The sequence below is a fragment of the Ochlerotatus camptorhynchus genome, unplaced genomic scaffold, assembly GCF_037179485.1.
Source record: "Ochlerotatus camptorhynchus isolate MF236.1 unplaced genomic scaffold, CSIRO-AGI_Acam_v1.1 ptg000433l, whole genome shotgun sequence".
Taxonomy (NCBI): domain Eukaryota; kingdom Metazoa; phylum Arthropoda; class Insecta; order Diptera; family Culicidae; genus Ochlerotatus; species Ochlerotatus camptorhynchus.
Genome location: NW_027040919.1, coordinates 509,206 through 618,923, shown reverse-complemented (window position 1 = coordinate 618,923; position 109,718 = coordinate 509,206). Strand labels below are relative to the sequence as shown.

General features: G+C 39.9%; 2 protein-coding genes across 3 annotated transcripts; both read left to right on the top strand.

Moving 5' to 3' along the window:
* Positions 1-33,122: 33,122 nt before the first annotated feature.
* Positions 33,123-92,027, top strand: tan (C45 family peptidase tan). Of its 2 annotated transcripts, none has more exons than XM_065234384.1 (8): positions 33,123-33,142; positions 45,455-45,557; positions 76,823-76,916; positions 89,318-89,421; positions 90,724-90,831; positions 90,906-91,140; positions 91,200-91,320; positions 91,397-92,027. In XM_065234384.1, exons 1-8 carry the CDS (start codon positions 33,138-33,140, stop codon positions 91,803-91,805), a joined length of 1,179 nt encoding a protein of 392 aa, XP_065090456.1. In that variant the 5' UTR covers positions 33,123-33,137; the 3' UTR covers positions 91,806-92,027. The 2 variants fall into 2 exon arrangements, with proteins under 2 accessions (XP_065090456.1, XP_065090455.1); XM_065234383.1 differs by lacking the exon at positions 33,123-33,142 and adding an exon at positions 34,161-34,257.
* Positions 92,028-104,395: 12,368 nt separating this feature from the next.
* Positions 104,396-105,517, top strand: Prosalpha4 (proteasome alpha4 subunit). The gene is made up of 2 exons (XM_065234316.1): positions 104,396-104,632; positions 104,754-105,517. The coding sequence occupies exons 1-2, from the start codon at positions 104,531-104,533 to the stop codon at positions 105,399-105,401; spliced, it is 750 nt and encodes a 249-aa protein (XP_065090388.1). The 5' UTR covers positions 104,396-104,530; the 3' UTR covers positions 105,402-105,517.
* Positions 105,518-109,718: the final 4,201 nt, after the last annotated feature.

The following is a 109,718-nucleotide window of genomic DNA, read 5'->3' as shown; positions in this document are numbered from 1 at the left end:
GGAGACGAAACGGACAGAAAGTGTTGAATGAATGAACCGGAGAAGATGTATACATTAAGATAAACTGCGACATTTTCGCATTAAAAATTTGCCACGTAATAATACCATGTTAGTAGCATATTATATATTATTTTTTTCGTTTTGCCCACTTGTTTGTATTGATTCGAAAACGGAAGACGAAAGTCGAATAAAATTGCAGTTTATTTCAGTTTGTTAATTTTCCTCTACCTATGAAAAATGGTTGATGCAAAATGTGGGACGAGAACTGAAGGATTTTGAATCCTTGTAAAACCGATGAAGACACTCATACATATACATACACGCATACACATACACACAGACGTACATACTTACGAGAAGAGAACGTTTATTTTGTTCTGTTAAGATCAGTGGTGGCACGAGTCCTGGAGTTTAACATTTTTTCCTTAACATTTCATACTTTTTGCGATAACCATTGTGACGACACACAAAAACAAACTGGCAAGCGGCAAAAATGTCATGACATTTCTAAACTGTTTTCTGCCAGCGACAGAACATTTTCGTACAAAGAAGCAGACAAGACCGGCGGCACGTGCGACATAAATTTATGTCGTGTAGAATTTTGCTGATTTCTGGCTAATTACTGCATGTATTTGATGTTTATTGCATGGAATTAAAAGATAAGAATGAAGACTGACCACTCATAAGCATTGATGTTAAAATTATGCGTAAATAAGGGAGTTGGTAATTTACTGTCACACGCAAGCCTGCAGCTAAAATTTCATTACAATAAACTGTTTGGAAAAATCAGGCTGCGAGATTTTATTTATTCTCTATCTCCGCTGTTCGCTTGGAATGTAGTTATAAACGGCCGCCCGTGTGCTGGCTGTTTTGTTTCGCTCTGGACGATGGTTTTTCAAAAAATGTACTGTTGCCACCTCTGGTTAAGATACTAACATACCTGTACTTGAGACGCGAGAACGATGGAAAAGAAAACCAAGTTGTTATACCTATCAGAAATGAGATATTGTTCAGGCATCCTTCAATGTATAGACTTTATCAAGAGATCTGCGTCATTTCGTGGACTGAGGGATCGAAGAGGCAGAAGACGGGGCTCGAGAACACTAGGTACGTACATATTTATTGATTTTCAAAAAACAAATGTGATCAATTTGCGGGCAAGCATAACGGCTATGATAAACGACAAAGTGCTCAAAGATCAAATTTATTTTTGAGGTTTGAGGTTACATGGCACACACATGTCTATGCAGATACCTACTTCAGAAAACATCAACCGCTCTGCTGCCCAGCAAATGAAAAAAAAAAACCCTCTGTATTCTGTCTCAAGTGCCCCTTCCCAATGGCGCGTTCTTTTTAGGGAAGTTAACTATTAAGATAAGCTAAAGTACTCTTTATAGTAAAAAAAAAAGAAAGCAGAATATGTGCTATACGCTCACCCTGTCACTATATAAAAAAAGGAGAATTGACAAGGAAAATTCTTCCCTATCGAGAGAGGCACATCGGAGCCAGGAAGCTGGATGTTGTCGCTCCTTTCGCGCGGGACATCGCATTCCCCCTGGTCGTCAGTCCACTGTATCTCAAATTCGAATTGTTGATTTGTTCGCACTGCAATTTATTATAAACACTCACACATTCACACCTCCCTCCTCAATTGTGTATTCACTAAATGGTATCAGAGATGCATTATCTTCTCACTCTCACTCGCGCTCGTCTTGTTTCCAAAGACCAATGTTATCAAACGTTTTGCGCGAAACTCAAATAAACCAGGAATCCCAGATCAGAGGGAAGCTCGATAGTCCCGCCGTAGACATACGCGTTATGTAAAAAGTACTATTAGTAGCTTATTTTAGGATAACTTAAAACAGAAGCAAATCCAATCGAATGGAACCTGTCAAGTCAATTCTCCTTTTTTTCCTCCCTTACACAGCGGCTGGCTCGAACAGTACCACATTTAACAACATCATCAACAATAGAAGTCTGAAAACCTAGTACACCCGAAAGACATACCCTCAGAAAAATCTTTCTATCTCTCTACCGTAGAATAAACTTGACGCATAACAGTAGCAACCTATCTACTAGAATTACAAGTTCAGCAAAGTAGCAAATTTCGTTGCTTATTTGCTTGAAAACAACTGCTAAAGTGGAGTAATTGCATACAATACGATGAATTCAATACTCTCCCTATTAGCACTGCTGACGTTCGGATCAAATTTTTGAGAGTTCTGCCTCCCGTTGGTGTCCCTTAAAGTTAAATGTGTTTTTAACATGTTTTGAATATTTTCAAAGATTTTCCGAGTTTTTTTTTTGTTGGTTTACTGAACTGTTGTGCATTTCATTTTTACTTGTAAACTTGTGGAAATCAGCAGGAGGCATGCTCGACGAATCTGAAGTATGAAAACAATACAGAAAACCTTTAAAAGAGATGGAAAGAGGAAACACTGAGCGAGCCGAGAGCAAACAGAAATAAAAGATACACACACCCAGATGTTTATTGTTATTTTAATGACTTATGATAAATTAAGCAAAACAAAACAAAAGAACAGACACGCAAAAACACAACAGACAGAAATAGTACTGAGGATGTGAATGAAAATAATGAATAAAAAAGAAAATTGAAGAAAAAAAAACAGGAAAAGATTTTGTTTAGTAAAAATTAAATAATTAACAAAAAAAAAAGAATAATAAAAATTATTAAAAAGTAAGTGTGGGTAGGTGGCGTATCATCACGTGTGCTGATATCACATGACCTTTTCAAGTAACTATCCTCAGTTTTGGCTATGTGGCGGGGATCACATATTGCAGGCCCGATTTAGCATGAGCAAGATCCAGCGAAATTCCGCTCAGTAAGCAAAAACGATCGCCACTAGGCCTCCAAGCCCATCCTTACTAACATTTTGATCGTATACTGGTATCGTCGTTCAAATCTGGTGACAACGACGACTGTCTTGCGATTAGCTACACGCGTCTCATTGTTTTAACCGGTCCAGATTATTTTTCGGAACAGTTAATATTTTTTTTAATTTCTTGGTTTATGGCGAGGAGGACGACTCTGTCTACGCTGCAGGAAAGATTGTGTTGTGCTGTGGCTAGCTGCTCGCACGCTGAGCAGATAGAAAGAAGATTGATGACGATTCTGAAGATTTTCTGCAAAAAGATGATGCGAAGATTTTTTTTTTCGAAGATTGATTCGCTAGTGTGAGATTTTTTGAGCATTTCAAATTGAGATTTAGATGTGTCACCCCCCTCGGTTTATGGTGAACTTAGAAACTTTCTATGGGTACCAAATTTATATTTGAGTGGTTTCTAATCTTTTGAAACCAGTTGCATTCAATTTTGGTGTCATCTGAAGATAGTAGGAGAAAACCGCGCAGGGTGTGCCTTTTAAAGTCTGGTCCACTTAGAATCCGGACACATAAAACCAGGTGTTTCTCGGAATTGATTTGACGTAAAAAAATCTAATTTAGGTATTTTATTGTACTTTCATAAAAAAAAATAGCAAAATTACTCCGACGGCGTTCGAATGAACTCGCGAATTTTCTCTGGAATTCCCGCCATCATCTGCCGCATACTGGACTGGTCAATCCAACCCCCTGCAATGCGATCCAGTTCTTGAAACTACTGAAAACATCAGCAGCGCTGGTGATCTAACATATTTAAGCTCCAACCATGTAACAGTAAATGCGGCAAGGTGGCAACAAATGTAATGGCCCTTATTACCGTTGCCACTTCACGGTGAAGTGACAACTTATCACTCACGGTGAAGTGATTCCTATTTGATTTACACGGCAACCACTTCACCGTGAGTGACAACTGGTCACTTCACTTCGTTTTCACCGTGAAGTGACACCCGTAATAAGGGCCAATGCCTTCAAATCCATTCTTACTTTCCCGCAATGGACAATAAAAAATGATTCAGTTGTTTTTGAATTAATCATTTTGTCAAGCTTCTGCATTCATGTTCCATCAGGTGTCACTGCTGTTGTTTGCGGTGACATCTATCGGAAACTACACACAATCTGTTTTCCTATAATTGTTCACAGAGGACACTGTAGTGCAAAACATGTCTGGTACCTCTATATTTGCATTTAGATTATTATTCGAAGTCCCTCCTTTTTTACACATTCTGCACACAAAACAGCTCACCCCTCACAGAATTTCCCGCCGAATATTATGTATGGGGCGGGGCATAAAGTCCCCCCTATTCTGCGAGTCACGTGACTCTCTCTCACCGGTGAGGTGACAATAGTCACCTCGTGTGAGGTGACTCTCCATTTAATTTGCATGGAGAGTCACCTCACACGAGGTGACAATTGTCACCTCACCGGTGAGAGAGAGTCACGTGACTCGCAGAATAAGGGGGAGTGTCTTTTGCGCAAATATGTAAAAAAGGAGGGACTTCAAATGTTAAAGCAAATGCATATATAGAGGTACCAGACATGTTTTGTAGTGTCAGGTACTCTATTTTGTAAGTTGTGAAAGGGAAATCACGAATCGAGTGTCAACAAAATACATGGCATGTTGAGAGATTGAGCTCGTGAGAGAGAATTTCTCTCTCAAATTTGAATTTTTTTGGCTCTCTGGAGACTGGTAGTAAACCAGGTAAAATTGTATGGGGAAAATCATTTTTATTTAATTATAGCTTGTTTAGCATAAATTTCCGGGAAAAAACTGAACGACAAAGTCCCTGATTAATTTCTTTAGGTTGTCGTTCACTTTTTTTCACCTGAATATGCACCGAAAGCGAATTATCCCCACTTCTCTCAATTTCTATATGAGGATTTTATCACTTCCTACCAGCGGAACAGCGCCATCTCTGTGGAAAATGGTCGAACAAAATGATTAATTGACGAGCACAATTTGCGTGAATCATGCTTTCCTATAACGTTATCTAGAAAACTCTATTTATTTTCCGCAACGCGGCGCGACATGTACCAAGCTCTTAATCATAGAGGAACAGGAGGAGCTGTCAAATTAGCACCAGAGAAATTTGACTTCACTCGAGTTGTTCGCAGATGACAGGCGTTGCAGTCCTGTGGGTCAATCTCAGCGGTCATTTTTTCCCCGAGGAATTGCGTATTGGGCGCAATCATGGATGGATTGATATCCTTGTCAATGAAATCCACCTTATTGTCGCGGTACCACTGTAGCACCTCCCGGCTGTAGTGGCCAGAACTTCACTGGACCTTAGTGAGCCTTAATGAAAGGTACATACCTTTCTCCAGGCACTCTTATACAACTTCGAATCCATCGTTTTGTTGGTGATGAAAAGCTTGGTTTCGAGTCCGCAGCTGCCTGTCCTTGCCAGATCATCAGTTTCCGGGTGAATTTATCGGCGAAAACAAACTTGAATTTGCTGGTGACATCACCTGTGCTATGGCCAGATCAAACTTTTGCCCTGGAACCTGCCTGAAATCCATCTTGACACAGGTTTCGTCTTCCATGAGAAGGCATCTGTACTTCGTCAGAACCCGGTCGTACAACCCCGGGCGCGTGTTCTGGCCACTAGATTCTGCTTCATCGTCCTGTTCGGCTGCTTGGAATGAATGGTAACCTGCTCGCAGACGGATCCTCCGAACGGTACTACGGCTGGCACCGTATTTTTTGGTGACATCCCGATCCGAGAGTCCTGGGTTTTTCCTGATCGACCTCAACACCTTTTAGTTCAGCAGCCGATCCAAAGTTCCAGCATGACGTTTGCTTTTAACCTTCCGGGCCAAAAAACCCGGAAGCTATTTAACCGGGCAAAAATAACAAGACAATGGGATCAATACAGGGAAGCCCTCACATGTTATAATAAGGAAATCCGAAGATCTAAAAGGAACGACTGGAGGCATATGTACATGTGAAAACATTGAAAATACTTCAGTTGCTGCCAGATTGCAAAAAGTCCTTTCAAAATATCATTGAAATGGCTTAGAAACTTTTAAAAAGGAAGGCGGCACTTTTACCACCGACGAACCGACGTGACAGCTCATACAAGTAACATTCAAATTCTTGCCCAAGACGCCATATTTAAAATACGTTAAACACTACCGCCATCTACTTATCCGATCGCGTCATATCATGAGCAAGGACACGAACCCACATAGAATTTATATTGCCATGGTTTGCGTCTCACCTCGTTTGACAGATCTGATCGCCCGAAATGCTCCTGTGGCATGTCGGTTCGTCGGTGCTTTTACTATGTCTGTGGAAGAAACATTAGAAACAATGATGAAAACACACTTTCCATGTTCAATTACCAACATAAATGTAGACCAAAATACACGTGCAGCGCAAACTGGCTCTGAAAAAATCAGGTCGGAAGTTCAGACAGGGTTAGAGATTGCCAGGAAATACGTTCGTAATCTGGCCAATAGATTTTTTACAGAAAAACGAGTCGAATGGGCGATTGATTCTTTTGCACCTTTCAAATCACCAGGTATGGACGGAATTTTTCCAGTACTACTTCACAAAGGAAAATGAATTTTGACACCCATTCTAACAACAGGCTTGTTTAGAGCAAGCTTAATACCCTGGACAGACTATGGCTTATATCATGTAATATAGGCTGTCTTGCAATGAGCACTCATACATAGGATTTCCAGTGAAAACTAGATGTATGAGTGCTCATTGCAAGACAGCTTATATTACATGATATAAGCCATAGTCTGTCCAGGGTATAAGATTAAGTTATATTCCGATAACTTGACGTCAAGTAAAGGTTATATTTATTCCGAAGGCTAATAAAAAGGATAAAACTTCTTGTAAATCCTTCAGGCCGATCAGTTTATCATCCATTATGCTAATAATAATGGAGAAAATAATAGATCAGCATATAAAATCAACGTACTTGATTACAATTCCTTTGAGTAAATATCAGTTTGCATATCAAGCTGGTAAGTCACGCTTGTTACAAAACTTGAAAAATCTTTCGAATCAAAAGAAATGTCACTAGCAGCGTTCATTGATATTGAAGGAGCATTTGATAATGCATCTTATAACTCCATGAAAAACAATATGTTGAAGCGTGGATTCGACAACAGCATCGTTAGGTGGATTAATGAGATGCTTTCTAAAAGAGAAATCTCAGCAAATCTAGGAAGCTGATCCATAACAGTTAGAGCTGTAAAAGGGTGTCCTCAAGGAGGTGTTCTTTCACCTCTTTTATGGTCTTTAATAGTTGACGATCTTCTCAAAAACTTAGAAGCAAAGGGCTTTGAGATAATTGGCTTATGACATAGTCATAATAGTACGAGGAAATTTTGATAATGTAATTTCAAATAGAATGCAAACTGCTTTAAACTATGTTTCGTCGTGGTGCATTAAAGAAGGGTTGAATATAAACCCTTCTAAGACCAATATTGTACCGTTCACACGGAAAAGCAAATTTGCTATAAATAACTTAAAATTGAAAGAAGCTGCTTTAGAACTTTCACGAACAGTCAAGTATCTGAGAATCAATCTTAACAGTAAACTTAACTAGAATTCACATATAGAGCAGGTTGTTAATAAGGCAATAAATGCTGTTTGGATAAGTAAGAAAACTTTTGGTAGGAAATGGGGCCTAAAACCAAAAATGATCCACTGGATTCATTTGACGATTGTAACACCCAGAATATCCTATGCATCATTTGGTGCTACCGGCATTTAGTGTCTAGTATAAGTTGTGCAACGCCAGTGCCATCATGTTGTCAAAGAGGGTTTTAAGTGGGGAAGTTGGCGTTGGTGGCGATTAAGTCGAATAGGAATCTTTACACAAGTTTTTACAGAAATTTAGTTCGAGCCTCAACGTCTGTTCTCTGTGATAGCACGCCACACCAAATACAGTGTGACCACAGTAGCCAAGGAAGCAGGTATAATCACTGGGATCAATAACCGTGGCGTTATGATACATGCGAAGCATGTCCTGTACGTTCCGGCTCTCAGAGACAATCTTATGTCGGTAAAGAAGCTGACGTACGCTGGCATAGAAGTTCAGTTCAACGACAAGATTGCTATGGAGGATGCTGATCTATCATATCAGTGAAGGCAGCATGGCCACCCTGGTATGTGAGAATCTGGACGTCGGTGTGCATTAGACTGATGCAAAATTTGAAATTTCCGCTCCACAGTGCTCAAACGGTTTCAAATTGGGCCCTGATTAGCCTCCCAAAATTTGAACTCATTTATTGAGAAACACAACACAAACCATTTGAAATTTATATGGGAGTTACTATGGAGAAACCATAATTTCAATTCCTATCTATCTTAAAATTCACCAGTTCACCCTACTTTAGAAAATAGTCGCTTAGCTTGTTGAAAATTTTCTCAGCTACAACTTCGTTCAAGACCAGTTTTCGATCAAATGTAAGGAACAGTTATTAATGATTCAAGTCACTGATGTCTTATGATTATGTTCAATCAACTGATCAGCAGGCAACATTGGTGTTTATGACACGTAGAATAGCGGACAGAAATCATGGCTACTATGTCACACTGCAGAATACAGTGTTGCCCACAATACAGTTGCTTAATCTTGCCATAATATTGTCAATCTCTTAAACAATTAATAACTATTTAATTTGACGTTTGGCTGAAAAACGATTTTCTGCAAAGTTGTAGCTGATGAAAATTCCTATAAAAATAGCAAAAGAATTTGTTAACAGTACAATATTTAAAAAGGCTAAAAGACAATGAACAAAAACTTTTATTTTCCCATAGTAAATTCCATATAAACTTCAATTGATTTGTGCCAAGTCAGTTTCTTATCAAATGAGTTTAAACTTTCGGAGGCTAATCAGGACCCGATTTGAAACCGTTTGAACACTGTGGAGCGAAAATTTTAAATTTTTCATCAGCCTAGTGTGCATTTTAAGCTGGAGAAGCTGAAGTTCTGACACGTGTGTGTAGAGGGAAAACACAGCCTCGATGGAGCAAGATACCAGGCAACTCGATTGTTGGAGCGTATACACTTCGATGTATGTGGACCGATTGAACCATTGATTGACGATTATTCCCATTTTGCTGGGGTGTACCGGTTAAAGAATAAATCGGAGGTGTTTGAATTTTTTTAAATAATTTGATGCAATGTCTACAGCGTCCTGTCGAACGAAGCTTCCGAAGTTCACAGTAGATCAAGGGCGTTAATGTTGCTCGGGCAATCAGAAGAAGCACTACAAGACCAAGGGGATCCAGATCGAACCAACAGTAGCTTACTCGTCGCAGCAAAACGGGTTGCAGAGAGACTTAACAGAATTCTGATAAAAAAGATACGTACAATGTTGATAAGATCCAAAGCGCCAAAGTCGTTGTGGTGTGAAGCCGTGTTGACGGCTGTTTTCTTCGTGAACAGGAGCCCAACTTCTGCGTTATCAAATAGTCACACGCCAGCTGAATTGTGGTACAGGAAGACACTTACACACTTAGAAATACATAATTTTACACGTGACGAAACCCATCTTTGACATAAAGGATGAGACGTAAACCGAGGGGCGATCAGCTTCATAATTAAGCTGAATTGCTAAATTAAGCACACTTCGGAAAATATAAAAAAAAAACGTAAATCTGTACAAGTTGAAACTAAAATACTCTTATAAAAATACTCACAAATACCTCGAAAATACTTTGTTCACGAAAACTACATTTCATTGCGAATTGAATACACTTTAATACAAAAATAAACAAAACTTAAAAATACATATATACTGAAAAAATACAAAATACACACTTTCAAGTCGGGTAGGTGAATCGAAAATACTCAAGTTTGTAGTAAATAGAGTTAGTGTGGAATAGAAATGAGTAGAATCTAGTGAGCGTGAAGCGTGATAGACCGTACACGGCAATTGAGAACGACTCAAATTTGAGTTTAGTTCACTCATAATCGCCAAAAGTGCAGGAACTCAGCGATGAGTTAATTTGCCTCATGTTTTCCGAGGATTTTCCAGGGAAAAATTCGCGAATTTGAGAAAAGTAAAGATTGGATTCACTCAGTCTATTGGTACTACTCCGAGACTGAATAAAATTTTCGTCAATTTCCTCATTTTCCGACAGATTTTTTAGGTTTTCCACAGGAAACCATGGGACAAATTTTACTCATCGCTGAGTTCCTGCACTTTTGGCGATTATGAGTGAACTAAACTCAAATTTGGGTTGTTCTCATTCGCCGTGTATGTAAACGGGATCTCATTGGTTCGGAAATTTTGATACAGCTAGAGGTATACATATGAGGTACCCAAGCTCGTTGATGGTATTCTTATTCGGAGAGAGTGGAGGACCGGCAAAGGACACCAGCAGAAGGAATAGCAGTAGTAGCGGACCAACAGAGGGAGCAGCAGATTCATGGAACCGTTACTGAGGCTGGAAATCTCGCACCGTATGGAAGCTAAAATCATGGAGAAAGTAATGGTGTATGGTTCGTTACAATGTTTTCTACGAACATCGATTGATTTCGAAATACAAAACGATGATTTTTCATGATTTTCAAGGTGTGTTTTTCTTTCTTTTTTTTTATTATAGTTACTTTAAGAGGCAACTAACCATCACTCGATTTTCTTTTGCTTCTTCTTCTTGTAATCCTAAATCATCACTTTCTAAAAGTATTGGTAAAATTCGTTGGTAGCGTGCGTCGCCGTGCCAAAACAGTCAATGAATCGTATATATCAACTGGTATGGTGAGCAAAATCTGCCGTCTCTTTTATTCTTTTACTTATCAATACAACAGCAAATGTGACGTCACGCATGCACGTGTATAAGAATGTCGTAGACAAAACATTCACACTGCCAGACTACGGTGTATGACATTTCATTTACACCCCTGAGCGGGAAAGCAAATAACATGCTACATGCAATGCTGCCATCTCCCCTGTGTGTGTTTAATTCAATCTTTGTTTACCTTTGTAATTGGAACGTTTAAGTTCCAAAAAAGGACCTTTTATTTTTATTCATTCAGTTTTTGATATTTATTCGCCATTAAAAACATCCACTCATCTAAGTTATTGGGTTGAACTTCGTATAAAAAATGGGTTTAAAAAAAATTATATTCAATGCTAGAGGTAATACATCTGGCAACGCTTGATTCAATGATTCTTCTACGTTCGCTAGCAAAGAAGTGGAAACGAAGTGATTTTCTTGGTGTTTTATTTTGTTCATCAAGAGATTTGACTTCCAGTTTTAATAAATTTAGTGTATACGATTACGTGAAATTGTGGAACGCTATGAAGAACACAAGTAAGTAAATGCAGTGATAGTGTTTTACCCAGAAAATATACGTTGTAAAATCATGAAATACTTGCTTTAAATTTTCGGAAGGCTTGTGTGTGTGTATGTGTATATTAATGATGATGATTGAAGAAGATTTCAAAAACAAGAAGAATCCCAATTGATTGACTGTGTCTTGAACCTTAACACTCTTGGGTCATTCATGACTTGTCCGGGGGTGAGATTTGAACTCGTGACTTTGGCGTGAGAGGTATGGATGTTAACCACTACGCCGGGGTCGCCCCCAGGTGTTTTATAATTCGGTTTCAAAATGATAGCGAGGCAAAAGGCGTGATTCATGGTGCAATACGCACCACAACTGTGGGGCAAGACGCACGACAACAATGGTGAAAACGCACCAAAATATTGAGGTAAAATGCACCGCACGATGAAACAAACCATGACCCCTGCAAGCCCCTCGACGTAAACAAACATGTCATGTAAAATTAAGTTCATTCGAGACTGAAAAGTTCGTTACTCGACTAATACCCCGTTCACATTACAGCCTATATCACGTAATATAGGCTGTCTTGCAATGAGCACTCATACATAGGATTTCCAGTGAAAACTAGATGTATGAGTGCTCATTGCAAGACAGCGTATATCACGTGATATACGCTGTAATGTGAACGGGGTATAAAAGTACGTGAGTTGAATTTCGCGTCTATTATGACTCCATTTTATGTCGAAATTGACGCTCGTATATGTCAGTCTCAGAGCACCTAAATTTACATGAATTTTTCCAATACCCCGTTCGCATTACAGCGTATATCACGTAATATACGCTGTCTTGCAATGAGCACTCATACATCTAGTTTTCACTGGAAATTCTATGTATAAGTGCTCATTGCAAGACAGCCTATATTACGTGATATACACCCATATTCTTGTTTTCGTTCGAACCGTATTTTCCATGCAAAAAAAAGTTTTTTTGTATGGAAAATACGGTTCGAACGAAAACAAGAATATGGGTGTATCACCCATATTCTTGTTTTCGTTCGAACCGTATTTTCCATACAAAAAAACTTTTTTTTGCATGGAAAATACGGTTCGAACGAAAACAAGAATATGGGTGTATATCACGTACGGTGCTGTAATGTGAACGCGGTATAAGTGTGTAGCCTTGAGAAATTATGTATTTTCGGATGGCAACCCTATGCGTGGGTGTCGAACCAACATCTGAAGAAGTTGGACGCAAAGATCTATGAGCTGCTGATGGTCGGATACGCACTTAATGGTTACCAATTATGGGACAAGAACAACAGGCGAATCGTGATTGTTTGTGACGTCAAGTTTAACAAAGAATGCTTTCCTTTCTGACGAGCGTTTGGAGGTTCCTCTACACTACGAGCAAGAAGGGGAAGATAATAAGCTATCCGAGCAGATTATCGACGATAACGTTCCGGACGATCTTTTAGACGATGATGATCAAGTCCTGACCGATGATGAGATTGAAGATGAAGATCCAGCGGAACCATACAACTCCGCGCTCTCTTCGCATTCAGATCTGCTCGGAAAAAATCCGTTCTCATATTCGTGAATGGCCTCGGGCAAACACGAACTTGAATCTTCCCGGCATATCCCCACGTCCACAGGGTGTCGACTACCTGGAAAAACCTGGAGAGTCAGGGAATATCAGGGAATTCCTTTTTGGACCTGGAAAATCAGGGATTGTCAGGGAATTTCATTCAAAGTCAGGGAAGTATTTCTTTATAACAGAAACATATAAATAAGGCTGACTACGCTAATTTCAAACAACTTAATTACTCGTTGTAGTTTGAGGTTGGTTTTAAATTTCAAATTTTAAATAGAGTTGCGAAGTTGTGGTTGTTTAATGCTTGCTGTTGCATTTTTGCAAGTGGAGCAAAAGTAACGCAAATAAGAGGGTATTCCGATGATTTTGAGCCTATTATAAATTCAGCTCCCACTGGGTGTTGCCACATTACTGAGTTGAATCGAGATAAAAATTCAGTTCCGTAGAGAAGCTAGACGTTGTTAGATGTTGCAAAATTAAGCTGCTTATGGAAATGTGCGTTCCTTAATAGATGTTATACCCAATTTCGTCTGACAAAATTTAACTTTCAAGTAGATTCTGCGTCTGCTCTATCCAGCTGTGTCCAACAAAAATCAATCCCTTGAGTGCATTGGAGCACTTTTGAGTAAATGCAAGAATGATTAAGAGTTAAGCTGGGCTTAGACAAGGCAAGTCATTGATTAACTCAGTTGAATTCAATTGGCTTGAAAAGTTGAGCCTGGTTCAACTTTTTTTCAATTCAAGTCAGTTAAATGGCATAGTTTACACGTTCAAGTCAGTTGAATTCAACTGAGTTGATCAATTGACTTGCCTTGTTGAAACCCAGTTTTAAGAGAAGATAATGATTTTTTTCTAAATACTTCTAGTTCTTGTTCCTTATTGTGTTCCTAACAGCTTGATTAGCTCAGAGAAATAAATAAATGAGAATTTAGGATAATGGTCTTGCTTGGGAGGTTTTTTTTTATTGCTTGGAGTAGCACTTTTATGATTGAATAATGATTCAAAGCTACGTAGACAAGAATTGCTTTGACAGCATAGAGTGGCTGTGTTAAGTACACTGAAGTCTTTTTTACACGTTTTTTTTACGCGGTTTTTTTTTACACGGTTATTTTTACACGGTTTTCCACGATTTACACGGTACGTTTTTAACGATTTCTCGACAACGATACAACCTATCGACTTGATTCCAATCACATTATCCGTTTCAAGTTATAGGTAATCGAATGGCATACTTAGAAAAAAAAATCACAATTTTTGGTGTAAATACAGAAGTTTTTAAAATATGTCTGTATGGACCATATCATGCTTATATTACAATGGCATCAAAATCCGATTTTTTAAAAACATTTAAGCATGCGAAAAATCAAAATCTCGTAGGTTTTTTTTTACACGGTTTTTTTTTACACGGTACGTATCCCCCGTGTAAAAAAAGACCTGAGTGTATTCTAGGTCTTCATTGAAAACCTGGTTAGCTCGTAAAATTAGCTTCACAGTAAAGTTTTAGTATGGTAATGTTGCTGCTATTGCAATTTAGATGGAATTAACTCAAAGAATTTTGGAGATGAAAGCGTCATTTTTACTTTTTCCCACCGGAGGAGACCGCCCGTACACTAGCTTTTGGTTAAACATATTATCCGGTATAATTTTCTTATAAAGCTGAGTCTCAAAATGTGCTCAAGGCAAAACAAATATAATGGGATTAAAAACAAGTGTTTCAGATGTGAAATGCAGAAATGCAAATCTGGAAAAATATACCTCGTTCTTTCTTCGAAAACAATGAGATTTAAAGACCCTTGGACTGGTCTAGATTTTCAGGATAGCTACAGTCACTTTAAGGAGATAACACCAAGATATTTCTGAGAATATTTTTTAGGGAGCTTTAGGAAAACCTCTACCAGGGTTTTTACTAGATCTCCCAAGAGTAAAGAGTATTCCAGGATTCTTGAAAAATACCAAGGAACGCGAATTTCGATGGTACAATTCCAAGATAATTATGCGAAGATCTATAAGGATAGTACAAGTATAATTCCAAGCACATTTCGAAAGGAATTTCTAGAGAATGTTAATGAGAATTCCATGCAATTTTCAGAATAATGTAGAGGAGAACTCCAAGATAATTCTGAGCAAAATTTGGAGACAACTCTCGGCGTGAGAATTTCGCCTGCCAGATGGTGTTGGTGGGGAAGGGGGATTACAAGTTTTGCTCATAAACGCTAATAGGCTCTTTTGAATTGATGGTCTGAGGTGAATTCTACGGAGAATTTCATTCAAATATAACAAAATTTAAGCTTCAGCAAATTCTTAGAAAGAGTCTAAAGGGTGTCCACGATGAAATTGCCACACACAAAATTGATTCGCAAAATTCGAGTTTTCATCCGATTGCCATCAAATATTCAGGGATTGAGAAATAACTATTAAACTTCATTTTACCATTTTACTCGTATTTTATTTACAGTCCATACGCAAATGCCCGCACCTTGGCCTTAACCCCGGCCATAAGATTCTGCACAACCTGTGAATCAACCGTTTTTTGCATGTAAACCCATACTTTCTTCAGTTCCTCGACTGTCTTCACTACCTTAGGTCGTTTAAGAAGGTGTTGCTTCATAATCGCCCAGTACTTCTCGATGGGGCGGAGCTCCGGAGTGTTGGGAGTGTTGAACATTGTCGGCACGAAATTGACCTTATTGTCCGCATACCACTTCAGCACGTCCTTGGAGTAGTGGCATGAGGCCAAATCCGGCCAGAAGATTGTTGGGACGTTGTGGGCCTTCAGGAGAGGAAGCAGTCGCTTCTGGAGGCACTCTTTTATGTACACCTGTCCGTTCATCGTGTCCTGGGTCACGAAAGGTGCACTCCGCTTCCCGCACGTGCAGATGGCTTGCCAAACCAGGAATTTCTTCGCAAATTTGGACATCTTCTGAGTGCGGACATGCTCCGGAACGCTGAACTTATCCTTGGCCGTGAAAAACAGGTTGCCGGGGATCTGTTTGAAGTCGGCCTTCACATATGTTTCGTCGTCCATGATGCAGCATTCAACTTTCGTCAGCATGTTGAGGTACAACTTCCTGGCACGGGTTTTGGCGGACTTGTTCTGCTTCTCGTCGCGATTAGGGGCCTTTTGTACCTTGAACGTTCGAAGCCCAGCCTTAGTTTTGACCTTCTGGACAAAACTTCGGCTTAGGTGCAGCTTCTTAGCCACATCCCTAACGGAGGCGTTCGGATTTCGGTTGAAGGCCCCAACTACGCGGTTGTGATTTTTGGTGTTGTACGGAATACTTTTTCCTTCACTTCTGGGCTTCCGATCGGTGGTCAACCGTTCCTCGAACCGCTTAATCACTCACGACACCGTGGAATTCGCGATTCCCAACGTTTTAGCGATGGAACGATGCGAGAGATCCTTGTTCTCGTGATGAATGCGCAAGATTTTATCACGCACGAGCTGTTCTTTCGACTCCATTTCCGCGAGTTTTGATCACAGGACTTTAAAACTTGCAGGATGTAAATAATGCACTATGAACTAAATCCACCCAAATTTTCATTAAATTCTACACAACGGCTAAAAAGTTAGAGCAATTTCATAGTGTGGCAATTTCATCGTGGACACCCTTTAAAATTCGTAGAAAGGATGAAATTTAATTTTTCCTATTATAAAAAAAAATCAAGGACTTTCCAGAGAGAATTTCAAATTTATTTTAGAAGAATTCTGGAATGATCTATGTGAAAGGAAATTAATCTAAAGGAAAGGCTTGAGAACAATGAAATAAAAGCCTGTCAAGTTTTGAGCGAAATTTTCATACACAAATTGTGAAGATTTCAAACCTGTCGCAGATCCAAATTCAAGATCCAACAAAGGTGTTGCTGTCTTAGAAATTACCCATTTAACCTTAGGTTCAATCGCATTCAGATTTGTGCTTAATTAAAATACCTAAACCGCGATAATTTCCAAAATTCCGGGAGAAAAACGGGAAAATTGCTAATCGAGATTTGCTGGTCACCATGAAGATGAAGGAGATTTGGATGAATGTATGTCTCTAGGGTAGAATGCGGATCCTTTCCGTTCTTAGTAACACGAGATTTCTGCCTTGATTTGATGATTTTGCATTCTATAAAATGTATGGAACGCTTTATTTAATTTGAAATTGTGCTGGACCACTCTTCATGGGTTAGAGGTCCTTGTGGTATTTCATGAAAAAAATGGCCATAAAGCACTAATATATTGTGAGGAAAGTTATAGCTGGAGCGTTTTGTTGCCAAAACCGGGTAGGTACTGTACCTTGTTTTTTTTTTGAAAATTACTGGAAAATCAGGGAATATCAGGGAATTTTGTTTTCTTAGTTGCGTCGACACCCTGGTCCAGTCCGAGGTCCAGTCGCGATGTAAAACTTTTGACCGGGAAGCTGGTTAAAATCGAGTTTGTCGTATGTTTCTTCATCGATCAAAGTGCAGCCCTTGTGTTTCGCCAAAACACGATCGTACAAGAGCTTTGCACGCTTTTTGGCCACGGAATTCTGCTTCATGTGCCGGTTCGGATGTTTTCTGGCTTTGTACTACTTGTACCCTTCCCCGGCAAGGATGTTCCGCACCGTTTGAAAGTTGGCGTTGTACTTTCTGGTCACATCTCGGATCGAAAGACCGGGGTTGGCTTTAACGCACCTCAACACCTGTGTTGGCGATCAAGTCATCGGTGTTCAACAAGGACCGTTCATCACAGCAACTCTCGTTTTTCTGATGTACTGGAGATATTCTTTTTTTGTATCATTCCTAATTCAACATCCATCATTATCAGACTTTCAATAAACTAGTTATAAAATAAACCTGATCCTTTCCTGGTTATCGAGAAATAAGGACCTCAATAGGAACTTTTTCGGTTCTGCGGTGAAAAAGTAAGTACTTTAAATTTTCGCTTCAATCCGTTCGATCTACGACGAACGGATAATTCGTTTAATTGAATTTTACTCTTTTCCAATTGCTTTCAGCCAACCGTAGACGTTATGCCGCCTAATGTTCTCATCAATTTAAAAAATATCGAATTTTTCCGTGATTTGCCACGGAGTCGCTATCCTCGTCCGGGTTCTACTAAATTATTTAATTGTTTTCATGACTTAACGATGGAAATTTAGACAAATATACATTTTTTACGCATGTCAAAGCAGTTGTAATCATTAAGTTTAAAGAACACAAACAGAAAAACTGAAAAAAAGAATCATATTTTTTATGATTTAATTAGAAGAATAATTTGCAGATATTTCGGTAAAAGCGCTAATCAACACTATTGTAAAGGTTACACATCGTTCAGTAAATTTACAGTTTAGATCAGTAAATTTTGACAGCTCAAAAGCTGAATAAAATTTAATGAACGAATTGTAAATTTAAAATAAATTACCGAATCGATTACCGAACGTTCAGCTGTTCCATATTCGGTAAAACATTGGGGCTTATTACGGATGTCTCTTCACGGTGAAAACTTGTCACTTGTCGTCACGGTGAAGTGATTCCCATTTGATTTGTACGGCAATCACGGCTCTTATTCCGAGTATCACTTCCTTATCACCGTGTAGTGACACCCGTAATAAGGCCCATTACAGTATACTGTAAAAAAATCTTGATGTGCATGACTAATCCTAATCCCAAGCGGTTTTGTACACACTTAGATTTTTTTGCCGAAATTAGCACCACCGAACAGCTCGGCATTTATTTTTACTAAGATCTCAGCAAACTTTCCCCTTCCCGATGATCTTGTTGGTTTGCGTGGGCGACCCTCGGTTGGCGAGAAAAGAGCCTACAAAGGTTTGTTTACAAAATGCTTGTATACCATTTTCACATGTGGCTCTGGAATTATAAAGTGTCCGAAATATGAATCAGACCGGTACATGCTTTGATATGCTTTGAAAATTTGGATTTCTGAACCAACGCTGCGTGTTATTCATCTTGGTGAACTCGTGAATAATCCTTAATTGGGGTCAATATTCATCGTTCATCTAATCCGGAAGAAGTGCCGGGAAACCGGAGCGTTTTCAAGGTCCCCATAATAATGTTAATGTACTGTCGACAGATTTCGCACCCGGCGAAATACACCTGTCAGCGCAACAGTGTGGTTAATTAGACTATATAGGGTAAATGGATGTAATGTCGGCCTAAAGGCCTCTAATTTGGGCGCATACATAAATTCATCAATGAAGTAAATTTTCAATACCCACCAAAAATATTCATTAGTACCGTACCAATGACGCGTTCATCTAGATAACATTGATAAATAGCAGATTTCTAGCGATGGGTCCAATCTTAAATCCATAGGCCAACATTAGAGCCATTTCCCCTATGTCGCACTTTTAATGGTTCGATCACGTTCGAATCGTCCAAACGCTCAAAGCCATGTGCGTCATCTTTGCCGCGCTCTGATGGAGCTTCAAGCCCAATGAACCTTTCAATCATAAATCACCCGCACCCCTAGAAAACGCCAACGCACGCCAGACTCGATAATGCGCGATTCGGCAGAACTGCATCGAATCCAAAGTCAGACTATGTCTCTTGGAATATGTAAGGCAGATTCTTTTTTTTTTTTTCCTTTGATTTGTTTTCTGTCGATCTTGTTTTCCGTGCTGAGCACCAATGCTACCGACACCAGGAAGGCAGCTCCCACACCTGGACCCTACCTATCGACCCATCAACTCATGAACCGGGGACCAACGGCTTTACTTCCCTTCCGAAGGAATGCGTGATCAGAGATGTTATGCCTCAGAACATCCCGGCGGCGCCGACTAGGATTGAACCCAGGTAAGGCAGATTCTGCCACCTGCCGTAAGGCTAGTACGTTTCGAGAACTCGGAATAACGCGCAAAAAAATCAATCAACAACTACTTTTGGCTTCTCCCAGTTTACGATGGCAAAGTGAAGGTCAATCATTTCGTTGCTAGACATATGGGCCCAAATGTGGACAGCAGAATACGGCCATATCCTATGGGAAATTATAGCATCACGTAACGGCTCGGAACCGGCTTTTCGGTGTTTACTACTTACAATCAATGACGTACCGGTTCGGTCCCTTGGTTCTTGTTTTCTCTAATTTAATTAGAGTTTGCGACGGAGAGATTATGTTGTCACTTTTATGGTTGATACAAACTCATCGCCACGCGTGGGTGGGTTGGAAGAACTGCGTTTTTAACCGGGAACGAAACCTGCCTTGCAGGGCCCTGCCTACAGTAAGGAATGCAATGAACTAAAATTGGATATTGATGTCGGTGTCGGCACAGCATGTTACGTAAAATAGTTGGCATCGCTAGTCGGAGGGAAAAATTGCTTAACGATAAACTAGCATTTAACTACGCAACATTCTAATTCTATATAGGCTATTTACGCTTCTTTTTGCGCGCGTTTTTCCGGTTCTCAAATTATGGCGAATTCGTTCATTATTAAATTCCAACCTGGATCAGGTAGTCAGATTGGTTGGGTCTGCTTGTTTTCCTGCAAACGTCAGATTGATCGTTTGTTTTTAAAACCTACCTTGAGGTTGAGGCTCTCACTGATGAAAAGTTTGTTTGCGATCTTGGTTGAAACTGGTTCCAACCCCATTAAACAACGAATTCGCTATTAGTGTTCTAGATCCATTTCCACAGCTAGTAATTAAGAGCGTTCTATGCCAAACAATGCATGAATTTGTATATTGCGTGGCAAGCCCAATAATACTCTATGCCGAAGGAAGTCAAGGAAATTTCCACCCCAAAAGATTCCCTCGGCAAGACCCATCAAACCTGCTTCTTGGTAATTCCTTGCCCACGCAACGTAGTGTATTTTTAACCTTTCGTTACTCCCGCCAACTTTTGTAACACGACTACTCGCGCGTTGTACTTTGTACAACAGTGTGAGTATTCCATTGTCATTTTGCTGTTGAGTTACCAATCGATGTGAAACCAACGTGTATTCCTAAAAAAAAACTTGTTTTGAACTTAACAAACTAAACTTTGATTACACCAAACTCCCAAAAAATGCGGATAATAGGGATAATGTAAATCGAAACCGCGTAAACGGTGTTCATACTACGTGGGATTTGACTTAATTGTTTACATCATGGAATATATACAGGGTGTTCGGTTCCTTAGTGCAAATAATTTTAGGGGCGATAGAAGATCATATTTGAAGTAAAAAATTGTTCTACACACATGATCAAATCTCAAAGATTACCGAGTTTGAACTTTTTCTGTTTTGGTCTATGCTTGCCATAAATTGGCTCTAACTCGAAAATGTTGCCATTTAGCACGAAACTCTTGTCTCCATTGGTCATTTCTACTTTAAGTAAGCTGCATTTAGACACATAAACGAGTCTAAAACTTGTGTTTTCCTACGGGGTTTCTCTTATTATTTCAAAAAATACGTAATAAAGTGTATTGTGTATTGGAAGGGAAGTTAAGCCGTTGGTCCCGGCCCATGTGTGTTTGAATGGGTGCGATATCCTACGCAGGTGTGGAAGCTGCCTTCCTGCACATTCGATTGCCGTCAATGGATGGCAATCGATGTCCGTCGGTGATTGGCACTAGATTGCGGAGCAGAGACCCACGTTAAATAAAGGAAAGAAGAAGAAGAAGAAGTGACGGTATGAAACACGCTTTTTATGGGAGTGCATAAAGGAAGAGGTGTATTCGGTGACAATCAACACGCTCGAACAGCTAGACCGAATTTTTTCTCGCTGCTCAAAAGATACAAGAGAAGATGAATAATATAGACCGGAAGGAGGTTCAGGTACTACATCCAAGAAAATGGAGGACACATAGAGCAACTATTGAAATAAATTTATGAAAGAAACAAAGATCAGTGTTTAAATTTGATTAATCATTGGAAAATACCAAATCAGTTCAATGAACTGATATACATTGGTATCGAGAAAGAACAGAACATTTTCAATTTGCATCATGCGTTCAATTTAACTGTCCGCAGCATTGTTTTATCTTGTCACACTTTTCATACCGTCACTCCACGTGGTGATCAAAAGTGTGCTATGCGCGCTGCAAACAGACGTCAACAGCAACGCACGGTGGGGTTGAATTCGTGTTTTACTCAACTGTTAATCGGATTTACCGGGAAAAATGCGGGAAAACCCAAATGGGGAAATGACTCTAATGTTGGCCTATGGATCTAATATTGGGCCAATCGCTAAAAATCTGCTATTTATCAATTTTATCATTATCTATAAAGGGTTATTTTTGAACGCCTTTTTTGTTTAAGGTAGAGTTTTTTTTTAATAACCGGGAAAAAACCGGGAATTGAAAAATTGAATTTGAATGGACACCCTGATAATGTGTTTAGTACGAAATTGTGACAAAACTAAACAAGATAGAAAATTGGTGTCAAAGAGAGTGTTGTATAGAGCGCATTGAGAGGCATCTTTAGGTAAGACAAAACAATGCACTTTATTACATTTTTTAATAATAAGGGAAAACCCGTAGGAAACACAAGTTTTAGATTCGTGTATCCCTAAAATGTGTCTAAATGCAGCTTACTTAAAGTAGAAATGACACTATTAAGTAGGAAGTTTACCAAGCTATCCAATGGCAAGAGTTTTGTGCTAAATGGCATTGTTTTCAAGCTAGAGCCAATTTATGGCAAGCATACCTTAATAAAAATTGTATAGTTACTTTGCTTAATGACGGGTTTGGGATATCATCCAAACCATTTGTGGAAAAGTTGGACTGTTTGGGTTATCGTTCGTTTATGGCATTTGTTGATTAGGGTAGACCAAAACAGAACAAGTTCAATAAATCAGTAATCTTTGAGATTTGATCATATGCGTAGAACAATTTTTTACTTCAAATATGATCTTCTATCGCCCCTTAAATTATTTGCACTAAGGAACCAAACACCCTGTTTATCAAGAACAGATAGAAAGTAACTGTCCACGGCAAAGTTGTTCAGGAAGTGAAGATCATTTCGATGATGGACAGTACAGAATTTTCTCACTACCCGGATAGAAATTCCCTGAAGAGGTAGAAGTTTACTGTCTTGGACAAAGATGTTCAGGAGCTCAAATCCTATTGCTTGGTGCACAATAGTTCAGAGTTTTCTCACTGCGCGGCGCTAGTATACACGTAAAATTCTCACATATAAATTATCTCGAGATTCTGATCAGATGGAATGTTACTACTACTATGACATAGTTATTCAGGGGGTCAAGACCTTTTGGCTGGTGGACAGTTCTTCAGAATTTTGTCACTTAATGGTGCTTTCGCATATGATATATCTAAAAAAATTGCACTTTTAGGGTGATTATTCATGTAGCAGCTGTCATGAACACCTGACATTTTATATGCCTGCTAGTTTAACTGAATTCATCATACTTCTAAAGCTGAACACTTTGACTTAATCTCTTAGGAACGTATTTTTCACTTTTAGGTCCACAATTAAATTCTGAACACCTGTAAATAAATGAGCTAGTTATGATTTCGTATAATTCATCTACTGAAAAACCTGTCCAGATCATGTGAAAAATAACTCGACGTGAAGGAATTCAAGAAAAAATTCAAACATATTAAATAACAGTGATGTTCCACCAGAAAAGCTCAAAACTAACTGTCACTCATCTGGTCATATTCTTGAAACTATATGTTCAAATCTTTTGTACTTGAAAACACATAAAGTAGAAGGGTTTTTCCAAAGTGTGGAGAAAATTTGAATACCTTCCGGTAATCAGTCTGTTTACTGTAGCTACTGTTACAAAAATAAAATGTCAGTACACATATAAAAATCTACATTAATATACCTTCAAAATGGCGTTCGAATATAGAAAAAAAACTTGCTTGGTTGTGGAGGAATGTTTTCAAAAAAAAAAATAGATCTTGAAAATCCAGGGTTGTAGCCCAGAGAGATCTAGGCACTTAAGAGCAAAACCAAAAAAAAAAACGTTTGTTCAGAATGCCAAAATAAGCGTTTTGGTAAAGTTTGGTTCAAACCGGTGACATCGACCACAGGTGGTGTATACAATTGAGCTGGAATGACCCACATGTATACTAGCGCCGCAAGGTGAGAACATTCTGAAATACTGTCCAACAGCCAAATGTCTTGACATCCTGAACAAGTTTACCGAAGACAATAACTATTGTTTATGCGAGAATTGCATGTGTATACTATTTAGCAACGAAAATATCTTGTCTTCCTGAACAAGTTTGCCGAAGACATTTACTATCTATCTGGTCAGGAACTAGAAATATGTCACCTGCGAGAATTTCACATTATACTAGCGGCATGAAGTGAGAAAACTCTTAACTACTGTTCTCCAGCCAAAGGCCTTGACCTCCTGAATAACTTTGCCTAAGACAGTAACTTTCTATCTGGTCAGGATCTCGAGATATTTTATAAAGGGTGTCCACGATGAAATTGCCACACTATGAAATTGCTCTAACTTTTTAACCGTTGGGTAGAATTTAATGAAAATTTGGGTGGATTTAGTTCATAGTGCATTATTTACATCCTGCAAGTTTTAAAGTCCTGTGATCAAAACTCGCGGAAATGGAGTCGAAAGAACAGCTCGTGCGTGATAAAATCTTGCGCATTCATCACGAGAACAAGGATCTCTCGCATCGTTCCATCGCTAAAACGTTGGGAATCGCGAATTCCACGGTGTCGCGAGTGATTAAGCGGTTCGAGGAACGGTTGACCACCGATCGGAAGCCCAGAAGTGAAGGAAAAAGTATTCCGTACAACACCAAAAATCACAAAGAAGCTGCACCTAAGCCGAAGTTTTGTCCAGAAGGCCAAAACTAAGGCTGGGCTTCGAACGTTCAAGGTACAAAAGGCCCCTAATCGCGACGAGAAGCAGAACAAGTCCACCAAAACCCGTGCCAGGAAGTTGAACCTCAACATGCTGACGAAAGTTGAATGCTGCATCATGAACGACGAAACATATGTGAAGGCCGACTTCAAACAGATCCCCGGCAACCTGTTTTTCACGGCCAAGGATAAGTTCAGCGTTCCGGAGCATGTCCGCACTCAGAAGATGTCCAAATTTGCGAAGAAATTCCTGGTTTGGCAAGCCATCTGCACGTGCGGGAAGCGGAGTGCACCTTTCGTGCCCCAGGACACGATGAACGGACAGGTGTACATAAAAGAGTGCCTCCAGAAGCGGCTGCTTCCTCTCCTGAAGGCCCACAACGTCCCAACAATCTTCTGGCCGGATTTGGCCTCATGCCACTACTCCAAGGACGTGCTGAAGTGGTATGCGGACAATAAGGTCAATTTCGTGCCGAAAATGTTCAACCCTCCCAACACTCCGGAGCTCCGCCCCATCGAGAAGTACTGGGCGATTATGAAGCAGCACCTTCTTAAACGACCTAAGGTAGTGAAGACAGTCGAGGAACTGAAGAAAGTATGGGTTTACATGCAAAAAACGGTTGATTCACATGTTGTGCAGAATCTTATGGCCGGGGTTAAGGCCAAGGTGCGGGAATTTGCGTATGGACTGTAAATAAAATACGAGTAAAATGGTAAAATGAAGTTTAATAGTTATTTCTCAATCCCTGAAAATTTGATGGCAATCGGATGAAAACTCGAATTTTGCGAATCAATTTTGTGTGTGGCAATTTCATCGTGGACACCCTTTATGCGAGAATTCCACGTGTATACTAACACAGTGTAGTGAGAACCTTCTGAACTATTGTGCATCAAAGCAATAGGCTTTGACCCCCTGAACAACTTTTTCCAAGACAGTAACTTCCAACCTGGCCTGGATCCCTAGATATATCACATGAGAGAATTTGACATGTATACTAGCGCCACGAACTAATAAAATTTGGAACCACTGTCCTCCAGCCAAAATGCCTTGACATCGACCACAGGTGGTGTATACAATTGAGCTGGAATGACCCACATGGAAACTAGCGCCTCAAGGTGAGAACATTCTGACATACTGTCCACCAGCCAAAAGTCTTGACCTCCTGAACAAGTTTGCCGAAAACAATAACAATTGTATATGCGAGAATTGCATGTACATATACAGTAGCTCCGAGTAGTAAGAAAATTCTGAACTACTGTTCACAAAGGAAAATATCTTGTCTTCCTGAACAAGTTTGCCGAAGACAGTAACTTTCTATCTGGTCAGGGTCTCGAGATATTTTATATACGAGAATTTTACGTGTATACTAGCGCCACGTGGTGACCGTTTACGCGGTTTCCATTTACATTTTTCCTATTATCCTCATTTTTCGGGATTTAACTGTGATCAAAATTTAGCTTTTTTTAATTCAAACAAGTTGTTTGAAGAATACACGTTGGTTTCATGGAAAACTCATATGTGTTGTACAAAGTACAACCAAAGATGAATACTAAGATGAAACTGTCGGAAGAAAAACTTTCTATTTTAGTGTCTTCTTTCACGGTCCCTTTCATCCAATGAGAACCCCCCGTATTCAAGGTAATTTTTTGGTTTTGCTGCCCCCTCGGAAGAGATGAAATTTTGCGCTCATTTTTATCAAAACAATCACACCAAAATCAGAGATGTCCCATTTTTTAATTACTCGATTAACAACTAATCGAATATTTTTTGTTCGCTGTGCTGCCATTTTTCCACCAATGAGAGTGCAGCACATGTTTGAAACGATCGGTGATGATCCTGTGGAGGTGTTAATGCTTATATCGGCATGATATAACCGATTATAAATAGTTTACTTTTCGGTTCGTTAATCGATTAAACGATTATTCGAATGAAAATCGGACATCACTAGATGAATGTGAAACGTCATTTTAAATAAAAGGCCGTTCATAAATAATGATACAATTTGAAAGAGACCGGGGCTAATCACAAATTACGTCTCCATGGTAACTGAAATAAACACGAGTGTTCACCGGTTGGTACAACAGCGAAAGTAACGAAGGGTTAGACTAATTTATTTGTCAAGACTCAATTGCTTTTGCGGAGCCGTAAATTAATATATTTTTACAATATTTCTTATGACTAAATTTAGTAGAACGGCTTACTCGAGGTTAAGGACTACATTTTTTAAACAGGTTGGACGTGGACTTGGGACAAGGTACTTCGTCGCCGTTGTATCGGTGAATCGAAACACAAAAAAGAGCCTATCTTGGGACAACGATGAGAGGACTGACACATCCATTTAAAACACTATTAAAGACTCCTAAATTCTTAATTCGATCCGTTTTAAAAAATTGTGAATCAACTTCATGTATTCGAGATCGAGCCTAGCCAGAACGTCTCTAACGGGTGTAGCAGGACATCATGGACAAGGACGATTACGACAATCAGATGACAACGAAGATTAACAACCGACAACCGAATAGACAGCTTCGAGTAGACCGCTTACAGAACATAGTGAAACGCGTGATGGAGAGGTCGTTTACGGGAATGGAGCAGGTCATTTACGGGAATCAAAACCCATTCTACCCAGGATCAAAGGTTTCTCCAAAGTCCGCAAACCGGGGAATGAAATGCGAGAGATCGTGTCTGCAGTTGGTTCCCCCACCCACAAACTAGCGAAGTGGCTAGTCACAGAGTTCCAGAGTACGCCGAATCAGTTCCAGAGTAAAGCAGTTAGTAACACCCAGAAGTTCACCCAGCAACTACAATCTTCAGGAGACATCAACGAGGACGAGATTATGGTATCTTTCGACGTCATAGCTCTTTTTCCCAGCAAGGAAGCGAGAAACCATTTGGAGGACTGGCTATTAACACAACGAGAGGATGCAGCATGGAGAAACAAGGTACGGACGTACCTTAAGCGACCCGCCTTTGTATGGAAGAGAACTACTTCTCTTTCCGAGGTAACTTCTACAAGCAGGCGAAAGGGACTCCAATGGGAAACCCCCTATGCCCCTTCTTGTGTGAATTTTTCATGGCCAACTTGGAGATAGTCTTGAAGGAGAAAGGACTATTACCAAAGCGTTGGTGGAGGTTTGTTGCCTATTTCTTCAGCGTAGTGTTAAACTTGAAGCCCTTCCACAAATTTTAGATGAGATATCAAGACAAGGATATCAAATTCACTCACTCGCATTTCTCGATCTTCTAGTCATCAGGGAATCGTCATCATCTTCTTCGCTTAAATACGAAATTTACAGGAAACCAACAAGCACCAAAAGAGTTATCCCCTATACTTCCAACCATTCGTTCCAGCAGAAAATGGCCGCCTTCCACCACATGATTCATCGGATGCAGACTCTTCCACTCAGCGATACAGGAAAGGTTAAGGAATTACAGTACATCTTCGAAACAGCGAGACTCAATCATCGATAAAAAAGCGAGAATTCTACAAAGGAGATTATTTACAACCCTCACCGCAGCACCTGAATCCTTGAAACGAGTGTCCGTTCAATTTGATCAAGATATTACTTGTAAGCTAAGACCACAGTTAAAACAATTCGGATTAGATTTAGTTTTCACCAGTAGACGGTCCATGCCCAACCCTTTAAACCATGAATTGTTCGACACCTGTGGGGGAATAGAATGCAGCCATCTTCCCAAATCACCATCATTCCACTTTTGTTGTCAGTTGGTGAGGACTTGCTGACGAGCAACAATTCCACTCGAAAAAATCGCCTTCCACAGCGCAGATGGTATCCGGCAAGTCTGCTTTCTCGTTACCCGGAATCGAGCAATGTAAAAGGACCCAATCCAAGGTGATAGAGTAGGAGCAATTAGGTAAAGCACTCAGGGTAGATCGTATTCCAAACAGGAAATACGACGAGTGCTTCATCGGCCTCATTGAACGAATAGCCTCCAGTGAGCTTAAGCTGTCCGTGTAAATGAAGTTATGGTCAGGGGGTTGTGAGACAATTTGCTCTAATCCATATGATATAGCTGCTAGCTCCGCAACTTAAACTGAGCAGGGTTTATAGGAGGCGCTATGAAATTCATTGAATACACCAAAACCAGTGAACGCATTCATGGTTCACCCATCTGTGAAAAATCTCTTCTCTCTTGACTGATGTGGCGGTACTTGATTGCGAAAATTGAGGGAATAATCACCGAACGATGAGGATTTGGTATTCCATGGATTTCTTGCTTCATGGTCAGATCAAAATGTGCAGAGGAACTGTAGAAGCCTTGGAAGCAAACACGATTGGAGTTGAACGAACACGGCCCAACCTCCAGCGTCATGTATTACTAGTACAAATTGATAAATCGAGTTTGAGGAATCTTCTCTATCACCAATGGATCCACAACGTCGCAACGGATGAGAAACCGGAAAGACAGCTCAGCGAAACGATCTGTTAAGAGGAGTACGCCCGCGAGTACCTCGAGACTCATCGTATGCGTCGAGTACATACAGCCTAACGCGATACGGAGACAACGGTACTGAATCCAATCCGTTGCAGCTTCAAAATGTGTGTGTTTACCGCCGATTGAATACAAAAGCTACCGTACGCTAAAACAGATAGAATGGTTGATTAGTTTAACTTTATCAAGTCTTCCGGATGGGCTCCCCACCAAGTACCGGGGATAGTCCGGAGAAAATTGATTCTTTGCTGGCATTTTTGCCTCAAATACGCAAAATGTTTTCTCCGTGTGCATTTGGAATCGAACCAGACACCTAAATACTTAAAAGACATGCCATGAGTGATGGTTTTACCCATGAGTTGAAGCTGTATTTGTGCTTGATAATGATTCCTAGACAAAAATAAACCATGTCAGTTTACTCCGGAGAGAATTCGATACCCAGCTTCAAAACCCAAGTAGACAAATTATCCCAGGTATCTTGCAATAGTCCTTGCAGGTTCGGTGCTTTCGGTCTTATGACGGAAATCACGCCGTCATCTGCAAGCTGCCTTAGCGAGCAATGTTCAACAAGACAATCGTCAATGTCCTTTACATACAAATTATAAAGAGGGGGCTTAAGGTCCAAAAATACTGAGCCCATTTGCTGTTTGCGAGCATAGGCCAGTTGAATTTCAGTAGAAAGCAACGCAAGGCAGTCGTCCGTTCCCTTACCCTTCCAAATTGCGTATCTGAGTGTAAGCCATTCGACTCGAACCACTTGGGACTCTCAAACTGCTTCAACTGCTGAAAAAAATAAAGAGTGTTCAGTGTATGTTTTAATGATGATCTCTTAACACTAAAAGTTGTATGTTTATTTAATGTATATTTTATGCGCCTTCACGATATAATTAAACTTTCAAAACTGTTTAGTGTAAACCTATGTTTTTAAAATAGTTTTGATACACCCTTTTATTGTAATCAGGACTTAACTGTCAAAATTTTTGTAGATACGCTCACAGTGAAACGTCATATGTGAAAAAAACAAAGCAATCATTTTCAATCAGCAGATGCGTCAAGTAGATACAAAATGGATTTTAACGGGATTAAACTATTGCTAGGTATGTTTGAAAAAAAACATAAATAGGGTTAACTACCCTATTTCCGGCCTATTAAGCACAACCCGCACTTAGTATTTCTTAATCTAGCGCAGTTTAGCACCAAACGGAATGTTATTATTACTGATGGCTTTAAAATGTATTTACCTTTCCGTACGTACCGTAAGATTTGATAAAGAGAAACCAATCGTTGAGATATTGTCAAAAGTCTAACACTGCTTCTTGACACCAAACTCGGCCTACGGATTCTAAACTCGGCCTAACGCATTGAAACGCTAATGAATTCACTTCGGCCTATCTATCGGATGAAGATAAACATTGATTCGGTCGAAGCGCTTCTTTTGTTTTTAGGAATAATGGGTGCACACATTCATATTACGGGTTCTCATTGACTTCGTTCGGTAGCTTATTAACTAAAGTATCGTACCAAACGCATAATTGACTTGTCAACTCTGAAATCATGGATTTATTTGAAGTTTTTTGCTCGATAGGCCCAAAATGGGCGATTAGGCCGAAGTAGTTCTCTACCCTATTATAAATTTATTTTTTAGATGCAGCCACCCAGGTTGATGAGTCAAAACAGTTTGCTTCTGCACATATTCCCAGCGCAGCCACAGAATCTTCAATTCTTTCCGAGTTACCGACGTATCTTCAATGCAAAACATAAACCGGTGTATCTGATCTGACGCATGTGAAAACCGATCTGTCAAATTGACGAATCATGCAGGGTGTAGAAGCAATCAAGACGTGATACCGACGAATCAATCAAGGTGTATATGAGTAGCAAACAAGGAAAATGTGTATCATTTTGTTTAATCAAAAGTCTTGTCCGTGTTTTCGAAAACTCAACATTTTCATAATTTTCTTATCCAACTAATAGCTGAAACATTAAAAAAAGCATTAGCTTTTAAATAGGATTTAATGATCTCATATGGACATTGCTATCCAACGCTTCTAATTTCCTATCAAATGTTACATACGTCCTTTTGAAAATTTATGATTGAAATGTGTTTTGCAGTATTTTGAACGTTAAATTCGCAAACAGCGCCCAGTCCATTGTCTGTCTCTCTTAAATAAATACGCCCCTCAAAGGCATTTAAGATATGAGATCCCCCCTATTGTTTGAATGCCCTCCCCCCTTCCTAATGAAGAAGTCTGCGCATGCCTGTGAGTATGGGTCCACTACCCATAAATGCATAACAGTCCCATTAGAAAAGGACATTAAGAAAGATGTGATTGTTATGCTTTTATGGGCTGTGCATGTCTTTCGAATGAATGTGCTTATTTTGACAATAAAACAATAAATACTCTTTTACCAGGTGCTGTGATAGAAGGTTAGCTGTTCGAGACAAATATGTGTTTTATGGTTATTTACTACCTAGAACAAACCCGGCAGTTAAACTCAAATTTGAAAAAAATTGTTAAAACAACTGATCTGGATTATTGGCACTGTATTGTTATTGTTTTTCCTTATCCTTGCCGTTATCTAACACATTTTTAGATAAACATAGACAATAATTTATTCACGATGTTTGCTTATTTTTCTTCTTTGATTTGTTTTCCGTACTGACCCATAAACTTATGGACCGGGACCAACGGCTTTACTTCCCTTCCGAAGGAAGGTGTGATCAAAGATGTTATGCCTCAGAAAATCCTGACGGTGCCGAGTGAGATTGAATCCAGGTCCTTTGGGGTGAGAGGCAGTCACGCTTACCACTATACCACCGGCGCCGCTGACTTGGATGGGGATATTTCAAGGGGTAGGTCACTCCGCACACCACTCTTGGGTCATCTATTTTGTCAGTGTGCCGTAAGTGTGCCGATTGTGGCGGTCATAGAGCAAGCTGCGATTGTTTGTAAAATACCCATCCCAACCCGGTATTTCTAACACCTTGAATGTTTTGGTTTGAAATAGCAAGGATAAATCGGATTGAGAATGACGCGGGAAGTGGCGGGTGTGCGAAATGTTGGTGTTTTGTGTTCATAGGACAATAAAAGTCCTGCTTTCAGTGTTTTATAATGCCCTCAAAGGCAGACCAGAAACCTAACCTTCGTGATTTAAAAAGCAACGGTCTATTAGCGGCCGAAAAGAGTTGGAACCGGCAGGGAACATTGTTGGAGATACAGTATAGAGGACGATCAATAGACCTCTGTAGTTTGTTTTGTGTGAGTTGCAGCGTTATTTGAATTAAAGGTACTAATGGGGTTTGATTAACTGCCTCTTTCTCTTGAACCTACATTTCGTATTCAGATCTATAAGTGAATTGCTGGTCTGAGTTCCTCTAGTATATTCAATTACAGGATGATCCTGAATATACTGTCAAACAGCACATAATGCTGTGAACAACTTCAATGACAGTTGTCCAGGAGTGCTGCAATTTTATTTACAATAATCCAATGCCTACGAGATTGTGCCTCAGGTGTGCCGATGGATGTGCTCAAGCTGTGCTGAATTTAATTTCGGCACAATGTGCTGAGTGACTTACCCCTTGACGTTTTCACATAAAATTTAGTGAGGCAACAATAGCACGGAATCTTTTTACCTAGAAGTGGTTATCAAGAGATAAAATCTTTGAAGAGAATTGATCAATGCAGACTGCTTGAAATGGTCATCTAAGTATATAGCTCCCTTAGCTCGTAAGTAAAGGCCGAGCTAAAAAGCAAGGGCATGCTGGAGGCTCGATTTCCGGTCCAGTACGTTAGGGGCAAGCTGCAACGTTTAATTTGCGACGTAATATTCAAAGAAGGATAAGAAGAAATATAAAGTATGTGTTTGCATTAGGAAGGTAGGAATTTAATTATTAAGTAAATAGGTAAGTCATTTGTCTCAGTCATCGCACTTCATACTAAAGAAGACGCGTTCATTCGACAACCATAAATATTAAGCTCATACAAGTAAGATTGTGTCTTTCAGTGGTGTTATTTTCCGCTATCAAATTTCAAATACACTTATCGCTTACACTGCCGCCTGCCTGTCAACAGCTGATGCGCTTGCAACTTGAAAGTCAGTAGCGTCTGTAAGCGGTAGTTAGCATTTGGCAAGTGAATTGCTAGGATACGTTTTACACAAGCTTCCACAATGGGGTAAGTTCGGTTTTTAAATGTTTTTAGGGTAATGCAAATTTCGAATCGTGATCAGATTAGGCTACGAACAGTGCGCGAACGAACAGAACATAATCTAAATGTACCGCGATCTTCCGGGTTTCATGTCCGCTTGGTCAGTCAACTTAATTAGCTAGAAGGAAGTGCGAAATACCTAATAGCCGCGCAAAACTCACAAAAAATAGGCACCACCCGCACGATTTTCGAGGATCGCGTATCAATCGAATTAATTGTTTAATATCTGTTACTAACCGAGAAGTGGTGAGGAATATAGATCGGCCACCGCACAAGGAGAGGTAGCATTCTGAGCACATTTAGTGTAATTGAGACGTTTCTACACTAGGGTGTTTCATTTTGAAAAAAGTGATGAATTTTTGATAGGCCACCCTCCAGTTCGATTCATAGCCCCAAAATATGAACCTGTGCAAAAAATGGTAAAGATTGATGAAGGTTTAGAGGTCGCGCCAATGATTTGGATTTTGTATGGAGATTTTGGTGAATTAGTATGGGAAATTATTGATTTTCGTTTACATTGCTCTAAATTTGGTTGTAGTTGTCCAAACGTTGAAAAAAAAAAATATGTGGTTGTCATGACAATGATCAACAAGCCTGTTGTTGTTGCGATGAAATTGGCGTTGTTGCCTTGTACATATTCATCTGTCAATTTACCCTATTTTGCCATTTTTTCACATTTTTATAATTCTTGATACGCTGCAAAACTGAGCGTAGCAACTGTAGGCTTTTTGTTTATTGCCATAGCAATAACATACTAAATTTTTTCGACATTTGGACAAGTAGAAGCAAAGTTATAGCGATATAAGCGATTTTTTAAATTCTTCCATAGTAATTCCCATACAAATTTCAAATCATTGGCGCGACCTCTAAACCTTCATCAATCTTTACCAATTTTTACACAGGTTCATATTTTGGGGCTATGAATCGAACTGGAGGGTGGCCCATCAGAAATTCGTCACTTTTTTCAGAATGAAGCACCCTATTCTACACACCCCGTCATAAACTAAGATGAATGGAAATAATTTGATCGCCCACATTAATTTAATTAGTGCTCAACCCATCAAATGCTTTGTCAGCAGCAGGTGTGTGTCGTGCCGTGCTTGGGCTTTGCGCACAGGTGTCGCTTGTAGAATACTGTGTTTCTGTTGAGTGAATTGCTACGAAAACCGGGCAGATTATTGCGATTAGCGTTGTTCATTAATTGGATTAGATTCGTACATGATCTGTCGAGTTGTTATGTCTGGAGACGAAGTATAAATCGGAAAGACGAACCGGAATTCCGATTGTTTTATGGCTTATGTTAGTATGATTCGTTAGTTCCTTACCAGTTTGCGATAATTAAAGGTGGTACGAGATCGAAAAAAACCCCGAAGTCTGTAAAATGACATCTCATTATCTATTTAAAATATTCTGCACAGGTAATTGGTTCGTTTTTATCACATTACCTGATAAGTAAGTGATAATAGCAACAATCAATACGAAACTAACGATTTTAAATTGGCTCACCACTTTAGTAGCCTATTGGTCCCAAGCAAACGATTAACGTACCCTATTCTAGTTGAAATTCTATTACTACACTATGTTTGTTTTGATTCGCTATGAAAGTTTGACAGATAACATCAGGGGTGTGTGGATTCATGCAGAACATGCAGGGGTGAGTGAAATAGCTTGGGACTGCTTGGGACCGTTGTTCTGGTACTGAGTGAGCCAAAAATAATAATGATTTTCTTCGGGACCCAGTGGTCTTAGAGTTACCTCTATGATAATAGCCCGCCCATATTGAACCCTATCTCTTACAATTTAGATGTGTAGAGTTTTGCGTCCAGGTCATTTTAAAGGCCAAGATTAACCACCAACGACAGCAAGTTAGCTAAATTATTTATTATTTATACCAACCGCACACAGCGCATAAAGTTATTGTAGGGGTGGTGGGGGTAAAATGGGCACCCCAAGGAGATTGATGATTTTTATGGTGAAAATATAGGTATTTTGAGTACCGAATTAGACATAATGTTAGTTGATACCAAATGCAAGTTTTGAATTAGAAATCAATTTTCTACACTTTGGCATGCTTTCCACCAATTTTTTGAGGTGCTGAGGATCCAAATCGTCCCAGGCCTTTTCCAGTGCTGCAAAATATTTTTGTTTGATGCTAACACCGGTTTTATTCACTCAGTTATCGAGGATAGCCCGAAGATTTTCGATTGGACTCAAATCGGGGCTCTGGGGTGGCCATTGAAGTGATTTGTGCGACAGGAACGGAAGGTTGGAGACTGAATTTAGGTACCTGTTTAGGTAAATTTTGACATGGCAGTAGATACCTGCTGATTTTTAGTACCTATTGATTAGTATATAACTCGTAGATTAAAGATGGATTCTTCAGTGGTGTTGAGTACTTGGCACTGATGAAGTCTGCAAGTAGTAGACGAAATACGCGTATCTGTCAAAAAATAAGCAATTATAACGGAATTTAAAGGAAATAAACCAACCCACTCAAAGCTCTTCATAAAGGGATTCCGTTAAGAGGTTCGACAAATTTAAAGGATTCATGCAAATATGTTTTGTTCAATGATCTCTCATTTTACGTTCAATTTTCGATCTCCAAATGTTATTTGAATGGTATAGCATAAGTGTTCTACTACTACTTTTATTTCAAAATTTGGCCAACCCAATTCTGAGAAAATCAGTCACGATTCTTCAGAGTAAATTTTGAAAATTATTGTAACTTTAGGTGACACACAAAATTTGAAAATTATATTGAACAATTCAAAAGCAATAATTTACAGTTAAGTACAAACGATTTAAAATTGGCTCACTACTTGACTAGTCTATTGGTCCCAAGTACATCTATAAGCGTACCCCATTCTAGTCGAAATTCTAGTACTACACTATGTTTTCAACAGTAGTTGTCCTATCAAGCGGTCCTCGTCCAGCAGGGATGTACCGTGGTGGAATTCGAATTTGGAATGCCGTCGGAAAACTTCTAGTAAAGTTCAATAAGGCGAAAATCACTTCTGATTGGACGCAGTACAAAAAATCTCTATCTGAATATAATAACGAAATAAGGAAATCTAAGAGGCGGTCTTGGATTCGAATGTGTGAAAGCATAAACAGTATTCCGGAAGTTGCACGGTTACAAAAAAATCTTTCGAAAGATCATACGACAGAACTTGGTAATCTTAAATGTCTTGATGGAGGTTTCACCAAATCTCCTTCTGAAACTTTAGATCTAATGATGGAAACTCATTTTCCAGGATCAGTCTTGTGTGAGGAATCGCCTAACTCTGATTTTGTTGATGATAGATGTTCTACGGATACCTCTTCGGAGTCTCAAAAAAGAGGAGACACCACACCAGATATAGCTGATAAAATCTTTACTGAGGCCAGAGTACAAAATGCGGTGAGATCTTTTCAGCCCTTTAAATCTGCAGGTGTGGACGGAATATTCCCGGCGCTATTTCACGATTTCAAGAACGAAAATCACGCTTATGGGTTCAGTGTTGGAAAAGTTCGCGATATTTCACGAAGTGAAAAGTTCGCGAGGCATAGTGAGTTTTCGCGAACTTTTCCATCACTGTATGGGTTCATGGATCACGAAATCATGATTTTATTTTGTGTTTTCTGTAGCGGTATGAAATCGATGGTCGCGCTGAACTGGCGTGACTTAAGTTCATGGATTTGGGATTTATTTCATGAAAATGTTATTTACTCGATCACGTTTACGGGAACTAAGTCATGAATTCAAACGAACTAGCAGTTCATGCTTTCGTGATTTGTTGTTCACGAATACCGGAACAGTTTTTTTTTTTCGTGTACTTCAAAGAGGTGAAACAGTGCCGATTCCGGCTCTAACTAAGATTTTTAAGGCAAGTATAAGGTTAAATTATATTCCATCAAAATGGAGATTGGTAAGAGTTATATTCATACCAAAACATGGGAGGCGCGGCAAAACGCATCCAAAATCATTCAGACCCATCAGTCTTTCATCATTTCTGCTAAAGACTATGGAAAAGGTGTTGATTGATTTGATCAATTCAACTTACATGTTCACGCATCCATTATCTAATTTTTAGTTTGCGTATCAATCCGGAAAGTCAACAGTTACTGCACTATCCATACCTTAGTAACAAGAATTGAAAAACTTCGTCAGTTAGAGAAAAACAGTAAAGGCAACGAAAGGTTGTCCTCAAGGAGGAGTTCTCTCACCACTGCTGTGGTCTTTAGTTGTATACAGGGCTGGCAAATGTCATTTTCAATGAAAGATCTCACGCAATTTTTACAGAGATAGGTACTTCTGTCACTATCTTTGGATGAGAAAACGATGATAGAGGTTTTCTTCAAAATCTCAACGAAATTTTCGTCATGACAGAGCGTGACAGTGTTGTGATCATCGTAATTACTAGCTCATTTAATGCTATTAAAGTTACTTGTACCGAGGAAATCTTAATAATATATTCACTTTACCTATTACATACGGTTGTTTGATTAAATTCATCTAAATCAGCTAGAAATGTTGATGTCAAAACCGCATAAGAATTATTCTCATGAGTGCTTGATTATTGAAAAATGACACTAGAGATGAACCAGCCTAAGGCTGAAAGTCTCGTTAATAAAGAAAAAAAAGAAAAATGACAAGAAAGCTAATGATAGATAGTTTCGTCCAGTGATAGTGAGAGGACCTGTTTTCTCATCGTCACATGACGGCCGTGATATTTACCAGCTCTGTTTGTAGATGATCTTCTAAGAAGCCTGAAAGCAAAAGGTTTCGAAGTTTTGGGCTTTGCGGATGACATAGTCATTATAGTAAGAGGAAAGTTTGACGTTATCATTTCTGAAAAAATGCAAGAGGCCCTAAAGTCTACCCAGTTTTGGTGCATTAAAGAGGGTCTAAGTATTAATCCATCGTAAGTCGTAATCATCCCCTTTACTAGAAAGAGGAAGATTAACCTAAAAGAATTCAATCTTGGAGGAGAGCAGATCCATCTTAGTGAACAGGTCAAATACCTAGGAGTTATGTTGGACGCCAAGTTGAATTGAAATGCTCAGCTTGATTCTGTGATTAACAAAGCAACCAGTGCCCTGTGGGCATGCTACCTAACTATTGGAAGAAAGTGGGGTTTGAAACCACAAATGACAATGTGGAATTACACATCAATAATCCATCCGAAAGTAGCGTATGCTTCGTTAGTGTGTAACAAAATCAAAAAAGGCTACTGCATAGAGGAAACTAGCAAAATTTCAACGTCTAGCATGCAATAACGGGTGCGGTGCGTAGCACCCTATGAAAAGCATTAGAAGCAATCCTCAATCTGCTGCCCTTGCATGAACATGTGCAACTAGAAGCGGAAAGAAGTGCTCTAGGGCTCAAAAGATCTAAAAAGGTCGTGCCAGGTGATCTTGTTGGTCATCTAAGCACCTTACATACTTCCAAAGAGGACCAGTGATGAGTATGAATGGAGACTGGATGAAACCAGAGGAGAACTATGAAATTGCCTTCAACGTATGTGAAACGGCACGTTCGGATTGGGAAACTGGTGGTCATAACGTTCGTCAAGGCTCAATCATATTTTCACAGATGGCTCAAAAATTGGAATGCGAACGAACAGGTGCAGGAATCTTTGGCCCCGGGACAAATATTTCAGTTGCGATGTGACATTTTCCAACAGTGTTTCAAGCGGAAATTGTAGCCATACTTGAATGTGTACATGTTTGTCTGAGGAGGAAATAGAGATGTGCAAATATTAGTCAAGCAGCGCTGAAAGCACTGAGTGCTTACAAATGTACATCAAAGATCGTCTGGGAATGTATTCTCTCGCTTCGGCAACTGTGCCAACGGAACTCAGTAAACTTATATTAGGTACCAGGACACTGTGGCATTGTAGGGAATGAAAGGGCAGACGACCTAGCAAAGTTAGGTTCCAATTCACAGTTTTTTGGCCCAGAACCATACTGTGGAATATCATACTGTACAGTAAAAATGGAACGCAAATGCTGGGAAGAGCAAAGGGTGATGGCCAATTGGACGACTGTCACAACTGCAACCAGTTGAAAAGATTTATAACTCCTAATATAACGTACACCAACAAGCTCTTAGAGCTCAATAAAGCTCTTAGTATACACACTGGCCTAGTAACTGGGCACTAGAATGATGCAAAATTTGAAATTTTCGCTCCACAGTGCTCAAACGGTTCCAAATTGTGTCCTGATTATCCTCCCAAAAGAACTTGACATGGCCCAAACCATTTGAGGTTTATATGGAAATTACTATGGGGTAACCATAATTTCGTTTCATATCTATATCAAAATTCACCAGTTCACTCTACTTTAGATAATGATAGGGTAAACGTTCCTATAGTTGCGGTACGTTAGAAGCGTTAGGTTCCTATAGTTGTGTATTGAGTCTCCATGCACAACTATAGGAACCTAACGCTTCTAACGTACCGCAACTATAGGAGCGTTTCCCCTAGCTGAGCTGGTTGAAAATTTTCTCAGCTACAACTATGTTCAAGGCCATTTTTCGATCAAATCTCGATGAACAATTCAAAAGGTCCTATCTGCTTTGGTCGATTCTCTTCATCGACTTTCTCTTTTGATAACCACTGCTATGCAAATATGTTTTGCGCTCTTTTTACCACATGGTTTGATAAAGGAAGATCTTATCTTGCGTCCAAAACGTCAAATACAACAGGGAAAGGATTTACAGCTGAGTCATTAACGAAAGAGAAAGAGAAAGGACCGTTTAAAATGTTTATTTAGAAATGTAAGGAGCAAAAATTATTAATGATTCAAGTCACTGATTATGCTCAATCAACTGTTCAGCAGGCAAAATTGATGTTTATGGCGCGTAGAATAGAGGACAACAATCATGGCTACTATGTCACACTGCAGAATACAGTGTTGCCCACAATATAGTTGCTTAATCTTACCATAAGATTATCAATCTCTTAAACAATTAATAACTATTTAATTTGACGTTTGGCTCAAAAACAATTTTCTGCAAAGTTGTAGCTGATAAAAGTTCCCATAAGAATAGCAATAGAATTTGTTAACAGTACAATATGGATAAAGGCTAGAAGACAATGAACAAAAAGTTTGGTTTGTCCCATAGTAATTTCCATATAAACTTCAAATAGTTTGTGCCAAGTCAGTTTTTTATCAAATGAGTTTAAACTTTCGGAGGCTATTCAGGACCCGATTTGAAACCTTTTAAACACTGTGAAGCGAACATTTCATATTTTGCATCAGTCTACTGGGCACTGTCCTAGTAGATATCACATGAAAAACATTGGTCGGGTTCAGAGTGATAGGGAAATGGCTCTAATGTTGGCCTATGGATCTAAGATTGGGCCCATCGCTTAAAATCTGCTATTTATCAATTTTATCTAGATGAACGCGTCATTGAGACGGTACTAATGGATATTTTTGGTCGTTATTGAAAATTTAGTCGATTGCTGAATTTATGTATGGGCCCAAATTAAGGGCAATTAGGGCGACATTACATTCATTTCCCCCATCTGTCGTTTCTGTAATTTGGAACGTGAAACCTCGGAACATCTGCTCTGCAGTTGTAGTGCAGTACACAAGCGTAGATCTAAATTTATTGGAATTATTAGCTTACAACCTAGTGAAATTTGGCCTGCAAGTCCTGGAAAGGTAGTTGGTTTTATAAACCATATTATACCGGACTGGGAAAAGATGTGTCCAGGCAATTAGCCGTCCACTCGTTAAATAGTGGTCGGTTTGCATGATGCAAACAGCAAATAGGGGTACCACAAAAGTTCAAATAATGGACGCAGTGGAGCACGTTTCTTCGGGATCTTCTGGTCTTAGAGTTACCTCTATGGTTCCATCACAAATTTTCTGAGGCTTCAAGAAATATTATTCAAAATATGAAAATTATTGCAGGCCGGACAATTTCCTAAATTTGTTTGTTTTAGCGATCTCAAATTGGATAGTCCCAAAATTATCCTGGAATATCACAGGTTTTTTTTTCGAGATCGATAGTTTAAGTCCAAGACTCATGCAATATTTTTTGTTCGAGATATTTCCATCTTGGAAAATTTTCTTCGTTCCAGAATAATGAGATTTTTTCTTATACTGCTATCTAGAAAAGTAGTCGTGAAGGTCCCAGAGCTATGAAAATTTAAGGTGTTACAAAACCCGAGATCTTTAGAATAGATTGTCAAATTTTGTCTAACTCCGAGACTGTGAACATTTGTCTTGTCTCTGTGCCTCAATGTTTTGTTCTAATCACCAATTCGCGATCTGAATCTAAAATCATCCTAGTAAATTATTTGTTGTCATAAATCGAGTCAGAAAAATTAGTACAGAGTGTGGAAATGGACAATGCAGTTGCTTATTGAATTTATAAATTTATTATTTGATTACCTAATAATAATTAAACAAATAATTATTTTTCGAGACGTATGGGATCCTTAAACAATTATTTGTTTTATTTTAAAGAATCATGAAAAACGAAATATTGGAACCATTTTGTCGATCAATAAATTAGTAATTTTTTTTATTGTTTTAAAGTCACTATTTTCGTTATTAAATCACTAAAGTCACTACTATTATATTACATACCCACTACCAACCCTGGAATTGTAAGAGTAATAACCTATTTTCTAATGTTTTGTCATGCTTGAAAACTTCTTATCTTTCAATGGTTAAAATTTTAGAGTGGTGTCTCTTGCCATTTTTGAGATATGTGTGGCCAAAATTTCATAAAATTCTAAGATCCTTCGACCCAAACCTTACTTACCTTACCAATCAGGCTAAGGTCTTGTTGTCCTCTGCTGTCCGAAGAAGGCGTCTCCACTCTACTCGATCCATGGCCACAATTCGCCGACCTCGTAGTCTGCGAAGGGCCAAAGGTGGTGTCAAAGGTTTTGAAATTTCGGTATTTATCGGTATTTACTATTTTAATTTATTTTATATTTTAGCTGTTTTCGAAAGCGAAAATTTTAGCTTTTGGACTATGATCGGAAAATTCTAAAAGAAAACTCCGGGCAATGTTTGAATTAACTTCTGAAAGAACATCCTGAGAAAGAAGAAAGAAGCTCTTCTGGACGAAATTTGAGAAAAATTCTATGAAAAGTTGGAGAAACATCCGGAAACTACCAACACAAGAATTGAGAAACTTCTAGTGAATATTCAATGAAACCATCGGAAAAAAACGGATGTCACTTCTAAAGGAAGCCAGAAAAGTTTCGAAAAATGGAAGTAAATTCCAGAAGTAGCCAGTTCTAGGGGAAGCCAGAAACAGGGAAAAACCTTAAAATAAAAGTAAAAAATCTATGGCTTATGGACACACAGAAGAAGACGGAAGAAACTTCCTGAAGACGCTGGCAGACACTTCCTAAGGTAGATTGCAAGAAAATTCTGGAGAAATTTGGAAGCCAGAGCAGAGCGCCTACGGAATAGTCGAAAGAAACAAGGACATAATTCCGGAAGAAAGATTTCTGGGGGATGTTCCAATGATCCAGTAAATTATCCTGATATTCATAAAACATCCCTGAAGACCCCTCAATGCCCCTGAAGTTTTCGGAACATTCCTGAAATGCACTTAGTAATGTTCCATAAACGTTCTTATAATTTTCTTGAAGTTAATAGGGCTGTTTTAGAGTTCTCTGATTATCCTCCAAGTACTCGGAACTTCCCTGATTATAATGAGGCTACACGCAAACCAAAAATTTATTACAATGAATGTTAGTTCCATTTCCTATCATCCTCTGTTCATGAACATCGCAGCGAATGTTAGAAGTTGACCTTGCAGGCGATGTAATGGTTTTTTTGACTGTTCCGATTGTCGTGAAATAAGACCGCAATGTGCATGATCAAAACAGTGCTGGTTGACGTTTTCCTGACCAACAGCTAAATACCTAGCCATTTTACCCCATCTGCCAATTTCACTCGCACGGAAAAGCAATACACCGAAGCAGGCGTCAAATTATTTTGTCAAGAATCACACGAACCAACCGGCTAATAACCGTTAACTCCCCGAATGCAAAATTACATTCTGTGAAACATTGCTGAAACGGGTTTCCATGGTGACGCCATGTGCACAACACATGTATTGTGTTTACAGAGAGGTACCGTTGTTTGCGGAAGGAGTTTTAGTCGGTATTTTTTTTCTTTATTCCTGGATACCTGTTTTTTTTTTTGCAATAAAGATACCATTTGCGGTCAGTATTCTTACTACCAAAGATCAGGCAGCTAGGAATTGGAAAACAGGAATACCGGCTAATACTCCTTCCGCCAACAAAGATACCTGTCTGTATTTTCTGCTCGATGGAAGCCCATCACACAGGCTTTCAGGCACAGTCGTCACAGTCGATCCGGTTTCTAATTTCGTTCGTTGATAATGCACTTCTTTGCGTGATCAAATTTAAATTTATCGCTTTGCATATGGTTCCGTGTTGAAGAGTAGTGAAATTTTGATGGTTTCAACGTCAGAAATCCATCGCCCATAGCTAAGCAGAACTGCACACCAATAGAAAGGATTGTGACGTATCTACTACCTATTTAGATGTGCATCCTCAATAATGACGTAAGGATTTGTATTATGCAGTTCGTGATTTACATTTAAATAAATCTGTAATGTATTTTCGTAAAATATATAAACTATAATGTTACTAAATCATAGGGAAAGTTAACTCATCAGACTCATTCTTGCAAGGTTTGATTTAGTTACACTAAGGTTAGGGTCGAACAAAACAAAAGTTGCTATAATTTCAATCCTATGTTTTTAGTAAATTATTACATAAGGACTGTATCGAAAATATTTCTTTCAAAACCAATAGAAAATTGTCCGCTCTGAAAAATTTGATTCATCACCATCGGTTTGTCGTAAATACTGACAGCAAGTGTGAGTGAAGTAATTAAATTGGGTTGTTAGCGGAATGCTTAAATACAACAGCAAAAAAGGGTTATTTTCTTTTAATTCCACTTAAATAATGTTGGTATCGATGACAGATACGTATTTCGACTACAATGTGCAGTCTTCATCAGTCTTCATCATATGATGGCTACGAGGCCTTTGGGATTTTTTTACTTTACTTAAACCTTTGGTTATTATTAGTTAGGTAGGTTCCGATTCTACACATTGTAGTTTCATTTTTATACCTGTGAACTTGACATTTTTACCTAGGGGATGAGTACTTAAGGTTAAGTTTTTGATAAGCCTTTAGTGGGAATGAGACTGATGAAGACTGCACATTGTAGTCGAAATACGTATCTGTCATGGATACCAAAATTATTTAAGTGGAATTAAATGGAAATAACCCTTTTTTGCTGTTTTAGTTAAGCATTCCGCTAACAACCCAATTTCATTACTTCAGTAGGTTAACGCTGCTAGCGCTACATAGTTTTGATATGACTAATACACAAACAATAATGAATAGGCAGTATGACCAATTAGAGAACCATTAGCACACTGGTACACTTCCTCTAGACAGACAATTCAGACGGATCTAAAAATCAAACGCGTGTGTTTAATACCTACGAATTTTTGTACGAGCATCACTAACCAACACAACCACAGAAACTTCGTCCTAACCGGAACGACTGAGTATCTTACCTCTCCGCAGCGTACTTACCGAGAGCGACTTATTTAGTAGCTTAGAATTGGATTTGGATAGAAGAGAGCGTAGCGTAAGAACCACCACCAACCGCCCCCCTACCGGGCCACAGTGGGTTTCTAAGCAGTAGTAGCTTCGTTGCGGTTGATTATGGAGAGGATAAGCGCGGGAATATAGTTATCTACAGTCGCGGATCGATCGAATGCGGTGGAAACATCACAAGGAAAAAAAAGGCTTGCAGTACCATCGAGCCGCGGTGCGCGCGTTACGTGTTGTTACCTTTTAGTGGCCCGGCCACACAGCACACAGCTCCTCATCGTCCGCTCGGCGGCTGGTTTTTCCTTCTTTCTATTTAGTTATAATAGTATAAAGCGCTTAGACGGAGCACTTTTTAGGCTTAGTTGTGCTGCAATTCCCGACCGAGGCGGAACTGTCTCTACCGATTTCCCACTAACAGTGTGACACAGAACGCGAACGCGTGGTGACTGTTGGCATTCTCAGTAGAAGAGTGTTTGGTGTTAGTGAATTGTATTTCCAAATTTTTAAAAATCAATCGAGTGAAAAACTGCAAACGTGATTGTGATTGAAGAATATTGAAAAACTTAGAAAAATAAAAAAATACTGAAGTGAAACTCTACAGCAGTGTGCAACCGGTTTTTATTAATTCAGAATCTTATCTAATTTGTTGAACCTCCAGTGAATCAAGCAAAATGTCTCCATCGATTAAGAACATCCCACGTCGCCAGGCCATCCCGATTCTGTACACCCGGGGAACCCATTACGATGTTGGATACGATGTGGTGAGTGAAAGTTTAATTTAATTTTTTCAATTGTGACTGTTCTATTGAGTGTTATCTACCTGTGTTGTTTAATTCAGTCATGATTATTAACATTATTTTAAAACACGAAATTGGCATGGTAACTTTCTTGAAAGTTAGGGGTAAAACAAGTATAGTTAAAAATAAAGGTACAAACTTTGAGAAGACTTATAGTTTACCAGAATTTTGATTTCTGTAGAACAATCGAAGTGGTATTTGTCTGTCTAAGTAGTATTTCCTAGTAAAGTTCGATCAGTCGCAGTTAGGGAAAGTTGTGTAGGTTGATTGCTTTTTTAACTAGCTTGATGTTGTCTAATATAATCTAATACTAATTTAACCAGTACAAGGAAGTATCCTGGAAAACGATTGGGTTAGTTGGAGCCAAATCATTTTTCTTGTCAAGATTGATGTTTACACAGCTGATAGGGTAGCGGAAAGTATGGTTGTGTTACAATAAATGATTAATTCATCAATTCATTACAAAGAGCTGAATGTGTTTGTCGAAAAAAATCGTTGTACAACGCAATTTTGTTTGTTTTGGACTACCAACAAAACATATTTTAGTCACACTGGTAAATTTGTACTTTAACAAGGGAAATCTGTACCATTTTTCGAAGAAGTTTATTGGATTAAAATAGTCTACACACTTAGTTCTTTCTACCGAGCTCGGCTGTGTAAATCTCGCAAAAAAAGTTTTAATGAGATCTCAGATCGAGCTCGGTAGAAAAAACTAAGTGTGTATCTTTTCGTTCCATTAGAATGATGATGTATCCACATATTGGGGTGATACAAAATTTACTTTTTTTTAAATACTCATAAAATAAGTTAGTGTTTTCACAAAAGTTGTAGATCACATTGAAACAAGCAACTTTGCTGAAAACAGCAGTTAACTATCTCTTAACGTTGACGAGATATGATGCATTGTTTGTGGAAATAATATCAATGATTTCACCATGCACAAAACAATAAATACGTTTGTTCCGATGCGTTAGTTCATTAGCTACGACATAAATCCTATTAGAGCGCATTGTATGCATATTTACGCTCATTGTTCTCAAAACAAAAGAAGCGCTCCTAGCGAATCCCCTTTTTCTCCGTTTATCCTTAGGACGAAGTAAATCTAATGGCGTTTCAATGCGTTTGGACGGAATTGAAACGCGTAGGACGAATTTAGAAGCAAGAAGCAGTGTTAGATTTTTAATAATATCTCAACATTGTTTGACTCTTTATCAAATCCAACGGTACGTATGGAAAGGTGGATAAATTTAGAAGTTATCTTTGATGAAAACATTCCATGTTTTGTTCAAACGCTTTCCAAAAAGCGTGGTAAAGTGCGGGATGTCCTTAGTAGGACGGAAATTAGATCAAAAACCCTACAATCATTTTATTGCTTTAAAATTTTCTACGAAGTTTATCGATTTTTGTCGAACATTGTGTATCGCTTTGATGCATATTTGAATACCTATTAGAGATTTTTAGTAAAATTTAGACACTTTTCTAATAAGTTTAAACATGTGGCAGATCAGTCAACAATATGCACAACACTTTATTAGGAGATCTTTGGAGGAACATTACAATAGGAGTTGTAACAAATACCATAATTGGTAATTGAAAACCTCCACCGCTTATAAAACTATGATTAACAAAGGTTGTAAGTAAAGACAAATAATTGGCATTGCTAAATGATAGATTGTATTTATCCTTCTCATTATTCAAAGTTTTAGTAAGTCTATTTCATGTAATAAACGACATAAATTAATTAAAATTAGCCATGGAAAACATTAATACATACCATTTCATCTTCACTGCACGTCAAATCGCATGCGTCGCTGAAACTGTAGTTGTGATCAGAGCTGGACTCAGTTGTTTCAATTAGAAGAGCTTTGGCACCAGCGGATAATGGCATACTATTTTTATCAGGAAGTGCTCGTAGACTTGAAATAAGGGGGTCGCATGATTCCAGGAGCCGATTCAAGAGATTTGTGTTCGTTGCGGTTCTGGAGAATTTACAAGTATGATCCACAGACAAACAGACATAACACTCGCAAGATGTTCATCGAACAAGCATTTAACGGTCAATTTGAAAGTATCTCAGTTGGTAGTACTGCCACATGTGGCGCGCACAGTAAATTCCCTTGCGTTTGACGTTTTCACACTACCGCCATTTGTTCAGCGTACTACCCACCACAGTGTACTCAACAGATGGCGGATATGTCTTAGCGACGATGTTTTACAGTGAGAAATATTCAATGTGTTATGTCTGTTTATCTGTGTATGATCTATCCTGTAGCGCTTGATGTCTTTGTTTCGGCACTCCTGGGCATCTTCGGAGAATTGTCCGATCGGAACAAGAAACGACGATATTATTTGTGATCCATGCAGCAAAATTGTATGAACAGATACTGGTAGGTAATACCACGGATAGTTGTCAATCAATCTTTTCGCTGTTTCATAGCAATATTCTTCAAACTTGGTAGTGTCGATCTCTAATCCCGATGAAAGTGCTTCAAGAATTGATTTGCATCTGTATTATAGTGAACCATCTTTGCCTGTGATTGACGCTGACTTTCCCAATTCTGGAAGAAACGACGTGCACTGTTACCGTCGTTAGACGTTCCGGCTCCACCCGAACGAGGTTTGTCTACAATTAGACCCATTGCAATTTGGAATCGTTCTTGAATACTCTTTGCGTGATTGGCTCCTTTTGCTTGCCATTTTTGCACTTCCAAGCGATAAGATACATGAAGAAAATATTCGTAGAATTACGGATAAGCCACGCGTGTAGCGTTGATAAACCAAACTTGAAGACATCTTCATTTCCTTTCTTTTTTTTTGACCCTATCAAAATCGTTCATCTGTGAAGTCACCGCAGATGTAACATTTTTGCGCAGATTCCGTCGATGTTACCGAATTACAGACTTTGCCGTCGACCATAGTCATAAGCATCTCGTATGTGGTGACAACATTCCGACCGTTGATAGTAATGCGTGTTGGCTGCAACTCTTCAACAACTCTTGAAGTTTCACTTCAGTCGAAGTTTCGGTTACCGTAATTCCGTTAGTATTTGGGTAGCAATTTTGTTTAGCCTTCTGAACTTGGAAATATTAACATCTAAAATCATGGCTAGGGCTTCATCTGCCTAGTAAGGAACAATTTTTGGCCGCTCAGCTTCCTTGAGAGCAAAAACCATTTGCTTCGCTCGAGTAGGAGTAGTGCACGTTGCCTCTCGAACTACCGAAGCTTTACTATTCCTGTTATAGCCTCGAAGACTCATTTGAGTTGCGTAACAAAGCTCACTTGCTTCATAACTTTGCAGTAACTCAGCCACTTTTTGCCTATTGACGCTATCTGAGCAATCGTCAAATGATGTTGTCCCATTGGATGTAGATGGAAGTTGCGAAAGAATCTCTTCAGGCAGTCTAAACGGCTGGTCGAAATATTCAGCATGGTTATCAAACACACGAGCCAATGTTCAATTATGTCTCAACCAATTTTGTTCAAAATATTTGCACAGGTGGATCACAACATTTGAAATTTCTGTTCGAACATCTGGCATACAATCTGTCGTGACCGGACTCCTTCTCTGGACCATCCGTTCCAAGCGGCTGAAACTGGACCTTTCTTTTGCTTAGTTTCACTTACGAATTATAATTGGAAGCAAGAAATAATTCGTAAGTGAAACTAAGCAAAAGAAAGGTCCAGTTTCAGCCACTTGGAATGGATGGTCCAGAGAAGGAGTCCGATCACGACACAATCCAAATCAATATCATACGCAAGTATGATTTTCTGAAACACAGCGTCACGTTTAGCTATTGACGTACCTTCAGTATCCCTCCATATTAAAAACAGCGAGCGTTTGTCAATGTTTTCTAGACATTCAAAATAACCAGAAAATGTATGTTTTTTTTGGGAAAGCGACCTCGCAATAAGCCATGCTGAGTACTCACCTGCAGCAAAGCCTATTTCTTAAGCTCAACTGAAGCAACCTGGTTCAGTGGTTCACTCTTTGCCGATATCACACACACACATGCAAACGAAACATGGTGTCCATGTCCATGCAATTTTACGAATTCTTGGATGAAGCGCGGACATAAGTTCACCTAGTTACCACCGTCTTTAGGGTTCAAATTGATTCAACGACAACTCCTAAGAGCAACCGTACCAGTCGTTGTCATTTGCGGCACTATTTTACTTACGCACAGCGTTTCCATTTTGGCTTAATCACTCCTCTCCAAACCAGTCGTTGCTATCAGAGTCATAACTTTGACGTTTATTCAAAATAGCAACCGTCTGATGCGTTGCTACCGGGTCGCTAAATTTATGAACTCACTACTTCCCAAGATGCGGATTGCTATTTCCCACACCTGAATAGCAACCCCCGGTACGCAAGTAGCGTTATGGTCAAGGGGTTGGTAACTCTACACAGTGTGCCAAAATCAAACTGGGGCACACCCGGGTGCAGTCATTGACGTTGTTTGGCACCCATGGTTACATTTTTTATGATCTTCAAAGTTACTGGCAACACTGAACTTTTTCTGCGCCTGCGCAGTGTGCATGTGTCAAAATTTGTTATTGATGTTGCCACTCCTAGTCAAATTATTTTCAAAACAACCGTGAATCTCCACCAAGTCACGCCATGGATTCTCAAAATCGTTACACCCGTGACGGCAGTCGCATCCACATTTCCTCCCATACGAAGAACAGCTGACAGTGGTATCTTGACCTGACCGAGGTTTCCGGCCATGGCTACATGAACTAGCGATGCAGCTCCCATAACTGCGGCTGCTTCCAATGATGCTGCTGGTCCGTCTTTTTCGACGAATTTTAGAGGAGACGGACCAGCAGAAGGAACAGCAGCAGCAGCAGCAGCATTGGAATCAGCCGCAGCCGTGGGAGCTACATCGCTAATTTGTGTAGCCGTGGTCGACGCTGGAAATCTTGGGCCGGTCACGACAAGCGGTGCTTGAGTTTTAATCGGAAAGTCAACAACCAAACAAAAACTATACCATCCGACCATTCGAACTGCTCGAATATCATGGCGGTGGCTGCTACACCAACCATTCAATCGTCCAACATAATATTGGAGGACCGTTTTGGCAAAATCTCAAATAGTTCAACAAATTATTTTTACTCTCGTTCCTTTTTGCACTTCCAACTAACACAATAAGAAATTATAATCACCCATCATAACATTAACTACACAGAAAAAGGAAAATCCTTTCCTTTCTCAGAAAAAAGCTTCCGCTCTTTCAAAGCTAACGTGTTTTCGGTGTTCTCGTTGCTCCACGCACCGTTCATCTTCTTGGAGGAGGAGAAGCATAGCTTCATAATGAACGGGAGTTTTGTGCATTTTGATCATCGCGCTGTGGTTGCACTTCATGATGACGTTCACCGCCAGGGCTACGCTCGGGAACTCGACCAATCCGGAGGAGGAACTTCCCGATTTCAGCGGGAACATTCGCACTTGCGACGGGTGGCAGTCCTTGGTGGTGAATGCAGTCAGCAGCAGATCCTCGGACGGCATACGGGTGGGTTATTGAAGAAGTGGAGAATGCGATTTTTGCTGGCCTGAGAAGCGATTGTTCTTGGAGGCGTTGTAGACCTTGGAGCTGATCGAATTGTCCTGCAGGGTGTACGGGCTGGAGGACTCTGACAAGTAGTTCAGTTTGAAAAATTGGCTGGTCCGTATCGGGTCAGCGGTGCGTCCTTCATCAGTCCGACGTGTGTTCCGGCAGGTGTTGGTCTCGGTGTTGGTTTCAAGTTTTCCGACGGATGATACTCGGGCGGTGAAAAATTCGGTGCAAATCCATTTCCTCCGCAGCTCCCAGAAGGGTTGGTTGACTAATGATTGACGTTCGTTGTGCGGGGTCAGCCTTCCGCCGAAGATGGAAGGATCGTGTAGCAACGGAGCTCGTCCGTTGCAGGCATCCTTGGAGACGGATGCATCCAGTGTGTAGTCCCAACTGGAGTCCGTTTCGTTTTTGAAAACATTGAAAAACAAAACAAAAACAAGAGCTGTTAAAATACCGGGTTGCCAAACAAGGCATTATTCACAAGCAATCAAAAGTCAGTTCAATAACTTCTTGACACTGCCGGTACAGCTGCGGCGGCTGCGGCACACTGAGGTACACTGAGAAAAAAGTTGGTGCAAAACAAGTGTGTAGAGTGACCACCCTTTGGTTATGGTAGAGGTTGGTAAATGTGCCTTATTTACTCATTGGTACGGTTGCTCTAAGATAATCATGTTTCCCGAAAATGAAGGATTCCCAAGTAACCATAGGCACATTATTTTGCCTTTTTGGCTATATACAACTGAACAACGGCTATACTAGTGTTTGCAACTCCTATTGCAATGTTCCTCCGAAGATCTTCTAATAAAGTGTTGTGCATATTGTAGCCAAAAGTTAGTATTTTCCCATGAAAGTTGACTGATCTGCCACAACTTGCCTCAGTTCAAATAAATTTATTGTAAAAGTGTCTAAATTTTTATAAAAATCTTTAATAACTTTTCAAATATGCATCACTGCGGTACACAATATTCGACAAAAATATGTACTTTGATACATTGATAAACTGTGTAGAACATTTTAAAGCAATAAAATGATTGTATTCAGAGTTATTCAAGAAAAACTGTTTTAATGGTTTTCCACAAACAATGCATCATATCTCGTCAACGTTTAGAGATACGAAATTGCTGTTTTGATCAAAGTTGCTTAATGTGATCTACAACTTTTGCGAAGACACTAACTCATTTTATGAATATTTAAATTTTGTATCACCCTAATACGTGGATACATCATCACCCTAATGGGACGAAAAGATACCCGAACAAAGTCCAGCATCAAAATGACAGCAAATCAAAATCAAGTTTTGATATCAACATCAAACTGAAATCATAATTTTATTTCAGTTTACGCAATTGATAAATTTTGTTTTCATTTTGCTCTACATTTGCTCTTCAAAAATATGTTGTTGCGGGTTTGTTTTCATTACCTTAGCATAACATCAAATTGAATATTTGTTTTGTTATCAACAGGAAAAATTGATATCAAATTGAGTTTTCAATTTGCTCTCACTGATAGCAGAAATAGTTTTCAATGTGATGTCACAGGAAGATTTTTTGCTCTCAATTGTGATATTTTAACCGTTAAAACGACCAAAACGACAGCAACCTGAGCAATCATTATCAGCGAAATCACAACATCAAATTTAGATTTCAATTTGATCTCAGACTTTGCTCGGGTAGACTATTTTAGTCCAATAAACTTCTTCGAAGACATTGCCCTTGTTAAAGCACGAATTTACACACAATTAAAAAACGCACGATTTCAATAGGGTCGTTCAATTGTGCGCTTGTGGAAACATTTTTTTGGACCAGGTTTGTAGCATATTTTGAACCACCTGAATGTGTTGGTTTGCGTGCAAGGTGAAAATATCTAGGTAGAGCTGGAATTAGGGCATAACAGCTTTTGTAAACAATGACTTCTTTCGATGATTTCTAGAAAGCTAAGGCTCGCAAACGCAAATCAACAACACCATCGAGTAGGGGAAGACTAACCCTACCCCGGTTATGTTGGTTTGTGTGGGCGTGCCATGAGTTCCTAGAAATAATCGATAGAAGTAATTGTTTACAAAGGCTGTTACGCCCTAATTCCAGCTCTATCTAGATATGTTTTCTCTAACTAATGACTAATGTGACATGCCGAACTTGGTCGCAATCCTCAATGTAGCTGAAGGCTTCGGTTTCCACGAGGTTTCGGCAGAGAAATATGGGGACAAATAATAAAACACTTCCTTACGTGCCGCGATATGTCAGAAGTCTGATTGATTTCTGTTTTCGTTTCTGTAGGTTACTTTGATTACACAGCGTTGAATCATACACACTTATCCGGTCAGTAATTTTTACCGACTTTTTGAATTGTGGAACTGTTCGGTAAAATTTAAAACATCTGTTTGAGAAAATATCTTACGAAAATTTACAGACTTACTTCTGTGTAGATGTTGGAATGTTCCAATATATGTAGTAATGTTTTGTTTATATTCGAGTGTGTGAAATCACCAAGGGGTGTTCAACTCTGCACATCCCAATCTGTGCCGAGTACTTTATCTGTACCGAAAGCTAGGTCAAGCGTTTTGCAGAACGTGCCGAAGTGTGGCAGTCAAGGTATCAGTCTCAGTAACCCATGAGTTTGGCAACCATGCACCTATGACTTTTGATATTGTGTGTTCACATTTTCAAGTCAAGGACGGAAAAAAGTTGTAAAACTTAATTCTAAAATAATAATCAACGATCTTGTTACCGGTCATCCGCTTCAAGGAAATGGCACTCGAAGTTTAACCACTCCGATGGCAGAAACGTCATACACGAACATTTTGCTTGAAGCCAAAGTTTTTGGTTCTTTGGCTCGATTATCTGCCAATCTAAGACAGCTGATGCAAACATTGAGAAATTATGCTCCGTCCACATAGAAGTTTGATTTGTTGCGCCGCGAAATAATCGTGATAAATGGTCAACAAGCGCGTAAATGGAGGAATTAAACATTTATTATTTTAATTTTTAAATTAGGCAAGCTAATCATGAAAAATTCAAGTTTCGTTAATGATTATTCACATAAGATTTTTTAACGCATACGTGTCGTCAATGCACACAATAAACATAGCATAAAAACTGTAGGCTACAGTGCTGACACCACCAATGGTGGTGGCTTCAGCAACCCTCCTTCTTGGCAGAGGATTGAGTTTAACCCCTCCGCGAGAAGGAGAAGGGTCACTGATAGCAAAAGCTATCCATCCAGGAGAATCATCATCATCATAGAAGACAGTTCTGTACCGTACGTCATTCTGGCAGACGTTTGCCGAAACCAAGTACCCAACCGGCAAGTGGAAGATGCATCTCGTCTGCAGTATCATCATGCTACTCGGGCAATTTATTATTATCACTAGCTACATCCTGAAAAACAGGAAGGACCTAACATGCCCACCGGCGGTAGTAGTAGCAGCAACAGATCTGCAGTAGTTTCCCAGTGTCAGCAGTGGTGGTTAGGTACTAAATCCTTCTAATTGGCCTCTCCTTTTTTATCGGGGGCTCAAACTACTTTGTCCATGGTTTAGAACCTTTAAGGGGAAGCTTGCCGGCCCGAAAATAAAAAAATATTTTCGGTACATTTTTATTTCTTTAAAAATATTGGGAAAAAATATCAAAAATCAAAGAAAATCAGTTTGTTCCTTAGATTTTTGTCAAAAATTACATGTAAATTTTTTTTCTATCTCATCATGAAAAAAAAAATTGGACTCTCAGCAAAACCGAAAAGTCGATGTTTTGTGGTTTTTTGAGTCCAACTTTATGCCATAATGACTTATAAAAAATGTTTTTGAACGTGAATTTTCTTTGAAAAATTAAAAAAATATGTGATTTTCTTAAAATTTTGATATCTTTTTCTAATATTTTTAGAAAAATCAAAACGTAATTATTTTTTTCGGAGCGGTGAGCTTCCCCTTAAACATCCTAATAAATATACAGGCGACCCAGGAAACCACTGAGACTAGGTATTTACGGTAACAAATTACCTAGTACTGGTCTTCTTCTTTCTCATTATTTTCAAACTGTAACTTTTAATCCGTTATTATTGCGACAATTTTACTGGAAAATGGCACTGACAAAAAAAATCCCATTTTCCCCCTTACTTTAAAGTAAACAAAGAAGTAAACCATAGCAACGATTGGCAAAATGTTATAACAAAACAGTGATGCCGTTTCAAATTATATTTTGTGTCATACTTGTCATGTGCAGAGTTGATTACCCCATGGGAATCACTGTATGTATGAACATTAATTCCTTCCTGATGAATATGGGCGTCTTAGTGCAAAACCTGTATAAAGAGAGAGAGAAGGATTAGTAATTTCCATTTAACTCCACTACCTTATTTGCTTGTCCTGACAGATACGCGTATTTCGTCTACAATTCTTCAATACACGACGTGTAAATATTTACATGATTGACAAATCTCAGGTAATCATGACATTTTGATCTTTAAAAACAACGCGCATGAGAAAAAGAGACCTACTGCGTCAGGATCTGTCATGATTACCTGAGTTTTGTCAGAAAATCGTAAATATTTACGCTGTGTGCAGTGAAGAATGTGCAGACTTCTTCAGTGTCTTAAACGCTGTCCAGACTGGAGAGTTATAACATGTTATAACGGTTGTCAAATAATTGCAACACAGAAACCACCCTCAAGATAGCGCTATAACATGTTATAACTCTGTAGTCTGAACGTACTATTATACTTATACTCGACCAGCGAGTATTAGTACAAGACGAATCAAATCTAATGGCATTTCAATGCGTTAGGACGGAATTGAAACTCGTTGGACGAATTTAGAATCGAGAAGCAGTGTTAGAATTTTCATATCTCAAAATTGTTTGACTCTTCATCAAATCCAACTGTACGTATGGAAAAGTGAATAAATTTAGAAGTTATCTTTGATGAAAACATTCCATGTTTTGTTCAAACTCTTTCAAAAAAGAGAGGTAAAGTGCAGGATGTGCTTAGTAGGACGGAAATTAGATCAAAAACCCTATGAACTTTATTTCTCATTGAAAATTTAATTCTTATAAATTCAAAATAGAATACTAGAAACAAAATTAGTCAATTAATCCATAATCACTCCAAACATGCTAAATACTGCGTGTAATCTTGTAATTCTTTCAATAAAATACTTATCCTCTTATGTACTTCTTTGAATAATTATCTCATCCTAAACGATTAGTTAATCCTTATATAATCAACGTAAAAGTTGATAAATATTATGTATCCACTGGGTAATTAAATCTTTGCGTTTACCAGACACTTGACACTCAACTTAGGATCGTAATAAGAAAAAGATCTAAATTATTTGTTTTCTTCTCTTATGTCTTATCTACATTACAACTTTTGAGTAACTAAATCTATGAAACCTCTTTGAACAAACATCTAACTATGTCAACCAGTGAATTTTCTACTAACTCATCTTCATTCCTGTATTTAAAACTTTACCAATCCTAAATATTTTGGAATAACAAAATTTATGAACATACTACTCTTAACACGCGAATGATTAACAAAAGACCAAAATCATAAAAAATACTTCTACTCGACAATACCTCTAAACTAATCTCAATCTAATCAATCAGTGCGTCTGTCATTTACTCAATATCATAGCACAATATTAGTTGTGTAATATTGAGAATATTTTATATTATCAAGACATCCTCATAACCCTCAAAATAATCCAAAATTTTCATTGAGTTCATATTTTCTTAACTTACAAGGCTCATACATTCACAATGCAAAACTAGATCAATAATTTTCCAAAAAAAAAATACATCTGATTCAGAGAGACGCATGAACCCACCCAGAGGTTGGTTTTGGTCATCTGACGTCCCCTCAGAGACGCATCAACCCACTCAGAGTTTCTTTTTGATCACTTGACGTCCTCTCGGAGACGCATCAACCCACTCAGAGGTTGTTTTTGATCATCTGACGTCTTCTCAGAGACACATAAACCCACTCAGAAGATGTTTTTGATCAACGGACGTCCTTTCAAAGACGCATCAACCTACTCAGAGTTTGTTTTTGATCATCTGACGTCCTCTTGGACACGCATCAACCCACACAGAGGTTGGTTTTAATCATCCGGCCTTTTCAAATTCAGCGTCCTCTCAACACCCATCAATCCACTCAGAGTTTGTTTTTGATCATCTGACGTCTTCTCAGAGACGCATCAACCCACTCACATGCTGTTTTTTTTTATCATCTGGCGTCCTTTCAGAGACGCATCAACCCACTCAGAGGTTCTTTTTAATCATCTGACGTCTTCTCAAGACGTATTAGCTCTCTCAGAGGTTGTTTTTGATAATGTGAATTTTTCTTAAAGATTCATCAATCCGCTCATAGGTTGTTTTTACTCATCCGACTTTTTTTATCTATGACACACTCAAATACACATCTAACTCTCAGACTCATCATCATTTCTGACTGTAAAACTTAATCAATCCTAGTCCTCTTTTGAATAACAAAATGTATAAGCTTCCTATTTCGTCTTTTCATAAGCATTTACGAATTCCAAAACTTGATCAATCCTTAATCTCTTTTCAGTAACTAAAACTATGAGTTTATCAGGCTCATAGTACTCAGCTGAGAATCAGAACTACAAACTCATCAGAGTGGTTTCTTCTATTCATCTACTCGATAATGCATCTTTGATTAATAATATCACTCGAGTCAATTAATGCATCTCTTTTTTAATCAACATTAAACTTGATCAATCCTGAATCTCCTTTAAAAAACAAAATCTATGAGCTTATTAGACTCTTAAAATACAACCGAGAATCATAACTACAAAGTCATCAACCTTGTTTCATCTATTCGCTTAATCTCTACGCGATAATCAACTCAGAGATGTGTCAACCCACTCGGAGGTTGGGTTTTATGGACCCAAGGGGTCCCACATTAACTAAGTGGTGTACGGAGGTTGGATTTCAACTGGTTCCAGATAAATTTAGAGAGCCAACCTAACAAAGCTCCATAAGAGACCGTGATGTTGGATTATCGAGTCGTCGGATTAACGAGAGCCGAAGTGAAGAAATGTCATAGAGTTAACTCTAAGACCAGAAGGTCCCGGAGAAACGTGCTCAACCTTTTGGCTCAGTTCTGGTACACTCTTCGGTCCCAACCTAATCGATGCAACACCTCGAAACATAGGAACATCCACGAACCCCTCATTTTATCTGTCAAATTTTCATAGCTAATTAAAACAAACATAGTGTAGTACTAGAATTTCGACTAGAATGGGGTACACTCATAGATGTACTTGGGCCCAATAGGATAGACAAGTAGTGAGCCAATTCAAAATCGTTAGTCTCCACTGGTTCATTACTCAGATCGGTCTTTCCGCTGCCGTCCCACTTTCGCTATCATTGCGTTCGGGCTTAACGCAAGGGCGCACCAATTTGCGTTAGTTTATAGTTACTTTTACCGGTATAAACGATATAAACGATAAACGATCGACAGTAACTACCTCAATGGACAATAATGCTGTAGAATTAATTTTATTCTATTTTTAAAACGTTTAATTTGCGCAAAGATTTCTGAAATGTTCAAAGTCTAATTTCCGAAAACATTAATTATCGTAAGGGTTAATAAAATATAGAACTCAACTGCTTATGGCCAACAGGGTCTCCATCTGACGTTGACTTTTTTGATTCTGTTTGCATATTTGAGCAGCATGACTTATTTACGATATACTACTTAAACGCAAAAAAATGAACTAGTTTTTTATACCTACCTACAACAAGTTCAGGTATGTTGTGGTAGGTTGTATTTACCATCATGCGTGAATATATCTATATTTTTCACTACAGTAATGAGCCGATTTTATCAGCCCCTCCGCGCATCAGACTTTAATCTTTCAATAATTTCACGTAACTGCAATTCAAAATCTTTTTCATTCATCTTCAAGATCGATGTTTAAGGTATACTTTGGTGCAATAAGACCACTGAAAAAGCGCATGGGATTTTTAGACTAGATGTTCAATAAGGGGCTGACAAAATTGGGTCATTACTGTATAACAACTCAAGAGAGATCGGTTGGATAAACTCAACCAACTGACTCCGAAGCTGAGGAAAGAGGAGCTATAAAAAAAAATAATTAGCATTTTTACCTGATGGTTGCTAGGTGATGGTGCTAATTGAAAGGCAAGCAACAATTCAGGTTTGGAATTTCCCGAAAGATTGACAGAAAGAATAAAAATGTATAGATTTATGCGAGAGGGTGTGAATTTCACCATATAAACTGTCGTCAAACAGTCCTCATGAAGTTCAGTGCTGCGTGTCTTTTGTGGATTGCTTGTTGCAAAGTTTGATGTCCCAAAGACGAAGCCTTCAATCAAACCGGCAGTCCCCGCCTAAACATAAATTATCAGCAATTAAGCACATACTGGTCTTCGGTGTTTGGTCTGCTTGCTGATTTTTTGCCAACAGTCTGACGCTTTTAAAAACAGAAATACAGGTTTTTAGAACCTGTTTTAATTTTTTGATAAATTGTGGTAGGTTATTCCAGAGATGAATGCATTTCAATGTGTTAACTCCCAACCTCGCGTAACATTTTAAAGGGGCTATTAGATTTTGTAAATTGTGTTGTTGGTTTGCGTGAGCGTGCTTCGGTTCGTGTTTTGTTTGCAAAAACTGATACACCCTTTTCAAATGTTACGCGAGACAACAGTTTAGTGATTGCCGGGACTGGCGGAACTTAGGAAACCATGATAGAACGCTCAAATCAATGCACCCGTTTAGCCGGTTGCTGTGATTTCCATTCTAGATGACATTAATTTACGCATCGTTCTTCATTAGATGCTGGTTTTGGTTTTTCTCAACCGCCGCCTGTGCTGCATAAGTAGATCACCAGCTTCAAGTGCAAGGTTGGTTACCAATCGTGTTTACTTGTGTGTCTAATATACCTAGTACGACGTAATTTTGATATGGAAAGACGTTCTACAATTATAAATTTATCATGATCTTTATAGCTAAAATTTGTTTTTAAGCGAGACACGAGGTGATGGTTTCCTGTACTGGTAGTTTAAAGCAATAAAGTTACGAACATAATCACCAAGTAAATTCAAGGTTAGTTTCTATCGGCAAATACTGCTAATTTGATTAAATGGTTCGATGGCAAGGCGTTCCAGCGCACATAGCACGAAGAGGGTTAGTCTAATTAACTGAACGAGTGTTTGAAGCATATGATGCGACATCCGTATAGCTATGCGGATGAAGTGGGATTGCCTGACTTGACTGTTTAGCCTGTCTGGCGGTGGTGTGTTGATTGGTAATGAGATTCCAAACACTGATAGCAGCCCTCACGACTTAGTTGTTAGTTTAATACAAATTACATGTTGCTATCCATCGAGCGATTTCCGATGCAGTTGTCTCAATATTTGCATATATTTTTGCTATGCATGTAGCGAACTTGTGCAGCTGGAAATGGAGCAGCTGTCTGAACCACTTATTGTTAGGTAGTAGGAATGACTTGAATTATCTGATTAGGTCACATTCAAGTGCAGCTTATTCTCGGCTAGTCACATTTTAAGAATATTAAATAATCGTTGGATCCTGTTGCAATTCTGAATTACTAAATTCAACTGGCAAATGCGAGTAGGTATCTTCATTTCATGAATGAAATTGATTTCCATGTGAAGAGCGTTATGTATCGACAAACAACGTATACACAATCTTGATACAGTACACGTCTACGGATATTTATTTATTTTTCCTTGATTTGTTTTCCGTCGATCTTGTTTTCCGTACTGAGTACCAATGCTAGAGATAGTCTAGTATAAGAGAGGAGCGGATTCAAAACAAACTGAATCATTCCGTCTCTGCTCAAACGTCTGCAGTTCCAATAATCTGCATTGAACTCCTCATTGTAGCAGGTTCAAGCTTGGATGCTAGCAGTCTATTTTATGAAGTACTATAAACTAATATAAAACTACATTCATAAAACCCTGATCAAGACAGCATTGCCTCTATTATATCCACCAAAACCCCATCAAGACTAGAATCTTTCGCACGCTGAAGAAGGTTTCCGGCCTATTATGCGCAACCCGCACTTAGTCTTTCTTAATTTAGCGTAGTTTGGCACCAACCGGAATGTTATTATTACTGATGGCTTTTAAATTTATTTACCTTTCCGTACATACCGTAAGATTTGATAAATGAATCAAATTGTTGAGATATTGTTAAAAATCTAACACTGCTTCTTGACGCCAAACTCGGCCTACGGATTCTAAACTCGGCCTAACGCATTGAAACGTCATTGAAACGCCAATGAATTCACTTCGGCCTGTGGGTGGAAACTAACGATTTTGAGTTTGCTCACTACTAGACTAGCCTATTGGTCCAAAGCAAATCGATTAACGTATCCCATTCTAGTCGAAATTCCAGTACTACACTATGTTTGTTTTAATTCGCTATGAAAGTTTGACAGGTAAAATGAGGGGTTCGTGGATTTTCCTATGTTTCGAAATGCATCAATTAGCTTGGGAACGAAGATAGTACCAGAGCTGAGCCAAAAAGTTGAGCTCGTTTCTTCGGGACTTTCTGGTCTTAGAGTTAACGTTCGAAGCCCAGCCTTAGTTTTGGCCTTCTGGACAAAACTTCGGCTTAGGTGCAGCTTCTTAGCCACATCCCTAACGGAGGCGTTCGGATTTCGGTTGAAGGCCCCAACTACGCGGTTGTGATTTTTGGTGTTGTACGGAATACTTTTTCCTTCACTTCTGGGCTTCCGATCGGTGGTCAACCGTTCCTCGAACCGCTTAATCACTCGCGACACCGTGGAATTCGCGATTCCCAACGTTTTAGCGGTGGAACGATGCGAGAGATCCTTGTTCTCGTGATGAATGCGCAAGATTTTATCACGCACGAGCTGTTCTTTCGACTCCATTTCCGCGAGTTTTGATCACAGGACTTTAAAACTTGCAGGATGTAAATAATGCACTATGAACTAAATCCACCCAAATTTTCATTAAATTCTACCCAACGATTAAAAAGTTAGAGCAATTTCATAGTGTGGCAATTTCATCGTGGACACCCTTTACCTATATGGTGATAGGGCTAACCCTTTGGAAACTCGTAACACGTAACTGGATATCGCTTAACTTCCCGGGATGTGATAGGATAATCTAAGACAAGCTTCAACCCCTCAACTTCGATGCCGAGCGCTGCAAAAATTTCACTGGCCGGGGCAGAAGTGTAGTAGGCCTAGATGTAGTAGGCCTTGCCTGACTGTCATAAGTTAGAGATTGATTCTTTATCCGACCACCAACCAAGATAGACGTAATAAATAGTAGCTCTTAACAACAGCTTGTTTTTACTTGTTGGCCTTGGTTACGGATATAACAATTGGCGACGAGGAAAATTTTGGAAGCACCTCGAACCTCGAAGCAAGAAACCTCAAGCAAGAAAATGTCTGACGAGGATCTTCGGAACGCCATCCTGCAGCTAACGAATCTCATCACGAGGCAGCAGCAGCAGATTGAAAACCTGGAAAATCGGGGAAATCCGACTGCTGGCAGTGAGAAGATTATTGAGTCCTTGGCAAGCGGGATCCAGGATTTCCAGTACGATGCGAGGTACGAGGATGTCTTTACAAAGGACGGCCAATCCCTGGATGACGCCGCTCGTGTAAGATTGCTTCTTCGCAAGTTAAGCACGCCTCTGCACGAGAAGTACGTCAACACCATTCTTCCCAAGCATCCCCGGGACTTCACTCTGGACGAAACCGTCACGAAACTGAAGAAACTCTTCGGTCGACACAAGTCGGTTTTTCATTCCCGTTACCAGTGCCTCCAGTATGCAAAAAGTGACGCGGATGACTTCACATCGGGATGCGGGCATACGAGCTAGGTTGATCTCGAAATTGGAAGCCGACGAAACCGCAGTCAACGAATTGGGAGAAACCAAGAAACCACCAGCAAGGTAACCCTGGAGAACGTCGTGGAAGAATGCCATCGCGTGGCCAATCTCAAGCAGGACACATTGATGGTGGAGAACAAAGAAGCACGCAACGTCAACATTGTTTCTCGCAACCAGAATAATCCTGCCTCAAAAAAGAACCAAAAAGTGCCGAAAACGCCATGTTGGAAGTGTGGCGACCAGCACTATGTTCGTGAGTGTCCGTTCGCTTCGCACACCTGTTCCAGATGCAAGCAACAAGGACACAAGGAAGGTTATTGCAACAGCAACAAGAATGCGCCGTCGAAACCGTTCAAACAGGCCAAATCCAAAGAGAACGTGAAGACAAAAAGCATCTACACGGTTCGCAACATCGGAAGCAAGCGGAAGTTCATCCCGGTCGAGCTCAATGGTGTAGCAGTCAAACTTCAACACGACTCGGCGTCCGACATCACCATAATCTCAGAAGAAACATGGATCAGCATCGGACAGCCACCCACTCAACCGACGGAAGAATCTGCAGTTACAGCTTCTGGTGGCAATCTCAACCTTCTCGCTGAGTTCCAGACCGAGATCACCATCAAGAATGTTACCAATACTGGTCGCATTTTCATCTCAAGCAGCGCTGAACTCAACGTTCTAGGAATCGAGACTATGGATCTGTTCGATTTGTGGTCTGTGCCGATAAGCAGCTTGGTCAACGTCGTACACCAACGGTCTGATCAGTTCACCAATCAACTCAAGCAACAGTTTCCGGAAGTTTTTCGAAGCACGCTGGGTAGATGCACAAAAGCGCAATTGAAGCAAGGTTGCAAAGACTCATTTCAACTAAAACAATGTTTTTCTAAATTATGAAATAAATAGATGCCATGATCAAATTTTGAATTGGTAGGATACATGAAGAGGTTGCAAAGAATGTGTTTGACATATTAAACCTGTTTATTTCACTTCATGAGAGTCACAATCAGCGATTTTTCACAAACTCACTCACTCACTCACTCACTCACTCAGCGATCAGTAAATCGCTGATTGAGACTCATAGAAAGCAAAATTTACAGGTTTTATGTTTCCAACGCATACTTTGTAACATCTTCTTGTAAGTTACAAGTAAAACATGCCATCATACCATCTTTTGGTTTTATTATTCCGAAAAACAATATTTTAGCTGAAATGAGTCTTTGCAACCTTGAATTGAAGTTGTACCTCAAGACTGACGCACGTCCTGCATATTGCCCGAAACGACCAGTAGCGTACGCTGCACTCGCCAAGGTGGACGCAGAACTTGAGAGGCTCCAGCAAAACGGTATAATTTCTCCAGTTCAATTCTCGGACTGGGCAGCACCAATAGTCGTCGTACGCAAGTCGGACAATGTATCAGTCCGTGTATGTGGCGATTATTCGACGGGGCTGAACAACGCGCTAGAATGTGACCATCATCCACTGCCTCATCCTGACGACCTCTTTGCGGAACTAGCTGGAGCACGTTACTTCACTCATCTCGATTTGTCTGACGCTTACCTACAGGTCGAGGTCGAGGAGGAATCGCGAAAGCTACTCACGGTCAACACGCATCGTGGACTGTTCCAGTATAACCGACTACCCCCCGGAGTCAAGTCGGCACCCAGCGCTTTCCAGCGCATCATCGACAGCATGGTGGCCGGCATCCCTGGAGTCAAGCCGTATTTGGACGACATCCTCATCGCTGGTCGCACCAAGCAGGAACACGATCGCAGTCTCTACGCTGTTCTCGAGCAGATCCGTGAGTATGGCTTTCACCTACGCCTCGAAAAATGTCGTTTCGCACTCTCCCAGATCAAGTTTCTCGGACACATCGTGGATAAGGACGGTATTCGGCCTGACCCTTCAAAAACAGAAGCCATTTCCAAGATGCAGTCTCCGAAGGATGTCCAGCAACTCCGTTCCTACCTCGGTGCTGTCAACTACTATGGTAAGCAGATGAAGCAACTCAGGGCTCCTCTGGACAGCCTCCTCAAGAAAGATGCACGCTGGAACTGGACCAAGGATTTCCAGAAGTTTTTCGAGCAGCTCAAGGCCATTCTAATTTCCGACCTGCTGCTTACACACTACGACCCGTCCAAGGAAATCGTTGTTGCAGCAGATGCATCGAAGTACGGCCTTGGCGCTGTCATCATGCATCGATTCCCGACCGGTGAAGTGAAGGCAATTGCGCACGCCTCGCGCTCACTGACCCCAGCAGAGATGAACTACGGACAAGTGAAGAAGGAAGCATTGGCCCTGATATTCGCTGTCACCCGTTTCCACAAAATGCTGTATGGACGACACTTCCTCCTGCAAACCGATCATCAACCGCTACTCAAGGTTTTCGGCTCAAAGAAAGGTATGCCTGTTTACACAGCAAACCGTTTGCAGCGCTGGGCCTTGACACTTCTGCTGTACGATTTCGACATCCAACACGTTTCATCGACGAATTTTGGCTATGCAGATTTTCTATCCCGGCTAATGTCATCGCAGAAACGCCAAGTCCTGGATTCCTGGTCGAGTCATCGAACGGAAAGGTTCCGTCAACTATATCGTTGCACTGGACATGAACGGGAGACCGAAGCTGGTGAGGTCGCATGTAAACCAAATGCGCCCTCGTCACACTTCTGATGATCCAGAGCAAGCGACGCGACTACCATGGGAAATCCTGCTTATTGAAATTCAAGATGAAGCTGTACCGTTGGATCCAGTAGTGCCATTCAATCACGATGTCCCTATTCCTGTTGGTTCCGTATCACTCGAAGCTGATGGTCAAGTGGCAAGTACGTCTGACGAAAATCCTTTTTCGACAATCGATCATGAACCTGCTGCTCAAGATGGAGAACTTCAGTCCGCACAAAAGCCCGTGTCATCTGAAGCAGTTGGAGACTTTATTCGACGTTCTGTACGAGAATCAAGAATTCCAAGATGGCTCTCTTCCTATGACATTTTCTAAAAGGGGGAGATGTAGTAGGCCTTGCCTGACTGTCATAAGTTAGAGATTGATTCTTTATCCGACCACCAACCAAGATAGACGTAATAAATAGTAGCTCTTAACAACAGCTTGTTTTTACTTGTTGGCCTTGGTTACGGATATATCAAGAAGATATAAGCGGGCATCGAACGGCAGCCTTCTACCAGAGCTTTGGCACCTCCATCGTGCTGGGGACCTTCAATCAAAAGCCGTTCTACATCCAAAGCATCATCAACGTGCACTGTCCACTGATGCGTGACCCTACACTCTACCAAAACATCATCATCTGTTCGATTGAAACCTCAGACAATTAAAACCGAAACATCGAAATCGCTTTTTCAAATAATAGCTGCATCCGAATGACGGTTGTATTGTATTTAGATGATGCTCCTCTCCAATACAGGATGAACATTGATACGATAAGCGAAGGGATTTCAGTTGAAATACCTAATGCTCCCTGTAGAATGATGGCCATCCCAAATTCAAATGCATATGGTATTGGCTCAGTCCCATAACGCAAATAATCCAAAACGATGATGTAAATAATTCTATCGCACGTCATTTGCTGATCTGAGCTAAAAATCGAGGTGGAAACATAGTCATCGCTATCAGAGGTGGTACGAACATTGGTAAAGCGTGGAAACCGAAGATTGTCTGTTTCGTGGGGGAGAAAGTTTCATGGCTATTCAATGTTCATCCTGTATTTGAGGGAGCATCATCTGATCACAAAACAACAGTAATCCGGTTGCAGCTATCAGTTGGAGAAGCGATTTCGATGTTTCGATTTGAATGGTCTGAGGTTTCATTGTATCAGAGGATGATGTTTCGGTACAGTGTATACGACAGCTGCCCTCAGTGGTGCATGAAAATCGTCATCGGCGACAGGAATCCTCAGGTAGGACGACAGGTAGTGTTCAGACCAGTTGAACTTCCCAGTCTTCCGTGGAAGCACTTTCTTCTCCCGCAAAGATATCCACCACTCGTGCCACATTCTTTAGGGGCGGGTAATTATTTGGATTCAAGCTGGGCTTCATTGTTTCCCCGAATTGGTATGTTTTATAACTGAAATACCGGAATACAATGTGCCCTCAATTTATTTATTAATTTCAAATCAGCATACGAACGAGACCAGCTATGGCAGATCATGTACAAATTCAGATTTCCGGATAAACTGATGTAATCGGTCAAGGCGATGATGGATCCAGTGATGTGCGTATCGGGAACCACCGAGTGCCTTCGAATCTTAAACTGGGCTTTCGTGTCTGCTTAACATCGATTAGGAAGCACGTCCAGCGAAGCCAACGCTGATGACATCGATATCATGGCACGGAACTTAAAGACGATACATTGCGATGGTGGACACGTACATTAGATTGAAGACGAAATACGAGAGGAAGAGGAGGCTCTAGAGAAGAGAATGTTAAAATTCGTATTTGGGTCACCAGTGACCGTAATTAATTGCACCAACATATAAATACAAAGACGCATTGTAGCAGGGAACCGTGCTTAGTTTGAACGACGAAGAACGCTCTGGTCCAATAAAGTTTTTCCGCCGCACGAAGTTGACTATCTACAACACGCTGATTGAACCGGTAGCCATGTACGGTAAAGAGACCTGGATTAAGCTGGAGGATGATCAACGTGCCCTCGGTGTTTTGGAATAGAAGGTATTGCGTACTATCAGATATTATAAATTAACAATATGGTCCACTCTTCTATTATCCCCAAGACACGATTTTCCCTGACACTAGCGCCACTAGCGACACGAAAGGTGACTATTACACTGTAAATTGAGCGCTTAGCAGTTGACAGCTCAATATCATCAAGGCTATCGAAAACAACTCACAACACATCGTTGGTCACTTTCTACAGATAACAGCTGATAATCAAAGCTTGTCGATGGTTCTTCTTCGGACGTTGATCTTCCATTAATTTCGGTGATTGGCTCGATAGATTTCCGATCACAAAGCGATCTGTCGGTGACACAGATTGGCTCCTTGAACCCTGACAAATTCATAACAGAGCAATTGCTGATCTCGTGTAGGTTGTTGTTCGGATCAGTCTGCTGGATGTCTTCGGCTAGTTGAGGAAAAGCTTCAAATTCGTCCAAGCCATTCTCAAATCTCCCAGTTTCCAATGATGATTCAGGGGTGCTGCAAGATGTTTTTTGTTTAACGAGATCTATCCATGTTCTTGAAGTCAAATGGTTGAAGACCATTGACGATGGTTTCTTTTTGAATGACAGCATCATTTGCCTGTTTAAGCAGCTTCACAAATTCAACTTCATTGAACATTTTCTCTGTATTGTCACATTTCCACTTCTGGTACAGCTCGGTGTATTTTGCTTTCAGCGGGCCAAACACAGCAACATCTAGTACTTGGAGAATGTGCGTTGAATTGGGATACAGCACCACTAGCTTCACGTCATTCTCGTAGCACCACCTATACAGTTCAACGAATGGTGACCAGAGTACCCATCCACGACGAGTACAATTGGACGCTGAATTCCTATTTCAATCCAACAAAGGTTCAAATGCTTCGTGACAAAGAAATAAAAAGCGTCTCCTTTCATCCAACCGGATTGCGTATGGTTAAATCCAAAGTTGGCACCAACAGACCCAGAAGCAGTTGCAGCCGCAATAAGATCACTGAACGAATCTTTAAATGTGATCAGTGGCGGAATGTAACTCCCATCTGCAGCAACAGCATAGGTACAAGTGATGTTTTCTTTCGGCTTGCCACGCTCAACGTTGTAAACAACATTCGCCCCTTTTCGTGCGTACACTTTCTTTGGCACTAGATTCATAACGTAGTTGGTTTCGTCCACATTCCACCATGAAGCTGACCGATCCAGGAGGTACATTTGTCCTTTCTCGAAGTGGTTATAAACGTACTCAAAATATCGTTCATGTCGGTCAGCGGTCAACCCCGTGAATGCTCTTCCAAGTGCTTCTGGTATCCGCTTTGAGATTTCAGGATGTCTCCGTAAAAACTTGTTCAGTCATCCTGTCGATGGTATTCCTCTTTTGAAAGTGCTGCCTTGAAGGGATGCAAGTTCGGAAGCTACTTCAAGTATCTCCTTTGTGGTGTTGGGACACAGAAGAATCCAATCGGCCAGCTGCTGCTCATGCGAGGCACTTTAAAACGGCATCTTTTCCAAGTCGCTTGCATTCAGTTTGTCGCTTAAAGTCGATTTCGGGATGTGATACTTTTTGTGGGCCGCATTCGCTGACAATGAGCCCCTTCTCACTTCTTCTAGAGCCTTTTGCAGTGTTTCGGGGGAATATTTTATGGATCTCATTTTAAGCACCTACGGTGGGAAGAGGACAAGATTAATTGTTTATAAAAATAAATATCAATCTACCATTCTTGTTGAAGCTTACTTTGGTCATCTCTTCGTCGACTTCATGCGAAATTCTGACCCGTTTTCATGTCCTTTGATGTGTTTCAAGCAATTTTTCCGTGGAAACTTTGATGCGACTTTTGCTGGAAGGAGGTAATCAGAACGTAAACAAAGTGTAGCGACGGTAGCGACCCTAGCGGTGATTCGACGAAGCTGATAGTACGAACCACGTTCATTTGTGGTTCGATCCAAGATCAAAAAACAACAATCGTATTTAAAAAAAAATACACACATTCAGGGATTTTTTTCTATTTATAAAATTTTGCAGTAATAAAATAATATGTACGCTTCGGTGCCCGAGCATTGGTCCCAGCTTTATTTTGGTGATTAAAATACTTGCAGACGGTTTAAATGAACAGCTTGGATAGGGACAATCAAAATCAAATTCACAGCTGTTTTCAATGTAATTAACTCAACTTGTTGCAGCAATTACTATTCTAAAAAAATAAAGGGGGTGTGACGGGAAGTGTCCAAAGCTTAGTTTTTTTTTTGTTAATTACTTTATTTGTAAAGGCTCAATCGAATAAACTTTACAGAGCCAAGTTATCATTTTCTTTATACATTATAAATGTCTTAAATCTAAAATTAAAGGATTGGAACCGATTACTCGCGGTCTTCTCGAGGTTAGTGGATGACAATTGTTTGGATCGGGAGAGGGAAAAGGAGATTTGGAATATGATTTATGATTCAAAAATTTCACTATTTCTAAAACAAATACTTTATCCTATCGACGTTATATCAACTCTGTAATTATACAATTATTACAGAAACAAATCTACAAAAAAAAAATACACACACACATACAAAACACAAACTAAACACAAGGTTAATCAAACTTACAATCTATGGTTAATATTCTTCAAGAAAACATATATGAGTTGCATAAACTCCAGATCGCGTCTAGCCAAAATATCCAGAACTGGAACATTAGGTTGTCTACCTCGAGCCCGAAGGGAATCGTACAACTCGGATCTGACTCCACGGTGCTCAGCACATGACCAAATAATGTGATCTGCGTCCTGGTAACCTTGTCCACATTCACAGAGATTACTGTCCCCCAGCCCAACACGGAACAAGTGAGCGCTTAGTGAATAGTGATTGGACATGAGGCGAGACATCACACGAATGAAGTCTCGACCCACCTCCAAACCTTTGAACCAAGGACACTTCGACACCTTAGGGATAATTGAATACAACCATCGTCCCAAACTCCCTTCACTCCATTTATTTTGCCAGCTGGCGAGTGACTGTTGACGATAAATGAAGAAAAATTCGTCGTAGGCGATTTGTCGATCGTAAATATCGCCTTCCATAGGCAAATCAAAGTTGGCACGCGTGGAGAATAGAAGAACTATGAAAGTGATGATGGTTTCAAAATTTTCCACGGGGAAGTATACGAGTGCAATCTTAAAATGCTTTTATTTTGTGAATGGAGCATTTTATTTAAATCTGGTAAGTGCTACGTTAGTAGAAAACTTCAGGACTACTCAATAGACATATAATACAGAAAACTTAATTTCTTTTCAGATTTTTAGGTGTAAACATACCCCCTTATTCTGCGAGTCACGTGACTCTCTCTCACCGGTGAGGTGACAATTGTCACCTCGTGTGAGGTGACTCTCCATGCAAATCAAATGGAGAGTCACCTCACACGAGGTGACTATTGTCACCTCACCGGTGAGAGAGAGTCACGTGACTCGCAGAATAGGGGGGATAGACTTCCGCTTTTCTACCACTGTAGCAGTAACCAGATTTAAATAAAATGCTCCATTTTCAAAATAAAAGCATTATAAGATTGCACTCGTATACTTCCCCGTGCAAAATTTTGAAACCATCATCACTTTCATAGTTCTTCTATTCTCCACGAGTGCCAACTTTGATTTGCCAATAGCGCCCACCTTTGCAAGCGAATCCGCTTTCTCATTGCCCGCAATCGAGCAATGAGATGGAACCCATGCAAAGGTGATGGCAAAAGATCTTAAAGATAAAGCACTTAGAAGCTCTCGTATTTTCATGAGAAAATACGAGGAGTGCTTTACCGGCCTCATGGAGCGAATAGCCTCGACAGAACTGAGACTATCCGTAAAAATAAAATAATGATCTGGTGCAAGTGAGGCGATGTATTGCCGCCAGTTCAGCAACATATACGGAACAAGGTGCATGAAGCATTCGAGAGCCGCTATGAAATTCGTTATAAATACCAAAACCAGCGGACGCCTCTATTAGTGATCCATCTGTGAAGAACGACCTTGCGGAATCAACTTGGCCAAACTTTGCAGCGAAAATTGATGGAGCAATCATGGAACGATGATGCTCTGGGATTCCGCGAATCTCTTGCGTCATGGATAAATCAAAATGAACAGAATTGCCGAAGTCGGAGAAACAAACACGATAGGGATTATGCTGGGAAGGGCTGACATCCTGTGTTATGTACACGTAGTACAATGACATAAAACGAGTTTGATGATTTAGCTCAAGAAGCTTCTCAAAGTTTGCAATCACCAGTGGGTTCATAATTTCACAACGGATGAGGAGCCGGAGGGATAACTCCGAAAACCGATCAGAGTGTGGCAACATGCCCGCTAACACTTCGAGACTCATCGTATGAGTCGAGTGCATGCATCCTAACGCGATACGAAGACAGCGATAGTGGATCCGTTCCAGTTTGATGATGTGCGTTTTAGCCGCCGACTGGAAGCAAAAACTACCGTGCTCTAAAACCGATAAAATCGTTATCCGGTACAACGTTAGAAGATCTTGCGAATGGGCTAACCACCACGTTCCGGTAGTTGTACGGAGAAAATTGATCCTTTGTTGGCATTTCCGTTTCAGATACTCAATGTGGGATCTCCAGGTGCATTTTGAATCGAACCAGACCCCAAGATATTTGAAAGACATGGAATGAGTGATCGGCTTACCCAAAAGTTGAAGCTTCGGTTGTGCTGGGCTATGCTTCTTAGAAAAAACGACCAACTCAGTTTTCTCCGTGGAGAATTCGATACCTAGCTGGATAGCCCAAGTAGACAAATTGTCTAAGGTATCCTGTAGGGGTCCTTGCAGGTCGGCCTCTCTGGGCCCTGTCATAGACACTACTCCGTCATCTGCAAGTTGTCTCAACGTGCAGTTGTCACTTAGACAATTGTCAATTTCTCTGACGTAGAAATTGTACAAAAGGGGGAGACCCATGTAGTTAAATCGTGAATCTGTAGAGTTTCCATGAGAAAAGCTCATATGTTTCTCTGACAGCAAATTGTACAAAAAGTTATTAATTAATGGAGAAAGGCCACAAGCGTGGAGTTTGTCTGAAAGGACTTTAACCGATACTGAATCAAAAGCCCCCTTGATATCCAAGAATACAGAAGCCATTTGCTCTTTTTTAGCAAAAGCCAACTGAATTTCTGTGGAAAGCAACGCGAGACAGTCGTTCGTTCCCTTGCCCCTACGGAAACCAAATTGAGTATCTGAGAGTAGGTGGTTCGTCTCAACCCATTTGTCCAAGCGAAACAGGATCATTTTCTCCAACAATTTTCGAATGCACGATAACATTGCGATGGGACGATACGAGTTACGATCTGACGCGGGTTTTCCAGGCTTTTTAATGGCTATAACTCTCACTTGCCTCCAATCATCCGGAACAATATTGAGTTCCAGGAACTGACAAAACAAGTTCAACATGCGCCTCTAAACGAAGTCTGGGAGGTTCTTCAACAAGTTGAACTTGATTCTATCAGCCCCCGGAGCCGAATTGCCACACGAAAGGAGCACGAGTGAGAGTTCCAGCATTGAAAAAGGCTGGCTGATCTCATCTCCCGAATTTGTCGTTTCGCGAGGAATCATCTGTGCCGGCACAGAATCAGGACATACTTTTCGTGCGAACTTGAGAATCCAACTATCCGAGTACTCCTCGCTCTCGTTGTTTGAAGACCGGTTACGCATCCTTCGCGCCGCATTCCAAAGCGTATTCATCGACGTTTCGCGCGATAATCCGTCCACGAATTGCCGCCAGTATCCACGTTTCTTGGCTTAAAAAAAAGCTTAGTTTAGTAATATTTTGATTCTAAATTTCTGAATGTCTAATCTAATCTAATCCAACACCAACACAGCCAGTTCTTGAAAGCATCCTGGAAAATGAAAAATATAAATACATCATTTTTCTTGTCTATTTGATATATGTTTCACATGCGTCACACATCAAAACGGCCAGGTCTACTGTGCTGCATTAAAGGGGCAAGATGATTCAGAAAACATCGGGCCTGTTTAAATCGGATGGATGAAACGTGGACATCTCGTACCGAACGTTCCGATTTTGGTAATTATATGATTGGTTGGTCGTTGGAAGCATCGAAACTAGAAAGGTTAGGTGATGCTCCATTTTCTTCTAAAGGTTGGGGCATGAGCACTAACTCTTGTCCTAGCCTTTTATGACCTATGGCTATAGCACCATTACTCGCTTTCTGAAAAGAGAAGAGGGAAAGGAAAAGGAGAAGGACAAAGGGAAAACGATTATGTGAAATCTATGAACATAAACAATATTTTTGAATTGAAATATACAATATAGAAATGCATAACGGCGCGGTGGTCACTACCCGAGTCTTTTCACTATTATCAAGTCATAAAAAGAAACAAGGACTAAAATGTGATCCTTTGATTACTGGAAAATCCTGAGTTGTCACGACTAGGGTTTGGTGGTAGATCTTATACCAGTAACGCACCACAAAAAGATGATCTCCCAACGTTACTGGTTTGAAAAGATAAAAATTTACAAAATGGAACGAACTCACCAAGTTTAGCCAATTGAACCTGAAGAGAGCCTTACATTTGTTGATGTATAAGTTCAAATTGTAGACGAAGTTTGACGAAGATCAACATGAACTAGTCCGGTTTATGGTAGTTGCGCGGAATGTCTTCCTTCGATTTGCATTGGCAAGCCTTTTCGTGGCCAATAGTCAGGTTCAATGCTGCGACGCGACTCAACGAATGATGGAACTAATGATGGAACTAATGATGGGACGCCTCGTGAAGGTTCTACTTGGCTTCGGAACAGCTTCTCAGCGGCAAATAATAGGGACCTAGAATGAGGAGCTAGAAATTGTCGCCTGGGCCTGGTTTTGGATCAGCAACCGATTATAGATAAAAAAAACTCCACGGAAAAAACAAACGTCAGGTTCGAACACAAATGCTGAATGGTTTGTCAGTTTGTTTTTAAACTAGTTCGAACCACGATCATTTTTCAACGATTCGAACCAAGATCATTTACATTTGTTGGGTTGAAAAATGAGATCGACAGTGCAAGTTTGGATCATACAGATAATATGATATATTTTCCAAGCAATCTATCACATTCGATTATCCTAGACACATATTTTACGTTAATGTGTGACAAGTAAATTAGCATGCCCCAATCAAGTGGGATACAATTATTTACAAAAGCCTGCGCTAAATATACTGAATAAATTATCACCCATTCTGCCCATCGGTGGTCCTAACACTATATCAACTACCAGCCAAGCTCACAGTAAATGATCACTCCACGACAATTTACACGCATGACTATCAAGAAGCCGTCATTCCATTGGATAACATCGTTTGCTGTGTGCAAGTCTACTATAGACTACATGCTACTGGACTACTCTACTACTGCCACTTCTTATGAATGAACTTGCCGCCAACCGGTCTAGAGAGTCATAAAATCAGCGTAAATCTACGCGTAGCTAGGTGTAGGGTTTTTTTTTCGCACATAAATAAGCCGCACAATTATTTAAAAACTACTCGATGATGACGACGACGGCGGCGGCGGCAGCATGCAAACAAATATACATACATCATCGGTCGCCGCCGCCAACAACGATTAGCGTGCATGTTAGTCTGGTCGGTGGGGTATGATGGCTAGCGAGTAGGGCCACCAATCAATGCGAATGCGGGTTCAGTACACCATTAGAAGTGGTGGCTGAATCCGAACATCATCGATATCAAGTGGCAAGTGCAACTAACCGAGTAAGTATTTCTGACGTTGCACTTGAACTTGATACACTTGGGTTCGCACGAGCTATAGGAAATCCTTGCGGCCATGGCGACTATTTGGACAGATGAGTAATTACGAGACATGCTTCCACCAACCGCAGCTACGAACCTGACTGCATTGAAGTGAATGAAGATTCTGTATATTTAGTATACCAGTCAAATCCTCATCGCGAGGGATGTATTAATGGGTTCTAGTGCTGTTGTAAGTCGTGTAAGATGTTACGTGCCTGTCATGTAGTTTAGAACTTCAAGATCTTGAAGTATTATGTTACCTTATTTTTCAACTAAGTATATTTTCTGTAACGAAGATTAAGTGAGCTACAGGTTAATTGGACGTCGTTGAAAACCTTATAATGAGTAAAACATCGTGTACCGACATTTTTTCCATAAAATCAGAGATATTTCGAGGCCCTTCTAAGAAGAAGTGCATTTCTTGAACGGTCGTTAATTCCTCCGGCATTATTAAAAAATTGCCTTAAAATATTCTGAATTGTTCCCAACAGAGCGCAATGAGCTAATAAATAAAATCAATAACGATTGTTAAAGCATGATATAACCACTGGATAGAATACCGTTACCTGTCACCACAAGTAGTTGAATGCTTAATTGGCTTAGAAATGCTGAATATTGGATTTCCGTTGCGAACCTTTCTCCTCCTAGCTTTAACCTTCTCCTTTGCAGCATGTATCCCAGTTGGTGTCAATATCGGCAAAAGCGTAAAAGTTCATCGCTGACGGAAAAAAAATGCCATTCCAAATGACATACGACGGCTAAAGTGACTGTAAAACCGTTCGGTTCAGATTAACCTCCGTTTAGAACTGATTAAATAATAATCAAGCATCAATAACCAAACGCCACACCTGTCTGTGTGTCACGCTGTTGTCGGTCCTCTACCGAGAGCTATATTAACAGACGTCTGTTTCAGTTTTCCGCTATTATAGTTGTATAGTAGTTAGGTAGGTATATAAATATATTTAGGCTGAGCCCAGTCACCTGCGCGAACAATTACCGATGCCTATTTAGAGAGCATTATGGCACACTGAACTTGCTGGTGGAAGTCGCGATCACGTTACGACCTTCGGAATTTACAAACGTGTGCAGATGTGGCCAGGGTTTAAGGTCGTGAGTTGTTTCCTACTCCAATCTGATTCTATCGCATTCAGGATTCTAAATGTGACTTTATCGCGAAGAAGCAAAAAAAAAAGCCACAACACTCCGTGGTAATTAATTATACCGTTCGATGGCTACCTACTTGAATGAATTTAAATGTTTTTCCTCTATATGACGCCCAATAAATCACCGGATTATTATTTATTTATTTATTTATTTATGCGCTTCGTTTGTTGTTTCTGCTAATTTTCAGGGTCGAACATTTGCGGCAATCATCAAAAACTTCCTCCAATTGTCCGGGCCGTTGAACGACACCTATTTGCCACTGTACAACACCGATGAAGGCAGTAAGTATAACATGTTGTTTGTTTTAATTGTTGCTACTTGATAAGATGATTGAGGGAAGTGATTTTTGCTGAAACCAGACCACCAGTGGAATCCTGATTGATTGAAAAGAAAATGAGAAAAGTTTTTAAATTACATTTAACTCCAGTACCTTATAAATCGTCTACATGCCATGTGCTGACTTCTTCCGTGTCTAGTACTAATAGCCCACATATTGATATCTTACCCATACGATATCTTACCCAGGTGCGCTTAGATGACGATTTTTGCCAATTAAATCACACATACATAAATTTGGATGTTGGCTCCATTTCAAATGCAGGAGCCTTGGTGGAAGAAAATTAAAATTCAATGCTTTATTTGCACTAAACTGCATGTTGTAAAATTAGTCTCTTAACATGACTTGTTATCCATTCAACGCCCAATGACGCATCGGAAAAACTCGACCTTCTCCGATTCGCATAACTTTTTGCGTAATTGTGTGTTATGAGCAATCATTTACATTTTTGCAAAAAATCGACCGTTATGGATCTTGTAATTTTTGACGTAGGACTACATACGTCTTTCTTTAATATACTGGGGGTCACATTATGAAATCGAAAATAATGTAACGAAAAAAATCAGTCCGCATCGTGCTCTCTTGCCGTGCGGATCTATTTGCTTTTTGCTGAAGGAAGTGTTACTACTACCTAAAGCTACAACAAATTTAAACAGCACTTTTCAGTGCTCAACCTGTAAAAATTTTCTACCTTGTTCAACTCTTATTCCTCTTCGATCCTTGTTTGGACCCTACCCGAGGTAATCCTTCTTGGATATCGATTTGGAAAATTCCTCTTCGATCCTTCAGATTCTTATAGTAATCTGCTTGGAAGTCGATTTGGATAAAAATTTACTGCCGCCATGGCGCCTAAACGCAAAAGAAAGGGGCAAACTCTTGATCCCTCTTCTGATGAAATCAATTTTAGTAATCAATTTGATTTGCTCACGGATGATGAGAATGATCCATCATCCAAGAAAAATTCTAGTAAACTTTCCCGGCTTAATGCCAAGAAGGAAAAGATTCCCCCTATTGTGATAACCACTTCCGATTTCCATGCTCTTCGCATGGAACTTTTGAACTTCGTGAAAGTTAAGTTTTCTCTACAAATTGGACGTCGGGGTGAATGCCGTGTATTGGCTGAAACCTTGGACGGATTTAAATGTCTTCTCAAGTATCTTACTGAGAAGAAGCACAAATTTTTTACTTACGACACCAAAACTGAACGTGTGTTCAAGGTTGTCATGAAAGGACTGCCCAGTGGTGATGATGAAAGATGAACTGGCAAAATTACTTGGAGTTGTGCCACTCCAAGTAATCAAAATGAAAATGAAATCCCGTCCTGGCGATTCGCGCAACGGGATTTCGAATGATTTTTATTTAGTTCACTTCAAGTCTAGTGAACTAAACAACCTTAAGGCCTTAGAAAAAGCTAGCCTTATGCTCCATGTCCGAGTGAAGTGGTAACACTTCAGGAAGACTGGAGGAAATTTCCAAAACCTCACTCAGTGCCGTAAGTGCCAGGGATGGGGTCACGGAACTAAAAATTGCTACATGCCAGCTAAATGCATGAATTGTGGTGATTCCTCTCACGCAAAGGACGACTGTCCTGTGAAGGAAGATCCTAAGAAATTTAAATGTTCAAATTGTGGTGAAAACCACAAATCCAATTTTTGGGAATGTAAGACTCGCAAAGCGATCCTACAATCTCGTTCTAACCGTCAGGTAGGAAACGCTCTACGTTTCCGACCAGGTACAAATTCATCTGCTGTTAACAACGGTCAGCGAGGAACAAGTTCTACATTCGTACCCGTAGGTACAAATATCACCCCTGCTTCAAATTTTTCATCTGTACCTACTCCCCTCGCTGCTAACAATGTTCAGCGAGCTAATGGAGCTACCTATGCTGCTATTGCATCGGGTAGAATTCAAAATACTAACCAAAGTAACGGAAATTTTGACAATTTTGACTTAGGAAGCATTACTGCCCCTAAATAAAATGGAATTTTTACAGAAATCATTAATTGACATGATTTCTGATATGCTTAAATCTAACTCCATGTTTGATGCTATTCAAACTGGAGTAAAATTAGCAAATAATATTGTCATGAATTTAAAATTCAGTAATGGATTTTAAAGCATTAAATATTGTAAATTGGAATGCGCGATCTCTTAAAGATAATGAAGACGAGCTATTTAACTTTTTGAGAGTTCATAACGTGCATATTGCCGTTATAACTGAAACGTTCCTTAAACCTGACCATAAGGTTAAGAAGGACTCAAATTATTTAATTTATAGACATGATCGTCTTGATGGACCCTGTGGTGGCGTTGCCATCATTGTTCATAGACGAATCAAACATAAAATTCTTTCTTCATTTGAAACCAAAGTTTTTGAAACTTTGGGAGTTTCTGTTGAAACAAAATTTGGACAACTTACGTTTATAGCTGCCTATTTGCCATTCCAATGCGTAGGCCAGCAAAAGAATTTTCTCAAGGGTGACCTTCAGAAACTTACCCGTCATAGGTCTAAATTCTTCATTATTGGTGATTTTAATGCAAAACACCGCTCATGGAATAATGCTCAAAGCAATTCCAATGGTAATATTCTGTTTGATGATTGTTCTGCAGGTTATTACACTATTCAATATCCAAACAGCCCAACATGCTTTTCTTCTGCAAGAAATCCCTCCACTATTGATTTGGTCTTAACTGATTCATGTCAACTTTGTAGCCAATTGGTTACCCATGCTGACTTCGGTTCTGATCACCTTCCAGTAACTTTTGAAATATCCCAAGAAATAATTTGTAATCCCAACAGCTCTACTTTCAATTACCATAGGGCTGATTGGGAGCAATATCGAACATTTATGAAATATAACTTAGATCCAAACATTCCTTTGCAAACCAAAGATGAAATTAATTATGCTCTTGAATCTCTGACTACTTCTATAGTTGAAGCAAGAGCTGCAAAATTATTTAACTGACAGAACTCTGCTGGTAAATTATCAAAATTCCAAATCCAATAGACTACCTGTTAGAGCAGGAGTTTATCAGGGTAGCATTCTTGGGCCTATATTGTATAACATTTTCACTTCAGACCTCCCTGATTTGCCTCAGGATTGCCACAAATCTTTGTTCGCTGATGACACAGGCATTTCCGCTAAAGGAAGAAGTCTTCGTGTTATTTGCAGCAGACTGCAGAAAAGTTTAGATATTTTCTCTTCTTATTTACAAAAATGGAAGATTTCTCCCAACGCCTCCAAAACTCAACTTATAATATTTCCACATAAGCCTAGAGCTTCCTTTTTGAAACCTAGTAGTAGTCACATAGTCACTATGAACGGAGTTCCAATTTCCTGGTCAAACCAAGTGAAATATCTTGGATTAATACTTGACCAAAAATTAACTTTAAAGATCACATTGAGGGCATTCAAGCCAAATGTAACAAATATATAAAATGTTTGTATCCTCTTATAAACAGGAAATCCAAACTTTGCCTGACGAATAAACTTCTAATATTTAAACAAGTGTTTAGACCGGCCATGCTTTACGCTGTGCCAATATGGTCTTGTTGTTGCACTACCAGGAAAAAACCACTTCAAAGGATTCAGAACAAAGTTCTGAAAATGATTTTGAAGTTGCCTCCCTGGTTCAGTACTACCGAGGTACATAGAATTTCGAATGTTGAGACTTTAGAACAAATGTCCAACAAAATAATTAATAATTTCAGGCAAAAATCGTTGCAATCCTCAATTGCAACGATTAATTCCCTTTATACTTAGATAAGATTTAGTTTTAGTTTTTAGTTTTAATATGTCAATTGTTATACTGACATGCAGGTTAAAAAACCTGTTTAAAATACTGAATTGCAAAGACATGAACAATGTAAAAACACTTAGATATATATCATAACAATTAAGGCTGGTACGTTACTGCCGTAACTGGAGCACCTAGGTTAAAATGAAATGTAATTTATTTTGAATTTGTAACAAATAGAGTTAAAACAAAATGTAACGAAAACAGGGGGTGTTTTCAAACGCGTATATCTTAGATGCATTAATGCGAAATATGTCATGCAATATGCCATTCGACGGGGAATTTATCCAGCAACAGCTAAGAAATTTAACGAAAATTGGAAGCATAACAATTTCCCATACATTTTCTTAGACAACAAGGTGTTTTTCGATTTGACGCACTTACATTTTAAAATTACGAGTGTACCTCACGGCAACACTATCTACTCATACGTACTAGCTTAAGGTTCAATTTACTTTGATGCATTTTTTAAAAACTCAAAAGTAGTTTTTTTCGACGCATTATTTTAGATTGCAAAAAACTCGCGTCATTTTGTGTAAATATCAAAAGGAATCGAATAGTGCGAGCTTTTTGCAATCTGAAGTAATGCGTCGGAAAAAAACAGCTTTTGAAATTTTCCAACAAGCGTCAAAGTAAATTGAACCTTAAAGTAGTTGAGGCTATTGAGGTACCGCCTGGTATCTCCTTTTCTCTAACGAAAATTGAAAGGGCATGGCATTATGTTGCTTTCGTTGTTATCTGCACTTTTTTGTATAATGAAAGGCCATAGGCCAAAATGATTAGGGGTGAACACATCGGGATAACATTTGCTTACAAGTAAATGATGTTGAGCTGTCAATGACTTGCACTTGTTGGCGGCAATTGTTTGCTACAGATTTCAAACCAAAGCCACCATCATCCGCGACCGAGAAGACATCGATGATTATTTCAAAAGAAAAATAGGTAGTTTGCTTTTAATTTTTTTGATTTAAACTTCTATTGGTTTGTTTGCTGTTTTCTTCTATACTATTATTTATTTTATTCGAAAAACTGTTCTTTCCGTCGCGTAGTTCTATTCGAATGCTACTGTGATGTAATCCATCAGGGCCATCCAGCAGCTAAATGTGTTCATGTCGCTCCAGTTGATGATACTGAAATCATCCTGATGACGGCGCGTGGTGGCGTGGCACTTTAGCAACTCATTTTAATCGAATTTGGTAACGCCTTTTCCGGATCCCGTAAAATAGGCCTATCCAAGCGACAATTGACCACTTTGTCAAGCAGTTTTGGCGTAACTTTCTACCAGCGATTTCACAAAACTGGACCAACTAATTTATATTTTTTTTATGAAACGCACAAATGTTGGCTACTTTTCTCGAGGTTCTAGAAGAAAAAATCGCAAAATAATATTTTATTTCAAAGTTTGAGTGGTAGTAAACGTCATTTTAACTGCTCGAATGAAGTGGTTACTTCTTTGCATCGATGCGAATTATGTATGTTAGGTTGATCACACAGCTTCTTCGTCATCGCTTCCCTTCTGGCATAAAGGGAGGATCTCATGAATCAGCATTGGGTCATAAGCAGGTCTTTGTGGGGAACGGTATTTGATGCCTTATGGGGAAATTTATTCGATCGCTGCGAAAGTTATTCATGGCACCGGGGAAACCTTGAGTCAATAATGCGCTTGGTACGGTACTTTACTTCAAAGGCTATTGAAAGAAGTAAATAAGTATGTGTGATATAAATGTTTATACCCGCTATTCTCAAATACAAAAGAAGCGCTACGGTGAAATCAATTTTTCTTCTTTCGATAGGCCAAAGTGCAGCGCTAGGCAGCGCCATTGAATTTCAATGCGTTAGGCCGAATTACAGCCCGTAGGCCGAGTTTAGCGTTCAGAAGTAGTGTTAGATTTTTAAGAATATCTCAACAATTTGCTAATGTTTTCGTAAAAGAGAGTTTAAGAGAGGGTTGCACTTAGTATAACAGAAATGGGATATTTAACCCTAACACTTGCAAAAATTATCTTTTGATGTTTTCTGGGAAATCCATTCCAAAAAGTGTGAAAATATGATCATCTACATAGAAATGTCTAGACTTTCCCGACTATGTCGAACATTTTCAAAATGGCTGAAAGTTATATGTTTAATTCTCCGAGCTAGGTGTGGTCATACTTTTCACTATTTTTTTAATATCTTCGGTAAATTTTAATGTGTTTTTGATGTTGTTATCTTGTTGGAAAGGGTATTAATGTTCCATTTTGACGGTTTGATTGAGCGTAGCACACTCATTAATCATTTTTTTGGTTTTTTAGTTTTAATCGAGTCGGTAGACATGTCGTTTCAGCAAGTTGAAGTTGATCGGTTTCTCAATGTGATTGGTGAGGCAGAAGGAAACAAGTCAGCTCTTTCACTATCACGACGTTCTTATGCATAATCTAGTGTGAAGTAACGTTGGACCGTGAGTAAGAACACCGTGAGGACGAAAGAGTCGACTACATCCCTTCTGCCACACCTATAGTAACGCACACGGTTCCCGCGCTGACTGTTCCTTACTTTCTCATTCTAATCAAAATTTCCCTCGATGAGTGAGAAAACAGCACCCCGTCAACGCGAGTGAGAACTCAAGTTGCCAAATCATTGTACACAAAACCAACTTGAATTAATTAATTACAAAAATACTAGCGAACCTGGTGGTGAGGGCGGAAGGTGGACTAAAATTCTATGACAGAGAACCACATTATTTTAATTAATTTCGTCGGAAAAAGTCGTCTGTCACTTCGTTTGTGCCGAAACTGTTCCGGCACAGTTGCTCGTCATCATCATGGTGTCTCAGTATCGTGCACCAAATCCCCGCCGCTACCAAAAGAATACGAACCTGTGTGTTATCCACGCTAAGTGTCGCATCATCATCCCAAAAGACCTTCCTCGACCAACCATTTCGTTAAATTTCTTTAATTTTCGATCAAAGACATTTATATGCATAATTGCTAGTTTCGATCCCATGTCATCTAGGGTGTACAGATGTCTTTGTTGGTAGCTAATCCTCGGGCCAACAGCTGCTTTTGATGAGCTTCTTAACGACGGAGTTTTGAAATGTATGTACATCTTTTCATGCATGAATTCAAAATTTATTTGCCATAACCATAACCAAAGTATCAAGTTCTAAAATCGTGGAGGTGCCGGGCAAAGGTATTATATCCTAGACAAATGCCGTAGTCGCCGTAGGCAGTACCGTTAATACCGTGCCGATTCAAATTTCGGACACTTAAACTCGAATTTCGGACACTTTTAAAAGTTGATTATCTCGGTCGAATATGATCCACATGTCTTGTAAATTTTAAATTTTTTTGACTAGTGCCCTCCACGATCATCTAACATTATTACTTTGTTTCTAACTGGATGTAATATTTAATTAAAAATGAAAGTGTCCGAAATTTGAATCGTCCGAAATTTGAATCGGAACGGTATATTTAAAATTAACCATCAGTCGCTGAAAGTATATAAATTATCGCGTATCTCTGTTGTTCATTACATACCAAGTGAAAACTCAATCATATTTTGTCGTGGAGTGTTGTGTTTGTGAGATGCTCGATAACCCTGAAGGGATCGGTTTTGCTTAATGAGCAGAATTTAATGGGTAAGCTCTCCCACAACAGAATAAACCACCATCTGTAGGTTCCGAGAGCATAAAGCGCAGTTAACAATAAACCATGAATTTCGGAAAGGGTGTATGCGTGATCCAGTTTGGAACACATTGTTGTCTGCTTTCAGAGCCGTCACTTCATTTGAATAACTTTTTGTTGAGTCGGTCGTAGATTGTGGTAATGTTAGGATTGTGGGAATGTTAGGCACATCAGTTCATTCAACTTGATGCAATGAAGAATGCTCTCAGACTCAGACGAACAAAAGAGCTCTTTGAAGAAGATCTTAAAAATCATATGCGCATTTTGAAAGAGGTTCAATTAAGTCCACTAATATTAAAGAATGCAGATTTTATGGCAGAAACACATGAATTCAACCATCTATTTAATGTATTTAAATCAACACTGGTAGGCTGGAGGACCGTTGATTCGTCCTGTGTCTATAACATTCTACACGGATGGCTCAAAACAGGATAGGGGGTAGGAATAACAGGTCTTGGAATTAACTGTTCTGTAGCAATGGGTAAATGGCCAACAGTATTCCAAGCAGAGATATTTGCGATTCTAGAATGTGTAGAAATATGTTTAAAAAGAAATTATAGGAATGCAAACATATGCATTTTTTCGGACAGTCAAGCAGCATTGAATGCCCTTAAGTCGATGATTTACACTTCAAAGCTAGTGCGGGAATGCTATAATCAACTTCAGAAATTGTCCTGTCGTAACAAGGTAAATCTATATTGGATTCCTGGTCATTGCGGCATTGAAGGAATTTAAAAAGCTGATCAATTAGCAAAGCTTGGCTCATCCCAGCAATTTATTGGTCCCGAACCGTTTATTGGTCTATCATCTTCTAATCTGAAAATGGAATTAAAGAACTGGGAAAAAAGCAAGGTACAATCCAATTGGAATAATATCTCAACAGCCCGGCAATCTAAACGATTCATTAAGCCCAACGTTTTGAGTACGCAAAGGTTACTCAATCTTTCCAAAAAAGATTTAAGCACCTACACTGGATTAATAACAGGACATTGTCCTAGTAAACATCATTTAAAAAAAAATTGGAAAGTTTAGCGACGATAGATGTCGCTTTTGTAATTTGGAGAGTGAAAGCTCTGAACATTTATTGGATGATTACGCTGCATTAATAAACGATGCAGATTTCTTGATAAAGGACTCACCGTACCTGGAGAAATTTGGACCAGTATACCCAATAAAGTTGTAAACTTCATTCGAAGTGCAATTCCATATTGGGATAATCCCGATGATCAACAGTAAAACACACGGCAAACAGTAAAAAGAGGATACACCACAATAGATCAAAACACTGGTCGCAGTGGTAAATGTCCACGAAATGGGAAAAAAAATGTTTGGCACGGTGGCTATAGAGCAACTGTTTTTGCTTAATGAGTAGAAGATCATGGGTTAAAACCCAAGCCTCATTACATTACTAAGTTAATAATCCAGGCCTCTATTGTAGAAAATCGTTAATAACAGAAATTGGAGGAACGATTCAGAAAAGTAATAAGTATATTTAGACAAATGTGACGTACACCTGAATCGGCTCGGAAGACATTGTTAACTACTTTGGATGATTTGGATGATTTGTAAAAGCTTCTTGTAACCGATAATGAACGATCGTCGGTCGTCGCTTATTGTGATGTAAGGGGTTACGGTGGCCTTAGAGCGACCATTTTTGCTTACTGAGCAGAAGATCGTGGGTTAAAACCCAAGCCTCTTTACATTACTGAGTTGATAGGGTTGCGTCATTTGCTTAACAGGTTTTAAAAGATCGCATCACTTTCCAATGTGAATCCAGATCTAATTTACCATTCCCACTAACAAAAACGTCCTTCCAGTGACAACCGTGGAGATGCAGAGGTGTACTCGTTCTCTAGTAGCAACGGTTGTTGAAATAACAATCATTTCCCTCCCCGATGACCGTAAGGACGTGAAGAAGTTTCACGAATGGTTGGTCGGGCCTCCCTTAGCTCAGTCGATAAAGGCGCATCTACAAAGCAGGAGGTGGCTGAGTTCAATTCCCGGTCCGGTCTAGGAATTTTTCGGGTTGTAAAATTTCTCGACTTCCCTGGGCATAGAAGTATGATTGGACTTGCCACACAATTATACCAATGCAAAAATGGTACAGGCATCGAAAGCTCTCAATTGATAACTGTGGAAGTGCATCTAGAACACTTAGTTGAGAGCACGCAATAAGCTTGAAATGCGAAGAAGAAGAAGATGGTCGGGCCAAGCTCGTCGCTCGTATTATCAGCCTTCTACACCGAGGGTTTAGCACGGATATTGTTTAACAGGGACTGCAGAAGCGAATGAAGACCCTACCAAGAAGAATATAAAGAAGCCACATGTCATGTCTTGTCTTATACCGCTTATATCATGTAATATGGGCTATCTTGCAATAAGCACTCATACATCTAGTTTTCACTGGAAATCCTATGTATGAGTGCTCATTGCAAGATAGCGTATGTTACATGATATCAGTCTGTATGGGTTATTAGGGTGAAGCGCAGCCAAGGTAGAGGCTAATTGAAAAAAAAAAACATCGATGAGGATCTTTCAGTTATATAATTTTGAACTAATTTCATAATAAATAAATTAAACTTTTTCAATTTGGAAATCAAACCTCCATGTCAAACACTGTCAAATGTTTTTTTTTTATGCCTAGAAGAGCAACTCCAGTTGAGCAGCCTTCAAATGGGTTCGTTTGAATTAAATTGTTGACTCTTAAGGTGATTCGCTGTGAGATCCTTATTTTCGGTACCACTTCGAAACCTGCACAAATATCAGCTTCCACGACACGTACTACAATTAAACTGTTACTCCACGTTTGCTGCGCTGCAGCATACATGCAGCAGCAATTTCAGGTGAATTGGAGCTCCAATTTCCGAGATTTGTGTAATTGAAAACTCGAGTTGGTAGCGCATTTATAGCCTACGTGGCGGCTATTTGTGGACTCTACAAGGAATCACCTTAAGAGTTGATGATTAAAGCTTGAGTCCTTTAATATCTGGATGCATTGTTTTTTTACTGCAGTGCTCCTAGCGGTCGGATCTGGAATGTTTTGACAGCAGTTTGTTTTGAAATGTTTCCTCTTTCAGTGTTGAAATGTTCGTCACGATTCATTTTGTTTAAAAGAAGTTATACTTGATGGAAGCCGCGAACCGAACACTTGGAAAATCTGACGTGGTCAGGTTCAAAAATTGCGAAGTCGTTGAAATTGGCTAAATCGACCGTGTGCAGTGTTCTCAAACGTTTCCGTGAGTGGCATACTATCGATCGGCAGGATCATAGCAAGCGTCGTAATGGAACTAAGGATCGAAGGTGTTGAGAACGGTTAGGGCAAACCCAGGACTGTCGGATTATGATATCGCCAAGAAATTCAATGCCAGCCAAAGCACCGCCACAGTCAGCGGGAAGGATTTCGATCTTTTCGAACCAACCAGGACATGGAGCAGAAACTAGTGACCAAAAGACATGCCCGGAAGTTGTACAATGAGGTGTTTACAAAGTACCAAGGATGCATCCTCATGGACGGCGAAACGTACGTGAAGATGGATTATGGGCAGCTCCCCGGACAAAAGTTCTATAAAGCCATTTACCAGCGGCACCGGTCGTGTAGTGGTAAGCGTGATTACCTCCCACCCCAGCAGGCCTGGGTTCAATCTCACTCGGCAGCGCCGGAATGTTCTGATGCATACCATCTCTGATCACGCCACGGAAGTAAAGCCGTTGGTCCCCGGGTGAGTTGATGGGTTGGTAAGCAGGGTTCAGGTCTGGGCGCTGCCTCCCTGGCGTTGGTATCATTGGTGCTCAGCATGGAAAACAAGATCGACGAAAAACAAATCAAGGATTAAAAGCCACCGGTTGACGTGATGTCCCTAATAAGTTCAAATTAGTTTTTTTTTTCGATAAATTTGCAAGAAAGCTTATGATCCGGCAAGGTATTTGCAGATGCGGACAAAAAACCCGGGTTTCCGTGACAAACAAGACTATAGATTCCAAAATGTACAAGCAGGAGTGCCTAAAAAAACGTTTTCTTCCGTACGTTGAGGCTCACAATGGACCTGTAAAGTTTTGGCCTGATTTGGCAAGCTGCCACTACAGCGGAGAAGTTCTACAGTGGTATTTTGACAACGGGGTAGATTTCTTCGAAAAGGACATCAATCCACCGAACTGCCCTCAATTCCACCCAATTGACCACTTTGTCAAGCAGTTTTGGCGTGACTCTCTACCAGCGATTTCACAAAACTGGACGAACTAATTTCTATTTTTTTTATGAAACGCGCAAATGTTAGCTACTTTTCTCGTGGTTCTAGAAGACAAAATCTCAAAATAATGTTTTATTTAAAAGTTCGAGTGGTAGTAAACTTCATTTTAACTGCTCGAATGAAGTGGTTAATTGAGAAATATTGGGCAATTGTCAAACAGAAGTTGAAGAAGAGTGGAATGATGACTCGGGATGCGGCAGAGATGAAGAGATGGTGGAACAAAACGGCCGCTCAGGTTACCCTAATAAAAATGTTATGGTTAATTTGCTTAACGACGTGTTCGGAGTATCATCCAAACCATTTGTGGAATAGTTCAACAATTTGGGTTATCGTTCGCGTATGGTAATTTTTTATTAGGGTAGCCAACAGAGTGACCAAAATATGATGAGTGGTATTCGAAGAAAAGTTCGAGATTTCATCAAACCAAATCGTAATAATGTTTTCGCTATTTTTCCTTTGAAGTGCAATAAATGACATTCAACATGAGTACTCAACATTTTTATTTCATTTAGATGGTTTCGATATACATGCGTTTTTTTGTGCCGGATATTAAATGACTCAAGCTTAAGTGATATATTTTTTTAATGTGATTCAATTGAATTACTAATAAAAACATATTTTACTCATTTCTTCCACAGGAAAAGTATACAATGAAACTCTGGACTCGGTCAAAAAATCGTTCCCACAGTATGTTCGTGAACTTGAAGGAACCGCTGACGGAGCACAGGTTGAATTTCATAAGGTTAGTATTATTGTGGTCTTGAGAAAAAAATAACTTAATCATTTTCCACTACCCCTCGAGAATAAAGAGAAATCCATTTAGGGTTCGGCAATTATAATTGAACATAACAAATCAATGTAATTAGCTAAAGTGCCAACAAAGGTGATCAGCAATTACCCGCTAGAGCACTAAATAATTCAATCCGACTTCATGCTCAAGTATCAATTACTCGGTATTAGCGGCATACCGTTCAATTATCGCCTACATGCTGTGGCACTTGATGTGGTATCAACTAGATACATCAAATAAGGTGATACGGTACTATACTATATGTAATAGATACGCTGTAAAATTAGAGCAAATTGATAAACAGGACGAACAAGGTAGATGCACTGTTTTCTGCAACATTGTACGCTGGCACTGCTACTTACTCCAGTTGAAGTACCTATGCACTAATTAAATAATTATAGGTTTTTCAAATCGAATTCCTTTTGCCGTAACGAGTAATGTCAGTTGAATCGCACATTTCGATGGTTATTTCATGAAAAGCTGTCGTGGGAGTATGCATGTCCTGGTTCTAAGCACGTTACTGCTTGAAAAGTAATTGGCAAACATAAACAACTCGGATCATCTATATCCATAAAAGTTTTACATAAATGGTTGAAAGCAGGAATGTTCTATTGCAGCGAGAGGTGTCATAGCAGTCTATCTTAACCATTCAATTAAATTGATTTTGCTGATCCGATCAAATAACATTGCATTCCAAATCAACACTTGTCTAGTCAATGACAGCAATTTTACTAGCAGTTAGCGTGTCTGGCATTATTAGATATAATTATGTCTAAAACGCAAACAAGCGTAAAATGCACGACAGTTTGACATACTACTCTTACCAGGGTCACTACCGGATGTAGCCGACTTTTTACGGGACAACATTTTACAAAGTAGTTCACCTCTTGCAGTTCTTAATAATGATGTATTGCTTTGAAAGCCTGAATTAAATCAATCACAACAAATCATCATTTACATGCATCACGGTGGATGCAAAATAATAATGTTTATTGCTTTTCCCGTGCCAAGTGTGGACTGCCAGGTGCACCGCATGCACTTGAACTTGATCACGGTGTAATTGGCGCACATTAACATCCAAGACCGAAACCTCCCACACTTCCAGTAGGTGTGTTTCAAAGACTCGACAATCATGCTAAATGCACACTTTGGCCGTGTGAACGAAGTTGATCTGATACGCGCAGTGGCATATCATTAATGAGAGTTTAATTAAGTCATTAAACACCCTGCTGTATCTGCTTTTTAATTATTCAGCTATTTCTACTACACATGGACGAAATCCTGCCGGTAGCTGTCGAAGGTAAAAATAGCATCAATCAACCCATCGGATGCTCAACGGTGTGCGTTAATGAGCCAGATTGTGTAAGTTTTCCAAATTTACGCACATTTTTATTTTTTTCTATATCAAAAATTCCTTACAAACCTTATATTAACAGGAAATTTTGGCCCACACCGAAGATGCCCTGAGTGAAGTCCTGAATCACTACTACTTCGTTTCGGCTCACATTGTTTCGGACGCTCCTCAGGGTAAATACAATGTGACCGAGGAACGCTTCACCTCCCTCTGCTATGCGGGCCATCTGCCGGGCTATACCATGAACTACAACCACCATGGATTGGTGTTTTCGATTAACACGTTGAGTGCTAGTAATCTGTACAGTGGAAAGACTCGTAAGTTGCAGTAACCGTTATCTTTTAAAGTTACAACCTAAATTGGATCTACTTCACAGCCCGACACTTCATCACACGTGCTCTGCTATCGGCGGAGAACTTTGCGCAAGCGCAACTAATTCTACGGGATAACGGAGTAGGCGCTGCCGATGGATGCTCGGTCAATATGACGTTCTTGAAGTGAGTACATTCGCTTGCTTGGATTAGTCCCACTTTCTAAACTAAATCAACCTTTTTTTCAATCCCATCAAAACAGACAAGAAGGTGACCGGTTGTTCCACAATGCTGAAATGGGACCGGCCGTAAAGGATCAATCCCAACTGAACATTCTGACCGCCAGCCCGGGTGAACACATCGTTCATGCGAACATGTACCTACGGTTGCCGGTTCCGGAGGTATCGGGATTGATCATCGACTCCAGTGTGGAACGAATGAAAACGTTCAAATCGTTCTGCGCACCGAAAACCCTAAACGACGTCATACGAATGCTGGGAGATCAGAGCGCCATAGAGCACACTGTTTTCCGCGAGAAGGACGCCAAGGACATCGTCAAGACGGTTTGTGTGGGAATCTTCGACTGCCGTAAGCGAACTTGGTCGCTGTATTCGGACAATCCGAAGTTCAATGCTCCCCTGCTGGTGATGCCTTTGGTGATTAAGGACTAAATGAGTGAAATACTAGCGTTATTATGGGATGGGTCTCACAGATAAAACGGAACGCGGTAGGTTATTTCGTCTTGCATTTATAGGATGCTTTTTGGTGCAATATCTGGGCGTTTTATGTTGTTCATCGCATCAACATGAAGCACGTTGTTTTGCTTGAACTGGATCACTTGCTGTTTATTTTATATGATTCGTTATATTTATAATTATATGATGTTAAGCTTACTATGGGAGTGCATTAGTTAATCGGAATAGACGAAAGAAATTCCACCAGACTGTTCAAATTTCTATAGTTATTGGTCTTGACGCGGCCATGAAAATTCAAATCCTAATATACATTATGGATACCCGAAGAGCTATGATATTTTCCATTTTTATCTAAATGCCGTCGATGATGAGTTAATGTCACTAAAGCCTTCGACGTCATTATGTGAGATGTGATGAAAACCTTGGTTTTAAGGCCACAACTTCAGATTCCTTGCCAAATTATTAGTTTCCGAGCAAACTTATCAGCAAAAACAAACTATCCTTCTCTTGAAAGGATGTTACGCACGGTGGAAAAGTTGGAATCGTATTTCTTTGCAAAATCACGTATGGAGACACCTGGGTTGCTTTTCACGTACCTCAACACCTTTCTTCTCAGCTCTTTGTCCCTTTAGTGCCACTTTTATGATAGATGCGCTGAGCTCTATCCTCACTCAGAGTATCCTTGTAACGTTTGATTACAAGACTCACCGTTGACTTTACGAATTTTAACACTTTTGCTATTTTTGAGGCAGACCACGAAGGGTTCTCTAGATGTTTGTGCACAATTAATTTTCTTTTCTCAAGTTCCATGATCCATAATTTCGGGATGCGTCGATCAATCGAGAAAAACTTTTCACCAACATCTTCGTTAATGAAACGTCAACAAATGCCTGTCAAACATTTTTTGTTCCAACCACCAGGGGCGCGGTGGTGTATTAAACCGTGCGTCAAGATTTACTTTGAATCGAGCTTTAGGCCAAATGGGTCTCTAGGTCTAAAGGATCATTGTTTTTGGAGCATGCTATTGATTTCACAAGTTCCTTTGCTAGACTATTATTCTGTGCTATTATCTCGTTTTTCTCTTCACTGATGGCAGTCACGAAACGACTGCTGCCAGCTGTTATGGAAGTTTCGGTTGCGTTCAAGTATAAAGCAAAAATCATGAAACTCTATCTCACCCAGTTTGGGGAGATTTGCAGCTGGTGAGTTTTGTTAGCTTGATATTTTGAGCTGCGATATCACAGCTTGCAATATCAGCCGCAGTTGATGGCTTGTTGTTTTTTGTGTGTGTATTCAATCTGACCCCCACTGGCCGGCAGTGATATCAACCGGTGGAAACTAACGATTTTAAATTGGCTCACTACTTGACTAGCCTATTGGTCCCAAGCCAATCGATTAACGTACCCCATTCTAGACGAAATTCTAGTACTACACTATGTTTGTTTGGATTTGCTATGAAAGTTTGATAGATAATATGAGGGATTTTCCTATGTTTTGAGGGGTGTATCGATTAGCTTGGGACCGAAGAGAGTACTAGAGCTGAGCCAAAAAGTTGAGCTCGTTTCTTCGGGACTTACTAGTCTTAGAGTTACCTCTATGGTGGTATTATGCAATAAAGTCATCTGCAATTTCTCGGTTGCCATAATTGCATACTGTTTTAGTCCGGGAGTTAGAAGCCTTATTGCAGATCCAGCAACCCATTTCTTACTTACCTTACCTTACCCTTACCAATCAGGGTAAGGCCTTGTTGTCCTCTGTTGTACTCTGCTGTCCTCTACTCTACTCGATCCATGGCAACACTTCGCCAGCCTCGTATTCTGTGAAGGGTCCGCAGGTCGCCTTCTACTTGGTCGATCAACCTTGCACGCTGCGCGCTTCATCTTCTTGTTCCTGTTGGGTCACTTTCTAGAACCATTTTCACTGGGTCGTCGTGCGGCATTCTTTAGACGGCCAATTTTTGCAATGTGGACGATGGATGGTTCTCCCAGCAGCTGGTGCTATTCGTGGTTCATTCGCCTCCTCCACGTTCCGTCATCCATATACACTACACCGTACATGGTAGGCAACACCTTCCGTTCGAAAGCACCAAGGGTGCGTTGGTCCTCCACGAGCATAGTCCAGGGGAGTTATTCCGAGAGTCGAAGTGACTTTTGTCACAAGTGAAGTGAGAAAAGTCACGTTGTGATTTGCACAGAGAGTTACGTCACCACGACGTGACTTTTCTCACTTCACTAGTGACAAAAGTAATTTCGACTCTCGGAATAACTCCCCAGGTCTCGTGGCTGTAGAGGGCCACCGGTCCAATCAGCGTCTTGTAGATAGTCAACTTCGTGCGGCGGCGAATTTTATTCTACAGGAGCGTCCTCCGGAGTCCAAAGTAGGCACGATTCCCTGCCATAATGCGTCTTTGAATTTCTTTGCTGGTATCATTTTCGGCGGTCACCAGTGAGCCCAAATACACGAACTCATTGACCATCTCGATTTCGAGATTCAAATGGACTCGAGAGTGTCCCCGATACTCGAACAACGCACATTACTCGATCCATCGTCGCCTTGACTAATCTCGTCAGTTTATCCGGAAATCCGCACTCGTGCATAATCTGCCATAGCTGATCTCAATCGATTGTGTCGTATGCGGATTTGAAATCGATGAACAAATGATGTGTGGGCACGTTGTATTTGCGGAATTTCTGCAGAACCTGCCGAATCGCGAAAATTTGGTCCGTGGTAGCGCGGGCATCCATGAATCCCGCCTGGTATTGCCTCACGAACTCTCTTGCAAATAGTGACAGGCGGCGGCATATAATTTGGGACAGTACCTTGTAGGCGGCGCTCAGCAGTGTGATCGCGCGGTAGTTGCAGCAATCCAACTTGTTGCCCTTTTTGTAGATTGGGCATACGACACCTTCCATCCACTCCTCCGGTAATATCTCCTCCTTCCAAATCTTGGCAATTACCCAGTGCAGTGCTCTAGCCAGTGGTTCACCACCGTATTTTAATAGCTCACTTGGTAGTTGATCTACACCAGTTGCTTTGTTGTTCTTCAGCCGACCGATCTCCTCATCAACTTCTTGGAGATCAGGGGCCGGTAGCCTGTCGTCTTCTGCGCGTGCTCCAAGGTCTTCGTTCTCTCCTGCATCACCGTTGAGGTGCTCGTCATAGTACTGGTTCCACCTCTCAATCACCTCACACTCATTCGTGAGAAGGTTACCGTCCTTGCACATATCGGTTTGCGGCACGTAGCCTTTACGCGAACTTCTTTTCAAACCTGGCGCATATTTAGTTTAATTAAAAAATTAATCATGTTACCATGCTTCTGCGCTAATTTTTCTCCAGATGTCACTGCTGTTCTTAATGGTGACATCTATCAGAAATACACTTAGTTCAGTTAATTGTTAACAGAGGGCAGTGCGGTCAAAACATGTATTCTGCACAAAACATACTTTCTAAGCGCCGCCCCTGACAGGGTTTCCCACCGTTTTCTATGCATACGGTTTACCAGACACGTTTTGCAGTGACAGGTACTCTATTTTGTAGTCTGTGTGAGAGAAATCACAAATAGAGCGTCATCAAAATACATGGCATGTTGAGAGATTGAGCTCTCGTGAGAGCGAATTTTCTCTCTCGAAATTGCTCTCTGGGGACTGGTAGTAAAGCGGGTAAAACCTCGGGTAAAACCTCGGGTAAAACTATGTGGGGAAAAATAATTTTAATTGAATTGTAGCTTGTTTAACAATCATTTCCATTTCATTTAAGTGAACGACAAAGTTCATGAATGATTTCTTTAGGCTGTCGTTCACTTTTTTTGACCTGAATATGCAATGAAAGTGAACTATTCCCACTTCTCTCAATTTCTATATGGGGATTTTTATCACTTGCTACCAGCGGAACAGCGCCATCCCTGTGGAAAATGGCCGGACGATATGATTAATTGGCCTGGTCTTACCATGTTCCACTAGTCTGCCGCCGTTGATAGCTTCTTTTGGAATCCATGTACATTTTCTCTAACGCTTCGTATTTCATTTCGTGCTGCACCGGCAATTTTCTTCCGTAGATCGTACTTGGTCGATTCTGACATGATTCCGCCTTTTCCGGGTTTTACTCGTTGTCCGTTCCTGGTTCGATGTTGACTCCTTCCTCGCTGGTTGGTCAGCTGCTAAATTCCGATCCACTGGGTGCGACGCTTCCGGTCAAAATCGATTGGAAATCAGCTTTCAGTCCGTTTCGCTACGTTCGATTTGATAAAGCAAACTCAAATTTCCTTCAGATTTCCATCACCAAGTAGAGGGGGTTTCCCGATCCCAAGCAACACACTTGTTCTTTAACAGTTTATATAACCTTTGTATGACTGGTTTTGGTTGTATAGTAGTTTACTCAACATAATTCAATGAATTTGTGTTACTTGGGCTGAATAAATATTCACCAAACACTCCGTGAGTGAACGCTCATGAATCATAAAATTGCTGCTTGTGAAGGCCCGCGTACATTAGATCCGGATCGGATGCGTTGCGGCAAAGTTACAGCTAAATCTATTGTATAACTGTCAAATTTACGTCAACGCAACGCAAACGGATCTAATACCCACCCACGGCCCTTGACTCTCGAAGCGGCAAATGATGTGGCATTGAAGTTGCAACCCGTTTCTACGTCGTATCGAGGCTTACGATTCATCAATGATCTTAGCAATATTTTCTGAGACACCTGGTTTCATGAGAGAATATCTAAGGAATGTGATTTGAATTATTGGACTGTTTGAGATATTCAGAATGGCACTTGATCAACATCTTGTCTTGGGAAACTATTCCAAGGATTTCACGGAGGCTATGATCAACCAGTGGAAACTAACGATTTTAAATTGGCTCACTACTTGACTAGTCTATTGGTCCCAAGCAAACGATTAACGTACCCCATTCTTGTCGAAATTCTACTACTACACAATGTTTGTTTTGATTGGCTATGAAAGTTTGACAGATAAAATGAGGAGTTCGTGGATTTTCCAAGGGGTAAGTCACTCAGCACATTATGCCGAAATTAGATTCGGCACTGCTTGGGCACATCCATCGGCAGACCTTCGGCACAATCTCGTAGGCAATGGATTGTTGCAAATAAAATGGGAGCACTGCTGGGCAACTGTCTGTAACGGATTGATACGCATTGCATCATGACCGGGTAAGTAGTAGAGTGGGATTAGTGTTCAGTACCGGGTATGAATTAGGAAACGTGATAGCACGATGTATGAGTGAACCTATGAGCGAGTGGGATAGCGAGATAGCGATACTGGTTGGTGTTGAGTGAGTAGCAACAGGCGAGGCGGTCAGTGTTCGACGGTGCCATCAAACAGACGTGGATACGAGTGCGGGTCAGTGTACAGTACGAATCGGCGTGTTACAATGGCGGCGAGGATTAAAATTGGTAAGTTTCAGTTTTGGAACAAGAAAACAAAAAAAAAAAAAATATGAACAAATGTTTCATGCGTACATTTCGAGGTACATTTACGTACCAACAGTACTGGCAATTTAGTGAAAAAACAATAATTCGGGAGATAGAGTGAATCTGATTTTTTTTTCTCAAGACTAACGTGAACGCTGGAAAAAAAAATATATGGCGGCTTATTGGAAAAATTTGCAGCTGCTTAGGCCAGAATGCACAGAAGATGAGAAAACATGGCGGCGGTGTTGAACTTACTTTTATATGAAATACTCGATGTTTGTGGTTATGATACTGTTTCATGATGTTGGGGTTGTACAAAAATGTGCTATGCAAGTAAAAGAAGGCTCCGTTGAAAACAGAGAAAATACAAAATGCCTCCGCGCTGTGGAAAAAATGCTCCCAGGAAAAGTGGTCCGTGTTGCTAAATTTGAGGTTAAATTTGCTTCGTGATGCGAAATTATGCTTCGTGCTAAAAATGCTTCGCGATAGAGATTGCTTTGTGCATGGGTATTATGCTTGGTGCTGAGGAATTTTCTACGTGAACGGGGATTATGCTACGTGCTGAGGAGTTTTGCTTCGTGAAAAAGATTGCTTTGTACATGGGTGTTGATGAGTTTTGCTTTTCGTTGAGAACTTATACTTCGTGCTGAAGATAGGGCTCTGGGAGAATTAGTGAACCGATTGTTTTTGTGCATGGTAATAATGCACAAGAGAAATTGAGAAATGTTACTTCGTGTTATGGATTTATGCTTCGTGCTGCAATTAAACCGATTGCTTGTGTGTAGGAATTATGCTTTGTGGATGTAAAATGAAGCGGTTGCTTTGAGTAGAGAAAAAAATAACATTGGACAACAAAGTTGTGCCAACAATTCCAGGAGGTTAAGTTGGTATAAAATAATGAACACGATGCAAGCTCAGATGCAAGCAGAGAATGTTTCAAGGAATGAAACAGTTTAGCGTCATTGGATGTTATCGACATACGTATTAAGGTATACAATGTGTCTCTGTTTTTTATAGATGCAGCTGCAATGCCACCTTTCAAGGTGGGCACAGATCCAAGGAACGATTGGATCAAGTGGAAGCGAGCTTTGGATCGGTTTTTGCAGGCAAACAAAATAGAAGAGGATGAAGAAAAATGCAATTTATTGCTAGTTTTGGGTGGTATAGATCTTCAATCATACTACGACAAAGTCGCTAAATGGGAAGTTCATAAAACTGTGGACGATAACGAGGAAATAGTTGTCCTCAAGTACGAATCGGCTATTCTATCTCTTGATGAATATTTCGCCCCGCAATTAAGGAAACGATTCGAACGTCATTCCCTACGGTCGATGAGGCAGAATAACCAAGAGCCTTTTGAGGAGTATGTATTTCGGTTACGTGAGCAAGCAAATCGATGCTGTTTTATCGATGTCGACGATATGATCGTCGATCAAATTATCGAAGGATGCCGGTCGGCTGACTTAAGGAAGAAGCTATTGACAGAGGAGTTTACACTTTCTGAAGTAGTTAATCTGGGAAAAACGCTAGAAAAAGTCCAGAAACAAACGAGGGAATACGAGAAACCCTCAACGTCGTTTGACGATGGCTCATTGGTTCAAAAAGTTGTTGCGAGGACCTCATCTAGTACCAGATCTTGGGAAGGTTCAAGGAAATGCTATAATTGCAACAGACCGGGACATTTGGCCAAAGAAATAGACAAATGCCCGGCGAAGAATGTGGAATGCTATGGATGTCGAACGAAAGGTCATTTTAAAGTTTGCTGCCGGAAAAGGAAACACAATGAACCGGGAAACAGAAACTCAGCTGGAGCCAAACGAATTCATGCAATCATCAGTGACGAGACGGAGACAGATAAGGGTATTTTTTTCGTCAAGGCCTCGGAGGAACTGAATGAGATACTTGAGTTGAATATTGGTGGAGTGATTACGAAGATGGTCATCGACTCCGGATCGCCAGCTAACATTATCGATAGCAAGACATTCAAGAGGTTGAAAAATCAAGGAGCACAGATCCTGAATAAAAGGAAGCCTGAAAGCGACGAAATCAAATTCAAGGCGTTTGCATCTGATCAGGACATATTCTTCAGTACAGCATTCGAAACGGAGGTGAAAATTCCTGGTGAAGAGACTGGAATCTGGTCCCATATCTTGGTCGCTCCGGAAGGTCAAGTTAGCTTGTTGAGCAAGGGAACTGCATTTGCGTTGGGAATATTGAAAATCGGATATCATGTGAACCAGATTTCGGCGGAAGAGCGTACAAAGGACGCAAACGAAGGACGGGAAGCGTTTCCTAAGATACCGGATGTTCGTTTGTCAATCCAAGTTGATGAAACAATAACACCAGTCGTCCAAGCAGCTCGGAGGTTTCCCATGTCCATGGAAGCGGACGTGGAACAAACGATTCAAGAGCTGTTGGAGAAACAAATCATCGAACGGGCGGAAGCTTCCATAACATGGGTGTCACCACTCGTCCCAGTGAGGAAATCCGATGGAAGAATCAGATTGTGCGTAGATATGCGAGCTGCTAACAAGGCAGTTAAGCGGGAGAACTATCCAATGCCGAATATCGATGATGCAATGTCAAGAATAAAGAAGGTACGTAAATAAACTTTGATATTTGTTTGAGAACTATGTTAGAGTTTTTTTTATTATATGTGTTGATAGGTTGCGAAATTATCCAAAATTGACCTTGAAGCCGCTTATTACCACTTCGAGCTCAATAAGGATAGCAGGAACATCACTACATTCGTTGCAAGAAGCGGGGTTTACCGTTTCTGTCGGTTGATGTTCGGGATAAAGTCCGCTCCCGAGCTTTTCCAACGAGAAATGGAAAATTTATTTCGAGGGATTAAAGGTCTGATAGTTTACATGGATGACCTTCTTATCCATGGGGAAACTGTGGAAGAACATGATCAGTCCTTGCGAGAAGTTCTTGATCGGATTAAGAAAATGAACATGAAGATTAACATGCAAAAGTCAGTTTTCGGGGTAGTATCTGTGACGTTCTTAGGACACATTGTGGCCATCAAAGGCATTCGGCCTACGGATGACAAAATCAAAGCTATTCTTGGGCTGCAGGCACCCTCATCTGTTACTGAACTAAGATCACTTTTAGGGCTTATCAATTTTGTTGGAAAGTTCGTCCCAAATCTGTCGACAATGACTGTTAATATGAGAACTTTGCTGAATAAGGAATGCAAATTCGTTTGGACAGAAACACATTCCCGGGAACTAGAAGCTCTAAAAGGAATACTGGGTAGAGTAGAATATCTAGGATTTTTCGATCCAAAAGATGAGACTTTACTAGTTACTGACGCCAGCCCTTATGGCTTGGGCGCTATTTTGATCCAAATTAAAAACAATGTCCCGCGAACCATATCTTGCATATCGAAAAGCTTAGCTGACTTCGAGAAGAAATACTGTCAAACGGAAAAAGAATGTTACGCAATTATCTGGGCCATGGAAAAACTGTACGTGTATCTCTATGGGATGCATTTCACGCTTATAACAGATTGCAAGCCACTGGAATATCTTTTCAACAGGGTCAAGTCAAAACCATCAGCTCGGATAGAAAGATGGATTCTGCGCTTGCAAAGTTTTGATTTTACGGTTAGATATGAACCGGGAGATGGAAATCTCGCTGATTCACTCTCTCGTCTTTCTCAAGGGATAAAAGACTGTAGTACAGGTTCAGACGTTATCAGTTGGCTAGCAGATGAAATAAAACCTACTGTGTTGTCTATTGACGAGCTTGAAAAGGAAACATTGCGTGATGATGATTTACAAAAAGTCAAGGAAGCGATATATACAGGGATCTGGGACGAAGTACCGAGTGAATTTAAGACAGCTACGATTAAAGATGACTTAACGCTCTATGGAGAATTGATACTGCGAGGTGACAGAATCGTTATTCCTAAATTGTTGAGAGAAAAAGTTATTCATTTGGCTCATTTGGGACATCAAGGTGGAACATCCATGAAAGCGATGCTTAGGGCCAAAGTATGGTTCCCTTTCATGGATAGACAGGTGGATACAATTCTCCGGAATTGCAAACCGTGTAAGATGACGGCGCTGCCCGATAAGCACAATCCAATGATCCGTCGACTTCCGACAATGCCCTGGCAAGATTTAGCGATCGATTTTAAGGAAGGTCTTCCCGGGGACGTGTCATTACTAGTTGTCGTATGCTACACAACAAGGTTTGTACAGATAGAACCAATGAAGCCGGCAACAACACAAAAAGTAATCGGTGCACTATTGCGAATGTTTAGTTCGTTCGGCATACCACGATCGATTACTTCAGATAATGGACCGCAATTCAAGGCGATTGAATTTCGGAATTTCTGTATAAGTTACGGGATCCATCTGAACCTCTCTACACCGTATTGGCCGGAACAAAATGGAGCTGTGGAGAGGCAGATGCGTAATATTGGAAAACGAATCAAAATTAGTTGTATTCAGGAAACAGATTGGAAGGCTGATCTCTACGAGTACTTGACGTTATACCATTCGACTCCACAAGAAACGACTGGTGCGAGGACTGGTGTTTCCCCGGGACAGATGATGTTTGGCCGGGAGATACGGAATCGTATACCATCTATTCATCAACCACCGAGTTTGAAATGGGAATCATGCAGAGATCACGACATGGAAAAGAAGGAACAACACAAAACAAGGGCTGACGGAGCGCGGCAGGCGAAAAATCACAAATTGGAGAAGGGAGACGTGGTGTTGATGCGGAACATCAGAAACGGATCATATCAGCCAAATTTCGGATCTGAAGAATTTGAGGTTACAGACATCATGGGAGGGGAGATCACTGTAAGGTCAATGGGAACTGGCAAGACGTATAAGCGGAACAGTTCACATCTGAAGAAGTTAAGAGACGCTGTAACACCTTTGACGGAGATCGACACTACAGATTCGGAAACTGAAGTTGCCGAAGATGCGAGCGGAGATGTGATCCAAGGCGGTACCACGACCTCTACAGAAGATCCTCTGAAACCAGGTACGAAGCGGGTTTGCAGACGACCGACTAAATTTGATGATTTTGTAGTGTAAAATTCAAATAATAAACTCAAGATGGTAGATTAAATACGAAACATAACGTAAAGCCGAATTAAATGCGCGAGCAGCGCTCGCGCGAGCAAACTTGTATCGATTGTGCTGATAGGGCACATTCCAATTTTTTAAATGCAGCAGTACCAAGCTCAGTACTGCTACCAACTGCCCGTCAGAAACAGTAGTACTCACGCATGTTCGAGATTACTCAAAATTGTCAATTGTTTGGTAGGGAGATGTTTTCATGTCCTGAACATTTTTTTTCAATAAGTAACTGATATAGTTTTTAGAAAATAATGAGACGTTCAGAAAAAAAAAATCCAGTACATTTTTGCCGGGGTATTGGAACATATCAAGTATGCCAACATCACCCTCAGTAGTTGGACTCATAATGCTGAAAGTTTGGTATGGAGATGTTTTCATGTCCTGAACATTTTTTTTCAATAAGTAACTGATATAATTTTTAGAAAATAATGAGACGTTCAGAAAAAAAAATCCAGTACATTTTTGCCGGGGTATTGGAACATATCAAGTATGCCAACATCACCCTCAGTAGTTGGACTCATAATGCTGAAAGTTTGGTAGGGAGATGTTTTCATGTTCTGAACATTTTTTTTCAATAAGTAACTGATATAGTTTTTAGAAAATAATGAGACGTTCAGAAAAAAAAATCCAGTACATTTTTGCCGGGGTATTGGAACATATCAAGTATGCCAACATCACCCTCAGTAGTTGGACTCATAATGCTGAAAGTTTGGTAGGGAGATGTTTTCATGTCCTGAACATTTTTTTTCAATAAGTAACTGATATAATTTTTAGAAAATAATGAGACGTTCAGAAAAAAAAATCCAGTACATTTTTGCCGAAGTATTGAAAAAGTATCCAGAGGACTTTTTGGAAATATTGAAACACATGAAAGTCGCATGTCAGAATATCTGTATTTGGATGTGATTTGGATTGTTGCAAACTTTGATATTTTCAGAATGATACCTGATCAACCTAAAGTCTTAAAAAAGTAACCTGAGGTTATTATGGGAATCTCTGATCACCTGATGGTCTTCGGAATAATTTCTAAGCAACCTAATATCATGAAAAACGTGATTTGAATTGTTGGATAGTTGAAGTCCAACGATCAACGATAATACCTGATCAACCTGAAGTCTTGAAAAAATATCAAGATGATTTCATGGAGATCTTAGAACACCTGAAGATAGTTGGTATAACATAATAAGCAGCTAGGTATCATATGAGAGAACATCGGTTTGATGTAAAACACGCTAGCGCTTTCACGAAATCCTGTGAATATCTATGCATTTCCATTAAGTTCTATAACATACTATGAAATTCCCATAACTTCTATGATGTTTCCAGATTTTTTTTCATGAAATACCTCTCACTTCTATGATGTTACCTGAACTTCAATGATACGCTTTTCATCGTCGGAATAAGTGCGCATTATAATGTAAAATTGATTTTCCTTTTTGGGTTTTTCCAGATTATAGTTGGAACGACAATATTTAACTGTTCACGGCTGAGGCGATTATAAGATTATAATACATTAATCGCTAACCTAATACATTTTATTGACTTATCAAGGCATCCATCTGCACATAATATATCGATATATTAGTTTTCTTCATACAGGCTTTTGTTTTATTGATTTTTCCCTAATGTCGGCACGTTAGCGAATTATGAGTTTTCCTTGGGGAATAGCAATAAATATCACAACGATGTCCCGAAGTCACGCAACCGCTGAAAACGCTCCGGTTTCCATCGTCGTCATTTATCAGTATCTTCTCTACCATGCAAGTGTTGAAATGTCTCGTCGCTTCGGTCATCCTCTATTACGTATTTTGCATCATACGAAACTTACTCAAACTCTTCTTCAGTCAATTTTCTCCACTCTGAGATATTCACGGTACTAATTTTGTGTGTAAGCACGTGTTGCTTTAAATCGGGACTACCAAGCAAGGATTGGATAACTACTGATTTGAAAATATATGGCTGCGTTCTGCTGAAAATGTCAAACTGATGAGATCTCACCAACACAGTCGCACGCAAAATCCGAAACGTCTAAACACCAAACAATCGTCCGAAATTCGGAAAATCATCATCCAGCACTGTCAGCGGCGAACAAGGTCCCGTAAAAGTTTGTGAGAATTTCGCTGTTTTGCTAGTTTCCTAGTGATATAAAGTTAGTGCACCACCATGTCGGCCAGATACGATCGAGCTGTTACGGTTTTCTCTCCGGATGGTCACTTGCTACAGGTGGAATACGCCCAGGAAGCCGTTCGAAAGGGATCCACTGCCGTAAGTAGAATAACCTCAAAGTTTTTGTTGTGTTCAATCTTTTGCTTGTCATTATGGATTTCGAATCCGAACTAGACGGGGAATCTGCTAATGCCTACTGTATACTCTGATTGGATTTCAGGTCGGTGTCCGCGGCAAGGATGTGGTTGTATTGGGAGTAGAGAAAAAGTCCGTCGCAAAGTTGCAAGAGGAGCGAACGGTTCGGAAAATCTGTCTGCTGGACCATCACGTCGTGATGGCTTTTGCCGGTCTCACTGCCGATGCCCGTATTTTAATTAACCGAGCTCAGGTCGAATGCCAGAGCCACAAGCTGAACGTAGAGGATCCGGTAACGTTGGAATACATCACTCGGTTCATTGCCGGACTGAAGCAAAAGTACACGCAGAGCAACGGTCGCCGACCGTTCGGAATTTCCTGCTTGATTGGAGGATTCGATTATGACGGACTGCCCCATCTGTACCAAACGGAACCGTCCGGTATTTACTACGAGTGGAAGGCGAACGCCACCGGACGGTCGGCAAAGACTGTGCGGGAATTCCTGGAGAAGTACTACACCCTGGAACAGGTAGAAACGGAAGATGGCGCCATCAAGCTGGCCATCAAGGCCCTGCTGGAAGTGGTGCAGTCTGGGCAGAAGAATCTGGAAGTGGCAGTGATGAAGCGGAATCAGCCGATGCAGATGCTCGATGCGGAAACCATCGAGAAGTATGTTGCGATTATCGAGAAGGAGAAAGAGGAGGAAGCGGAAAAGAAGAAGCAGAAGAAGTAAGCGGGATTGTGGGTAAGAATTTTGGTACTTTTTCTTCATTTACGGTAACGTTTACTGATAATCAATATTGGAATAAACGATTTCTTGTTTCGGTTACACAACTGCAAGGATCAGTATGTGGTGGGTTTTTTTTTAAATAGGAAATTAAGATTTACATTTCACGTTGCCGTTTTGTATCCGAACGGTCCCTGCAGAATGTCGAAGAACGAGGATTTGTGCAGTTAGGAGAAGCTAAATAGAAATGTTCGGTGAAGGTCTAACTACGTAGACAATTTACGGCGAGTGCTACGGTTCATATACCTACTAGGGTAGTTCAAAATATCGTTTTTGTTCCACCAGGAAAGAGGTGTAAGTGACTTTGATCGATTCTATTTTGATAGCCACAGCTTTATAAACAGATTTTGCGCTATTTCTGCCACATAGTTTGATAAAGGAGGTTTTCATCTAGAATCCAGAATGGCACAAGAATCAAGGAATGTGTTTGCAGCTGAATTATCGATCTAAGTCACGCACACCGCTTTCCTTCTAACCCCCTCAAATCAAGTCCTGATCAGTTTCCCAAAATTTGAGATTATTTGAATGCGAACTCATACTGTACCGGCTCATTGAAGTTTATTTTGATAATAGCCGATGATAGGTATGATATTTTGATCATTTTTGAATAAATATTAAAACTGAACTGAACCATATAATTATTTTAAGCATTTTCTAAACCTGAATTCCGGGCACCAAAGTTCATCACTCTAGATATTGACGTGGAGTTTCCGCTTCGGAACACGTACATTCACGACACATTCGCGACACCACGAGGAGCCGATTCCAAGCTTAACAATGCAGATAAGTCACGGATGACCCAAGAGTGTTAAAGTGAATAAAAAAAAAACAATGCATGAGGTCCTAAGTAACATTGATCGATTTTATTCATCTACTTTCTCTTTCGTTAATAACTTCGGTACAGAACCGTTTCCTGTCGTGTTTGTCGTATTAGAACCTAGATAATGGCTTCTTTCATCGATCTGTGTGCTGAAAATAGCTGGGAATGTCTTAACATAGTCGCGAGGATGGAAAAAGAAAGTCGACGAAGAGAATCTGTCAATATTACTTAGGACTTATTAATGCATTGTTCAGTATGACTTGTAAAATGAATAAACAGGTTTTAAATTATGCCTACTAAACGTACCTTCGGATGTGATATTCATTTTAAACTTTACATGTTTACAGTTGTAAATTTAATACGTTACATTGCGTAACGCGACACCACCGCTGAAATCCACTTTTCCGAGCATAAGCTCTGGTTAAAATTGTTGAACACTGGTTTATTCTAGGCATTTCTTCTATACATCAAACAAAAGCATACTGTTAAGTAGAAATTTTGGAAACAGTTAAGTTTTAGAATATTCATAAAAACATTTCTCCAACTCCCTGTTCTACTCGGAATCACCAAAGAACCTCTCAAAACTTTCATCTATTCCGGTCCTGTCTACTACCAAAAACTCAACTACTTGACCCAGGATAAAATGGTGACATTCATTTCGAATTGTTTGCCCTCAGATGGATAAGATAGAAGGTTTCCGGTTTCAGTAATGTTGTTCAGATGGACAAGACCTATTTTGTGGTAAAAAGTTCAGCGCAGAATTCACTCAGCAGCTAGCGCTAGTATAAGATGCATTTTAAATTGTTTGCCCTAACTTAACGTCTTGGGAAAAGATAGACTAGACATATTCTATGGGAAACAGTTCAGCTCAGAATTTACTCACCAATTTTCACTATTTTTTTATCTAGTTCGTTTATTTGTAAGGCTCAATCGCGTTAGCTTTACGGAGACGATAATTCATTGTTCATTGGTTGTAACAAAATCAACTTAATTCTATGTCTAGTAGGAGTTGGGCCGAATACTCGCGGCTTACCCGAGGTTAGAGGGGTACATTGTCGAAGGATAGGAAAGGGGGAGGAGCTTTGGGTAGGGTTTCGTTGTCTCATCAGAGCGATGTCGCCAGTATGAACGGTATTGTGGTTCTAGATTCGTCTGGAATTCGACCGGCTATGGTGACCAGTGGGCGACGATGAGACTCATCGAGACGGGGGACAAGACAAACAAAAACTAATAAAGAGATGAAAGACAAACGAATTAAATTATTATTCTAGACAGTTGTTTGGTTTCATTTGACAGCTTGCCCAGATAGAAGGTTTCTTTTTCTGGATTTTTTTAAAAATATGAACTTAAACAATTGATCATGTTACCAAGCTAGTTAATTTCCCTTCTAATGTCACTGCTGTTCTTAATGATGACATCGATCGGAAATTATGCATACACTGAGTTCCGTTAATTGTTAATAGAGGGCAGTGCTTTCAAAACATGTATGATTCGCAGTAAGATTAACATCCGGAGTCCCTCCTTTTTTACATATTCTACGACAAAAATACTTGCTAAGCTCCGCCCCTGGATGGGAAATCAAATGGCATAAATAATGGTGCCATTTTCTTCAGAACTCAGCAGTGTTCACTCGGCTGTCGACAAAAGCAGGCCACTCTCGATGTGTGCTACGCGATCGTCTGTTTTCTCGGCAGCAACCATTGTGTGGTCCTCCTCATTGTTCTTCATCAGCAGTTCTTTCGGTCGATGCGTCGTCGACTTTGGAAAGCAACCGTTTCGTGATGAGTGTGTGAGTGCTGACCACGTTTTGCGTCCATTGTTGCAATGGACGCGCTCTGACCCTCGTTGGCGTACAACAATTTGCCATACAATGAAACTACTGGAAGCGGCTCCAGTTCTGATGGAGGAGGCTTTTTGGATAGCGGAAGATAAAGTGTTTATTGTGTTGTACCTTTTGACTATAGTTTTAAGATGTATTGTATAGATACCAAGAATCCTCGGCTCTGTAAAGTTAATTCGGTTGAGCCTTATCAAATAAATTAATAAACAAAAAAAAAAATTTCTTCAGAACTAGGTACTATATTTTGTAGTCTGTGAAAGGGAAATCACATATTGTGTGGCATCAATATACATAAAATGTCGAGAGAATGAGCTCGTGAGCGAAAATTTTCGCTCTTGAATTTCAATTTTTTTGGCACTCTTGGGGCTTGTGGTAAAGCTTGTTCAACAACAATATCCGGGAAAAAAACTGAACGACAAAGTCCCTGCCTGATTTCTTTAGGTTGTCGTTCACTTTTTTGACCTGAATATGCATCGAAAGCGAATTATTCCCACTTATCTAAATTTATACATGGAGATTTTCATTACTTCCTTCTAGCAGAACAGCGCGATCTCTGTATAAAATTTCCTGAAGATATGATACATTAATTATGATTCATATGACCATAGTAATCGTCATAGTTTAGAATTCACTCCTCAGAGATCGATGAAGCTTAACTTATATATGTATATATTTTTGCTTTTATTTGACATGTTAACTAATCGTTCTCTTCAACAATCCAGCAATGGTTAGAAACTAATAATCCATTAGCGGTCAACTCTGTTTAGAAGATTCCTGTCATCCACATTTAGGAAGAAATAATTCAATTTAAGCTTTCGTTCATTTAAAAAAAAACCCCCAAAAATAAGAGACAGTTCATATCAATTGTCTAGAATAGGTTTTGTGAATCTGAACAACTTTACCGAAGACGGAAGCCTTCCATATGAGTTAGGGCAAACAATTCAAAATTAATGTCACAGTAGCGCTACCTTGTAAGTGAATTCTGAACTAAACTCTTTACCGTCGGATAAGTCTTTTCCATCTGAACAACTTTGCAGAAAACATGAACCATCCATATGAGCAGGATCTGTAGATAGCGTTGTATAATGTGTATAATGTGATAATTTTGGTCATCTAGCGAATCAATTCAATAGTTTTGAAGAACTTGTATTCTTGAATATCTTTGCAGAAGGAAGCAACATCCTATATGGTTGGGATCTCGTGATATAAACTTCTCTATAATCAAAATATGCCACTTCATGTGTATATTTTTACTTAAACCGTCCCTACGACAGATCCGCGTCCTAAAATATTTTTTGATAGCTGAAACTGAAAGCATATTAAATTTACTTTGCAAAACATTTTAAATTTTAGAAATCCGTTTAAGCTTCACTGAGATATGACAATTTGAATTTGGGGTCAAATTAACTCCATGGTAAACGAACGTAATTTTTTTTTGGCACAGGCGAAGGGTTAAATGCTGCTTCGCATGCTAATAATAATGGTATTCAAATTATTTCAAATTTCACATGTTCAAGATGAATGTACTTTCATGGGCTGTCCTAATATTTTTCAATGTGTTTTTTTTTTATTAAAATAAGTGTTATGTTTGTAGTTCGATACC

What these genes read in the sequence shown, in the direction of transcription:
- tan (XM_065234383.1), top strand. Translation starts at nt 34,184, where the DNA reads ATGAATGGAAATAATTTGATCGCCCACATTAATTTAATTAGTGCTCAA. An exon ending in AAATGCTTTGTCAGCAGCAG is followed by an intron (nt 34,258 to 45,454) that starts GTGTGTGTCGTG and finishes TTGAACCTCCAG; the next exon opens with TGAATCAAGCAAAATGTCTC. An exon ending in GTACAACACCGATGAAGGCA is followed by an intron (nt 76,917 to 89,317) that starts GTAAGTATAACA and finishes TTTCTTCCACAG; the next exon opens with GAAAAGTATACAATGAAACT.
- Prosalpha4 (XM_065234316.1), top strand. Translation starts at nt 104,531, where the DNA reads ATGTCGGCCAGATACGATCGAGCTGTTACGGTTTTCTCTCCGGATGGT. An exon ending in TTCGAAAGGGATCCACTGCC is followed by an intron (nt 104,633 to 104,753) that starts GTAAGTAGAATA and finishes ATTGGATTTCAG; the next exon opens with GTCGGTGTCCGCGGCAAGGA.